Source organism: Tursiops truncatus, chromosome 9 (genome assembly GCF_011762595.2).
Source record: "Tursiops truncatus isolate mTurTru1 chromosome 9, mTurTru1.mat.Y, whole genome shotgun sequence".
Lineage (NCBI taxonomy): Eukaryota > Metazoa > Chordata > Mammalia > Artiodactyla > Delphinidae > Tursiops > Tursiops truncatus.
Genome location: NC_047042.1, coordinates 83,100,423 through 83,222,318, shown reverse-complemented (window position 1 = coordinate 83,222,318; position 121,896 = coordinate 83,100,423). Strand labels below are relative to the sequence as shown.

General features: G+C 40.5%; 2 protein-coding genes and 1 long non-coding RNA gene across 10 annotated transcripts; 1 reads left to right on the top strand and 2 right to left on the bottom strand.

Annotated features, from left to right (window-relative positions):
* Positions 1-402: 402 nt before the first annotated feature.
* KLHDC10 (kelch domain containing 10) lies at positions 403-61,647 on the bottom strand. 4 transcript variants are annotated; one of them, XM_073809937.1, is made up of 10 exons: positions 61,458-61,647; positions 32,617-32,703; positions 17,407-17,628; positions 15,873-16,027; positions 14,525-14,673; positions 12,862-12,946; positions 11,933-11,999; positions 10,835-10,882; positions 8,892-9,031; positions 403-748 (listed from the first exon to the last, which is right to left on the bottom strand). In XM_073809937.1, the coding sequence occupies exons 1-10, from the start codon at positions 61,540-61,542 to the stop codon at positions 647-649; spliced, it is 1,140 nt and encodes a 379-aa protein (XP_073666038.1). In that variant the 5' UTR covers positions 61,543-61,647; the 3' UTR covers positions 403-646. The 4 variants fall into 4 exon arrangements, with proteins under 4 accessions (XP_073666038.1, XP_033719151.1, XP_073666036.1 ...); XM_033863260.2 differs by lacking the exon at positions 403-748 and adding an exon at positions 2,125-8,260 and having other exon boundaries at positions 61,362-61,647; XM_073809935.1 differs by lacking the exon at positions 403-748 and adding an exon at positions 2,125-8,260 and having other exon boundaries at positions 61,458-61,646.
* Positions 61,648-74,027: 12,380 nt separating this feature from the next.
* Positions 74,028-96,046, top strand: ZC3HC1 (zinc finger C3HC-type containing 1). 4 transcript variants are annotated; one of them, XM_019923992.3, is made up of 10 exons: positions 74,028-74,203; positions 75,688-75,799; positions 77,900-78,050; positions 78,831-78,914; positions 85,434-85,561; positions 86,566-86,723; positions 87,485-87,728; positions 88,526-88,768; positions 89,232-89,438; positions 91,673-96,046. In XM_019923992.3, exons 1-10 carry the CDS (start codon positions 74,058-74,060, stop codon positions 91,739-91,741), a joined length of 1,542 nt encoding a protein of 513 aa, XP_019779551.1. In that variant the 5' UTR covers positions 74,028-74,057; the 3' UTR covers positions 91,742-96,046. The 4 variants fall into 4 exon arrangements, with proteins under 4 accessions (XP_019779551.1, XP_019779575.1, XP_004313934.1 ...); XM_004313886.3 differs by having other exon boundaries at positions 74,030-74,203; positions 88,556-88,768; XM_019924007.3 differs by having other exon boundaries at positions 74,065-74,203; positions 75,688-75,817; positions 77,893-78,050.
* Positions 96,047-99,420: 3,374 nt separating this feature from the next.
* On the bottom strand, positions 99,421-103,985 carry LOC141279572 (uncharacterized). Of its 2 annotated transcripts, XR_012334072.1 has the most exons (6): positions 103,296-103,984; positions 102,941-102,984; positions 102,717-102,850; positions 101,354-101,538; positions 100,317-100,430; positions 99,425-100,117 (listed from the first exon to the last, which is right to left on the bottom strand). It is a non-coding gene; the product is annotated as an uncharacterized lncRNA (long non-coding RNA). The 2 variants fall into 2 exon arrangements; XR_012334071.1 differs by having other exon boundaries at positions 99,421-100,430; positions 103,296-103,985.
* Positions 103,986-121,896: the final 17,911 nt, after the last annotated feature.

Genomic DNA, 121,896 nt, shown 5'->3' with positions numbered 1-121,896 from the left:
AACTACCTGGCTTTTGCAGTAGACCTCCTATCAAAGTAGGATCAACGATTTTAATATGAAGATCAAGGTGAAGAGCTAATGCAAGTCCAGTCCTAGTGTGGATTCTCACGTATGATGTTCACCATTATGCTCCAGGCCTTTGGTCATAATCACAGAATGTTAGATCTGAAAGGGACCTTGGAGATTATCTAGCCAAACTCCTCACTTGACAGATGAGTAAACCAAGGCCCAAAGGAAAGCAAATTGCATACAGAACTATTATGGACTGAGCCAAGAGCCAAGCCCTGGTCTCCCAATTCTCCAGGATGTCTTTTTCTAGAACTGTACTGTCTAGGTAGCCACTAGCCACGTGTGACTATTTACATTTAAATAAATTTAAATCAAAAATTTTAAAAAAAAGTTTTTTTTAGATTTATTTTTTTATTTCTGGCTGCATTGCGTCTTTGTTGCTGCGCGCGGGCTTTCTCTAGTTGTGGCGAGCAGGGGCTACTCTTTGTTGTGGTGCGTGGGCTTCTTATTGCAGTGGCTTCTCTTGTTGCGGAGCACAGGCTCTAGGCACACAGGCTTCAGTAGTTGCAGCACGTGGGCTCAGTAGTTGTGGCTCGCGGGCTCTAGAGTGCAGGCTCAGTAGTTGTGGTGCACAGGCTTAGTTGCTCCGCGGCATGTGGGATCTTCCCGGACCAGGGCTCGAACCCGTGTCCCCTGCATTGGCAGGCAGATTCTCAACCACTGCGCCACCAGGGATGCCCTAAATCAAATTTAAAATTTAGTTTCTCAGTCACAAAAACCACATTTGAAGTGCTCAAGAGCCAGCAGCTAGTGGCTACTACATATTGGACAGTGCAAACACAGAACATTTCCATCATCATGGAAAATTCTATAGTCTAGGGCTGGTCTGGAACCTGGGCCTTTCATCTGAAGGTAGTATGGGAACTGGATAGTTTTATCAATGTCTTCTCCCCTCAAACAATTACTGCAGAAGAGTAACTCAAGAGAATGTGGTTGTACTATTCAGTTAACAGTAGTTTAGTGATAGCATTTTGACAAACTAGAATTTTATGCATGAAACTGGCAGAACAAACCCACCCGAACCAACTAAGCCACTGAAAACTCCTCCTAAGCTACAATGGGTCTCATCTAAGAACCAAATCAGATACTAACATGAGTTCATTTTGAAGCTCTGGCTGGTTTAAAAGGTGTAAGGTCCATTTCTTATTCCTGGGAGGTCTGAGGGGAGTATACTTTTGAAGAGACAGGAAAAATAAACCAAAGGAAATAAAATTGCTCTGCATAATAACTGTAAAATGTTAACTTTAAGGTGGGCTGGGAAGGTTTATGAATTAATTAAGGAGCAGAAATTATATCTTTTCCTCCTTGTGGATTTATAATATCTAAGATTATTCATCCCGGGAAGGTGTATTTGATCCAAAAGTTTGTCAATGGAAACACTGGAAAACGAAAGGTGCATGTGCAATTCTGGATGGGAGACCTTAAAAGTGACCAGACTTGCGAGTGTCCACCCTACTTCACACTTAAAGAGACATGAAGAAAAGTACTACTGGGAGAGGGGATCTCATTAGAAGTGAAACTACACAAAGCAGAGGTCTTGGAGAAGGAAGCATCTGGAAGACCAGTTCCAGAACTAGGAACTGTGGTTTCATTCCCAAAGGACCTTGGCGAAGGGCTCAGATCCTCCTGGGGCTTTTCCCTTGAATCATACAGATAGTCGTGACTCTGTATGTAAAGGTTCACATTCTTCCTCTGAATTCCCTGTAGCTCCTCCAACCCTTCAGAAGTCTTGATACACCCATATAAACTTGTGTGGAGGCGGTCTGGGGAATATATGGGAGGGGGCAGTAAAAGGGAGTATGCCTTGCCCCACAGTTACTCCCTTGCTGATGTCCTGGAGGGAGCCACGTTGCGTTGAGTGGATTACGTGTGTCCAGGAGTTGCAGAGGGGGAGCAGAGAGAAGGCGCCCACAGTGGGTGGGTGTGAAAGGTAGACGACACAGAGAGAAAACTGGACCCTGTGGGGTGGTAAAGGGAGTGGCGGAGGTAGGTTGGACTGACGCTTGGGTCATAGAGGTGAGCTCACATACACAAGTTACTGTCAGACAATCAAGGTGGCCTTGAACCAAATAGATCTGGATAAGATTTATTGATCAGATTGTTTTAGAAAACCAACAGCAAAACACTGACAAGATACATAAATACAGACTGGACATTTTAGGGTAAATTCACTATATTTCCTACCTGCTTGTAGGAAACCAGGTAAGGTGGGAAAAGCTGTCCTGATCATATGGCATGCACACCAGACTGCAAAAGGACTTCCACACTATTCAACAGGACTGTGGCAAACAGCTTTAAAGTAAGGCAAGCATCGTGTGTGGCCTAAGCATACCCTGTACCAAGAGCCAAGCCCAGGCTCGCCTCAGAGACTGCATGTGAGTGAGGTTTCCCTTTCTTGCCTAGTTCTTCCAGAAATATCCTCATTGGCAGGTGCCTTTACAGGGAGATGCCTGGCGCTGTCCCTGCTCAGACTCTGTGTACAAGGAAGTGGCTTTAGAGAAAATCAGTGTGTTTCTGATGCCTCCTTTGTATTCTACATGTGCAACTAGTAAAACAGCAATTACTACAGCTTGGTGAAACTGCCTCTGACTCACCCTGTACAGTGACTAAGCAGGGCCTTTTAAAAACTTCTAAAAAGTGAAAAAAATATAAGATAAAAACATGAAAGTTATGTTAAAAAGATGGTACCACTTTTGAAGCACAACTCAAAACTTCTTTCCATAACACCAGATGAGGGAAGAGGTCGCTTTCCACCGAATCTAACGACCTTAGAAGGGAAACGCCACTGCTGGGCATGATCTGGTGGCGATGCACACAGAGGTTACAGAACTCTACCAAGCCTACCTCAGGCCCTGCCAACGCTCCTAGAGCCCCGAGGCATTTGGGGAACCTAAGCAATTTAAGCGAATGGTGACCAGTTTTGGAAGCTTATGATCATAGGACCATAAACCCTCATCCATCCTGGAGCTCAATGCTAGAACAATGAAGAATGAGGAAATTGACTTTTTGTGCTATATCAGAGTGCTGGCAGGTGGACAATTCAGTAACCTATGCCACCTTCTAAACATCTTTAAGACCACATAAAAACAAACTGGTTTTACAGAATTAAGACCAACATAGTCTTAGAGGATAATTCAACCTTTCCTACAAGCCAAGCTATGGGTTGTAGGAAAGGCTGAGGCTCCTTCAAGAATAGTGGAAAAGCAAGTATTTGCAAAGATCCAAAGAAATGTATTCAAATGATGGGATTTCCTCTGCATCATACACAGCTTTTTTCTTCCAATATGTGCTAAGAGTTCTTTGGTGGTTATAGGAGAGACAGCCTAGAACTCAGGGCAGGAGACTATGCCAAAGCAGAAGAGTGAAGAGTGGCATCTAAACTCACCATTAACCACTGTCATCAGGTTGACCACCTACAGCTAACTGGGCTGCCTATATGTTTGCTGGTTTCTAGCCCCTCCGTGATTCCTGCTTTTCAATTTCTGACTACACATTAGCCCCACTCCACTGAAAAGGAGATGCTTGTGGGAAAGGGTAGGGAGAAGGAAGAACTATAAATCAATCAATTGTTTGATAGAAAAGTTGAAACACTGATTATCTATGGATTTCAATTATCTGTGCTTTACTCTGGGTAATGAAAGGTCACTGTTAATATACCTTTTGCTTAGAAATGTTAATGTTTATTATTATATTTTTAAATCTAGCTATGTAATGGACACGAATAGCTTAGAGCAAATTTTTACATCATGTCACCAGGGCCCTGAAAAAAGAAGATTTGCCAGTAGAAAGGGTTTCAGTTTGGCCCCTGAACAGTTAAAATTTCAATCTATTCTATATTGGTTTATAGATTTTCCAGAATATGGAAAATACCTTATTAAATGAAGAAAGCATCATTTTCTTCATTTAATAAAGTATTACTTTCACAGATAAATTAGTATATACATGGGAGAACTCATAGTATTAAATATTAGGTTTTAATTCTCCATTTAGAAAACTCCTTACAGGTAGACTTCCTTGTTCCTAGGCAAAGAAATGTAAGAAGATATGCAAACATGAGATAGTACAAATATGACTGGGGAAAAGTCTCAATTCTAACAAACCCGAGAAACAACAAGTCTCTAAAGAGTTGGAGTAAGGAGGCACTGGACTTGAAAGTCCAGCTTAACCAAGAGTTGGCCTAAGCCAGCCAATCACATCTCAAATTTTTGGTATAATTTGACTCTAAAGTAATGAGCTGGCTTCCCCAAGACAGATACAAAATAGTAGTCTACCTGCTTTATAGTCACACCTTATATATAATCTGTATATATCCATATGTGTTTCTATATATTGCACTTAAACTTACAGGACTGCAGTAAGATAGCTGGGAGTACCTCAAAGAGGCAGAGAAGCAGCAGGCATAAACTTTCCTAAGTCAAGTAACAGTGTCAGGAATTCAGAGTGCTGGTTTTGGATATACTAACATGCCTGGTGACTCCCCATATAAAATTCTAGTCATCTACATTTAAGTCATCATACACACAGTCTCATTTGGCATTCAGAACACGTGCACATGTGTGGTTCTATAGCACTCAGAGCTGATCATACTACATCATTTTCACTAGTGTTATATTAAAAGAAGACACTTTAGACCAAAGATATGTACTTTTATGAAAACGTCACACACAAGGTCTTGGATGTCAGGCCTCCAAAGTCTACCTCAAAGAATACCGCCTTCAAAAGGTTTTAAAAAGGATGCTAGGGGCTTCCCTGGTGGCGCAGTGGTTGAGAGTCCGCCTGCCGATGCAGGGGACAGGGGTTTGTGCCCCGGTCCGGGAAGATCCCACATGCCACGGAGCGGTTGGGCCCTGAGCTATGGCCGCTGAGCCTGCGCGTCCAGAGCCGGTGCTCCGCAGCGGGAGGGGCCACAGCGGTGAGAGGCCCCCGCACCAAAAAAAAAAAAAAAAAAAAAAAAAGATGCTAGCAAGTGTGGATTGAACCAGTCTCTCTTTCAGCTCTCTGTGTCACAGAATTAGAGACCTGCTTATATCCCAAGGACTATGGAAGGATAAGCACAGAGGCTGAACATTCAGTCTTTGATCCCTATAAATCCAGGACATTGTAAATAGAGCTGCAATGAACATTTTGGTACATAACTCTTTTTGCATTATGGTTTTCTCAGGGTATATGCCTAGTAGTGGGATTGCTGGGACATGGAAGCAACCTAAGTGTCCATCAACAGACGAATGGATAAAGAAGATGTGGCACATATATACAATGGAATATTACTCAGCCATAAAAAGAAACGAAATTGAGTTATTTGTAGTGAGGTGGATGGACCTAGAGTCTGTCATACAGAGTGAAGTTAAGTCAGAAAAAGAAAAACAAATACCATATGCTAACACATATATATGGAATCTAAGGAAAAAAAAAAGTCATGGAGAACCTAGGGGTAAGACAGGAATAAAGACATAGACCTACTAGAGAATGGACTTGAGGATATGGGGAGGGGGAAGGGTAAGCTGTGACAAAGTGAGAGAGTGGCATGGACATATATACACTACCAAACGTAAAATAGATGGCTAGTAGGAAGCAGCCGCATAGCACAGGGAGATCAGCTCGGTGCTTTGTGACCACCTAGAGGCATGGGATAGGGAGGGTGGGAGGGAGGGAGACACAAGAGGGAAGAGATATGGGAACATATGTATATGTATAACTGATTCACTTTGTTATAAAGCAGAAACTAACACACCATTGTAAAGCAATTATACTCCAATAAAGATGTTAAAAAAAAAAAAAATCCAGGACAAAGATCCTTTTGCCACCCTGGGTAGTGTGACTTGTTTAATTATGGATAGTTTCTGCCCAAACATCCAGAGACTAGATTGGAGTCATGCAGCAAAGCTTTGTTTTGAACTAATGGAGCTGCTCAGACTGACCTGCTCTGGAGAGAGCTCCTCATTGGAACAAGCCTAGCAGTGGGTGGCAAGAAGTTAAAGGCCAGACTGGTCATGGCAAGAGGGGGATGGGGCCTCTGGAGGAGTTGCTGCTTTCCCTGCTTCCCCCCTACCCCCTCATTCCCCAAAAGGACCCAAACTCACAGATGAAACGTTGTTACAAGACCTTGCAGAACACAGGCTCTATGAACTCAACCCCACATGGATGGGAGGTTATAATAAGGCCTGGAGGTTAGGAGTCCAAGTCTAGAGGCCACATTCTTCTCTTCCCCAGAATTGAACACTAGATGGTAACTTTTTAGCCATAACTCAAAGGTGATTTTCAATCCACACATGAGCCTAAGAGATTCCCTTCTGGGACGAAGGGAGAAGAATAATTTTAAAAGCTAAGCGAAAAAGAGGCACTTAAAGCAAAAACATGTCCCTAGTCTCCCATCTGAGTCTCCTGTTATGACGTAACCAACGGAATGATCAGCACTGTGCCCTCTTGCACACCTTTAGCACCTTTCATACACCGAAGGACTTCCAACTGCTCATGTCTCAGTGACCACTCTAGCAGCCTGATGGCAAAGCAAGTAAAAACTTAGGTCATTTCTTTTTTAGAATTAAAATACAACACAAAACAAACCAGAACTAAAATTTCACACCAAAAAGTGAATGATCCTCAGTTTCATTCCTTCCTCATGCTAGTTTTAAAAATGATACTTAGTTCTTCAGGAAGAATGACCTGTGGCTTTTCCCCAAGACCTTTTATCCAGTTACTAGGCAATTACTCACAGCACCATGCACATTAAAGCAGACAGAAAATGAGGCAAAAAGCTAAGAGAAAAATCAAGGGCCAACTGGTTTTCTAGAGATAAAACCCATTGCCTGAGAATACGGCAGGTGCACGGCCCAGAGTGAGAAAAGAAAACAGTTCTGGAAGAGATATGGGAACATATGTATATGTATAACTGATTCATTTTGTTATAAAGCAGAAACTAACACACCATTGTAAAGCAATTATACTCCAATAAAGAAAGAAAAAAAAGAAACAGTTCTGAAAGGAAATGGCCGATATGACAGTCAAAGTTCACAGCCCAGAGCAGAAGCCCTCCCTGCCCTGCTCTATTCAGGCCTCTCACGAACTTACATTTATGTCCCACAGCATTTATGCCACACACTTAGGGTCTGCAATTCCCCACAGTGAAGTCAAAAAGATATTTGAAACCATTAATAAGCATAGGAGAATTTCAAAACTGCCCAGAACGAAGAACTGTGACCACCATAAATTTCTTGATTTGACATGTTCTTGGTGCCATAATTCCTAAGAGCAACGACAAACAGCACAATTACAACACACAGTAAAGTCTTTAGACAAGTCAACTCTAATCACTGCTGGCACCATAAGGATGAGAAAAGAAATCACTAATCAAGAGCTGCTGAGCTGCTTAACTTTTCTCCAAAGTCAAAGGATCGGTTTGGGTACCTAGGCAGCAAGACATCAACCACCGCTGCCATTAGATCCAGCTACTCAGTTAGATGTACCTTTGAAAACAGGAAGTTAAACATCTAGCTTTCCCTATAATATGCAAGAGTCTCAAGGTTAGCCTTCTTGTTCTATCCCCAAAACTTCTTGTTGTTGTTGCTGGATTTAATTTTTTAAATTTTATTTTTGTTTTTATCGATGACGTTGCTTTAATTTATAGAGCACTGCCTGACAGGGTCATATCCCTAGAGTTCCTCTAAAATTTTCTTTATCTTATCTTAATTCATAACATTATTAAGGTACTTTCAGACTTGCCCTCAACTCCATCAAGGAAGAGGGAGTATGTGAGTATGTGTGTGTGTACTGGGGCAGAAGGGAGAGAAGCAAAGAAAAAAGCACGAGGGAAAGTGAGATTCCATAAACTTAAAACAATTTACAGAAAGGCATCTGATGTATTTTCTGAATAAGGCCTTGATCAGGGTAACCAATCCTCTCTGTAGCACATTCTACACTGCCCATAAATAAAGGAGTCTCTTTAAATTAACATTTCCAGTATCAATGAACAGTCCAGAAATCCTCATTTCAAGCGCTCGATGAGTCCCTGTGTGAGTCCAAGGTGCAGAAGCTGTGTCCGGGAGAGGTTTGCTAGGTTGGGGAAGGCCGCAAGCAGCTTCTCCCACGCCAGTTCCAGCAGGCTAGGAACCACCAGCCAGATCTTAAACAACGACCCAGTCCGTTTATTTTCGTGGATGTTCACCACTCCTCCATGAATGTACATGCAACCAGCCTATGAACAAATGGCAGTCAAAAGAGGATAAATTCACATGGGAGAGAAACAGGTACTTACGCTGAAGATTCAGCCAAAAAGTTCATAGTAGGCTGAATTAGACAACAGGAAACAGAAAAGTTTCTCACTGATCCCAACACAGTGCAGAGATCAAGAAAGGCTTAGATACTGAAGGAGTTACTAAGGGAAAAGCAAGAGGCTGGTTTTACTTCAACAACAACTCCAACAACGGTAAACTAAGACTATATTAGGCATCCCCTGTGCCCAGTACTAGGGTACAAGGTGAAAATAAAGGTCTTTGCATTCAAGAAACTAGTAGAATCTTCAATAACATGGCATCTTGGGGGTAAAACTGTTCTGCCTTCCCAGGAAACACCTTTGATGTCACTGTCAGGGCCTGAATGCCACATGTAGCATTGCTTTTACATTTATGTTGCTCTTTTAAGCTTGTATTATGATGGTTTTTCTCCCCTTTTCTCAGAGGAAGAGCTAGCTTTGGAAGAAAGGTTTTAAAAACACATTCTTAATCCAAGCTTTGCTAATATCAGAATCTTCTTTTCTTGCTATATCTCTAAAAATATCTCCTTATCATCTGCAACTACATAAAAAAGATACGAAAATGAAAGCTTACTGGTGTAACAGCTGCACAGTGAAAATAAACTGGCTCTGGCATGGTAGCTGGGAGCTTTACCCATTGAAAAGTCTGCAGATTCAGCTTCCAGATATCTCCCAGGATCACTTCTCCATTATAGCCCCCGCAAATGAACACATCTATCAGGAAAAGAGAAAGCCAAAATCACACAAAGGAAAAGGGCCACGGTGACAGCATGTCCTGTAGTAGCTCTCACGGCTAGGTGACACGGGACCAGTTCAGTCCCCATACCATACAGGACTCCAGCTGGCGGGCCGCTCATGCTGCTGTCCTGTCCCTCACTAAAGTTCGGACACTATGTTGGGATCTTTGCTAGGGCTAAGAATGCAAGCCTCTGAGGAAGCTTCATGTCTAGGTTCTCAACTACAGGTGCCAGGCATAGGAAGTGAATGAGCAAGAAGGTTCAGGGAAAATAAACAAATAGGTCCAGGGAACAAACAGGAGTGCACATGCTCTAACGAGGAAGATGGCGATGCAGCTCCAGCTCATCGATGCCATGCAGGACTTAGGGTCAGCAACTGCCAGATCTTCCAATTTTTTAAAAGACGCTGGAAATCCAGATTTTTGAAAAGTGAAACATTTTGATTTTTAAATATTGGCCACTAATTCAAAAACTGTAATACACACATGAGCCAAAGAGAACACATCTGCAGGCCACCAGGCTGCAAACTCTCCTTTTAAATAACATCCTGAAAAGGATAGACATTTTTCTGCCCATAGAGACAAACATTCTCTACTTAGACAATTAACCTGCAATGTTCAGTTTGGGGGCACAAAAGAGGTTTTTCCAAGCTTTCTTCAGCCCAAAGAGGACAGTTTGAAGTCCCATTTGACCTGTACCAGTTATTTATGTCAGGAACAAAACCTTCCCAAAATCAAAGGTTTTTTTTTTAATTATTGTTCTTGTTGTTCTTTTTGTTTTTATAAAGTCAGTTAGTTATAACTAAGTCGACAACATGTAACAAAGGCTATGTGAACCTTCAAGCTAAATGCCCACAACTATAGCTGAATTCCATTTGTATGGTGCCTGGACTCAAAGAACCAAATGAATACACGTGTTAACTCAAATCTAGATCAAGTTTAAGTCAATACAATTAAACTATAAAATACACTGGAAACTTTTCTGGCTAGGATTTAAAAAAAGTATGGATCCGTTCTTAGAGAGGCAAAGCTGAACAACGCCACTATCTATAAATCTTGTCCAAAGAGCAGAAGCATAATAAAAAGCGCCTCTGTACTAGAGATGGCAGCATAATCCTAGTAAAATCTGAACTAAGCTGCTGAAAGGATACAGGCTATCAAACTCATTTACACACACCTTCCTCCCCTCCAAAAATTTAAGGTGGTATATCCAACTATAAAATAAGCTGTAAATTAAAAGACAGGACAGTTGTCCAAAGAGGAGTCATTTATCACACTCAGATAAAGTAGCTGCAGCTGCTTTCTGAAGCCATACAATGCTTGTGTTGTAATATGGCCAAAGAATGCACTAAGAGTTCTATCTGGTATCAGATAGAGAAGAGAATAAACTTAATGAAATAACACTCTGAAGGAGCCATTACAATTTTAATACAATGTCTACCAAGGTTTCTACTGTATGTCAGGATTATTAGTGTTACCCACCAAAACCAGAGACATCTGTTGAGGTGGGGTGCTGAACGATTAGGTGGTAGAGTAAAAGCTTATTTATCACTTATTTTTGAGTTCTGTGATAACTGAGGGAACCCAAACAATACATTCGTTTACTTTATGAAAATTGCTGAGAGACGCAGAACTTTATGGATTTCCCTTTAAGTCTAAACTAAAAGAAATAGACTCTCCCCAAAGTTATGCCTCTTTTAAAGAGTTACCATTAAGAAATAAAATAATCTCAGTATGTACAATTACAAAAACGGAACCAGCCTGTTATTTAAAATCCTTACCATTTTTTATCTGAACACAACTGTGACACCTTCGGGCTGCAGGAAAACCTGCCAAACACATAAATACAGAAATTCCATTATTCACAGAAAGACTGGGAGTAATGGTGATCCGACACAGCAAAAGACATACTATGAACAACTTGCTTAAAACAATCCCTTTGTTGCATTAAAGCAAACATTGACTAGTCCTTCCAATCCTGCCTTATTTCACACTAGAATAAAGCCATCATAAGTTTCATCATAATGATATAATGTTAAGGTGTCAGGAAAACAAAGTGAGGTGGCAGTGGGCAGGGGTTACTAGTGGCTTTCCCAAGCCCTTTTACCCACAAAGAGACAGGTAGATCTTGATTTAAGGGCCTACTTTTATCCTACCCAGATTTCCCCTCTTCCACAGAATTCACCAATCCCCATTAAAAGTCTGTGCTCATGGGCTTCACTGGCGGTACAGTGGTTAAGAATCCGCCTGCCAATGCAGGGGACACGGGTTCAAGCCCTGGTCCAGGAAGATCCCACATGCCGAGGAGCAACTAAGCCTGTGCGCCACAACTACTGAGCCTGCGCTCTAGAACCCGTGAGCCACAACTACTGAGCCCACGTGCCTAGAGCCTGTGCTCCGCAACAAAAGAAGCCACTGCAATGAGAAGCCCGCACACCGCAACGAAGAGTAGCCCCCGCTCACTGCAACTAGAGAAAGCCTGTGCCCAGCGATGAAGACCCAATGCAGCCAAAAATAAATAAATAAATAAAATTTAAAAAAATGAAATAAAAAAATAAAAGTCTCTGCTCAGTTGCTGAGGAAGAATAATAATTGGGCTAAGGAATACAAGTAATTTCTTTTCTTTTTTTCTTGGCCACGCCGCACAGCATGCGGGGTCCTAGTTCCCAGACCAGGGATCGAACCTGTGTGCCCTGCAGTGGAAGCTTGGAGTCTTAACCACTCGATCGCCAGAGAAGTCCCGCAAGTAATTTCTAATACCAATTTAACAGATATTTTTCTTCTCATATAATGCAATAAAATTCCTTTTTCTCTTTCAGAACAAGTAAAACTATAAAATACATTTATTAAAGATAAATGAATCAATATTTTAAATTTACCTATTTTTTCATGGGGTTTTGTTGCAATTTCCTCCCATGCATTCGTTTCAAGGTTATATGCATGAATCTTGGAGAGAAAAGAAAAAAAGAGGATACACAAAAAATTTTAGCTAGCCTGAAAACTGGATTTTTCATAACAGCCTGTACAAACATATTCTTGGTTGAAAAGCCTTCTTTTCCTTTGCTATTCTCTGATCTTTCCTAATTCTAATATAAGGCAAAACATTAAATGAAGCAATTGAAAATTAAGCACATACATAATTTTATTATTTTTAAATCATAGAAAAGAATGAAGAAAAAAGTTGGAATTCTGCAACTTGCACATTTTCTACAATGAACATGTATCATTTTTATAACAGAAGAAAGCAAGTGTTGGTAAGAAAACACGGAACTGCAGTTTTGACAAAACTTGAAAAAGACCATTAAGGTTCCCAATCAGGAGCTCTGAGGCCTACAGATTTCCCCTGGGACATATGGATTTAGAAATGCCACAGAGACAGATGAATCAAAGCCCTTCAGAACGCAGCTTTCTAAAGGTAGTGATGTGCAGTCCTAAACATGCCTGTTCTTTTTAGATACACAGCACTGACAATGAGAGGGATGTGACATTCTGAGAATCCTGGTTCCAAATCTAATTAGTTGCTCCATTTAACCTACTATTATCTTTCTTTTAATGTCTTTTCTCATCTAGCATAAAGAGATAATTCTAATAAAGTATTTTCAGTGCGTAATTATGCAACTGTCAACTGGAAAGCATATCAGGGGCACAGAGTTCAACCTTATAAAGAGCGTCTAACACAAAATAGGTGTTGATGAAGAAACTGCTTGAAAATTACAATATCTACAGTAACAGAATTGTTACTTATTATGCTTAGTATAACACATGCCTCTCTCTAGCCTTCTTCCTCTCTCTCTCTTTTTTAATATACCTTGTTTAAGGAATAAGCTGTCCAAGAAGTACCACCTCCCAAGATGTAAATCCTCTGCCCATCATGTGCAATTTCATGTCTGTATCTGAAAATATACAATAAAATACATTTATAATTATGGGAAAAATGATCTACCTAAGATTTGGCTGCAAGACTTTTTATTGCATCATTATTTATAATAATAAATTATTGGAAATAACCCAAATGTTTAATAATAGTGAATTGGTTAAATAAATTATACAATATATAAAAAATGGATTAGCATGCAACCAATAAGAATGTAGGAACAGAGGATGGTTAATATACTGAGAACTTCTTTTCATGTCATTAACTGAAAAAAAAAATCAGTTATATAAGAGCAGATAGGCTATAATCCTACTAAGAATTTATAGATATACAAATATGCACAGAAAATGACTATAAGGATACATGCAAAATGTTAACCCTGGTTATCCCTGAGTTTAGATTTTGCTTTTTATTTTCTTCATTTTGCTTATTGGTATTTTCTAGATTTTCTATAATCTTTTTGTGATAACTTTGTATAAGGGGGGAAATTATTACAGTTTTAAAAAGTGATTTGCCTACATTTAATTAGAAAGCTTAGACTATGGGCTTTCAAATTAAGACACTTATTTAACAGATATAAAAATATCAGAAAAATTATGCTACATAAAACTGTGAATATAATATGAAACACCTACCAGAACTTTTATCCAAGCAGTCTAGCTAAAAGCTGAAACAAGTTATAATATGTCCATAAGATGATTCAAAGAAGGCAACCATGTGAAAATGCTTTGAAAACAATCTATTTCCTCCTTTCCCTGGAGGCCCTGGTGCTGATAAAATAAATTACATCAAAATTGCTCCCCATACGAAGCCAGCTCCCAAGTCCTCTCATGGTAGTTCTGCAATAATCAGCCCACTAAGATACTACAATAGAAATAAGTCTTCCTTGGCACCCATATGTCGTTTTTTTAAAGGCAACAAAGACATAATAGTCTAAACAGTGAATAAAAAATTATTTACTGTCTTTGCTTTTAAACTAGAGGGCAAAAAAACCTCTTTAAGTTTTCCAGTGAGTTTAATTCTAAGAAGAGGCAACTGCTATTAGGAAAAAAAAAAAGTGAAAGATCTACAACTGCTACTAGAAGGCAACTAAAGAGAATCATGTGATGTTTGAGTGTTTAACAGAGCACTTAAAATAAATGACCTTCCCTTCATTTCTTCCATCCATCCAACCAACACTCACTGAGTACCACTATGGGCAAGGCACTGTGTTCTTACTGGGGATACGGTTGTAAGCAAATAAGCCAAAGAATCCTAATATGCAAGTTAAGAAGGGAAATCAAAAAGTAACTAGAATGTAATTATTTTGCCTGTAATATGAAATTTAGTTACAATTGTTACCATTGGTTTCACTATTTTCCTAATGCAGGAAAACTGAAGTACAAGAGGAAATAACAGGAAAAAAATTCTTTAATTCAGAGGGAGATATCATTCCCTCACCAGAAGATCCTTCTTTAATGCTGAACTGGGATCTAACAGCCAGTTAGCTATTTTAACCAGGCCAAAGGGTCTTCTTCAAACCATACTGCCAATATTCTGAAAAAAAAGTAAAATCTTAGCAAGAAAGAATAAATATGCTTTAATCCTAGAATCTCACCTCTCTTCTGGTAGATCACAGGATAGGTTGTTTGGTTTCAGTTGTGTCCACTCTCTGGTATTGAGATCTAATTTGTGCAGGTCTGTGCTGTAAATATAGCCAGTTGTCCCTCCAAAGACATAAAGGGAGCCATTGATGATAGCCATGGCCTGGATAATGAGGAAAGGTGAACGAGACTTCCTCGTTAACACTTGATTGAAGAAGAATGTAACCTTATTAGATATCCCCAAATCAGCTTTTATGAAATTTTCTTGTATTTTTTAACTTTCTAAAAATCAGACCCTTAAAAAGGACTAAAGATCTTAGAGAAACAGAGATTATTTTTAGAAAAGTTACCTTTGCTCAACTGGAAAGAAAGTTCTATCTAGATAGGCAAAGGGCGTCAGATGATCCTTAGGGGTCCTAGCCAACCAAAGAATTTATAGATCATGGACATGAGCATTTCCACTGAAAGCTGCTTCACTTTCTAAGCAGTCTGAAGAAAAATGCCCTTAAGGAGAAGGAGCAAATATGAAAATAAGGCACCAGAATCCCTTAAGTAAGAAGTCTAGAGGTGGCAGTCCCCCAAACTTGACATTTTCCACCAGACTCTTCTCAGTGTAAGTTTTGCTATTGTTATGGTAATTTCTTAGAGTTTAAATGCCTCCTGTGGTGGGATATGGTCATCCAGTATGTGCCTCACACATAGTTCAGAAGCTATGTATCAGCACCAGTGCCAGCCAGTGCTAGTTGAGAAAGAAGCCACAGCTTTGGTTGTTTTAAGCTTAGCCCATTACTCTCAAAGGGTCCCTGAAGTATGGTGAGTTGTTTTCCTACCTTTTTAGATACAACTTTTCAAACCTAAGGTTTGAAGCACTAGAACCTAACTGGAAACTAATTTCTACATAATCTGTGTTTTAGCTCAGATCTGTATAAAAGTCTCTTAACATCACTGCCTTAGCAAAGACCCAGTGGGACTCAGTAGATAGGGATCATCTACCCTATTACTTAGGTTAGAAAGCTCTTCAAAGCATCATAACACTCTAAAGAGGATAGGACCTGGGCCATAAATAGCCAAATCTCTCATTGGGGGTGGGTGAGGTCCTGACATTTACAGAAACCTCCATACAGGTCTAGATCATTGATCTTAATCAGAAACAAAGAGTAAGGGGAAAAAAAGGAAAGAAGAAGGCAAGCAACCAGATTTACAAACTACAATTTCACATCAGAACTGAAATATCAAATAGTAACCACAATGAATTTATTCTCCGTTAACAAAAACTGGTGGCAATGTAAATATTCTGACATTGTTCCTGGAACTAGAAAATCTGAACAAATACATCCACAATGACTGGCTATAGATTGGTACCTGTCCATATATACGACTGGGTTTCTTCCCCCGACAGCTGAGTAAAGCCCATCTCTTATACTTCACGTTACAGACATGGACGTCATTGCCGTTGCTCTCACCAAATGGGATGCCTGTTCCTCCAAACACCAACAGGTTGTTTCCATGCAGCACAACTGGGAAAGGAGAAGCACAAATTTCATTTTTGTACTGGCTACCTGCAATGTGTTCCCACATTAACCCAGAAAATCTGAGAAACTCAAAAATGTCCGCTTTAATACTTTCAGAAGATAGCTCAAACCACTGACATACAACTACTACAAAGTTTTACAGAAAAAGATCTAATTCACACTATTTCACATAGCTCACTGTCTGATATGTGACATGTATTGTGAAATGCATGAAACACTGTATATAACAATACAGAATGATATGAACTACAATCCACCACTGCTGCTTAACACAGTTCAAGTACACAGTAAAGCAAAAGAAAATGAAGGATCATCGCTGCCTTAGCAAAGACCCAGTGGGACTCAGGATGAAGGGATAAAAGGACCATTCGGTTTTTGCCAGGGGAATGATCTCTACATTTTAAATTATAGTTTCTGTTATCTTAATCCTCCACCAGATAAAAAGAACACGAATATCCTGCTAGTAACTTTCTGCTCCTGTCATCACACACACTTGTATATACTTTTTCTCTCTCTGATGGCAAATATTCTGAAAATACTGCTACTGTATTATTTCAGTGACTTTTTTTTTTTAAACCAATTATTCAATTGATGTAGTGTAAGAGTCAACAGCATGAGCTCTGGTGCCCGTGAGAGCTGGGTTTAAAGTCTCGTGTGACCTCAGGAAAGTTATTTAATCTCTCTAAATTAATCTTCCCAACAACCCTATGAGGTAGGAACTATTATTATCTTTTCCATTTTTATAGATGATAAAATAGAAGTGGTGAGAGGTTTAAATAATTTGTTGAAGGTTTCCTAAAAAGAACCTTGCCAAGCTAGGGTTCAATCCCAGGCAGTCTGGCTCCAGAGCTTGCACTCACAGCCACTGCCCTTCGGGCCTCTCTAAAGCCTCAGTTTCCTCATCTGTACAATGACGATAATTCCAGTGTTGGCATCATAGAGATGTTGTGAGGATTAAACAGATACCACATGTGAAGTACTTTGCTCAAGAGCTGCAAACCCCATTTGTTGATCTTCTACTACACTTTGCCTAGCATATATATGATACTTTATGTTGAACCCTCTGAGATATTATTAATTCCATTTTATAGGTAAGGAACTAGAAGCTAAAAATCATCTGTCAAGTAAATGACATACAGCTAAGTTCAAACTCAGGACATCCAGCTCACAATTGATTCTGAATCACCATGCTATAGTACTGACACAGTATTATCACAGGAAGAGTCTATCCATTAACAGGGTTTAATTATATTACTATTATGATTTAGTATTATTAAACATTATTAACAAGGAAAACATGTGACACTGAGCCAGACCTCTCAGACATTTCATAAAGTCAAAAGTTCAGAACTGCTGGCACTCACGTGACATAGATGCCAACTCTCGGGGCATGTAGCCATCTGTGCCCATCTGGTGCCATACTCCTGTAGCAAAATGATACCTCCAAAGCTCCCTGAAGAGAGGATAGTCTTCATTATCTGGCCCTCCTGATTCATCATAATCTGGGTTATAACCTCCAAACACATACAGATTGGTATTATCTGCCACACAACGATGTCCGCTTCGTGCTGGTGGAGGTCTGTGGCCTAGGAGAGAAGAGGACAGCTTTCCGCAGATGACCCAGCACATTAAAAGCACAAACAAAATTTGGCAACAAACATTTCATCTTTAAAAGGAAATCAGGGAAAATTTATAATGTGGATGTACTTTTTATTTACTTAGGTTATTTTATACATTCACACATACTACTTAGGATTTTAAGGAGCTAGTCTCCATTTCTATTTCATAGGACTATTTTCAGATTTTGATAACTGTAAAAAGATTTTTCCCAAGGGAGGCAAAATAGCATCATAAACTTGAGAAAATGGCTGGTAACTTGGAGTTTTCAAGAAAAGAAGGCGGAGGGGTTTAATAATCCAAAAGCTAAAAGGACAGATTTTCTATTTTCTTAGAGGAGAAGAAAACACAGGCCAACGAAATTAAACTGAAAATATTAGAGAACTACATAAATATAATCACAAATGTGAATGAGTCATGTATAAATAAAAATACACATACATAAAACCTGTGATTTTTCCACAATATATAATTACACACTTAAAAAGAAAACTGGCTTTCAAAGAGTTATAGCAATGTCTGGAATTTAAATACCACTCCAGACATTATGGTAGTTAACAAAGAATACCCCTGTATTTATCTCAAAGAGCATCTTTCATCCTATTAACAACTTTACTGAGAAAAGCTATTTCAGGGAATTTCCTGGTGGTCCAGTGGTTAGGACTCGGTGCTTCCAATGCTGGGGCCCCGGGTTCAATCCCTGGTCGGGGAACTAAAGATCCCACAAGCTGCACAGCCAAAAGAAAGGAAAAAAAAAAGCTATTTCTACAATTTGTATTTGTAAGCTTTCTGAAGTTTAAATTATGTCAACTAGTCTACTAAAAGTTACTTCAAGATTATTTTAGAGTAAAAAACCCCGGAATTTATATTACTTCTATTATCCTTACAATTTTTACACCAGTCTACACAAACCCTTATATAGCTACAAACCAAAGATGCTTAAATACACACTGGATGGAATAAGCTACTATGGTCATCTGTTATCCTACAGATTTATCTACTTTCATATATTAGGAATAGATACTAGTATAATATTAATATTTATGACAATGCTGGACACCTAATAAACATTTGTTATATAAACATTTATTACCAGCCTAATATAGGCCTCACATATTTATACTTTAAATCAAAATCCCACTTCCTACGGTATGCTTTTAAACAAGAACTGAAAAGAAATTGCACAGAGCTAGAAAAACTAAAAACCAAACGAACAAACCACGAATCACCCAATCACTTAATTCCAACCTGTTGGTCCTGAGAATCTTTGATGGCTCCTTACTGCTCAAGCTTGAAGTCTTCAAACAACAATTCAGAGCCTTTCCTGATCCTGATCCCTCACATTCCTGCCTGTTTACGTCTGTCTCTCTGCTTAGAAAGTCGAGTCCTTCCCTTAGCTCTTGGCCTGGTCTACCTAGCCTTCAATGCCTGGAAGTTCCCTGGTGGCCTAGTGGTTAGGACTCTAGGCTTTAACTGCCATGGCCTGGGTTCAATCCCTGGTCGGGAAACTGAGATCCTGTAAGCCGTGCAGTGCGGCCAAAAAAAGAAAAAACCTACAGCCCTTACAATTCAGTACCATACCACTCAAATAATAAGACAGACATGGACAATTAATAAGACGATTACACCATAACTATGTAAATACATAATAAATATAATTTTAGGCAAACTATAATCACTGAGGAAATTTACTCACAAGCTGTGATTTACCTCAAGTGAACTCAATTTCTCTTTCTAAAAATCTTGAAACACAGAAAACGTGGTGTGAAAGAAAGAGCAATAACTTCTACAAATATCTAGATTTGAATCCAGGTTCTTTCTAACTGCTTCCTTGAGCAAGTCACTGACCCTCACTGAGTCTCAGCTTCTTCATTTGTATGAATGGATTATTATTCCTGTACTTTACAGATTTATTATACTTGCTATTATGTTAAAATGTTTATTGGTTAATAATATATGTATCTTCCCAGGAGGCTATAAGCTATTTGAGGGAAGAGGAATTATTTGCATTCACCTTTCTATTACCAAACCTAAGGCACACAGAAAACACTGAACAAATTTACAAATTTAATTTTTCTCTACTCATTTAGTTAATATTTATTTTTCTTCTCCAAATAATTCTAAGTTTCTAAAGGGCAAAAATCATGTATAGCAATTAGCCTGTATCACCCACAACACCTAAAACAGGGATATATAACAGACACTAGAAGTTTCACTGATACTAACTTCAGGTCAAAGTTAACAGTAACAGGGATGATCAAAACAGTGTAGAGCTCTCAGTGGACTTTGATATTGTGCTTAAGAGAGATACAATTTTGGGGATAGGGGTTGGATTATGCAATGGTCTTCTCAAAACACAAATGTTTCTAAGAATTAGCAAGACAAATTTTAAGAAAAAAAACAGAGTTGCTATGGTCAACAGACAGGAACTCTAAGAATCTCTATAATGTCATTTGCTTTATTACCTGGAGACAAAAGATACTTTTTGAAACTGCTTTTGGGCAAATATGAAAAGACATACAGTATATTCCAGGATTTTCTCTAAACGACTGTACAACGGAGAAGACATTCCATTCTAAGTTTACTGCCAACTATTTTTGAGACAAATGTAACTCACATGGATTAAAGGTTGAGGAGTCAATGAAAGATGATTTTATATTTACCCACTCATTCATTCATTCATTAAGCCAAAAATATTACTGGACGCCTCTACATACCAGGTACTGTACTAGTTGCTGAGGATACAATGGTAAGACCATTACTCTTTCTGTCCTCTGCAGCTTACAGTCTAGTCCTGCGCTGTCCAACACAGTGGCCACTAGCCACATATGACTCCTAAGCATCTGAACTAAGGCTGGTTCAAACTGAGCTATGCTTTAAATGTAAAATATCCCCTGGATTTCAAACACTTAGTATCCAAAAATAAATGTAAAGTTACTGATTTTTATATCTGAATATAGGTTGAAATGACATTTTTGATCTCTTGAGTCAAATAAAAATTAAGATTAATGTCACCTATTTTTTACTTTTTTCATGTGGCTACTAGAAAATTTAAAGTTTTGTGGCTCACATAATATGTCTATCAAAAGTGCCTGTCTAGCTCAATTGCTGGCTTCTGTAAATAATGCCATTATCTATGCAAATTAAACTGCTGGGTAAAGAGCATCTGATCAACGTATGATAAATATTATACATCCTGTCAAGAAGTCTTATAGCTAGGAGTAAAGAGGTAACTATTCTTTCTCTTTAGTCAGTAACTAAAGATTTCTTTGTACATATTTATAGTCCAAGAGTGACTAACATATTAGAAAGCCATATTTTATTTTGAATAAATCATGGGGATTTATCAGGGTCAATGTCACGGAGACTACACATTAATTTTCATTATAAAGAATATAGCATAGGCTCCTCAACCTTGACCAAAACTTAACTGGGTTTTAGATTCTTAAAGTAGTTCTCTGAATCTTGTCCCAAATTCTCCATGTGCAAACCCCACTTTCCTAAAAAGTACTTGCTACTAATAAAATCAGCCACAGAATTAGGTTACCTGATTGAGGAACTCCAATTAGAAAATGCAGAAGTCAAAAATTAAAACTGAACCTGTGGGCTTGCCTGGTGGCGCAGTGGTTGAGAGTCCACCTGCCGATGCAGGGGACACGGGTTCGTGCCCCAGTCCGGGAAGATCCCACATGCCGCGGAGCGGCTAGGCCCATGAGCCAGGGTCGCTGAGCCTGTGCGTCCGGAGCCTGTGCGTCTGGAGCCTGTGCTCCGCAATGGGAGAGGCCACAACAGTGAGAGGCCCGTGTACCGCAAACAAAACAAAACAAAACAAAAACTGAACCTGTATGCAGAGGTGAACTCAATACCCAGAAGGGAACATGCAGCTGAGGGAGTATGTACCTGTGGTAACTGAGCCATCTTTTTGCTTCAGTGTGCTCATCATGTGACAATGATGAGCACACTTGCTCTTTACCCCAGGGAGTAAGCCAGAGTTTACTGTAACCAGGGACATGGGCTTTAGTTTGCAGCCCAAAGGAAGAAGCTGTCCGAGATAAGGCAATGAGGTTGCGCCAATGTTATTACTGTTACAAATAATTTTGTAACAAAGCTTTCTTTATGTAGATTTATATGCAAATGTCTAAAAATTTCTGGAAACATAATTTCTGGGGTCAAAGGAATATACACTTAAAATTGACACAGATAGGGGACTTCCCCGGTGGCGCAGTGGTTAAGAATCTGCCTGCCAATGCAGGGGACACGGGTTCGATCCCTGGTCCAGGAAGATCCCACATGCCGTGGAGCAACTAAGCCCGTGCGCCACAACGACTAAGCCTGCGCTCTAGGGCCCACGTGCTGCAACTACTGAGCCCGCGCACCTAGAGCTCGTGCTCCACAACAAGAGAAGCCACCGCAATGAGAAACCTGTGCACCACAAGGAAGAGTAGCCCCCGCTCACCGCAACTAGAGAAAGCTCACGCACAGCAATGAAGACCCAACGCAGCCCCCCCCAAAAATTGTTACAGATATAATATTGTTATAGAGCCATATTGCTTTCCAAAAAGACTGCAACAATTTATACCCCCAGCAATAGTGTATGGTAGTGCCTATTCCTTTATGCCCTCTTCAACCTTTTTAGTTTGTGCCAATCTGATGGGTGTCAGGTTACTTTGTATTTCCCTGATTTTTACTAGTTCACGTTTATTGGCCCATTTGTATTTCTTCTTTGGGGAATTGCCTGATCATATCCCCTGTCCACTTTCCTATCTATTGTGTTGCCTTCTCACAGATTTGTAGAAATTATTTATTTATTCTATTTCTTTCTTCCAGCCTGCTATTGGGCTTTTAATTTTGTTTATGGTACCCTTTACTACATGGAAGTTTTTGTGTAATTGAATCTCTCAATCTTTTCTTTTAAGGCTCCTTTGCAACAACAACAAAAGGCTCATTTGCTTTACATCTCATTTAGCTCTGCATCATTATAAAATTACTATTCTTATTTATTTCTAACAATTTTTTAGTTTTGATTTTTAATATTCAGAACCTGAATACATTCAGAACATATTTTTGTGTATTTTATGAGGTAGTAGGGCTCTAATATTTCCTGCAAAATGGATAGGCTATTGTCCCTAAACCCCTTATGGAAAGTCATCCCTTCTACACCGAAATGAAATGCCATCTTTATTGTGTACTAAATTGACATGTTCTAGAGTAGAATTAATAAAATCCCAATATCCAGGTCTACTCACCTTGGACACAAAATCTATTGCTCTTTAAGAAGGCACACAATTAAGACACATCACACAATCTTAAATGCGAAAGCTTGCGAATAAAGTAGCATATAACATTTTTGCTTAATAAGCCTATCACAAGATGTAGCCACCTCTAGATGTGCTATCAAACATTTGTGATAAAGCCATTGTAAAAAAAAAATTAAAACCTTTATTGCTAAAAGTATTAACTAGTTATATATATCATACAGCCTAAATGATAAATTCAGTTTAACTTAACTGGTCCCTTCTTTCCAAATATAAAGCCCAGCATTACCTCTACCTGAGAAGACAGGTCTTCTATTGTACACCTGGAAGCCTGGACAGGAAAGCCGGGGAAGACTGGGCCAGCTGGTTCCTATCCCTGACTGGTACGTAGACCGTTTTACTACTCCCAGAGTCCAAGCTGCTCAGGCAAAGGCCATCCATCCACAGCAGCACACAATATTCTTGGTTATGTAAGCATCTCCTGCCACAGAGACTCCATACACTGTATGAGATTCATATATAAAGATCTGGCTTCTTAGGGCAGAGTCATCTTAAGTATAAGTTGGCAGCAGTAAAAGAAACTTGCTTTGACAGACTTTGGTGTTACCATGAGTTAGTTTCAAGTGCTGAGCAAAGCATACTGGAGACAGCTGTCACTACATATCAGCCTGGGCTTCTGGGCTCTGTTCAGTCCCACTGTTTATTTATTGATTCCTGTACCATTACCACACCGTTTTAATTACGAAAGCTCTGAAGTATCTATCAACATCTAGTAGGACAAATTCCCCTTTGTTACTCTTTTACAAAAACTTCTTAGCTATTTTCCCCTATTTACTCTTGCATTAGGTTTTAGAATCAGTTTGTTAAAATCTGTAAGAGGCCCCTTGGGCAGACACCATCTTATCCAGGTGATCAAAGTTAACATCACCAGTAAAGGGACAAATCAACATCAGGTGCAGTGAAATGAACACAGCATTACTTCCGTAGTATTCCAGCCAAAAATGTATAAGTTGAACGTAAACATGAAAAAACACAAGACAAACCCAAACTAAAAGAAATTCTACAATATGACTAAGTCCCTACTGTTCAAAAATATTAAGGCTAAAGATACATGAGAACTGAATGCAACACATGATTCTGGGACTTTATTTTACTATAAAGGACATTATTGGAATAATTGGCAAAATCTGAAATGAGGTCTGTAAATCTGATGATAATGTTAATTTAATCCATTATTTATAGTGTTAATTTCCCAATTTTGGTACTTGCTCTGCAGTTACATAAGAGAATATCTGTTTTCCAGGAACAAACACCAAAATATTTAGGGGTAAAGGAGCATAGTGTCTGCAGCTTAATCTCAAGTGGTTCAAACAGAAAAACAATATGTATATGCATATGTATTACAGATAGCGAGGGGAGAAAGGGAAGAGGACAGGAGAGAGAGAGGGAGCAGGATAAAGCAAATGTGATCAAATGTTAACATCTGGGGGACCTGGGTGAATACAGGACAATTTTTTTACCATTCTTGTAACTTCTCTGTAAGTCTGAAATTATGTCAGACTAAAATTTAGAACTAAATTTTAAGCACGTCCCTTGAGGATTTTACTTGAGATGACCCATGAAGAAATATAGTCTCTAGCCATTTATCCTCATCTTTTTGATATCATCAGTATAGTTTCATTGTTTTCTTGTTTTTTATTCCTAAGTACCTCATAATTTTCTATATAATTGTGAATAGATATCTCTTTTATTTTTTAATTTCTTGTTAATATACAGGAAAGTAATTTATCTTTGCAAGTTTAAATTTTATCCAGCCAATTTTCTAAACTCTAATATTAGTTATCATTAGTTAATTATCTTGAATTTTACATCAGACAATCATATCATCCTGTTATTAAAGACAACTTTCAGTTATTTCTTTCCAATATATGTACCTTTTAATTTTTTCTTCATTGTATTGGCTGAAACCTCCAGAACAAGGTTGAATAGTGGAGATGATAATGGGCATTTTTGTCTTGTTTTTTACATTTTTAATGACGATACTGGTAATGTTTCACTATTATACATGATATTTGCTATTGGTTTCTTGTAGATAGTCTATCAGTAAAATAAAATTTCTTTCATTTCTGGATGCAAATTTTTTTCTTAACCAGGAATGGTTTAAAATAAAGTCTTTATTAAAATGTATGTATAGAAAAGTACATATATCATAAGAGTATAGCTTGATGCATTTTAATAAAATGAACACACTGAGTATCAAATTTTATTAAATGCTTTTGATAACGGAAAAATCAAACTGTTTCTTTTAACCTTTTAAAGTACTAAATACATTCCACAGATAAACCCAATCTGATCTTTATTTTTATTTAGATTTATCCCTGCCATCATATATATATATATATATTTTTAACCATTCTTTCTTATGATTTCATTTTCCCACTTTTCTAATTTTACTGAAATAATCAAGCTTTCTTTTTTCCTTTCCTTTTTCCCTAGGGAGATCTACATAGTATTACCCCTAATATTTTTTAAAAACCCATAAATTGGTATTTCTCTAACAACAGAGTAAACCACGTCTGGAAAGAACTTTGGCTATTAACAGTGGTTACTTCTGGATAAGGGAATAAGGTGAGGAGTAAAGATGCGAAATGGGACCTTGCTTTTTTAATTTAACCTCTTTCATTGTGAAATACAACACATGTATAGGAACATAATTATAAATGTATAGTTTAACAAATTATCAGAAAAGTAACATGTTGTCATCATCCAGGTCAAAACATAGAATACTGCCAGCACACAGATGCCCTCTTACCTGCCCCTTTTGATCACAACCCTCTCCAACCCACCTCCTTCACTTCCACAGGAAACCTATTTCCTCATTTTTATGGCAATCATAAAACCTGCTTTCTTTTAATAGCTTTATTATACCTAAGTATGCATCCCTAAACAATATTGTTTATTTGGGCCTAGTTTTGAAGTGTATTTGTATAGAATGGTATAGTATGTTTCCTTTATGGGATCTTTCATTCAAAATCATGTTTCTGAGATTCATCCGCGTTGCTGGGGTTAGAGGTAGTCTGTTCATTTCCATTGCCAAATAGTATTTCTTTGTATGAATATATACCACAATTTATCCAGTCCATGTTGCGTGAATGGACATTTGGGTTGTTCAGATCGGTGGCTCTTAATGCTGCTATAAACATTTTTGTACATGTTTTCAGGTGTGCAGGGGCCCATATTTGTTGGCTATAAATGTAGAAATGGAATTTCTGAGTCATAATGTATGGAAATCTTTATCTTTACCAGATAAAGGCCAAACTGGTTACAAAATATTTAGTATTAGTATCATCATTCTTTTTAGTTTAGCAATTCCTGTGAGTTTGTAGACCTAGCTCACTGTGGTTTTAACATGCATCCATCTCATTACTAGTGAGGTTGAGCACATTCTCACGCTTGTTGGCCAACTGGATTGATCCTTTTGGGAAGTGGCTGCTCAAGCCTTTTATACATTCTTGTACTGAGATGTCTTTTTCTTATTGATTTATACAAATTTGTTATATATGCTTGAGATAAGGACATTCATTTTTCACCCTATATATTTCCATATTATTTGAAGTTTAATAAGCATATATTATACCTAGAAATTCTAAAATGAAAAATTATAAGATCTTTAGCAGAGTTTTACTTTCTTCCTATCCCCAGTTTGTTTAAATCATCTAAAATGTTAGTTACAGAATGTTATATATATATATATATATATACATACACATATACTAGATTTACATTATTCTTCTATATATTTAGAAAACTTTTCTTATCAATTATACCAGGCTTCACAGTCCCTGTATTTAGACACAACTCTTAAGTTTTTCTGCTTTTTTTATACACTACTGCTTCTTATGCCCAAACCTTCCTCTTTCTTGGATTTGTTTTTCATTTTACTGGGAACACCTCTTCAAGTAATTTTCTCAAAAACGGTGTGTTCATAACCTTTCAGAGTTCTTATTTATTTTGACCTCCATTTAGACATTTAAATATTAGTGAGGCTGGGTACAGTTCTGTGTTCAAAATAATTTTCCCTCAGAACACTGAAGGCACTTATCTTCTAGCAAACTATGTTGCAGGTGAGAAATCTCAGTCTTGAGTCTTTCTATGTAGCCTGTTTTCTATCTCTGGAATCATAAGTAGTTCAGTAATGTACAGATAGATGCTTTTTGCTTTTATATTTTTCTAGCTTGTTCCTTGGTGGGCCCTTTATACTTGAAAACTCGAGAGTCTTTCTTCAGCATAGGGAAATATTCTTTATTTCTTTATTTTCTCTTTTCCACTGTCTTTCCTTATGTAACATTATAAAATGGATACTGGATCACTTAGATCTATCCTCAAAGTATAATTTTCCTCATGTACTTTCTCTTTTTGTCCTCTTGCTTTACGGTCTGTAAATTTCCTCTACTTTATTTTTGTAAAAATTGGTCTTAAGCCTGTGTATTATTTAATCCTCCAACTGCATCTTTATTTCAGCAAGTTTCAATATGGAACTAATTCCTTAACCATTCCTTTTTTTTGCATGGCAGTTGTCTTTTTATTTGTGGACCCAATTCTCTCTTGACTCTGAGGAAACCTGCTGTGATCAGAACAAGTTTAGTTTCCCTAAAATGTCTGGTAAGCCTTGATCACTGATTCATATTAATAAGTGAAGGACTACATTGATTAGTATTCTAAGAGATAATGAATTTCCTCCACAGTTGTATTACTCTGTCTCCAAACCTCCAAATGGGAGATGTGTTTGATTATGGGTGTCTTCAGGTAAGTGGTACATTCACAGACAGGTTTCTCTTTAGAAGTGGAGAAAAAGCAGTTTTTCTAAAATAAGGAAGGCTGCATTTTGCTAGCATGGTCGTTTAATGTACATCAGTCCTTGGTGGAGTTTGCTTTCTTCTCCTCCCCCTATTCCACCCTCCTCATCCAATCTATTGTGGAGGTCCATTACCTAAAGCTCTGCTTTGTGCGCACACTCTTTCCAATCCCAGTCCATGAAAGCACTGCCTGTTCAACCCTCCCCTAAACAAATCCCCTACTTTGCTTGAAGAACTGTTCTTAGAGCTTTATCTTAGAACTAATGCCATTGCCAGGGAGGGAGGGAGAGAAGTAGGAGAAATAACAGTTCTGAAGGCAGTCCCTTAATTACTTGCCCTGCTGTTCCATCTTACCCCTACCTGCTCCCTCCTCCTACACTTGCTGATTCTAGGCTTGAGTTTCAGGAAAGGAGCTCTTTAGGAAATTATCTGATTTCCAGCGTGCAGCAGGAGTACCTATTTGGGGTTGCATTTTATTCTGTTCTGGTTTCTCAATCACTAGAATTCCAACTGCTTTCTGTTACCCTGAAATTCCTCAAATTTGCTGGTATTATAACAATAGCAAGAATGACAGCAGCTAACATTAAGTCAACGTTGGCTAAACAGACTGTCAGTATAAATATTTGTTATCCTGGTCTTTAGCTAGTTGACAAGCTAGAGTTAAGGCAATTAATTTGGCTTGTTACGCTGACTTTGTTTCTGATAAATAAAAGTTTTCAATTATGGAAAAAAAAAACATTGGCTAAATGTAAAAACTCTTCTTAGTGCTTTGCACATATTACCTCTCTTGATACAACAAACTTAGGAGGTTGATACTATTATCATCATCCTAATTTTACAGATGAGGAAACTGAGGCAAAAAAAAAAAAGAATAAGCAACTTGTCTAAAGTCACACAGTTGGTAAATGGCAGAGCCTGGATTCAGACATAGGTAATCTGGCTTCAAAGCCTCCCTTTTCTGTTTTTCAATATAGTTATGATTCATTCTTTTTTGTAGGTCTGCTTTGTCATTTTCAGTAATAAGTGAGAAGTATGGGAGGGTAAATGGGTGTAATCGGTCTATCATTTTGTAATGAAAACACACTGTTTTCACTACACTGATACTGTTTTCACACCACTTATAATGGGTAGCAACATCTTTTAGAGAATATGCAGGATCTAGTGAAGGAATCTAGCGACAGAAAATGAGCCCTATGAAACTGTTTAATCAGAATCAAAAGAGATAATGTGTAGTAGGAGTCCCAAAACGAAAGGCTTGAAAAAGTGGCAATATCAAAAGTATAGATAAGTTGTTTTAAAAATCTAAGGAAACACTAAGTAGCATTTTCGTATTCTCAGCAACTTATTAGTTTACTGTCACCACCACCAGAGAGAAGTTAAGAATGTACTAAAATTTTAGTCCCATCCTATTCCCTGACAGCAGCCTTACAAATAATTCAGTTCAACTCAAATACATATGATATACCTACTACATGCACTGAGCTACAAACTGGAGATAAAGAAATGAAAGGCACTGTCCCACTGTCCCTGCCCTTACAGAGCTTACAGTCTATGGCAGGCAGGAACAAGTAAACAAATGACTATAATTCAGTGTGGTAAGTGTTATGATACAGGCAGATACACAGAGGGTGCAATCAAAACAAAGAGACAAGCCTTCCAAGGAGGTTTCTCTAGAAATAACTCATAGACTGAGTGTTCAAGGATATGCTATTATTGGCTTGGGGAGATTAAACTGAATTTATCATCTTTTCTCTCAATCTGCTCTTCCATCCATCTATATAATACCTGGTAAAGAGAAAATGGTCCACACAGAAAGCTGGAAGCTTTCTTGACTTTTCCCTCCTCCTCTTGAATTGGTCATCAAGTCTCATCTAATTCCACTTCCTTACATTTCAAATCAATTAGCTACTCTCTATTCCTACTAAATATAACTACCTTAGTTGCAGCCTCTTATCATTTCTCACCTTGATAACTCTAATAACCCTAACTGGTCTTCCAATTAAATCTCTTCATTAATTAAATAAACTGATCCTGAAAACTCCCCTTGGGTGGTGCTCCACTTGATATGGGCCCTCTCCAGCTTCTTCTTTCGACACTCTTTCCCACTCTGCCAAACTTCCTACAGTTCTCTGAAAGACCGTGCTCTGTTTTGCCTAACTGCCTTTATTTAAGCTGTTTGGTCCTTGTTTTGGTCCTTGTTTGAGATGTTCCAACCTTCCCCTGTTAACACATACTCAGACTACTCAATACATCTCTTCTGAGAAGTCATCCTGATGGCTACTTATCTTCCCCTGTCCTTCCCACATGCTGAGTCAGGTACCTCTTCTGTGTGCTCCCATATCACACTAACTCATCAGGACACTTATCACAAAGAATTACACTCAAATTATTCTGTAATTGTTTCTTTACTTGATTCTCTATAATCTAGATGATTGAACTAGCACAAAGCCTGTTACACAGGAGGCAATCAAAAAATACTGAAAGAATGAAAGCATGAACAAACGAACGAACGAGGTTAGTTAAGTCTGTGAAATCTGATGAGATAACCAAAGGAGATAATGGAGAGGACAGAACGTTGGAGCAATACCCATCTCTAGTGAGTAGGAAGAAAGAAGCCAGTAAAGGAAACAGAATGAACAATCAAAGAGGCAGGAAGAAAACATCTCAGATTGTACAGCAAAGTATAACCCAAAAGAAGAGAAAACGTTAAGAAGGTACAGGTGGTCAACAGATCAAACACTACAAACAGGTCAAAGAAGGTGAGGACTAAGACAAGGCCACTGATTTAGAAGCGGTCACTGGTGATCTTGCTGTTGCTAATGCTGAGTTTACTCCCGCCTCACTCTTCTCAGCACTGTCAGAGACCATCTTCCTCAGAAATTTTTTGAGGCAATTTAGGGCTTACGAAAATAACCAAAGATATGAAACTTACCTGTGCTAATCTCTTTTTTCCATGATTAAAATATTGAAAAACAGAGAATATAAAGAAAATAAAATCCCACCATCCAGATATAATGTTATTTCACTATTTCCTTTGTTTTTTATGTTTATATTTGTATAAAACTGATATATTGAATTTTACATCCTAATTAAACAATTTATTAATTATACTTAAATTTAGTCAGCCCCCAAGTTAGCCTTCTCATTGTAAATCAAAAAATTAGTATTCTAATTTTTAAATAGAAAAAAGAAAAATTTTATCAAATTAGATGTACTGCTTGGCTACGTGTGCACAATGGTTTTTTTGGTCACATAACACTAAAATTACCTATTAGTTTCTATCAATAAAATTATTTATGCTAAAAGGTAGCATAGCAGGAATTCCATGGCGGTCCAGTGGTTAGTACTTGGTCTCTTCACTTCCATGGCCCGGGTTCAATCCCTGGTCAGGGAACTAAGATCCCACAAGCCACACGGCGCGGCCAAATGATAAAATAAAACAAAATAAAAGGTAGCATAGCACCCTAAGTATGTTATCTTGACCCATTTAGGCTAGATTTTTTTTTTTTTCATGATCTGGACCTTGGCCACTAAAAATAGGTTAGGCACTAGATATAGAAACATCTTTAGCTGCTGCAAGTCTTTTTTCTAGTCTTTTTGTTTTTTTTTTAAATAATCTCTTCAGTCAAAATTAGATACACTGGGGGCCTTCCCTGGTGGCGCAGTGGTTGAGAGTCCGCCTGCCGATGCAGGGGACATGGGTTCGTGCCCCGGTCCGGGAGGATCCTACATGCCGTGGAGCGGCTGGGCCCGTGAGCCATGGCCCCTGAGCCTGCGCATCCGGAGCCTGTGCTCCGCAACGGGAGAGGCCACAACAGTGAGAGGCCCGCGTACCGCAAAAAAAAAAAAAAAAAAAAAAATTAGATACACTGGCTTATAAATAATAAGGTCTAAACTATAACAATAAAAACGCTTGTCTGACAATTTATTATATCTAGAAAAACAGTATGAACCAGAGTTTTCAACCCTCTTCTGAGATTTTCTTTTTTCAGTAGGGAGTATGTTTTACTAGAAGAAGTAAAAAATAGAAAGAATGAAACATTTCTAAAAGTAAGAATTACTAGGTCAAAGGATGTGAACATTTTCAAGGCTTTTGATACATATTGCCAAATTAAATCCAGAAAGGCTGTGTCAAATTTACACTTCCTTCAATATATGAGCTTCATTTCCCCATACCCTTGCAACACTGAGTATTCTTATTTTTAGTCTTGCCAATCTAATAGGTAAAAATGATAACCTTATTATTTTAATTATGTTTATAACAATAGTGAAAATAAACATTTGTTCATATTTATTGAGCTTTCTTTTTTACAAATTGATTATTTATGTTCTTTTACCTATTTTTCTAGTGGGTATTTGCTTTTAAACTATTGATTTATAAGAGCTCTTTATATATTCATGATATTAACCATTTGTTACAAATATTTCCCCCTTTTATCTTTTTATTTATGGTTTCTGACATAAGAGGTTTTTAGTTTTATAGTCACATAAATTTTATTTCTTTCTTAAAATCATATTTAGAAAATTATTTCCCATACCCCATATTTTATAAATTATTCAAAGTTCTTTTTAATATGTTTACAGTGGAATAATACTGACATCAATGAGATGATTTATTTCTACGACCTAATACACATTAAGTGATTCTAACTTCCTAAAACTTATAATTACAATTCCAACAGTGGTCACTATGAAACACAGGTTTAAAATTAAATTCTAGATTTTCTTTCATCCAATTTTAGCTGTTTAGACAATTTTTTAAAACCAGAGTTTTGAGTTTAGAAAATTCATTCAAAGTTCCCTTTAACCCATACGAAGCACAGTTCTCTTGCTAGTTATCACCCACCTCTCAAAAACCTGTTAGGGATCCTTATGATGGGACAGGACTGAATGAAGCGCCTCCTAACTGGGTCCCATCGTATTTTCTTCTTACCTGTTACCACAATTATCAGCAATAAGTCAGACACATACAACACATGGCAAATAATACATAGTAACTGTAGTTATAAAGACAGAAAAACAGGAAACAAAACAATACTTGAATACAGAAAGAAGTGATGTAAAGTAGCATTTAACCCTGTTTCGGAAGTCAAAACAAAATTTAATTAATACATAAGCAGTGATGAAGGTTTTCAACTCATCCCCAAAAGAATAAGAACAATTGTGTGCACCATTTTTCAGAATTCTGGTTCAACAGACATGCATTCAATAATCACCAATGCCATCTTGTGGCAAAAATTCACCAGGAGCTTTATAAACAGATTAGAAACGATGACATTTTTACAAGTCAGTGAATGTTAAAAAGAGAGCTCTGACTAAAATTATTTTCGCATAACGTAGGCTCCTGTTCTCTTCCAGGGTTGGTATTCTTTTATCAGTTATATGGTTAAGAGGATAAAGCAATGGGCACCATTCTTTAAATATGAAATAAGCTGATCTTGCTATAATTAAAATTGTGTGGTAGCAACCAAATAAAACAAACATTTAATATCGTGACACTTCCACTGTGGGGGGAGAAAAAAAAGGAAATTCCTCTGCCTTCACAGGAAGCAAATTAACTGCACATTAACCCCAATTAAAACTTGTTTTCTTATAACATAGAAGAAAAGTGCAAAGCATAGTAGAAGTGTTAAATGGAGTAATTTTGTCTCTTCCCAAAGGTTTGATAGCTCCCAAAGACAGCTCTTACAAGCAATAAAAACAATTAACACTGGTATAGAATTTAAAGTTTAAAACAGCTTCTACAAGTGTTATCTCATTTGATCCTCACAACAACCCTGTATGGATTCAATAGTCATTTCATTAAGCACCTGCTATGCCTTGAGCCCTGCTAGGCTCCACGGTAGCCAAAGGAGGCTATGACTCCTAGCCTCAAGAACTCATGTGAGGAAAGCAGATGCCTAAACTAATAATTACATTACAGTGAAGTAATTGCTATAACAGGGGCTATAAAAACACTTTGAGGAAGATATTATCATCTTAATTTTACAAGTAAGGAAGCTAAAAAAAAATTAAGTGACTTAATGCCAAAGCCAGGAGTCAAGCCTGGGCAGTTTGACTCTAACACCTGCCTTCTTTCTACTATACCACACTTAACCTGTCTCAAATTCCTTGGAAAGCATATAGTTTTTGGTTTTGGCAATTGGAAATATCTGAGATGTTCATCAGCAAGGTCTGGTCTGTTTACTAGAGCACTTGTACATAGAGATACATAAATTCAGTATAATGAAATAGCATTACCTGCACATGTATACTTAATATTGTGGTGGAGACAGACTCGTGAGCAAGGGAAAGAATTATTTTGCAAAAGAGTTGCAAACAGGTTTATCTATTAATCCTCCAAGTCTTTTAAATCAGTAGTTCCCAAATGCTGGTCTACAGACCACTGGTGGGCTAAGGTGAAGATTCACCAGTCCAACACAAAATGAGAAAAATATGGACAAGGCAATGAGTTTTTAAAAATGCTAAAATGTTCCATTTAAAAGTCTGTCCTTTTTTCAGAAATTAGAAACTTTTTATTAAATGTTCTTTTATTTTAAGAGATGAAGAAGATAGAAAATGGTACTTGATTTTGTTTTTTAATATTCTTTCTCGGAAAAATAAAAAACTTGCAAGCCTATATGTATCCCCAAAATATACATATATTTAAATTTATAGGTTTATGACATCCAAAGACTGGAGAAGCACAGCTTTAAATCAATACAATATTTGTTGATCACTCATAAGTTCAACATTGTCAATCACACTATCAAAGGATACATAAGATGTATAAGAAACTTCCCTTGCCCTCAAGAAATTTATATTCTAATTAGGGAGACAAGACAAACACATAAAACAATTAGATAGCAATACAAGACAGAATATAACAAGTGATTAGCTTAAAATTTGACATTTTTATGTATCAAAAGCATTAAAATGTACATACCCTTTGACCCAGCTATTCCACTTCTAGGAATTTATTCCTAAAGAAATAATCATAGATGCATGGAAAGATGTATGGACAAAGATACACACTACGATATTATTTATAATGGTAAAAAATTAGAAACACTTTCAGTGTCCAATGATAGGGAGATGGTTAAGTATGCTAAATAAACATATTTAAATATATTCATATTCTATGTACCACTAAAAAAAGTACATACAAGAATATTTACTAACATGAGAAAACATTCACAATATATTGCAAATGAAAGGTGCAAGGTACAAAATAGTAGCAGTGCATGATACCATATCAACAAAGAAAAAAGTATATATTCATGAAAAATACAGGCAGGATATACATCAAATTTTAATTGTGGTTATCTTTGGGCAGTTATTATGAGTGATTTTGGTTTTTTCTCCTTAGTGCTGGTGTTTATTTTCCAAGCTTTCTCATTGAGTAGGCATTACTTTTGGACTGGAAAAAAAAAACAATACCATATTACTTTAATTTTTTTTTGAAGCTATGATAAGAAAATACTATAAAGAAACATACCAAAGTATTAACAGTGGTTATGATTCAGGTTGAGGATTATCACCCCTTTTATATTATCCAAAAATTCTAAGACATATTGTTTTATAATGGAAAAATATAAAACAAATTTAGATAACAGTGAGGGAGTAATACTGAAAATTATTGAACCAAAGTTGTAATCAAAAATCCTTTTTGATGTTTTCTCAGAGCTCTGTCAGACATCTTTGGCCTGCTTTTCTCTCAGCAACCAACATAAGTCTGTCACAGGCACAGGCTAATGTTGACTCTACAGAGGTTATTCACCCAAAGTAGGCACTAAGTTCAGAATCCATATTTTCTTCCTTCAGCCAAAGAGCAGAAAACAAGAGAAACCAGCAACATAGCATACATATGCCTCTCCAATTTCATGTAAATATATTCCTGAAAACTATATTTGTTCTTGAAGCTTTAATTTTTATATATTTGAATGCCAATGTTCATTTGTGATTGCTTATACTCTTCAAAACAAAAACCATAATTTTTTCAATCATTTCATCAATATTTTATTTTTTGCTAGCTTTTCAATTTTTCCTTTTTATTTCACTATAAATATGACATAGTCATTGACAGTCAAGATGGTAGGCTGAGCACACTGCAAGCAAGCTCCCCTCTCCCCAAAGCCCCACAAGTAACACAAAAGCCATTTAAAAAAAAAAACACCTAGGGCTTCCCTGGTGGCGCAGTGGTTGAGAGTCCGCCTGCCGATGCAGGGGACGCGGGTTCGTGCCCCGGTTCAGGAAGATCCTACATGCCGCGGAGCGGCTGGTCCCGTGAGCCATGGCCGCTGAGCCTGCACGTCCAGAGCCTGTGCTCCGCAACGGGACAGGCCACAACAGTGAGAGGCCCGTGTACCGCAAAAAAAAAAAACCCAAAAAAACCCCCAAAAAAACTATAATCAAAAGAAAGCAAGAAATGGTCTTAGTCAATCACTGAAAGATGTAAGGCTGACAGAATCAGCTTAAAGAAGGAAACCACAGTGCTATACACCCAGAGTAGAGGGCTACTGCAAGTGATCTGAACAGCCCTCAGAGTAAACTAAGCCCAGAGGTGGAAGACAGCAGAAAGAACTGAAATAATTTATAGAATTTACAGCATAACTGGTTAGGGAGTGGCATGGAAGTTACAAAGCAGGTCAACCTCTCCCACCATTTACCATTTTGGTTCAAGCATTATAGAATAGAGGTACATAATTTGCTCCTAGATGGGAACAGTGGCATCAAACAAGAAAGGTGTCACTCCCCAGGTAGGAACAATGAGTATAAACCCTTGGATCAGAAAGACAGGACAGAGCCCTGGGTGGATATTAAATCCCAGGAAAAAGAGGGGACAGACACTAAAGAAGTCTGGCAATTGGTACGCTCTATCTCATTGCACATTCCATCTCTACCCACAGTCAGTGGAGACCTGCTGCAATAAACATATGTAACATTCACAGGAAGGCTAACAAGGGCTCTCAAATAAAGGTGAATGAGCACAAAACCAAGACCCAAACATGAAAAAGTTATTAATGTGACAAGCAGAACTCGTACCCAAAGAAAGAGAGTTGACAAATTAAATAGAATAAAACCTTAGACTAGGTACAATTACTGCCCTGAGATATGCAAGATGATAATACATTTATTTTAAAAGAAATAAATTGGAACTCTTAGAAGTTAAATTTTGATCATTTAAATAAAAAAACTAATTAAGGACTGAAAAAAATAAAGAACAAATTAAATTAGTAATCTAAAAAATGGAGCCAAGAAATGCACCAGAATATGGTATAGAAGGAAAAAGAGGTGGGAAGCATTTTAAGAAGTTAAGATATAAAAGGGGATTGAGCAACTACTATCAAAATGCCACCTGCCTTTTTGTAGAAACGGACAAGCTAATCTGAAACTTCATACAGAAACACAAGGAAACCAGAAAACCAAAACAATCTTGAAAAAGAACTAAATTGGAAGACTCACATTTCCTGGTGTCAAAACTTACTAAAAAGATATAGTATTCAAAACTGTAGTCCTGACATAAGGATAGACATGTATATTAATGGGACAGAAATTGAAGGGTCTACAAGTAAACCCATGTATCTATGGTCAATTGATTTTTTTTAACATCTTTATTGGAGTATAATTGCTTTACAATGGTGTGTTAGCTTCTGCTTTAAAACAAAGTGAATCAGCTATACATATACATATACCCCATAGAATAGACTTATGGTCAATTGATTTTTGACAAGGGTGACAAGATTACTCAACGGGGAAAGCATAGTCTTCAACAGATGGCCCTGGGACAACTAGATATACTTTAAAACCTAGAATTCTGTATCTACTCAAACTCTCAGTCAATTGTGGGAGTGAAATTAAGAATTTTTTTTTTTGGCTGTGCTACATGGCTTGCAGGATCTTAGTTCCCCGACCAGGGATCAAATCTGTGCCCCCTGCAGTGGAAGTGCACAGTCCTAATCAGTGGACGGCCAGGGAATTCCCAAGACATTTTTGAATGTACAAGGACACAAAATTTTTGCTTCCCTCAGAGTTCTAGTGAACGAATTACTCAAAGATATACACCTGGAATTTAAAAAAATAATCCAAGAATAATAATCAAGGTATAAGAAAAGAGTAAGCAGAGAAATCAGTAAAGTAAGTTTAAATAAGTGCTGACTGGAAAACAAAACAAAACACAAAAGCTTACTAACATTCAAAACCGTAATCTCAGTGATACCGACAGGAGTAATTATGAGGGTAAGAACAAGGGCTGGAGAAGGGAAACCAGGTGAATGGTAAAGTCCTTGTCTTGTTCAGAAGAAAGATCCAGAAAGTGATTAATACAGATACTGATAGAAAATATAAATTTAAGTATTATGTAAAAAATTTAAGATGGCTTCACTCCAAACATTTAAAGAAGACACAAATTCTTTCAGAGAATAGAGAAACTCATTTATGAAACTAGTAGAACCCTGATAGCAAAGTCTGATAAAGACATTAAAGATCATTACAGGTCAACATCCTTTATAAACACAGGCACAGAAATTCTAAACAAAATATTATCAAATCAAAGTTACATAAAAAGAATAATACATCATGGCCAAGTGAAATTTGTTCCAAAATTGTGAGGCTGTTATAACGTTCAAAAATCAGTATAATTCACCACAAAAACAGAATAAAGAGAAAAACTATGCAATCATCTCAATAAATGCAGAAAAAGCATTTGATAAAATTCAACACCAAGCCAACTGGGGGAAAAAAGAAATTTATGCTTACACAAAACCTTGTACGTAAATGTTCATAGAGGGACTTCCCTGGTGGCGCAGTGGTTAAGAATCCGCCTGCCAATGCAGGGGACACAGGTTCGAGCCCTGGTCCAGGAAGATCCCACATGCCGCAGAGCACCTAAGCCCGTGCGCCACAACTACTGAGCCCGCGCTCTACAGCCCGTGCTCCACAACAAGAGAAGCCACAGCAATGAGAAGCCTACGCACCGCAACAAAGAGTAGCCCCCGCTCACCGCAACTAGAGAAAGACCACGCGCAGCAACGAAGACACAACACACCCAAAAATAAATTAATTTTTTTAAAAAGATAAATAAATAAATAAATGTTCATAGAAAGTTCATTCATAATAGCCAAAACCTGGCAACAACCTTCCAATGAATCAGAACGGGTAAATGAACTGTGGTTCATCCATACCATGGCAGACTACTCAGTTACCAATGAACTAACAATTGATGGGGGCAATAACTTGAATGGCTCTCAAGGGAATTATGCTGAATAAAGAAAGCCAATGTCAAAAGGTTACATGATTCCACTTATATAACATTATTGAAATCACAAAACTATAGAGACGGAGAACAGATTAGTGGTTCCCAGGGGCTTGCCAGGGGGAGGTGGCTATGCCTAAACAAGGGCACATGAGGGGCCCTTGTAAATGGGTCTGTTCCATATCTTGTCTAGGTGGCCATGCAAATCTATACATGTGATAAAATTACACAGAACTCAATACAAACACATGCACAGACACACACACAAATTAATGCACGTAAAACTAATGAAATCTGAGTAAAGTAAGTTGATGGTATCAATGTCAATTTCCTGATTGTGTTACTGTGCAGTAGTAACAAGATATCATCTGGGAAACTGGATGAAGGGTATATGAATCTCTCTGTATTATTTCTTACAATTGCATTATAAATCTACAATACCTCAAAGTAAAAAGTATGAAAAATTAAATAAATAAAAACCAAAATGCAGAGGAAAAAAACCTGACTATGTTGATATGAGGCAGATTGCATTCAAAATGATATATCTGAAACAATTATGAATATTTTAACAATTAGAACTATTGATAGAGAACATGATCTAAGAATTCTGGTTTAGGTGATATGGTCCTACTGCATTATACAATTCAGTATCTATAAAGAATTTCAAAAGAGAAGCAAATTAACACTGTATTCAGAATCACTGCACAGTTGTACAGACTGCTTACTGCACGAGAGCTCCATGCCAAGTGGCTAAATTGGGACTAAAATCCAGCCTGCACTTTGCTGCCCAATGTACTCACAGAACTATGTCTACATGCACCATGGCACACTTTGCGCTGGCAGTGACCAACTTGTTAAGTGAATGACTTTCTTTTAAACATAAGAGAAATAACATTTATTGAGTATCTATTCCTAGCACTTATATACACTCATTTTTAAATTTCTGCCTTTGCCTTTCAAAATAAGATCTGAACCCATATCTGAGTTCTTCTGTGCTGCTCGGGTATAGAGTATTCCTCAGGAGGCTTCGGTTCTGTCTCAAATCCTTTTTGAAACAAAGTGGTGTATAAATTAATACAAACCAAAATATGAATTACAGTACAATATTGTACTGTTATGGCTTAATTAGTCATGGCATTATATATATGTATGGTTATGTGTGTGAAAACAGCTGCATTCCTTAATAAAAATACTGTTCCAAGAACTCATTTAAATCCTCACCACAACTCTTAGATAAAATTATGATCCCCAATTTACAGATGAGAAAACTAAGACATAGAGAGATTAAGTAATTTGACCAAGGTCACTTCTCTAAGTAAGCAAGTAAAAACTCTGGGATTCAAACCCATGCAGTTTGGTTCCAAATCACTCTTAACCACTCACAATAATGCTCATAGTCACAATTCAATTTGGCACCTGAAAAAGTATGTCTGACAGAGGCACTTGATAAATACTTATTAAATGAATGAATGAATGAATACTATGGCAGTAATTCTCAACCAAAGGTACACTCTCCCAACTCCCTAAAGAAGTTGCTCTCCTCTCCCAGGATTCTGGTATTATTCTCCATTATACAGTCATTCCTTGGTATCCACTGGGGATTGGTTCCAGGACCCCCGAGGATACCAAAATCCTAGGATGCTCAAGTCCCTTCTTCTATAACATAGCTAAGTGTTTCCACACAACCTACTCGCACATTCTCCAGTATACTTTAAATCCTCTCTAGATTACTTATAATACCTAATACAATGTAAATGCTATGTAAGTAGTTGTAAATACAATGTAAATGATCTGTAAATAGCTGCTGGAGTGCAGCAAATTCAATTTTTGCTATTTGGAACTTTTATTTTCCCCAAATATTTTTGATCCGAGGTTGGCTGAATCCATGAATACGGAACCCGCGGATACAAAGAGCCAACGGTATCATTATACTGCCACTTAATTAAGAATAAAAACCTGGGACTTCCCTGGTGGCACAGTGGATAGGACTCCACGCTCCCAATGCAGGGGCCCCGGGTTCGATCCCTGGTCAGGGAACTAGATCCCACATGCATGCCACAACTAAGAGTTTGCATGCTACAACTAAGGAGCCTGTGTGCTACGACTAAGGAGCTGGCAAGCCGCAGCTAAGGAGCTGACAAGCCTCAACTAAGGAGCCCGTAAGCCACAACTAAGACCTGGTGCAACCAAATAAATATTTTTTAAAAAAGGAATAAAAACCATAGTAAGTCATAGCCTATCACAGACTTCTTTCCTCCTATAAAAATGAAGTAATCACAGCACACTGAGAGACATCTTCAAACCTTAAGATATTCTTTGTCATTTTGGTTTATATCATTAGTTATTAAAGTATGACTTTACTGAAAAAACAGCCTTGTAGGGTGAGTAGTTTTGTCTTTGGGGGAGGGAGAGAGCACAGGAGGAGTTGTATCAGGCTCAAACTGTTCCAAAAGGCAGATGTGATACTGAAACCACTGTTCATAAATGACTGAATTCTAAGTTATACTATCCTTCCTTAGAAATAGTAAAAACGAAAGAGGCTAAAAATTTTACAGATTAAAAATTAATCAAAAAGTATTATAATTCATAAACCTATGTTAGATTAAAATATTAAATCGGGACTAACAAACAAAAATTCTAGGAATACTCCTGACGTAAAATAGCGCCATCACATTCCTAATGTTTATGAATGGCTGCCAAGACTTTGAAATAAAGTTTTAAATAAAAACCCCACCCTTTGGGACCAGTTTCATCTTTTGATAGGAAGAATTAACTATAAGCACACCACAAACTATATGTATACTAGATGGTCTCTAAAGCTCTAAAAATTCTACAATTTTCAGTGGAATCAAAAATGCTCTAAGAATCTTAGAACTTACCCAGTGCAATGGTTCCTGAGATGCTGACTAGACGGCTCGTTGCAAGCTTATTAAAAAATATAAAAATAAAAACAAAAACAAAAAAAGCAGATTACCAGGTCCATCCCAGGTCTGGTATATTAACTTTGGTAGGGAATCGGGTTATATTGAGACTAATAAGAATTATTGGCTCTCTTCCCAGAAAAATGCACATATATGCTCACAATTTTACATACGATATAATCCTCTGAAGACTATTCACAGACTTGTGAATTGAGGGACTCCAAGTTAAAAAATTAAAAGAATTTAACCCAGAATGGTACAATTGTTTTCAAAGGGTAGTTAAATGGAAGAAGGAATAAACTTATTCCATATTCTAGCAGAAGACACAACTGGGAGAAACTCATAAAGTTGCAGCTGAATTTAAGGCAACAATTAGAGCCAACAAATAATCTGACAGCTCTCTCCACAAATAGGCAGCCCATTAATTTAAGAGGTCAAAATAAGTAGACCTCTTTAAAATAGAGGTTAAAAAGATTAGAGGTATTGTGGAAAGGATTCCCACACTGGGTAGAAGATAAGGCAAGATGACTTCCAATGTCTTTTTCAATTTTATGATTCTAAGGAATTTTAGAAGAGGGGAAAAGGGAAAAATAAAAAGTCAATCTTAAAACTTTTTTTTTTACTCCTTATAGGTTGTTTTCCACATTTAAGATTAAAAGAAAAAGTCTGCATTTGCGCTCTATGTTACCTGTGTCGATGTGCCTGTCTTCTTTATTTTTTAACTGAAGTATAGTTGATTCACAATGTTGTGTTAATGTGTGCCTGTCTTGAAATGTAAACCACAGCCAAAGGATCTGTTTTTCTTAATTCAATATTGCCTCCTTCCTTTTTATCTCAAGCAGAACTTCATTAACAAGCAAACAAAAAAAGCCTATAGAATATATCCTACAACCCTAGAAAATAACCCAATCAGTTTCTTTACTAACAACTATGTATTTGAATCTTAATTATACTGAAATAAAAATTTATAGTAATAATTCACTCAAAGAGCCAGACTACATTATTTGATCTTTTCTTGTTCCTGGATTTCTTGTACTCTATAACTTGAGTTTCCAGAGAATAACCCCTCTCCCCAAAAACATCCCTGAGAGACAGAGAAAAAAAAAAAGACTATATACTGGGTGAGTATAGATGTAGGAGATTAAATATGAAAAATAGATTTTTAAATCAATACATTTTGGCAAAGCCTACTGATCTAAAATTTTGCAACCTCCCTCCTTTAAGGAGCACCAAAGATGGGTAGCTCTAGAGGTACAGAGTCCACGCTCTTTCTGCAAGTGAAACTGAGAAACTAGAAAGAAGGAAATCCACAAATTCTAATAGTTAAATGAATGTATTCAGAAATGTCATTTATTACTTTTACTATGCATTCTGTTCCTTGATTAAGACTAGAAAAGTGATCCGTTTTGAAAGTGAAGACACAGCTGTTCTATATGAACTCACTTTCCCTTCTCTCAGGTAGCCATTTTCTGTTGGCAATTGCAGTGTCTTCCTAAAAAAATACCTAGACTTGACCAAAGGCAATGAGAACTTGTGTTGGACTAAATCTGGCAAAAAGCAACAAAACATTCACTAAATAACAAAATTTTAATACCAGATATTTTTAAGAACTGTTTTTAAAAGTCCAATATTTAGAAACAAGCTATCCTGAGAAACTGATAATAATCCTGTTATGTAAAAAGCAGAGGAGCCAATAAGAACATCTTAAATGCAAAACTAAAAGATGCCAGATATGAATACAGCCAAAGTACACATGATTTCTAGTAAGACATTTGCATGAAGCATTATATTCAGAAATAACAGCTATTCTTTTTTTTTTTTTTTTTGTGGTACACGGGCCTCTCACTGTTGTGGCCTCTCCCGTTGCGGAGCACAGGCTCCAGACGCACAGGCTCAGCAGCCATGGCTCAAGGGCCTAGCTGCTCCGCGGCATGTGGGATCTTCCCAGACCAGGGCACAAACCCATGTCCCCTGTATTGGCAGGCGGACTCTCAACCACTGCGCCACCAGGGAAGCCCCTGGAAATAACAACTATTCTTTACTCAGAAACAAAAATTTCAAAAGATAACATTTCACAAGAACATTTACATTGAAGCATTTTTTCTATAAGTGCACAGATCAGTTTTGGACTTAAAATCATAATTGAAAAGATTTTGATGTAGCTTTAAGAAGTTATTTCTCTCCCTGAATGGTTTTCTCAGTGTTTTCTTTTTATATGCACGTTATTAAAGCTAAATACATTACCTCTTTCTAAGGTACACAGTTCACATTATAAAATTCATATTCCTGCATCAAGTTTGTGTGTTTGTGTGTGTTTTAAGGAATTTATTTTATGTGACACCCAGATATTTGCGGTTGGCTTTGGTTTGATCAATTACACATCTGATTCAAATTAACTGAGTTGACAGTTTGCTGATGAAACCATATAGCAAGAACTACTGTGGGTAAAAAGGGAAACAACTTTTTCAAAAAGTACCTTTCAACTCCAATGACTATCTACCTCATTTTTTTTTTGGCTTAATTACTTCTAATTTCACTATCTAGTCTTATAGACAAACTCAATGATCACACTTTAGATAAAGCTTGGAGCAAGTTCACTGACAGTATAGCATATATAAAAAGGAAGAGTATTAGATCGAGCTGAATTCTAAATGCAACAGGAAGCCACTAAGGATTCTGATCTTGGAAGCAATAATAGTTATGCTTTGGGGAGATTAATCTTGTTTCCGTATATAGAATGAAATAGGAAGACTGAGAATGACAAAAACATTACAGGTTTCCCCTGTTATTCTAAAGTAGAGTGTTCCTAATGAAACATTTCCTAAGTCGAAATGGTGTAATGCACAGAAGCAATTACCTTAATTACCTTTGTGCTAACCGATGCACAAAATAAACCCTGAAAAAGCACAGATGCTCGCAAACACAGTGCAAAGCTATACGGCTCGATGCTGAGATGATGAGTACAGTTCCCAGGGAAGGAGCTTGGCAAGGCCACTCATGCTGCTTGGGGTGCACCCTGCCTCTATAACAGCTAGCTGCAAAACAAATGCTGAACCAAGTTTTGCTTTTCACCTTTTTTTTATAAAAGTGAAAACCCTCTTCAGATTTCTTTCAGTTAGTGAAAACAGATACTCTCTTAAAAATGAAGTGGCGTGGGCTTCCCTGGTGGTGCAGTGGTTGAGAGTCCACCTGCCGATGCAGGGGACGTGGGTTCGTGCCCCGGTCCGGGAAGATCCCACATGTGGCGGAGCGGCTGGGCCTGTGAGCCATGGCCACTGAGCCTGTGCTCCGCAACGGGAGAGGCCACAACAGTGAGAAGCCCGCGTACCAACAAAAAAAAAAAAAAAGAAAGAAAGAAATGAAGTGGCATAAAGCAAACTTTGTAAAAGCAGGGGATACCTGTATTAATATAGTCCTATTTGAGGCACTGAAGGCCTGAACTACAGCAGAACTGGGAAAGACAGGCAACAGAGACGAGGATGGCACAGTGGTTAAAAGCATGGACTTTGGAACCATCCTGCTGTATCCAAATCCTGTATCCAAATCCTGGCTCTGTCCCTTGCTAGCTATATGGCCTTGGACAATGTCTTATCCTCTGGGTCTCAGCTTCTTTCTCTATGAAAAGGGGACGATAACATTACCTACTCCTCATTAGGTTATGAATAAATGTTTATAAAAGTGCTTAGCTAAGAATATTATTTGGGGATAAAGCACAAGGACTTAAAGACTAGCTGGATGGGAAAGCTGAGTAACATAAAGAGATAAACTATAAGTGTGAGTTTTTTAATTCTGTAACTTAAAGAAAATTTTAAAAACACAGATACTATGGGCTTTCCCAGTGGCGCAATGGTTGAGAGTCCGCCTGCCAATGCAGGGGACACGGGTTCATGCCCCGGTCCGGGAAGATCCCACATGCTGCAGAGCGGCTAGGCCCGTGAGCGATGGCCACTGAGCCTGCGCGTCTGGAGCCTGTGCTCCGCAACGGGAGAGGCCACAACAGTGAGAAGCCCACGTACCGCAAAAAAAAAAAAACAAAAAAACCAGAAAACACAGATACTAAAGGGTAAGTTGGCAATATTTATCACTATGCATTGCACAATGCTTTTAAAGAGTAAAAGACCAGAGACAATTTAAATATCTATCAATTGTGTGGCTGGCACCTTGCTGTACGCCTGAAACTAACACATCATTGTGAATCAACTATACACCAATAAATTTTTTTTTTAAATTTGTGTGGCTGGTAAATTAGTGTACATCCATACAATGCAATACTTTCAGCCATTAAGAAGAATCAGATCAATCTAAATGCGCTAATATAGAACAGTCCCCAGAATATATTTTCAGTAAAAAGAAACAAAAGAGGAAAAAAGGGCAGGTGCAGAAAGAATACTTTATGTTCTACTCTAATTCGTTTAAAAATAAAGTTAACATACACCTATATGCATGTATATGCGAATTCTAATTCTGGCAAGATACACCAGAAACTAACAGATGATACCTCTGGGGAGAGACTAGAGAATCAAGGATCTAGGGAGAAAAGAGATTTTTGTCTCCCTTGTATACTATTTGATTTTATCATGTGTATGCAGTGTTTTTTAGTTTAAAAAATATTAATGAAAAAACAATGACAGGCAGGGAAGGTTGAGTTCAATAGTAAGAAATCATATTTACATATTTAAGTGAACATAATTTTATGTGTTCTACAAGTTTGCCCAGTATAGATTCTGGTAACAGTCTAATGATCTGGGGGTTCAAAGACACTAAAGGCTTTTTTTAAAAAAGATGGTCTTAAAAATAGCTCAGGGAGGGGCTTCCCTGGTGGCGCAGTGGTTGAGAGTCCGCCTGCCGATGCAGGGGACACAGGTTCGTGCCCCGGTCCGGGAAGATCCCACATGCCGCGGAGCGGCTGGGCCCGTGAGCCATGGCCGCTGAGCCTGCGCGTCCGGAGCCTGTGCTCCGCAACGGGAAAGGCCACAACAGTGAGAGGCCCGCGTACCGCAAAAAAAAAAAAAAAAAAAAAATAGCTCAGGGAGAATAAACAAAATGAACCTTAAAAAGTATACAGGCTAGGGCTTCCCTGGTGGCGCAGTGGTTGAGAGTCCGCCTGCCGATGCAGGGGACACAGGTTCGTGCCCCGGTCCGGGAAGATCCCACATGCCGCGGAGCGGCTGGGCCCGTGAGCCATGGCCGCTGAGCCTGCGCGTCCGGAGCCTGTGCTCCGCAACGGGAAAGGCCACAACAGTGAGAGGCCCGCGTACCGCAAAAAAAAAAAAAAAAAAAAAAAAAAAAAATAGCTCAGGGAGAATAAACAAAATGAACCTTAAAAAGTATACAGGCTAGGGCTTCCCTGGTGGCGCAGTGGTTGAGAGTCTGCCTGCCGATGCAGGGGACACGGGTTCGTGCCCCGGTCTGGGAGGATCCCACATGCTGCAGAGCGGCTGGGCCCGTGAGCCATGGCCGCTGGGCCTGCGCGTCCGGAACCTGTGCTCCGCAACGGTAGAGGCCGCAACAGTGAGAGGCCCACGTACCGCAAAAAAAAAAAAAAAAAAAAAAAAAAGTATACAGGCTATTAAAAACTAGGCTGCATTTCAAAATTCTAAATTTTTATGTCAGTTTGTGATTTGAAATTCTGAATATGGTTTCCCATGTTACATATAGTTAGTAAGTCTCTAGGCCACCCCACAAAAGCCTACTATACCGACAATGATAACTACAGTACTGCAGTAATAGCAGTACAGAGTCCACCATTTTAAAACCTTATTTTACTCAAGTTCTCAGGCACATCTGACAAGGTGAGCTCTCCCTCCTTGGAACAATTTCTTCTCTTGGCCTTTGTGAAACCAAGCATCCCTGCTTTTCCTCCTATTTTACTGACCTTCCTCACTTGCTTCTCCTTTCCTTCTCACCTTCAAGAGTTATAGTCTTCTGCCGCTATTTCTATTTAATCTTTCTTGGTGATCTCACCTAATTCAGTGACTTTAAATACCATCTGTATGCTAAGAATTCCAAACTTTATATCCTGAGCCTCCACCTCTCCCTTGAGTTTGATTTATATATGAAGACTGCCTCCCTATATCCTCTACTTGGAGGTCAAACAGGCATCTCAAGCTTAACACAGCCAAAACAGAACTCTCGATTGACCCCTCACAATCCTGCTTCTCTCAGTCTGCTCCATCACATTTAATGACACCATCATCCATCAAGTTGCTCAAGACAAAAACTTCGGAGTCATCCTGATTCCTCTCTTTCCTTCATATTTCACAGTAAATCCTGTTAATGCTACTTTCAAAATATATCTCATACTCAATGACTTCTCACCACCTATACCACTGTACCCTACTCCAAACCACCATCATCTTTTTAGGAGGCTACTGCAATACTTTTCTAAATGGCCTTGATGCTTCACTTTTACCAATTCCCACAATCCATTCTCCACCCAGCAATCAGAGAGAGCTTTAAAAAATGTAAATCACATCACATACTCCCCTGCTTAAAACTGTCCAATAGCTCTCCTTCTTAGAATAAAGAAAGGTCACAAATTCAGTTTTAGACATGATAAACTTGAGGGGTAAAAGCCATATAAGCGCAGACATGGAGAAAGCAAGTATTTGGCCCTCAAGAGAGATCCGGGCAGAAGTTACAAAGTGACCCTACTTATTAGCATATGAATGAAAAAATGAAAACCATGGATTTGGAAGAGAATACCTAAAATAAGTTGAAAAAAGAAGGGCAGAGGCAAGGGACCAAGACTTGAGAACTCCAATAACTTAAAGGTCTGGTAAAAGAAAAGGGATCAACAAAGAAGACTAAGTATGAGAGGCCAGACACGTAAAAAGAAAACCAGACCTGATGCCAAGGAAGCCAAGGAAAAAGGATGTTTCAAAATGAAGAGAGATCAGGTAAGATGGAGACTGAAAATCAACCACTTTACTTGACAACATATAAGTCATTTGTGACTTTAGCAAGAGCTACTTCAAAGACAATGGGGAGATATGGCAATGAAGACAGCAACTCTCAGTCAATGCTGTCACGAACTTGGTTATGAAAGAAAAGGGAGAGACCAGAGATATAAAGCTTGAGAAAGCTCAAATTCTATAGGGATGATTTGATGGAGAGAATGAAGTTGAAGACACAGGTAAGTGATAAAAATGTAAATTTTCTGAAAAGGCAGGAAGGGATGGAATCAAGGCACAGATGGAAGGATGCAACAACTATTCTGATAATACTAAACATAAAATTGTACTTGGAAAAAAAGTATTTGGAAAAACCATACAAAAATTGTATGTGCTAAATTCCTAGATTAAAAAAGTGTATTAGACTTATGTAATGTAATGTAAAATAATCTAAACTCAACTCTTTTGCATGAATAACTATAGACATTGACAATTACTAACTCATTCAATAAACATTTAGTAAAAGTCTGCTATAAGTGGGGCAGTGTTCTAGTCTCTGTGGAAGGTGACAGAGAATAAGACATTATTTTTGTCTTTAAGAAGCCCATTGTTAGTAAGCAGATAAGTGTGAAAACAAATACTTGCAATTCAGTATAATTACTGTAATCTTTTGTATATAGAAAGGAAGGTGGTGACACAAAGAAGAGGCACAATAGCATGGACTGTGAAGTCCAACAGACTGGGTCTGAATCCTGACTCTGACATTTATTAGCTGTATAAACTTTGTGCAAGTTGTGTAGCTTCTCTCTAAGCCTCAGTTCCTCATCACAGAAGGGGATGAGAAAGTTAATTACCTCATAAAGTTATGAGAATTAAATAAATTAATACCTGCAAAACACCTTGAACAGAGGCAGATACACAGTAACTACTCAGTACAAGTAACTTATTTGTATTAAAAGAGAGAATAGAAAAAAAGCTGTATAAAGTATACTTGGGTGGGTCTTAGAAGACAGTAGGAGAATGGCAATCTAGGAAGAAAAACCGTTATGTGCAGAATCATGACACAGTGTGGTACTGCAGGAAACTGCAACTCAAAATCTCTCCCAACCTAACTTCTTCCAAGAATTTATGGCAACTAACGGCAAATAGATCTATAGCTGAAATATAAAATGAAAGACATAAATGGCGAGGCTGGAGAGGTAGAAAAGGACAGACAGAAAAGTTAGAGGAAAAATTGACACGACTTTATGACCAATTGGATAAGGAGTGAACAAAAGAAAGGAATCTAATGTGATTCTCAGATTTCTGGCTTGATTCACTAAATTGATGAGGTAGCCATTAAATTAGAATAAGGAGCATAAAGGGAAGAACAGGTTTGGCAGGAAAGATAATGAAATTGTTTTCAGACATGCTGAATTCAAGGCACTCATCAGTCACTTGGGTGGCAATGGCAAACAGGCTAGGAAAAGAGGTCTGGATTGGAGACAGATTTGGATGTTGTCAGGATAGTAATGATATCACCCAGGGGAAAACGTAAGAATAAGGAGGGAAACAAACTAACATATACTCTTGGATGTCAATACTAAGGGACAGATAAAGAAAAACTAATGAGAAATTCAAGCAATAAAAAGGATAACTAACGGGCTTCCCTGGTGGCGCAGTGGCTGAGAGTCCGCCTGCCGATGCAGAGGACACGGGTTCGTGCCCCGGTCTGGGAAGATCCCACATGCCGCGGAGCGGCTGGGCCCGTGAGCCATGGCCGCTGAGCCTGCGCGTCTGGAGCCTGTGCTCCGCAAAGGGAGAGGCCACAGCAGTGAGAGGCCCGCGTACTGCAAAAAAAAAAAAAAAAAAAAAAAAGGATAACTAAGAGCTCTTTAGTAACTAAGAGGAATACAGACGTGTCTGGTTATGTATTCCCAGGCTTTAGTACAGGAGGTAGTCAAAATCAAAATCTAGAGAAACTGGGTAGGATGAAGACTAAGAGATACTAATGGATTTGTCAGTTAGGAAGTTACTACCTTACCAAGAGCAATTGAGTAGAATGATGCAGGTAGAAGTGAGACTGCAATAGACTGAAGAGGAAAAAAAGAAATTAAACAAGAGAGTCTATTCTTTCTGAAAGCTTGGCTGTGAAGGAAAGAAGTAAACTTTCAACTAGAAAAAAGCCTAAAAGGTTATTAATATGATAAATTGAGAAGAAACAGATTCTACTTGATAAAATAACAGAAAACATAAATGTTTATGAGTAAAACATTTAAATATAGAACAGCTTTAGGAGAATCCCAAGTTGCTACTAGTAATATGTACTTATTTATATTGTATTAAATAAAACACAATAAAAACACAATTCACTGATAAAGAACTAAAAGGAAAGCAAAATATCAAAATGTTGACACAGTTGTCTTTATGTGGAATTGCTATAGATAATTTTCCCCTTGTTTCAAGTTTTCAATATTTTCCAAATTTTAATAATGAGCTTGTATTCCTTTTTTTAATCAAAGTATAGTTGATATACAATATTATATATTTTACAGATGTACAATATAGTGACTCACAATTTTTAAAGATTATAATCCATTTATAATTATTATAAAACATTTGCTATATTCCCCATGTTGTACTATATATCCTTGTAGCTTATTTTCTACCTAATAGTTTCTTAATCTCCTACCCCGATATTGCCCTTCCCCACTTACTTTTCCCCACTGGTATCCACTAGTTTGTTCTCTGTATCTGCTTCTTTTTTTGCTTTATTCACTAGTTTGAGGTGTTTTTTTAGATTCCACATATAAGTGATATCATACAGTATTTGCCTTTCTCTGTCTGACTTATTTCACCTAGCACAGTGCCCTCCAAGTCCATGCATGTTGCTGCAAATGGCCAAATTTCATTCTTTTTTATGGCTGAGTAGTAATCTATTGTATATATAAGCCACAACTTCTTTATCCATTCATCTGTTGATGGACACTTGGGTTGTTTCCTTATCTTGGGTATTGTAAATAGTGCTGCTATGAGAGCTTGTATTCCTTTTATAGTGGTGGTGGTAGGAGGTGGAAGACAATAAGCTTTACCAAAATTAATGATACTTCAGGGGCAGAAAAGACTTAAGTGATTCTAACTTGAGGAAGATAGATAATAGAGAAAGATGAAATATTAGCAGGCAGAGAGCAGAAAAGAAATGGAAGGAAAAAAATAAAACCAATGCAGAAATGAAATCTTCATTGTAAGTAGCACAAAGGAGTACAAATACTGTTGAAAACACAGTAAAGGACCTGGACAACAGGATTGAGAAAGGCAAGCAAGATATAACCTAAATGGGAAGGAAATCCAAAAAAGAGGGGATATATGTATAAGTATAGCCAATTCTCTTTGCTGTACAGTAGAAACTAACACAACATTGTAAAACAACTATACTCCAATAAAAATTTTTCTTTAAATACTGTTTTCACCCCCCCAAAAAAAGATATAAACAAACTCTGAAAACCATAAAATATTGTTGAAAGAATTAAAGAAGATCCAAATAAATGGGAAAACATCCCATGTTCAGGGATTAGAGGACTTAACATTATTAAGATGGTGGTATCTCCAAACTGATGTACAGATTCAACACAATTCCTATGAGAACGCCAGCTGAGTTCTTCATACAAATTGACAAGCTGATTCTCAAATTTATATGGAATTGCAAGGGACCCAAAATAGCCAAAACAAACCTGAAAAAGAATAAAGTAGGAGAGGGACTTCCCTGGTGGCGCAATGGATAAGACTCTGTGCTCCCAATGCAGGGGGCTGGGGCTCAATCCCTGGCCAGGGAACTAGATCCCACATGCATGTTGCAACTAAGAATTCACATGCCACAACTAAGGAGCCCTGGAGCCACAACTAAGGAGCCAGCGAGCCGCAACTAAGACCTGGTGCAACCAAATAAAAAATAAATATTAAAAAAACAAAAAGAATAAAGTAGGAGAACTCACATTTTCTGGTTTCAAAACTTGTTGCAAAGCAACAGTAACAGAAGCAGTGTGGTACTGGCACATGGACAGATATTATAGATTAATGGAATCAAGAATCCAGAAATAAACATGTTTAAAGTCAACTGATTTTCAACAAGAATGCCAAGACCATTCAATGGGGGAAAGAACAGTCTTTTCAACAATGGTGCTGGCACAACAGGACAGTCAGTTAGGATAACCTTTACCACAAACCAAACATAAAAACTAACTCAAAATGAATCAAAACATAAGTGTTAGAGCAAAACTATAAAACTCTTAGAAAAAAACAAAGGGGTGAGTTCTTCATGACCTTGGATTTGGCAAAGGATTCTTATATATGACACCAAAAGCAAGAGCAACAAAAGAAAAAAAATAAGATAAATTGGACTTCATCAAAATTTAAAACTTTCATGCTTCAAAGAACACAATTAAGAAAGTGAAAAGACAACCACAGAACAGGAAAAATATTTGCAAATCATATACCTGATAAGGGACTCGTGCCTAAAATATACAAAGAGGTCTTACAATTCAATAATAAAGACAAATAATCCAATTAAAAATTGAGCAAAGGATCTAATAGACATTTCTCCAAAGACATACAATTAGTCAACAAGCACATGAAAAGATACTCAATGTCAACCATACCTCAAAAAAAAAAAAAAACAGAAAGAAAGGAAGAAAGCAGGAAAGGAAAGAAAAAGAAAAAGTGCTTGACATCATTAGACATCAGGGAAATGCAAATCAAAAACTACAATGGGATGCCACTTCATTCCCACTAGGATGACTGAAATCAAAAAGTCAGATAACAACAAGTGTTGACAAAGATGTGAAGAAACTGGAACCCTCTTATACCACTGGTAGGGATGTAAAATTCCAGCCACTTTGGAAAACAGTTTGACAGTCCCTGAAATGATTAAACATATAGCACAGAGTTACTAAATGACCCAACAATTCTATACCTCGGTATATACCTAAGAGAAACGAAAACGTATCTCCACACACAGATCTGTACACAAATGTTTACAGCAGCATTATTCATAATAGACAAAAAGCGAAAACAATCTATATTTCCATCAATGGATAAACAAAATGTGGTATATATCCATACAATGGAATATTATTTAACCAGAAAAAGGAATGAAGTACTGATACCTGCATCAAATGAATAAACTTTGAAAATAGTATGGAAAGTGAAAGAAGGCAGTCACAAAAGACTCTATGATTCCATTTATATGAAAAAGTCCCTAATAAGGAAATCTATAGAGACAGTAGACTATGGTTGCTTAGAGCTGGGATAGTGGGTAGGGGAGGATGGGACAGGAGGATAAGGGAGTGACAGCTTAAAGGACATGTGGCTTCTTCTTGAAGTGATGAAAATGTTCTAAAATTGACTGTGGTAATAATTCCACAAATCTGAATATACTAAAACCCACTGAATTGAACACTTTAAATGGTGAATTGTATAGTATGTGAAGTGCATCTCAATAAAGCTACTAAAACCACAGGAATGAAAATGTTAAAGTTTAAAAGGATTAACCACTATTGTGCCAAAGAAAATAAATAAATAATTGAACTGCAAAATATTTAGAAAATAACTACAAGAAGCCTACAACCTACAAGACACAACTCAAGTAGTATTCAGGAAAAAACTCATAATTTAAACACTTAGAAAGAATGAAAAGAACATTAAGCAACTAACATAAGAAGACAGAAAAACAACCACAAAATAAACCGAAGGAAACCTAAAGGAAGGATTTAAAACATGAAAGAAAAAATAAATAAATAAGAAAAGAGAGAAAAATAATAGAACTAATTTTTTTAAAAATCCAAGAGTGGGCTTCCCTGGTGGCTCAGTGGTTAAGAATCCACCTGCCAATGCAGGAGACGCGGGTTCGAGCCCCGGTCTGGGAAGATCCCACATGCCATGGAGCAACTAAGCCCATGCACCAGAACTACTGAGCCTGTGCTCTAGAGCCCACAAGCCACAACTACTGAGCCCGCAAGCCACAGCTACTGAAGCCTGCGTGCCTAAAGCCCGTGCTCCGCAACAAGAGAAGCCCCTGCACCACAACCAAGAGTAGCCCCCACTCACTGCAACTAGAGAAAGCCCGTGCACAGCAACGAAGACCCAACACAGCCAAAAGTAAATAAATAAATAAATTTATTAAAAAAAAAAATCCAAGAGCTGGTTCTAAACAAAAACAAACCAAAAAAAGGGCAAGGCCTCACATGTACAAAATAAGAAGTGATAATGAGTAAAGTGATAATGTAGTCACAGACACGGGAAATTTTTTTTTAATCGTTAAAGAGTATCTTGCCTACTTCACACAAATAATTTTGAAAACTTAGATGAAACGGATTATTTTCTAGGATAATATAAGCTAGCAAATCTTCCTCTCAAAGATATAAACTATAAGCAGTCGAATTATCATAGAAGTAAGGAGATAATTGTCAAAGAGCAATTCTCCCCCCAAAATATTCAAGGTCCAAGTAATTTCACAGGCAATTCAACCAAATCTTTAACTTCAATGCCATTTAACTGGACAGGGAAAGACAAAAGCATAGAAAAAGAAAGAAAAGTTTGAAATTACTTTTATGAAAGTGGCATAATCTAACAAAGATAAAATACATAAAAGAAAACTACAAAGCAATTTAGCTTAAGAAGAATGATGCAAAATTTCTAGATAAAGTTTAGCAAATAGAACCCAGCAGCACATTTTAAAATAATAATACACAATAACAAAGTGAATTGATTCAGGAAAGCAAGGATGGTCCAGTAATAGTAAATCTACTAGTACAATTCACCACAATAGTAACCAAAGGAAAAAAATTACATAATTCCCACAGAGGCTAAATTTTCCTTCCATATTTTAAAAAATCTTAATAAAATGGTAAGAGCTGACTACTTTAACATAATATGTGTACTTCAACCTAAAGTCAGGTCTAATCTTAACAGGAAAGCCGATGCAGGGGACACGGGTTCGTGCCCCGGTCCGGGCAGATCCCACGTGCCGCGGAGCGTATGGGCCCGTGAGCCATGGCCACTAGGCCTGCGCGTCCGGAGCCTGTGCTCCGCAACGGGAGAGGCCACATCAGTGAGAGGCCCGCATACCGCAAAAAAAAAAAAAAAAAACTCGAATTGATGTCAGGAATAAGGCAAAGATCCACTACTATCTTATTGTTTAATATTTTTGGAAAGTACTAGCCAAATCAATTTGACAAAAGAAAGAAATAAGTATAAAAGCTGGAAAGGAGGAGATAAAATTATCTTTACTTGGTAATGATATGATTATTTAGCTGCAAAACCCTAGAAAAACAACTGGGAAACCATTACAGATAGTATGAGAATTCCAAAGGTGGCCAGGTACAAAATTAATACTCAGAAATTAATAGCATTACCATATTCAAACAACAAGATAAAAGACATAATAGCAATAGAAACCCCATTTACAATAGCAACTAAAAAGATAAAACACCAGGAATAAACATAAAAGAAATGTGAAAGGTCTACATGAAAAAAACTTTAAAATGTTATGAGGGCTACAAAAGAACTCTTGAACAACAAGAAATGAATGTACACCCTGTTCCTGAACAGGAGACTGAACCTCAAAAAGATGTCAATGATCTCTAAATCAGTCTACAAATATAATGCAGTATCAATAAAAATACCAAAAGATGGGGGAGGGGAGCTCGATAAACTAATTCTAAGTTTTACAGAACAAGCAAAGAATATTCAGGAAAACTCCAAGAAGTAGAATGAGAGAGGACTATAATCAAAGAATGGGGTCACTAGGTATAAATAGGTAAACTGATCAATGAAACACAATAAAAAGTCCAGTAAGAGTGCCAAATTATATGTAGGAACTAAGTACACCTATAGATAATATTTCAATACTGTGATAACTGGGTAGCCACCTAGAAGAATAGTAAATTCCTACCTGAATACTTTACATAACTTAAATTTTGTATGAATAACTTAACTTAAAAATAAATTATAAAATTACCAGGAAAAACACAAGAATTTTAATTAGAAATAATATTGAAATAGGAAAGGCCTTTCTTATGACAAAAAACCCTAAAATCCAAAAAAAGATTAATAATTACAACTACAAAAAAACTTTAATTTCTGCAAAACTTTAATTTCTGCAAAATTTAAATTCTGCAAAAATTTCTAATTTCTGAAAAAATATACCATAAACAAGGTTAAAAGCTAAATGAAACTGTGACAAATATCTGCAACACATAACCAAGGCAACTAATTTCCGTAAAACAGAGCTCCTATAAACAATATTAAACATCCCAGTAGAAAAATGAACAAAAAATATAACCAGATGAATAAGAATGATAAGCAGATGTTATAAATAAAGGAAACAAATATGGCTGTATGGTTCTTATACAAAAGATGAAGAAAAATATACCTTTTAAATTGGCAATGTAAAAAAAGTTTAATAACCCACACCGTTACCAAAGGTATGGAAAGCCAGAACTCCAGCACCAATAGCGGAACACAAACTGGTACAACGTCTCTGAAGGGCAATTTGACAATATCTATCAAAATTTAAATAGCACATATCCTTTGACCCAGCAATTGTACATCTAGCAATTTACTCTAAAGGGATATTAACTGTATCATCCTTTGGATTAGCAAGACTGTAAACGTTTTAAATGCCCATCCAAACAAAGAAATGCTACCATTTTTCTCCCCTCCTACACTCACACACACACACACACACACACACACACACACACACACAAGCCAATTAGCTTGGGTCAAAGGAAGAAGGAAAATCTGCCTTTTACCATTTGTACCATTTGTATCTTATATCATGAACATATATCACATTGAAAATTTTTAAGTTAAGATTTTCAGTATTATTTTTACCCAGCTTTACCAATTGTTATATTTTTCCTCCTCTTTGTCAGTTTTCCAGTTCCTACATTAGCAACAATGTTTAACTGTTTCCCCAAGAAACACATGGCATTTACTCAAATTCACACAGTTAAATCACAATAGTAATGTGGGTTCATTGTCCCCATGATCTCCTTGCCCCTGAGCTCTACACCTGCATACTTATTCTACAGAGAGCACTGTCCCTGTGCTTTACTGTGTATATGGAGATTATGAGTTAGGAGAAATCCAGGACTAAGAAGCTATGAATTTCTTGGCCTATGGGGCAAACACATAATCACTACTGTATTTTAGGAGACAGAAAAAAAGTAAGAAGCTGCTCAAACAAGGTTTCACAAAACATTATTTGTGCTGTCACCGTGGATGCAGAGTCTAGTCCACTATTTTTATGTTTAAGAAATTGATTGTATCCATTTGTCCAGAGTCAATGGGGCTACAGGGAATTGAACCACACTAACCAATCACATTCACAAGAACTTAGTTGCTTACACATAATGCCAATGTATTAATTTAGAATTTAAGAATATATATGTGTGTGTATGTATACATGTATATATACATATATATTTGATGTATATGTGTATATGTATATATAAAGAGTAGCAAATCATGCATATCAAGGAATCACACACAAATGGTAATACATGCCCAAGGAGAACCACATGATAGCATGAGTGTGTATAGGGAGAAAAGAACAAATAGAAGGTCAGAGAAGACTTCCCTGAAAAACAGTGTGATCAAGCTGAGATCCAACGGAAAATAAGTTTAAAAAAAGAACAGGAGAGGGCTCCCCTGGTGGCACAGTGGTTGAGAGTCCGCCTGCCGATGCAGGGGACACGGGTTCGTGCCCTGGTCCGGGAAGATCCCACATGCCGCGGAGCGGCTGGGCCCGTGAGCCATGGCCGCTGAGCCTGCGCGTCCGGAGCCTGTCCTCTGCAACGGGAGAGGCCACAACAGTGAGAGGCCAGCGTACCGCAAAAAAAAAAAAAAAAAAAAAAAGAACAGGAGGAGTAAGAGGGTTGCTGGATGATGGAATAGTAAGTACAATGGCACTGTGGCAGAAGGGAGCATGATCTAAGGAGGCAGAAAAAGATCAAAGAGCAAGACAACATGATGTAGGGTTATCTGGAGAGCTAGAGAGGGGCCAGACCATGCGGTGGCTTTCGGGCCATGTTAAGGACTTTTGCCTCATCTTAAGAGCGATGAAAAGCTAGTAAAGGGTTGTAAGCTGAGATGAGAACAGACTTGTGCTTGCAAAAGATTAGTGTGCTGTACACACTGCAGGGTAAGAGTAGAAGCAGGAAGACTGCTTAGAAAGCTGGTGCAGGAGACCTAAATCAGGGATGATGGCAGCATGGACTGCCACAAATAAAATAAATAGGACTTGGTGACTGATTACACCTGAAATGCAAGGAAGAGGAAACCCTTAAGGAGGATGCCCAAGTTTCAGGTGTGTACAACTGCAGGAATAAAGATGCTATCACTGAAAGAGAGAACACTCCAAGACCAGGTTGTTTTGATTTTATTGTTTTGTTTCTTTGGGGGCTAGAGAGAGGGTAGATGTGCAAAAAAGTAAGAAAGGGTTCTGAGTGCCCAGTATCTGAAAATCTTGCTAGAGAAGGATGAAAAATGGAAAATGGGATTAGAATTCAAAGGCGGGAGAAAGTTAGTTCAAAAACTTATTATTTTTTAACCTCCATGGTCAACCATAAAACAGGCCTAGAGATTTCTACCCCTCCCCATCACCTAAAATCTTTTTAAACATATCAAAATAAAATCTTTCAATCAAGGGGAGAGGTAAGGCTTAAACTGCAATACTTGTAAAAATAAAGAATTGGTGTGAAAGAATTTCAAAGTATATACTGAAACATCAGATGTTCTTAATTCTGAGAGTGAAGAGAAGACAGAGGCTTCCTACTTGGGAAAGGAAGAATTAAGTGCCAGTCAAGGAGAAAAGAAAGCAGAAAAGAAGAGCTGATGGTTCCACTGCATGAATTTTCACAGTTTAAACACATTTATCTTTACCTCTGGGCAAATGGGTGTTCTTGGCCTTGTGTGCTAAGAGAATGCAGAGATAGCTCCACATCTAACCCCCTTTTCAGAAATTATGGCCTCCACTGCCATCAGGTGGTGGCAGTGAGGAAGTGCACCAACCAGTTTCTTCGAGCCTATATGAATGCCTATATGAAGCCTATGGTATAATTAATCTAAGATCAAAGACCTAAGATTGCAGTAGTAGAGGACAAACTGGTTATAGTCTTTGGTAACAGATTTATCTTCTAACCTCTCAATACACAAAAATGAAATTTTTTGCTATTAATTTGGGGTAAGAAAAAAAGATTTCTCCTTTTTTTCATGTTAAAGAGCATATATTTAGCAATTTTAAGAATACCCAGTCTGATACTATCATCTCAAATCCAACTTTTGGTGTATTATATATATGACTAAAACTGCTTCACTGTTAATTTTAATGGCACATATAAATGGTGCATTTCTAGCATACATCAATAACCTTATCACAAACACAAGCAATTGTCTCATTGAATATGCAAAATTCCCTTTATCTTCAAATTAATCAAATAATAATTTTTTACTACTTGGAAGTACAAGGCATGGTAGTAAACACAATTCAAAAACCCTCATATTCTCAAAACTCATCAGCTAAACAAATATATCACTGGTAAAATCAACTTCAATCTCATTCACAAAAAACATGGTGAAAGATTAACACACATTCTTGATAGTTCTCGTCGTGGTAAAAATAAGCTTGCCCAATATAATACCTGACATTCTGGGCAGTACACCTTTATTCTACTATACTGAATATTCACTTACAAATGTAGTTCTTTAAATTTGCTGCACACACACATCGATTTGATTTGTCTGTCTTTCAAGTCATTTGAACACAAGGACACAAGGATAGGAAATCGTAGGCAAAAACGTGAAATAATCACACTGGGTACATTTTTCCAGTTCTCAATCAGCTGTTTTCATATGGTAGACACTGCATAATTTTGTCACTGAGTATATTCCTGATCTTCATTTTCTCCCATTAAAATCCATACACACTATCTATTCTGTCTCTGTACCTTCCAAAATATTAATAATTCAACTAGTTTTCCCTAATTCTCTTGGTTCTGTTTCCCACCCACCTCCCACCCACCCCACTTCCTCCTCCTTTCTTGTTTCAGAATGCCTAACTCTTACACACTCGAGGTGGTTTTTTTTTACAAAAATCACTCTTTGGGATGCTCTTCCCTTTTCTCTCCTTAAAAATATTTCCCACAGCTAGGCGCCAATGTCTTTCTTTTACAAGATCAAACTGCGGAAGAGGACGAGACTGGGAATCGAGTAAGCGAAACATCTGAGAATGTCAATGAGACAGCGGCCTCTCCTTTGAAAAGAAAACACAACTCTCAGCACAGACCTTTCAACAGAGCAAAAATACTTTTTATTTTCCGCTGTGTTCCTGTTCCCTCCCCGACCTCAAAGACACCTTTCCTTTTCTCTAAGCCCCAGTCGCTTTGCTATGCGTGGGGCCTGCCTTTCCTCCTCCCAAGGAAAAGAAAGACAGGGAGAAAAGGAAAGGTAGCAATCACCTTCCCGCCGCGCCCGCGAGCTGTCAGGATCGTGCCCTACGACTCACCTGGCAGGTGCGGCCGCCCGGAGAGTTGCACGAAGCGGTTGAGCTGGCCGGTCCCCCGACCCCCGCTGCCCCCACTGCCCCCGCCGGCCCCGCTACCTCCGCCGCCGCCGCCGCCGCCGCCACCGCCTGCGGCGCCTCCTCCCCTCCGGCGGTTCCTGTCCCAGCCCTGGGCGGCCGACATGACCCGCTAACGACGGCTGCAATCCGATCGCGGCAGCCCGTGGCCCGGCGGCACTAGCTGAGGCTCCTTCCTGGGCTCCTCAAGAGACCCGGGAGACAGGGGAAGGGGGAGCGCCCTGTCTTACCAGCGGCCAATGACTGACGGACTTGGTGACAGAGAACCAATGGCCAGTCGTCTTCTTGGTAGGTGGAGGGAGGCGGGGAGAGACGTGGTAACCATAGCTATGGCTAAAAAAAAAGTGGGGGGAGAGAAAGGCAGAAGCAGCCACTCATCACTCGCATCCACCGCGCTAAGCAAGACCGCGTCGTGGTGACGCCTGCGGGATCAGGCGAGCCAATCGAAGGCCGAGTGAGAGAGGCCACGCCTGCAGAGAGTCCCAGTGGCGACTCCAGGCGTGTCAGGATTCAGGAACGGGACGCGCACATAATACAGATATTTTGAGGCAGTACTGTGTTCTGCCAGCTTTACAGGCTGAGATCCCTTTCCCACACTACACAAAGAGCTCTCTTCGAGGGGAAAAAAACAGGGGGCGGAGTCAAAGCTTAACTGTAAGAATGAGGTTTCATTTGTCTTGTCTTTCAGTCGACTGGCGGAACTCCTCCCTAATTCAATATAAGCCACGTCCCAGGCAAACAGTTTTAAACCTGGTTAACAAACATGGGAAGATGTTCAAGCTCACCAGTAATCATAGAATACAAATTAAGACCCCAATGAGAAGCCGTTTCAGGCTTATTACGTTAGAAGGATTGTTAAAATAACACCCAGCAGTGAATTAAGAGTCCCAAGAAAAATGTTCTTTCATAGATGACTGATGGCTATGTAAATGTTTTTGTTCAAATTCCTTTTTGCTCATAGAAAATTTGAATCAGCTGGAAGACAGGAACAGGTACGGAGGATCAAGATCAAAGAAAAATGTAGATGTACAGATCAGGAATTCCTATTGTTCCAAAATTAAACAGAAAATTTGGCTTTGAACTTACTGGGCACAGTGCAAAGTGGGAAAATAGATTGTTCACTGACGTTTATGAGTGGTAAGGGAAAACCATATTAATTCCTCAAGGGAAACAAAACTTTTCAAGATTCTTAGATCTGGTGGATTTTTTTTTTTTTTTTTTTTTTTTGCGTGACGTTTCATGTAGGAGAACCTTACGTGATGAAAAGAAAAAAGAAAATCTGCTGGAGCTGAGGATGCGTATCCTCTTGGTGCAAATTTCATGTCCCACTGGCCCCGCCTCCTTATTTTGCTACTTTCAGGCCCTGTGGGCAGGTATTTTACCCATGAAGCATTAGAAAGCACTGCTTACAAAAATGTTTGAGACCTGAAAAAAAAAGTCTATGGCTCTAAAATATGAAAATCAAAATTAATCAATATTAATTTTTATAAAGAAACTGTAGCATTAACCAAATAATAGATGAAGAAAATTTTCTTTTTATAGGAGTATTCCAAGTAATAAATAATGAGTGATAGACTATCACCATTTTGCAATCTCTAATGAATTCAGAGATCAACCCACTGAGCATCAATCAGTGCTGTTATCACAAAAAGAAAGTTGAAACATACATGACTCTAGAATGTAAACATGACTATGAAGTAGTCTTGTAGGAAAAAATTGAACCTGAATCCCATCAGAGGTCTATATCTAACCACCAATTTATAGGAAATATGGAGGACAGAGGAACATTAAAAAATACTACAGAGATGCAAAAAGCAAAATCCAGACTATGGATATTCTACAGGATAAACAAGCAAATTTCTTCAACAAAAATTCCAGAGGAAAAAGATTTGAAGGGAAATAAAATCTATAGATTAAAAAGAGACTTGTGATGATTGTATAACTCTGTGAATATATTAAAAATCTTGACTGGCATTGGTTACACAACTTTGTTAACATATTAAAAACCACTGAATTGTACACTTGAAAAGGGAGAATTTTATGTTATGTGAATTATATCTCAAAAAAAATTTAAATAACATGGGAGGAGTGGATGGTGAGATAGATGAAACAACACTGACTTCATCTTAAATCAGTAAATTATATGTTATGTGAATTATATCTCAATAAGGCTGTTTTAAAAGAGAGCAACTTAAGAGGTATACCAACGAATTGCAATAACATTCACCCTTTAGTAGCATTACCAAACCAAACTTGGGTCCACTCACCCATGCACAGTAAAGCCAAGGAAGGAATGTGCAGCGTTTACTGCAGATGCCGAACAAGGAGTAGGGGCAGCTAATGCTCAAAAGACCTGAACTCCCAGACGGATTTTAGATAAGGGTTTTTAAAGGCAAGGTGAGGGAGAGTCACAGGGTGTGTGATCAGCTTGTGCATAATTCTCTGATTGGTTGATGGTGAGTTAACAGGGGGATGTCACAGGGGTTAACATCATCAGTCTTCAGGCTCCAGCCTGTCTGGGGGCTAAGTGTTCATGGTCATCATGCAGTTAGCTTCTTCCATCTGGTGGGGTTTACAGTATCTGTAAAACAACTCAGGAATGCACATCAGACACTGTCGTCTATGTCCTTCAGGGAGGAACTAAAGGTTCTGTGACTACACTATATGGCTGATCTATTGTTTAAGTTGTCACCAGTTCTCCTGGCCCAACTGCTATCTTTTGTTACATGTTCACATTCTTCCAGACATTAACTCTTGAGCCAGCCTTTTGTGACTTAGGGGAGGCCTGAGAGACTAAAGCTTTTCTACAAACAAGCAGCAGGCAGAGGACATGGTGTGGGGGTCAGGGGGGGTCTGTCCTGGGAAGACCCCTAGGGTGCAATAGTAAGCCTTATGTGAATACTGATTCATAAAAACTGGGGCAAAAAGCATGGGTGAGACCACTAGAAATCTGAACACTGAATATTTTATGACATAAAGAATTGTTAATTTTTAGGTGGAATAATATTATTGTGGCTATGTTAACAAGAATCCTTTTCTTTTTTTTTTTGTGCCACATGGCTTTTGGAATTTTAGTTCCCCGACCAGGGATTGAACCCCAGCCATGACAGTGAAAGCACCAAGTCCTAACCACTGGACCACCAGGGAACTCCCCAAGAGTCCTTATCTTTTAGATATACATACTGAAATATGTGTGGATAAAATTATATAAGTCATTTATTTGCTTCAAAATAATATAGGAACCAGCAATTCCACTCCTAAGTGTATACCCAAGAGAAATGAAAACATACGTCCACACAAAGATGTGTACACTGCTGCTTATAGCAGTATTATTCACAACAGCCCAAAAATAGAAAAAACCCAAATGTCCATGGACTGACGAGTAAACAAAATATGGTATATCCATACAACGGAATATTATTTGGCAATTAAAAAGTGGAATACTGATACATGGATAAATGTTGAAAGATTATGCTACGTGAAGGAAGCCAATCACAAAAAACCACATATTATATGATTCTGTTTATTCAAAAATGTCCAGAATAGGCAAATCCATAGAGAAGGAGATTGGTGGTTGCCAGGAGCTGGGGGAGAGAAGAAGGAGTACAGGGATTCTTTTTTTGTGTGTGTGCGGTACGTGGGTCTCTCACTGCTGTGGCCTCTCCCGCTGCAGAGCACAGGCTCCGGATGCGCAGGCTCAGCGGCCATGGCTCACGGGCCCAGCCGCTCCGCCGCATGTGGGATCTTCCCGGACCGGGGCACGAACCCGTGTCCCCTGCATCAGCAGGCGGACCCTCAACCACTGCACCACCAGGGAAGCCCAGGGATTCTTTTTAGGGTGACGAAAATGTTCCGAAATTAGATAGTGGTGATGGTTACACAATTTTGTGAATATATTAAAAACCACTGAATTGTACACTTGGAAAAGTGAATTTTACGGTACATGAATTATATCTCATTAAAAACAATTTTTGATAACACAATCTTTATCAATCCTTTTGATAAGGCGGGAGAAGTGGATGGGGAGCTAGCCCACCTTTGTATATGTTAAAAATTCTTCATAATAAGAAGGAAGAAAATCTACAAAAATAAAATGATATTAACCAATCAACTGAAAACCATCTCATATAGTTACATAAATATATAACCATTTTAAATTCCAAGAACAAAATGAAAGATTTATTCTGAACTAAATTTAAAATTATTAAATTATTTTAAAAGCCTTTTAGGACTTCCTGGTGGCTCAGTGGTTAAGAATCTGTCTGCCAATGCAGGGGACACGGGTTCGAGCCCTGGTCCAGGAAGATTCCACATGCTGCGGAGCAACTAAGCCCATGCGCCACAACTACTGAACCTGCACTCTAGAGCCCGCAAGCCACAACTATTGAAGCCCGCGTGCCTAAAGGCCGTGCTCCACAACGAGAGAAGCCACTGCAATGAGAAGACTGCACACCACAACGAAGAGTAGCCCCCGCTTGACGCAACTAGAGAAAGCCCTTGCGCAGCAATGAAGACCCAATGCAGCCAAAAGTAAATAAATAAATAAATTTATTATTTTTTTAAAAAAAAGCCTTTTAAAAAGGTTACAGCTGATTTTTAACATGGAGTGTGGGTACACTGATGAGTATCAACATGCTTTGGAGAGGGGCCTTCAAAATAAGTGCATGCAGACAATATATACCCACTAACATGATATAATATGAAGTACACAATATCACCTATGGAGTAATTATGCCAAAAACATTAACTTGAATTAATGAAGATATAAGTGCTAATGTCCAGTTTATAGGAACTTTCAGGGGACAAAGGAACAAGTTAAATGGCATGTGAAATGATCTAACAAATCCAGAGGGACAGTCTCCATAATAGCTAGACTGATCTTGCCAATAAGTCAGTCATAAAAAACAAAATGAAATAACACAAAAACAAAATGCGAGGGTGGTAACCCCTAATGACATAATAGATCTAAGCAATGATAATCAATGGCTGCTAGCACAGCAAAAAGAAACCAGCAGACATTATGTCGATGAAGTATTCTTACAAAAAAAAAAAAAAAAAAACCCAGAATCTGAATAAAGTCAAAGTTTTAGCTCTAACTACCAGTTCACAGGAAATAAAAGGACAGAGAATATGTTAAATGATATCTTAGGGATGTAACCTGGAAAATATATAATGTGGAAAACTCTACAGAACAAATAGCCTGTTTTCTTCACCATTACATTTCAAGGAGAAGGAGAAAAAGGAAACCCACAGATTAACAGAGTTTTAAGAGACATATCAACCAAACGTAGTGTTTGAGCCTTGTTTGCATTTTGATTAGAATAAGCCAATTTTTTTTTATTGTAGTATAGTTGCTTTATAATGTTGTGTTAGTTTCTGCTGTACAATGAAGTGAATCAGCTATATGTATACTATATCCCCTCCCTCTTGGACCTCCCTCCTACCCCCTCCACCCCACCCATCTAGGTCCTCACAGAGCACCGAGCTGAGCTCCCTGTGCTTTATAGCATGCCAACTTTTTTTTTTTTTTTTTTTTTTTTTTTCGGTACGCGGGCCTCTCACTGCTGTGGCCTCTCGCGTTGCAGAGCACAGGCTCCTGACGCGCAGGCCCAGCGGCCATGGCTCACGGGCCCAGCCGCTCCGCGGAATGTGGGATCCTCCCGGACCGGGGCACGAACCTGTGTCCCCTGCATCGGCAGGTGGACTCTCAACCACTGCGCCACCGGGGAAGCCCTGGCCAATGAACTTTTGACACGTGTGTCAAGTACATTGAATGGGGAAATAATCTCTTCAACAAATGGTGCTGCAATAACTGGATTTCCAGAATAAAGCTAGACCCCTAACTCACACCATATATAAAAATTAATCCTCAGTGTATCAATGACCTACATATAACTGCTAAAACCATAAAACTATTAGAAGAAAACATAGAGGTGAATCTTCATTATCTTGGATTTAGCAATAGATTCTCAGATATGACACCAAAAGCATGAGCAACAAAAGAAAAAATAGATAAATAGGATTTCATCAAAATTATAAAATTTTATGAATCAAAGGACATTATCAGAAAAGTGAAAAAACAACCTACAGAATAGAAGAACATACTTGCAAATCATACATTTGATAAGGGTTTAATATCAAGAATACATAAAGAACTCCGAAAACTCAGCAACAACAACAAAAAAACCCCAATTTAAAAATGGGCAAAGGATTTGAATAGACATTTCTCCAAAGGAGGTATACAAATGGCCAATAAGCACATGAAAAGACGTTCAACATCATTAGTCATTAGGGAAATGCACATCAAAACCACCTGAGGGGCTTCCCTGGTGGCACAGTGGTTAAGAATCCGTCTGCCAATGCAGGGGACATGGGTTCGAGCCCTGGTCCGGGAAGATCCCACATGCCGCGGAGCTACGAAGCCCATGCACCATAACTACTGAGCCTGTGCTCTAGAACCCGCACACCACAACAACTGAAGCCCGCGCGCCTAGAGCCCGTGTTCTGCAACAAGAGAAGCCACCTCAATGAGAAGCCCGCGCACAACAACGAAGAGGAGCCCACACTCGACGCAACTAGAGAAAGCCCACGGGCAGCAACAAAGACCCAACACAGCCAAAAATAAATAAATTAAAAAAAAAAAAAACACCTGCGATACCACTCCACATTCCCTAGGATATCTAAAATCAGAAAGATAGACAATAATAAATATCAGTGAGGATGCAGAGAGTTTAGAACACTCATACATTGCTAATGGGATTGTAAAATGGTACAGCCACTTTGGAAAATAGTTTGAGAGTTAAACATAGAGTTACTGGGCTTCCCTGGTGGTCCAGTGGTTAAGACTCCACACCTCCAATGCAGGGGGCGTGGGTTCAACCCCTGGCCTGGGAACTATGATCCCACATGCCACGCAGCACGGTCAAAAAAAAACCCAAAAAACAAAAAACAACATGGTTACTATATGACCCAGAAATTTTACTCCTTGATTTATATGTAAGAGAACTGAAAACATATGTCTGCACAAAAAACTTGTACACATTCATAGCAGCATTATTCACAATAGCCCAAAAGTGTAAACAACCCAAATGTCCATCAACAGATGAAAAGATAAACAAAATATGATATATCCATACAATGTGATATTATTCAGTCATGAAAAAGAATGAAGTACAAATACATGCTACAACATAGATGAACCTTGAAAACATCATGCTCAGTGAAAGCAGCCAGACACAAAAAGCCACATATTGTATGACTCCATTTATATGAAATGTTCAGAACAGGCAAATCCATAGTGATTAAAAGATTAGTGGTTGCCAAGGGCTGGGGGAAGGGAGGAATGGAGAGGGTTTCTTTTTGAAGTGATGAAATGTCCTGGAATCGGATAGTGATAATGGTCGCACAAACCTGTGAATATCCTAAAAGTCACTGACAGGTACACTTTATTAAAGGGTGAATTTTATGTTATTTTAGTTATATATCAATAAAAAGTAGCCCATAAGAATTCAAAATGTTTGATAAATGTGTGCCCAATTAAAAGCCTATTAAGTATCATGTTTTATAGAAACTAAATTTTCACTACAAATATAAATTTTGCTGTTTGATAATTTTTCTACTTCATGAAGGGATTATACTAGCAAACATCGTATGTTTGACTTAAGAGGAGAGGTCCTACATAGCATAAAAAGCTTATCCACATACATTTTTTGTATATTCTCACCTGAAAAAAAACACAATAAAGACAGTCTGACAACTGGAGCTATCAGCAGAGCTGTCTGCTTCACAGGGACAAACAAAATGGATAAGGTGACCCTGAGAGGGCGATTAACATGATGAAAGTTTTGGGGGAGGGCACATGGGACCAAGACCATGGAAAGGAGGGGAAGGAAGCAGGATTGGGCAGGTGGAGAGGCTGGACTGTGATGCAGTCTCAAGGAAGGCCCCAGGAGACCCTACTGGAAACTCTAAAGCTAATGGCCCTTTAGCATTGTCCAGAGTTGGGGCAAGGGGCTAGGCCTTTTATACCTCTGTCTTGATCAATCACTGGATGAAGGATATCCTTGAGAAAGCGGGGTGGCGACCTCAGGCAAAAATGGCCCTCTCCAGTCAATAACTCCTAAGGGAACTGACAGCCAAGGGTTTCCTGTTGGTGGTACTCCCAGTGGCTGGAGGAAATAGTTCCTCATTCCTGAAGGGGGATCTGGGTGGTGCATCACTGCCTCCACCACCTATACTAAAATGCTTGGGAAGAAAACTAGGACTTACCAAGAACCTACTGATATGTGCCAACCACTTTCATAGACGTTATTCCATTTAATCTCATAACCACAGGTCCCTCAAACACAAGGTCACAAGGTGAGTGATAGAAGTGGGAGGAGGGGCCATCTCTGATTCTAAAACTCTTTCTTCCACATCACATTTTCCAAGTGACTCTTTGACAATTGTAAGTTTCAAAAGTATTTATTGACTCATGACTTAAAATTGGCATTTTCTGAGCATCTATTATGTCCAGGCACTGGGAAATTATAGAAAAAAGACAAAATGTCTGCCATACACAAACATGCACACAAATATACATATATATGTATGTGTGGAAATACACATGTAAATATGTAAACATATATGTGTGTGTATATATATATATGTATATATATACACACATACTTGTTCAGGCCAAAATCTTGGAGTCCTCCTTGAAATCTATTTCCTCATATGCTATGTATAACCCATCACCACGTCCTGTTGTTTCTAGCTCCAAAATGTACCTTGAATCTGCCCACTTTCAGCTATCTTTGCCCATCATCATCTTTTGCTGGGGTTTCTTTAGCAACCCCCTAATGGTCATTCTGTATCCTCTCTTGGCTCCAATCCATTCATCACCTAGTCTTCAGAGTGATTTTTCCCAAAATGCACAACTGTGCATGCTACTGTGTTGCTTAAAGTCTTTCAATGGCTACATTTGGCTTTTAGGATAAAGTCTAAATCCTTTAGAAGGTTAACATACATTTACTTAACAATTATTAATTGAGTACTCTGGTCCAGGCACTGTTGTAAACAATGGGAATATAGCAATGAACAACAACAACCCACAAAAACTCCTACTCTTGTGAAAATTATAAAGATTATACTCTAGTGGGGTTGGGGAGAGACAGAAGTAAACATAATAAGAAAATTACATATGCTATAAGAAGATAAGCACTATAGAGAAGAACAGAGCAGGGTAAGTGGAAGAGGAATTCCAGGTGTCTGTTTGGGGAGGGGAGGAGTTGCAAGTGTCTATAGAGTGATGTGGGTAGGTCTCACTGAGAAGGTGACATTTGAATAAAGAAGTCACAAAGAATTGAAGGAGGTAAGGAAGAAAGTCACGTGGGTGTCTGGAAGAGCCTTCCAGGCAGAGGGAACAGGGAGTGCAAATGTCTCAAGGCAGGACTACATCTGGTAAGTTCAAGGCCTAGTAAGGAGGCCAGTGTAGCTGAAGCAGAGGGAATGAGGGGGAGAATGGAAGATATTGGAATCAGTGAGAATAGGTAATTTTTTTCAAGGAGTTTTGCTGTAAAGATGAGCAGAACAATGGAGTGGTATCTGGACGAGGAACTGCAATCAGAGGTTTTTGCTTTGTCTCATTTTGAAGACGGGAGAAATAATATCTTAATGCTGACGTGAATGTTCAGTAGAGGGGAGAATCACTGGGCAATGTCCTTGAGTAGGCAAGAGGGGACTAGGCCGAGTGTACAAGGTTGGCCTTATGTAGGAGCACAGACTACAGCAAGTTTTCTCAATCTCTACACGTTTGACATTTTTGGGTGAGCTAATTCTTTGTTGTGAGGGGCTGTCCTGTGTACTGTAAGATGTTTAGCAGCAACATCAGCCTCTACCATCACCCCATCTGTAATAACCAAAAATGTCTCTAGAAATTGCCAAATGTCCCCTCGGAGGCAAAACTGCACCCATTTGAGAGCCACTGATCTATAGTAACAGGAGGAAAGGTAAAGTACTATCAGAGGATAAGACAACCACTCAATATATGAAATGAAAAGACAAAGCTGCATTTATTGCTTACTATAGGCAGTGAGAGTCATACTTGTCAGGCACATGTTTAGAGAAGACCAAACTGCTAATCTTATATTGGATTTAGAGAAAGTGGGGAGTTCAGGGATTGGTGACCTTTCAGAGGTCTAAGTGTGTTGACATTCTCTGCAGAAGTGATAACTTGCATGAGAATATTGTTGATTGGTTGGCACTTGGAGGTGTGTGTACTGAAATGAGTCTGTGATTGGCTGATTTTCAGAATCAATGGGTTGTCTCTGGGCTTGCAAAAGCATGTTCACTGGGGTGGGTTATCAATAGACTGAACTTAAAACTGGCTCTGATTTCTGGCTACTACCATGGGAATGTGGGAACTTAAAAAATTCTCAGTATTCCACATGCTAGTGGGTAGATGCAGTGGTGTTAATTTGTGGAAGTTTTCTTCTGATTGCTTAAATTTTTTAAGTGAAATAGGAAACAAGGACATCAGCAGACAGGGAGGATAGATTCGAAGAGACACTGAAGATTTGAGGAGAGAAATATGAAAGTCATCTATGAAAGTAGGAGAGGAGGTACACTAGGGAAATGTAGTATGATTACTGGGCAGAATTAAGGGCCCACTTGAGGTCGACAGTACAAAGAGAGACAAGTCAGAATGCCATGCATTTTTTCTTTAACCGTATTCAGCTGACAGGGTGCAGGAGCAGAGTGGTGGAACGCTGAACTCTACTGTGATTGAGGTTTTGCCAAACGAGTACTACAAAGCAAGAAAGGTCCAAAGAAATTGAGAGTACATTCTAGAGGATGTATTATTTTCAGCTATATATTTTGCTTTTTTATGACATTGTCAAAAATACTCAGTAATAGAAAGAATAATATAATGAACCCCCATGAGTCTATCACCCAAAACCAACAATTAAAAACATTTTTCATCATGGGATTTCCCCTGTGGTCCAATGGTTAAGACTCCACGTTCCCAATGCAGGGGGCACAGGTTGGATCCCCGTTCAGGGAACTAGATCCTGCATGCATGCCGCAAGTAAACATCCCGAGTGCTGCAACTAAGACCTGGAGCAGCCAATTAAGTAAATAAATAAACATTAAGAAAAATTATTTTTCATCTATTCTCCTCACATTTTCTTTTCCTCCAGAACTTTAAAGCAAATCCCAGACGTCATACTAGTTCACCCATAAACACCTCAAGACGTATCTCTTATAAGTAAGGATTTTTTTTGGCCACGACACGAGGCTTGTGGGATCTTAGTCACACAACCAGGGATGGAACCTGGGTCCTCAGCAGTAACAGTACCGAGTCCTACCCCCTAAACCACCAGGGAATTCCCAGTAAGGACTTTTAAAAACCATAATCACAGTGCCATTATCACATATAACAAAACTAAATAAGTCTTTAATATTAACTAATTCTCTGTCTATATGCAAATTTTGCAAAGGAATGATGATAATGATTGGCATCGAACTGAAGCTGGCTAAGGAGGGAAGAAATAAGGTGGTGTTGTTCGGAACAATGGAAAGGCTGAGATCAATAGGCTGAAAGTCCTGGTGGGCGGGAATAACTACTGAAGTTAGGAGCCCACAGAGAGTGAGCTGGCGGGGGGTGGGGGGGGGTGTTGGGGGGGTGGCCCCACTTTTACCTTTGCCCATTGCTCAGTCACATCAGTCTCTTTTTTCTGTTTATTATATGAGGAAAACTCCTTCCAGTTTGGGATGCTGTTAGAGTCTGTGTAGATCTCTTTCCCACAATCTCATCTATTTTAACTCCAGCACAGATGCTCTCAGGAGAATCTGTAGACTGAATTAGGTCCTCCTTTACCCTAACCCTAACCCTTGGGATTTCTTTGGAGCACTTGTAATTTCAGAAGTTCAGGAAAACGTATTTTTTTAATGTCTAACTCCACTAAAAATTACGTCTCCTTTATTCACTGCTGTCATTGCCAGCGCCGAGGACAGCGTCAGTAGGACACCCTCAATAGATAATTTTTGGACAAAGCAGGGAAGAAGTGTTCGATAACGGCAAACGCCAGACTTCTAAACCCACCCATAACACGGTTTCTAAGGATTCTAAATTATTTACTCTCGAGTGACTGTCGCCATTCCCTCACATGTAAAAAGATAAACTTAGCAAAGTCTTATCAGTTAATTATCTTAAGACTAAATTGGGCCCCTCAACCCTGCTGAACTCGGAGAGACAGCGCTCTAAAAACCTCTTATCAAGCCAAGTATGCTCGTACATAAAGGAAACGACTAATCTTGGTGTTTAACCAGAGCCCTCCCGCAAGGGTCCACCTCGGTTTTGTTTGTTTGGGCCACGCCGCGGGGCATGCGGGATCTAAGCTCCCCGACCAGGGGATGGAACCCACACCCCCTGCAATGCAAGCGCGTAGTCTTAATCACTGGACCGCCAGGGAAGTCCCTACCTCGTTCTAAAATGGCCAGGAAGGGCTGGGCCCAGCGGTGACGCCCGGCAGGTTGCTTGAGCCAACGCGTGGGAAGCCAAAAGAGGATCCTAACAGCTCAGAACGGAAGTTCCTGAGCCTTCATACGCGCCGGGAAGCAACTCGGAAACGGACCAAGATGGCGGCGCCCACTGAGGGGCCAACGTTTGCCGCGGGGGTCGAAAAGAATTGTAGTGCGGTTGTTCGCTCCCCAGAAGAGACTCCCCAGAAAGTCCGACAGCTGATAGATGAGGGGATTGCCCCGGAAGAGGGAGGCGCCGAAGTGTGAGTCCGCGAGTCCACCCTGGGTCTGGCGACGGCGGATTGGAGAGGGTTTGGGGGACTCAGGCCAGGGTAGGATACCCTGGGTCTGTAACTCGGGCGATGGGAATGGCTGCGACTCGGGATCTTGAAGAGACTGGGGTTCCAGTCGCTCAGTCGGCTTTAATCTTCTGCTCGGGAGGTACTGGGCGCAATTTTGCCTTAAGACAGGTTTTGGGAGGAAGGAAAAAGACAGGACCGCGAACTGAATATGCGCACCTGATTTCTCTTAGACTTCTTAACCTTTTTAAGTCCTAGACACCTTTGGCAGCCTGGTAAAGTTTGTGAACACCTTCTGAGAATTATATTTTTAAATGCATAAAGTAAATTACATAGGATTATAAAGGATACCAATTACGTTGGAATGCAGTTATCAAGAAGTAAAAGAAAAAAAGTGATGCAGTAAAACGCTTCATTATTTAAGAGTTAAATAATATCTAGTAATAGGTCTGTTATCTACCATAATTTTGAAGTAGCGAGAGCATAAACGGTATTTCAAAACATGTGCAACAACCATAATGTGGTGACAAAATACCTGTGATTTCCATTGATGACAAATTTACAGATACTGCTGATGCTACTGTGGTTTTTTAAATTATCTTCATTCATAATGGAGGGAAATGCTACATTTCAGTTAGAGGTTACCAAAATAAATGTCATTTTTTTCTATCCAAGTTTATGGAAGCTCTGAATTTTTTCCAAGATCCACACCTCCCTGAGGCTGTCACTCTCAGAAGGATTCTTAGAATAAATTACTTTATTTTGAGTTATAATACTTGGTGTAATCTTACTTTTATTAAAATTACTTTTGTCTTCAGCAGTTCCTCCCTCTAAACTTCCCAGGTGCTGTTGAAATGCCTTTCACTGAATATAAAAGAATTGTTTTGCTGGTTTTTTTCTCCTTGAATTTTTTCATGAAATAGCTAAAATTCTTTACTTTGATTTAAATTTTCAAATTAGTTCCTTTGGGGAAGAAGTGCATAGCAAGGATCAATCCAGGTAGAAATATCAAAATTGTCATTTTCTGCTGTTAAAATAGTTAAATTTCTAAGATGGTTCAAATTGGATAATGCACAGAAGCCTTGAGTCTTATTTTGTGTTTACAAAAATTATGCAAAATACTGTTGGGGAGCAATGAGTGAGGTAGCATAGTTTGCCAGTATAGGATTAGTGGAGCATGGTCAAGGTAGAAATTGCTTGAAACTTAGTTATGGCCAAACTGTAGAGATTTGAATGCCAGTCTGAAGAATTTGGATTCTGCTTAGTAAGTATTGTGAAACTATTGACAGTGTTAAACAGAAAAATTACCTGACTGAAATGATATTTAGAAAGGTTAAAATCCAGAGTGGCGTGATTGATGATACAATGTGCAGAGAAGCTAGATAAAAAACGTTTAGGCAAAGTGATACCTTGAAAGGATTACCAATAGTTCTGCCACTTTATTTTAGGAAGGACACATCTGCCACACTCCAGTCAGTTAATGGATCACCGCGAGCAGAAGAACCTCCATTGGAATCTAGAAGCAAAGAAGCCTTCTTTAGCAGAGTGGAAACCTTTTCTATATCCTTTTTGGTTTGAGTGAGTTGCACTTTCTGCCTGCTTCTGGAATTATTCTCCTAGGAGTAACACCACTTTCTCTGATGTTTTTAATTTTTAGAATTAAACTTGGTAAGAAATTTGGCTGGAGTTCCATGGGCTCTTCACAGGGATAGTTCACAACATGGCAGCGGGCTTCAGTCAGAGTGAGCAAGCAAGAGAGAGCAAGATAGAAGCTAGGTCTCAACTGACATCACATCACTTTTGCCATTTTCTATTTGCTAGAGTGTTTTTAATTTAAAGCAATTACAGACTTATAGAAAGATTGCACAGGTTACAAAGAACTTCCATGTGAGTACTTGAAAGTAAGTTGCCAAAGTGACACCTCATTACCCCCAAATATTTCCCACAAACAAGGACTTTCTCTTACATAACCACAATGAAACCATCAAAATTGGGAAATTCACATAATAAATTACTGCCATATAACCCTTACATCATAATCATTCCATCAATTGTAGTAATAATGTTCTTTATAGCAAAAGGATCCAGTTGAGAATCCTCAGTTTTTCCTTGAATTTCATGACCTTGATACTTTTGAAGATTATAGGCCAGTTATTTTATAGAGTGTACCTCAACTTGCATTTGTCTGATGTTTCATTATGATTAGATTCAGGTTATGTAGGAATATCACAGAAGTAACGCTGTGTTCTCATTGCATCCTGTCAGGTGGCACATGATTTTGATCTGTCCCTTTACCCTCGATCATCATTTTGATCAATTGATTAAGGGAGTGTCTGTCCTGTTTTCCATTGTAAAGTAGCGTTTTCCTCCTTTGTAATTAAACTTTTGTGGGGATGTGCTTTGAAACCATGTAAATATCACATTCCTCATCAAACTTTATGTAACTTATTGTAGCAGCATGGGCTCATGATTTCCTTTTTTATTCAACGGGTCATAATCCATTACTATTATATATTTTGAGATTCCAGTTGCCCCTGATTTGGTGAGTGGGAGCCCCATGTAGATGCTCTTTACACCCCACTTGGCTACAGCACCCCAAGGTAGGCCCCCCTCTGTATGGACTCCCTCTTTACCCGACTTGGCTTTTTTTTTTTGGCTTTTGACACCATGTGATGAGCTGTCTTCCCACCTCCTGGCTTAATCCTCTGCCTTGCTCACCACCTGGTGGCTTTAGGACTGAATTGTTCAGGAAGGGGAAAGTATTTTAACCATGCTTCTACTCCTGTTCCTTGGATTAATTCCTGATATTGACAAAGCATTTAAAATCATTTTCTTTTGTTGTTTTTTTGTTCCCATTGGATATAAATTGATTGCCACTTTGATATGATAATTATTTATTTAACTTAAGCTAGTTAAGTGATTCTATTACTTTTATTCTACATAATCCAAACTCCTTTAACATTTATATTTAGATTCTGTTTCTAGCCTTCAGTCCTCCTTTTGCTGCTATTAGAATGTTTTCAAGTTCCTATATCCCTTGTAAAAATATAGAACTTTCCTGCATCTTTTATGTTTTATCCTTTTTTTTTTCCTGTGCTCTGTAAAACAAGAGCTCTATAGGTAAAATAGAAAAAGCTGAGTGTTGAATATTAAAGATCAATAAATATTTTAGGACATATTTCCCATGCACATACTTACAGATGCTCTTGATGCTCTCAGCTTACTTAAAACACACATACCACACACACGTTAGTATATAACAATCAAATTTGGGGTAGGGAGGAATAATGAATATTATTAATTTTACTGACTTTATTCTTCAGAAGGCAAAAGTGGATGTGATACAATAGGAGAGCAGAGATGAGTGATAAAATATTTCAGCTTGTTTGACCTTCACCATCCCTTACTGCTTAGGCAAATCCCAGTGCTTTCACTAGTGTTTTCAAATCCCTAGTATTTCATATTAAGCAAAAGCAAATGGCTTTTCTACTGTACCCCACAACCAATAATAAAATAAACATTTTAAACATATAAAATGCATAGGGCTTCCTGTTGCTTTTCCTCTTAATGTGTTTATTCCTATAAACATTGAGTTAAAGTTTTCATTTCTGACTTGTTCATTTTAAGGTACATGCATGTTGTTTTTCTTAAAGTGAATACTCTTTGAAATGGGCAGGAAAGCCCCCTGAGCTGTCTCCACTTGTCTGTGCAAAATATGGCTGGGTCACAGTTGAATGTGATATGCTGAAGTGCTCCAGCTGTCAAGCTTTTCTCTGTGCCACTTTACAACCAGCTTTTGATTTTGACAGATGTAAGTATAAAGTACAAATTACATTTTTCTCCATATTCAAAAGACATCTATACTAGGTTTTTTGGGTTTTTTTTTGCGGTACGCGGGCCTCTCACTGTTGTGGCCTCTCCCGTTGCGGAGCACAGGCTCTGGACGCACAGGCTCAGTGGCCATGGCTCACGGGCCCAGCTGCTCCCCAGCATGTGGGATCTTCCTGGACTGGGGCACGAACCCGTGTCCCCTGCATCGGCAGGCGGACTCTCAACCACTGCGCCACCAGGGAAGCCCTATACTAGTTTTTCTGAAACGACCAGTCACTTGTGTTTGATCAAAGAATGTGTACTTCTGTATATAACAAGGTGAATTTGTGATTGTCTTCACCCTAATTACTAGCTTTAGTCATTACTTTTTTTTTTTTTTTTTTTTTTTAAAGCTCAGCTACTTTAGAGTGAACCTGACTTTGTGTATTCTGGGAAACTAACAGCAGTATGTTTATTTTATAGTTCCGAAATTTATACTTAGGCTAAGAGACACAGGACTTTTATGAAGGCTCACATTTTGGAATGCCTGCCTTATAAGATACATGATATCTCCTTTGTTATTGCTTTCAGAATCTTGATTTAGAACTTGTTTTGTGAAAAATATTAAGATGATTCAGTTGCTAATATTTCATATCTTTAAAATTTTTCTGAGTTATTTTAATTCTTAGTTGTATCTATACTCTTAAAGGCTTTTGGTCATTGGATTTTGAATCTATATAAGACATTGTTTTTAAGGCATTGTTATCTATTCGGGTTTCAGATAAGGAACGATGTGCTGAGCTGAAGAAAGCCTTGTGTACTGCCCATGAGAAGTTCTGTTTCTGGCCAGACAGCCCCTCTCCAGGTACTTATTTACAAAATTTCCCATTTACCATCTCTTCTTGGTCAATGCGGGGTTCTTTTGTTTTGTTTTTTTGCTTGTTTGTTTATTTGTTTTTAATTGGGGTATAGTTGCTTTACAATGTTGTGTTAGTTTCTGCTGTACAGCGAAGTGAATCAGCTATATGTATACATATATCCCCTCTTTTGGATTTCCTTCCCATTTAGGTAACCACAGAGCATTGGGTAGAGTTCCCTGTGCTATACAGCAGGTTCTCATTGGTTATCTATTTTATACATATTAGTGTATATATGTCAATCCCAATCTCCCAGTTCATCCCCACCCCTGGTCATTGCGTTTCTCATATTGTCTATTTCTTTGAGAAAATCTAGCCTTTGAAGTTTCTTTTTCCTCCTGTCTATTTGTGCTTTACAAGAGAACTAATATTCATTCACTTATTGTGTTATTTATTAAGTGCATTTGACATGTCAAAGGTTTAATCGTACATACATTATCCAATTTAATCCTCTCAGGGGCCCTGGGAGGTAGATATCAACCTGATTTTTAGGTGAGGAAACTGAGAATCAGAAATCTTTCTTTTTTTACTATTTTATTTATTTATTTGTTTGTTTGCTTGCTTATTGCTGCATTGGGTCTTAGTTGCTGCGCGCGGGCTTTCTCTAGTTGTGGCAAGCAGGGGCTACTCTGTGTTGTGGTACGCAGTCTTCTCATTGCGGTGGCTTCTCTTGTTGTGGAGCACGGGTTCTAGGCACGCAGGCTCAGTAGTTGTGGCTCGCAGGTTCTAGAGCACAGGCTCAGTAGCTGTGGCGCACGGGCTTAGTTGCTCCACGGCATGTGGGATCTTCCCGGACCAGGGCTCAAACCCGTGTCCCCTGCATTGACTGGCAGATTCTTAACCACTGTGCCACCAGGGAAGTCCCAAGAATCAGAAGTCTTAAAACCAGCTAGTGAGGAGCCATGACCATGGTTTTATCTGATCTCAGACTCTCTGCTTTTCCCACCAGAGCAAACAGCCCCATGTTCTACCCAGGCTTCCTGGTACACTAATGGCACTAATGGTGGCAGTTAAATATGGTTCAGTTGCTAAAGAAGACTCACAGGACCCCACATGAGAGTAATTACAAATCTACAGTTTATTACAGTAAAACAGCACAATATATCAGTAGCACTGAAGTAAGGATATCATCACAGCCAAAGACTGCCCCATGGTAAGGGGTCTGGAGAGGCCAGGTGCAGGCTCCTCTTGTCCTTCTCGTGTAAGGGCTGTGGCAGTACGCACTCTCTCTCGAATCAGAAACCACTGATGTGTGCACAAAATGCTTCAGAACAAGGGAGCCCAAGACGTAGTCTCAAGTGGGATTTGCTTTTATTTTGCTGGCCATGTTGGCATATTCCTGCTGAGTAACCAGCTTCAACAGCCGAGCCCGCCAGGGGGCTCACCAAGACCAGGGACAAAACTCTTTGGACCCATGTTTACAGTGCAGCACTATTAATTCATATATTTCATGCTTGACAGGACCAGCTCCATGTAGGTATGTTTTTTATTTCAGTAGGACAGCTCAGGCTAATTCCAGGGTCACTGATGCCCAGGAATATTCCATGAGTGACCACTAAGAGGAAAAAATAGTTGGAAAGTGACCGTAGAGTGCCATCTACTGATATATGAAGAGGTGATAGAAAAGGAATTATTAAGAAATAAAATTTTTAAAGTGAAAATGACTGTATAACAAGGATTTCCTGCTGTTGGCCTAGCTGTTTCACGGTGTAGTATAACAAAACTCAGTCCTATGCGTATTTGAATCTTCTCTGTCCAGTGCACCCAGGGCAGAGATAGATTCTCTATCTGCTAAGGCCTATGTTGGTGGTTGCGAACTCTTGCTACCATGCACTCTACTTTCTTTTTTTTTTTGCATTTTAATTTTTTTGTACAATTTTTAAAGGTTACTTTCCATTTATAGTTATTACAAAATATTGGCTGTATTTCCCATGTTGTACAATACACTCTACTTTCTTGGTCCCATTTGTGACTTCAGCTACCACCTACTTGAAGACTTCTGACTTCTATTCAGATCTCTCTTTAGAACTTGACTCATATTTTCAACTACCTTCTAAACATTTCCACTTAAAATCTTACAGGTACCTAGAACTCAAAATATACAAAACTGATTTCTTCATCTTATGCTTAAAACTTTATTCACTTCTTATGTTGTCTCCATCTTGGTAGATGTTACTTACCTCCCCCTCCCGTTATGCTACCCAAAAACCTGAAAGTCACCTTAGATGCCCCTCCTTATCATCACCAGCTGGTCCTATCCATTCTACCTCCTAAATAGATCTCAAATATGACCTTCCAATTATATCATCCCTTGATTTGTTTTTTGTTTTTTTTTTTTGCGGTACGCGGGCCTCTCACTGCTGTGGCCTCTTCTGTTGCGGAGCACAGGCTCCGGACGCGCAGGCTCAGCGGCCATGGCTCACAGGCCTAGCCGCTCCGCGGCATGTGGGATCTTCCCGAACTGGGGCACGAACCCGTGTCCCCTGCATCAGCAGGTGGACTCTCAACTGCGCCACCAGGGAAGCCCCCTTGATTTGTTTTTTTAACATTCAAGAGACTTTTGTGTGGAGAAAAGAAAACCTCAACTATTTATACTTTAATGCTTGCATTTATTAAGCATATCTAATAAAATTGTGAAGGTAATTTTTTTCTAACATTTACCAATAATTACAAACTAAATTAAATCACTGTAAACATTTTAAATTGCAATTACTAATTTATTAGGACTGATTATTTTGAGCATATCATATACTTTAAAGTAGACAAAATACACACATACATTAATTGTAAAACACATATTTAAACTTATGTGAAGACATTTTCATGATGGGATTAATTTCTTCTCTGTTCACTCTTTTCCCTTCATAGGTTTTTAGTGGTACTTTCTTAGGGTTGTAACAATCAGACCAAATCCTGAATTAGAAGATGATCAGATAGGTGTTGGGACCTGGTTTCTTCTCCCAAGTTTTGTTAAACCAAAGCCACTGGTCATCAGGACGTGTTTCCGTTTTATTAAACCTCACTTTTTTAAAGTCCACACCTTTCTCATTGATTTCAGTTTTTTATTACCTGACTTTTCTAGTAAAATGATGCATGTTTTAAAATTAATGACTTTTTTGACCTATTTGGTTGCTTGCAACAACTTTAAATAATTTTTTAAAATTTATTTGTTTATTTTTGTCTGCGTTTGGTCTTCATTGCTGTGCGCAAGCGTTCTCTAGTTGCGGCGAGCGGGGGCTACTCTTTGTTGTGGTGCGCGGGCTTCTCATCACGGTGTCTTGTCTTGTTGCAGAGCACGGGCTCTAGGCACGCGGGCTTCAGTAGTTGTGGCACGAGGGCTCAGTAGTTGTGGCTCACGGGCTCTAAAGCGCAGGCTCAGTAGTTGTGGCACACGGTCTTAGTTGGTCTGCGGCATGTGGGATCTTCCCAGACCAGAAATCAAACCTGTGTCCCCTGCATTGGGAGGCGGATTCTTAACCACTGCACCACCAGGGAAGTCCCAACTTTAAATAATTTGATAAACTCTTAAGGAATATTTTGTTACCCTTGAATATAGAAAGTGTCTCTTTGTTTTATTTTTAACTTCTTGAGTAATTTCTAAGATTGTGGAGTGTTTCAAGTATAGAAAAAATTGTAGATAATAATAATATAAGAAACATCTCTGTATCTACCACCCAACCCCACCTAATACTAACATTTTGCTATCCTTGCAAAACCACCCCCCCTGCTTTCTTTCTGTTAATCAGGAAGAATTACAGATACAGCTGTGTAGTCTTCCCCAATCTCATTCCCTGCCTCCCTGTCCTGTAATAACTACTATCCTGAATTTGGTGTCCATGATTTGCTTACATGGTTTCTATGTCTACAACATTTACATGTATCTAGAAACAATATATATGGCACTATTTATTTGTTTTAAAATTTTCTATGAATGTTATCATTCTATATATATTCTGCAACCTACTTTTGTAGGGGGAGTCAACTTTTTTTTAATTAATCCATGTTGTCACATGTAGCATGTTTGAAGCTTTATAATAAGTAGGGCCATCTAAAATTTTAGTCTTCTAGGAGATGAGGGATAGTGTTTATCTAGTTAACTTTCCATTTGGGAAAACTAGCTTATTCATTTTAGAACCTCCTGTCAAACCATCTTTGTACATGATTGTTGTGTGTGACTGTAACTCGAACACCCTTTTCCCCAAGTTATGTGTCATCACAAGTGCTAATCAATCCTTCCTGTACTTGGTACACTTCCTACCTACTCTGATTCTATTTAGCATATTCGCTCTTCCCTTCTCTGCTTACACAGATTTTGAGCTTTTAGATGTATAGATTACTGTTTTTCATAAAATTTGGGAAGTTTTCAGTTAGTATGTCTTCAAATACTCTTTCTGCCCCTTTCCCTGCCCTTCTTCTGTGTCTCCCATTATGCAGATGTTGGTGTGCTTGATAGTGTTCCTTCATTCAAAATTGATGCTCCTTCTCTCCATCCTTATGCCATTCATATCTTAGAGGGATTACTATTTTAAATCACCTTCATGTCTGCTAAGCTTATTTCTTTGCATCCAGACTGACCCCTTAGTCTCTGCTCTAAACTAATACATATTGTCTATAATATCACTTTCACTTCTTCCTTTTAAAAAAATCTTCCAGTAGTTTCTCATCACATACATTAATAAAATCATGGTCTGGCTGCTGTCTATACTTTAACCTTCTCTCCGACTAGTCTCCCCACAGGAATACTGTGTTCCAACCCTGTGAGACTATTTAGAATTCCCCACATGTGCTATCCTCTAGGGCTTTACTTTTACACACTGTTGTTGGTCTTTCCAATTCAGCTTAGACCTGACTTCTTCTGAGAAACCTTTCCTGAGACTCTGCTTTTTAAACATAATCACAGGGACTTCCCTGGTGGTCCAGTGATTAAGACTCCATGCTCCCAATGCAGGGGCACGGGTTTGATCCCTGGTCTGGGAACTAAGATCCCGCATGCTGCACAGTGTGGCCAAAAAATAAACATAATCACAAAAGTACTATCACAGCTCTATCCAAAAAAATCAGTAATTTCTTTTTCTTTTATTGTTTATTTTTCCAGCTTTATTGAAGTATAATTGACAAAATTGTAAGATATTTAAAGTATGCAGGGGGCTTCCCTGGTAGCACAGCGGTTAAGAATCTGCCTGCCAATGCAGGGGACACGGGTTCGAGCCCTGGTTGGGAAAGATCCCACATGCTGCGGAGCAACTAAGCCCGTGCGCCACAACTACTGAAGCCCGTGTGCCACAACTACTGAAGCCTGTGCGCCTAGAGCCTATGCTCTGCAACAACAGAAGCCACTGCAATGAGAAGCTCGCACGGCACAACGAAGAGTAGTCCTCGCTCGCCGCAACTAAAGAAAGCCCACGCGCAGCAGCAAAGACCCAACGCAGCCAAAAATAAATAAATTTATTTTTTTAAAAAGTATGCAATGTGGTGATCTGATATACATATACACTGTGAAAGGATTTCCCTGCCCCCATCAAGTAAATTAATTCTTTTTTGAAAATTGCATTATGGGGCTTCTAGGAACCAAAGTGTAGTATTAGAGTGAGATGATAAGGATTTTAAATATTAGGGCATTTGATTCTGGGACCAAAGAAATTGTAATCATTTTAAGACCAAAAGTACTAGAAGTTTAGCTCTATCAAATGATATTAAAAACCATACTGTAATCATTTTGTTGTTGAGAAATAAAAATCAGTACTCTGATAACTGATCTTTTAGCATCAGAAAATTAATATTATTTAATAATAGCAAATATCTATTGGGTGCTTCCGTGGTGGCACAGTGGTTGAGAGTCTGCCTGCCAATGCAGGGGACACGGGTTTGAGCCCTGGTCTGGGAAGATCCCACATGCTGCGGAGCAACTAGACCTGTGAGCCACAACTACTGAGCCTGCGCATCTGGAGCTTGTGCTCCACAACAAGAGAGGCCACGACAGTGAGAGGCCCCACGCACCGCGATGATGAGTGGCCCCCGTTCGCCGCAACTAGAGAAAGCCCTCGCACAGAAACGAAGACCCAACACAGCCAAAAATAATAAATAAATTTAAATATATATATATATCTATTGGTAGGAGTAATGAGAAATCTGTAAATTATGTGAGATATTGTCTCTGCCCTTAAGGAAAATAAAACATTACTGAGATTAAACCTAAAAACAATACCTAAAACAATCCTAAAAAACAAGTGATAAATAATGATAATAATGATGAAGTAACTGTGATACGTAGCACTTACTGTACACTGGTAACTATTTTTAGCACTTCAGTTACATTATTTTAATTGATTATCACAAGTCTAGGTGTTATTGTTAATTTCTTAGTATCATCGAATATCATCAATTTACATTTCCCCTGTTGTTCTATACATGCTTATTATTTTTTATAATTTGTACCAATATAATCTCCCAGTTTACTTTTTCCACAGATCGATTTGGGATGTTGCCATTGGATGAACCTGCGGTTCTTGTTAGTGAATTCCTAGATCGTTTTCAAAGCCTTTGTCACTTGGACTTCCAGCTTCCTTCCCTGAGGCCAGAGGACTTAAAAACTATGGTGAGTTTTTCTTGGCTAGCATACAGTGGCCTTCAGTTGTCGCCAGCATGAAGCATTTCTTTTAATGACAAGAGGCTACAGATAGCTAAGAAGAGAACTACTTGTTTGTCTCTTAACTGACCTTTTTCAATCTCTACCGTTAAAGAGGACTTGAGGGTTTAAATAAGTGAGTTCCATTTAAACTTTCAGATATGATTCTTTAAGTGGCGTAAATTCAATTTTATCTCAATTTGTTACTGAAACATTTAACAGAAGATACTGAAATGTGGCTTCATATGGTTTATCGCATACTATTTTCCAAAAGAAAGTGCTGGAGAAGTTATAAACTCCCTTTTCCCTTGTAAATAGAAATTTTGAAATGCTCTGTCCTATCTGCACTTTGAAACTGAATATTTACTGTCCCATTTCATCATCCTGTGGGTATTCTGTCAAGACAAACTTTACTGTAGGAAATAGAAGCTATTATTTTGCTTCTTCAAGTTGAGAAGCTATTATGGATTTTAGCACCAAACTGTTAGCCTCTGATGCCTATTATAAATGTCCTCCTGTCTCTAGTCAATGAAAGTTTTTTCACCCTGTCATAATGCTTTCTTATTCTTAGAACAAAAGTAAAGACTGTGGCAAGGTCTTTTGTGGTGTCAAAAGTAAATTCATTGCCAGGCCAAGAAATTAGTAGTAGTCTGTTGTGATTTTTTGGGTTTGAAGTTTACAGGTTTCAGGGAAAATATGCAATTGGTAATTTGAAAACAAGTTAGTACTAAGAGAAGATGTGGTAGTTCCAGAAACACTGCTCCCTTTCTCAATCAGCAGATCCAGGGCAGTTCAGAAAGCTCCTGTGTGATACCTTAGCCTGTGCTGGAAGTAAGTCTTCTCCAATGAAGAGAATTGTCTTCGTGTTTGTCATTTTTTTCATGATTTTTGCCTTGTACCACCTAGGTACATCATTATCTATGACTTTTCATGGTGGTTGAAACTTTAAGTCTTTTCTCTTGATTCCTTTGTAGTGCTTGACAGAAGACAAGATCAGTCTTCTCCTGAACCTGCTTGAAGATGAACTTGATCACGGAACTGATGAGAGAAAAACTGCAACCAAACTAGGTTCAGACATCATCCAAATCCATGTCACTGCCTGTATTCTCTCCATGTGTGGCTGGGCGTGTAGGTTAGTGAATTTGCCTGGGGACATAAACTGTGACAACATTATATACCCACACACAGCAGTTACTCCTAGCATTTGGAGATCACATGGTGTTTCCTGTGAGAAAAACAGTGACAAAGAAAAACTAAGGGGGTGGAGGAGGGATAGAAAGAATTAGCAACAAAACCAGAATTAGAACTCAGGAATTCTTGAACACGCCTGAACTTTGTTTCTTTTACTATCACTTCCCAGCTGGGAATTCGTGTTCCTATAAACAGTGAAGCTCCTTTCTAGTTTTAGAAAGGAAAAATCAGTTTAATTGATAGGAAGTACGGAAGGAAGCACCAGCTGGAATCCTCTAGGCCCCAAGTTGGTGTCTGCATTCCAGCTGCTCAGTTCAGCAGACTCCCTCTGAGACAGAAGACTGTCAGACCAATTTTGATTTACTTTAAATATGCTTTCTTTGGTAGATTAAGCAATACTTTTCATTTACACAGAAAAACTTTAAAAGGGACATGAGAAATTTATAAAACTTACCTTTAAAATAGGCTTGCCATAGAGAGCATGCTAAGACCCCTAGATCTTTCTGTAGGAAATACGTGAGAGATGATGAAGCTGGGTCCTAGGATCGGAGGACGGGGCCCTGAGAGGAGGTGGTTCCCAGTCCCCTGGCCTGTTTCAGAGATTTGTTTGATGAGATGAAGCATACTCACAGATCATTATGCTTAGTCCCTTGAAAATGTTATCCTCTGAGAAAACGCACTTTTTTTTCTATTCCTACCTAGTTCTTCGCTGGAACCCATGCAGCTCTCCCTGATAACATGTTCACAGTGTATGAGGAAGGTGGGGCTCTGGGGCTTCCAACAGATCGAGTCATCCATGACCGACCTGGATGCGTCCTTTGGTCTGACCAGCTCCCCCATCCCAGGCTCTGAGTGCCGGCCAGAGCGCTTCTCTCTGGTGCCTGAGTCTCCTCGGAGGATGATGACTCGGAGCCAGGATGCCACATTTTCCCCAGGCTCAGAGCAGGTATAGACTTAGTTGGCTTGTTTGGGGTGGACTTTTTATTTATTTTTTCAAATTTTATTCTGTTTTTTAAAAAATATTTATTTATTTGGCTGTGCCGGGTCTTAGTTGCAGCACATGGGATCTTCGTTGAGGTGTGTGGGATCTTTTAGTTGTGGCATGCGGGCTCTTAGTTGCAGCATGTGGGATCTAATTCCCTAACCAGGGAGCAAACCCGGGCCCCCTGCATTGGGAGCGTGGAGTCTTTAAGCACTACCACTGGACCACCAGGGAAGTCCTAGGGTGGACTTTGTTTTTTTTGCAGTACACGGGCCTTTCACTGTTGTGGCCTCTCCCGTTGCGGAGCAGAGGCTCCGGACGTGCAGGCTCAGCGGCCTCACGGACCTAACCACTCCACGGCATGTGGGATCTTCCCGAACCGGGGCACGAACCCATGTCCCCTGCATCGGCAGGCGGACTTTCAACCACCGCGCCACTAGGGAAGCGCTCAGGGTGGACTTTTTAAAAACAGCATTCTTACCAAAAGTGTTGTTGGCAGAAAAGTTGGAAATTAACTTAGGTTGTATAATTAACTTAGGTTAAACTTCACTTATAACCGCATTGACAAGAATATTACAGAGTGGCTTTATCACCAGTTGCAATGGAGATGCTAAATTCATTATTTTGTATAGAAATCTAATATTCTTTGAAGAGTTGAGTTATGTAAACAGTTCAGAAACTAAATTCTTATAGTTTTAAAAATATAGCTTTCACATGCTTCTAGAAATATTTCTCCTGACCGTAGTCATTAATGTCATTAGGGTACTTCCATCATCTCCCCTTTCCTTCAGGCTGAAAGGAGCCCAGGTCCCATTGTCTCTAGAACTCGAAGCTTGGACTCTTCCAGTCCTGTTGACCGTCCTGAGCCAGAGGCCGCTAGCCCCACCCCCAGAACCCGCCCAGTGACACGAAGCATGGGAACAGGAGACGCCACTGGCCTAGAAGTGCCATCTAGTCCTCTTCGGAGAGCCAAGCGGGCTCGCCTCTGCTCTTCCAGCAGCTCGGTGAGTCTGCCTGCATGTGTGGAGGCCCCTGAGCACAGCAGCACCCAAGCCCTCACCATGCAGCACAGAGAAGCAGGCATGAGCTGAGACTGGTCCTGTGGCTATAAGGAGGCCATGAGAATAAGTTTAAAGGTGGGACAGTTGGGTGATCAGAGGGAAAAAAAATTTAAGGGTTTTGCCATTTGTTTCTTTGGGACATCTTCTGGCAATGTAATAAATTTGTCTTGCCCAAGGGACAGTAGTGAGAAAAGAGGATAGACCTGATAATGGATGGTTTAACACAAAGGGAGTAAAAGAATTTTAAAAGTGAGAGGGAAATACATAGGCGAAGTTTAAAGGAGAACGTAAAACTAGAAACGTGGGCATTGTGAGATTCTAGAGTTGACAATTTATAGCAATGCCTCCCTGAACTTACATAGTATCTGCCCTTCATTAACACGGATTCCTCTTCCTCCTCTCTCAGGACACATCTTCCCGAAGCTTCTTTGATCCCACTTCTCAGCATAGAGACTGGTGTCCTTGGGTGAATATCACATTTGGAAAAGAAACCAGGGAGAATGGTGGAACTGAGGTAGATGCCAGCACCCCGGCAGAGCCAGGCTGGAAGGCAGTGCTGAACATCCTCTTGGCCCACAAAGAGTCTAACCAGCCAACTGAAACCGACTCCATGGTGAGATAAGCCATTGCCCTGACCATGTGCAGCACTTCCTGTTTATGGGATGAGGAGAGGAGGCTGGTCCTATAATTAGCACCCTGCCTGCCCACAGCTTTCATAAGTCAAGGTAGACACAGTCTGGGTTCATCCTAGAGAATAGGCATGGGACTGGTTCATTCTTTCTGCAGTTTAGCATATGGCATTCCACCGAATTCTGATAAATTCTTTGTCTTCTCCACTCAAATGACTCGAAGTAGAAAAGGAATACAGAAACAGAAAGGGATAACAGGCTGCTGCTAGTGTTGCAGAGCAGCTGCTTTTTCCATCTGAGTTACTGTCACTTGTACTTGGAGCCTGGCCAGTTAACTTAGCTGTCAGGATGGAGCACTGTGCTCCGCCACCACGACCTTGATTTCATTCCTTATGGTGGGCACGTTACTTTGCTGTGTTCCGTGGCCCCCTGTGCACTGACCCTCAGCTGCCATCACAGTAATGACTGCTGCTGGTGACACTTGTGGGTAAATGCAAACCCGTCATGACAGCTGAGAAAACAACTCAAGTGTTTGCTCTGTGCAAAGGACGGAAGTGAGAGGAGGGTGGGCATTAAGGAATCACAAAAACTGCATTCTCTTTCCTTTACTGGCTCATTCCCAAATTTGCCATGTAACTTGCTTAGTGTGAATATAATAATTTCTGACCTCTGTTCCCTCCAAGGACAAAGTAAAATAATACTTGCCAGCAGATGTTTATCAGAAGCATTCCCAGATTCATGGTTTTGTAGGGTCACAGAATTCCACTGGAGGGAGCTATAGTGATGCTAGACACCCAAGAATGTGCATTCAGGGGCTTCCCTGGTGGCTCAGTGGTTAAGAATCTGCCTGCCAATGCAGGGGACATGGGTTCAAGCCCTGGTCTGGGAAGATCCCACATGCTGCAGAGCAACTAAGGCCGTGCGCCACAACTACTGAGCCTGCGGTCTAGAGCCTGCAAGCCACAACTACTGAAGCCTGCATGCCTAGAGCCCATGCGCTGCAACAAGAGAAGCCCGCAATGAGAAGCCCACACACCGCAACGAAGAGTAGCCCCCACTCGCCGCAACTAGAGAAAGCCCACATGCAGCAACGAAGACCCATTGCAGCCAAAGATAAATTAATTAATTTAATTTTATTTATTTATTTATTTTTTTGGCCATACTGCGTGGCACGCAGGACCTTTGAAGGTCCATTTTAACAACTTGTCTTTTAAGATTCCCCACAGCTGCTGTGACTGGGAAGTACAAAACTTAGAAGCTCTGCAGTAAAGGATCTTGAAGTTAGAAAAAAGTTTATACTATTTTTCAACTTAAATCTCTCAATTGTGTCACTGTATTAACTAACTAAATTGCCCTCAGTCACAAGTAAGAGTTCAAACTTTTCCCTCCTGGAACTTTATTTTATTGAGACATTCAGCCACAAAGAGTATAAGAAAACAGTGAAAATGTCGTCTTCTGTCAGAAATTAGAGTGAACTTTATGGATTATCTTGCTAGATATGTTTGTGCTCTCACTGAGACCCTGTACTTTTCACTATGACTCTCAAAGGCAGAGAGAACCACATGTTCTGCTTCACTGAGAACTTTTATCTTTTAGTGAACTGTTTTGTCTCCCTGTAACACCATTTCTCAGAATCTCAGGTCACTTCACAGACGTGATCAAGTGGCAGTGAGATTCTTCCTATTATTAGCTCTGCTGGCTAAATCATGAGTCTGAGAAGGCCAAGGTCATAGTTTAAACTCTTAAGGGTCATTTAACTTTGTTTCATTCCTTGGCCTTAGATTATACTATTAGCACCAGCTCGGCATCTTGTAAATATGAATCCTTGTTCACAAGAGATGATGAATAGGGCCAATTCAGCATCACAGACGCGAAATCAGTGCAAAATGTGTGCTGCACTGATGCTGGGTCACAAGTGTCATCCTCACATTCAAAGATTAGGACACATACGGATGCTTGGAGGAGGACATAAGCCGTATTTTAGAGGCTCCAGAGTATGTTAGCAGTAATCTAACAGTAGACTCAAGCTTCTTGATTTTTAGTCTGGCTTTAGGTGTATATTATATGTAGCACAATATAAGATTAACTGGTTTTACTCACTCCTAGACATATGTAGATCATTGTGGGAGAAATTTACAGACCACACCTTAAAGCTATTACCCATCCTTTGTCTCTATAAAAGAATTTAATCTCTAATAATGAGCTTTTCTATTTATAGAGTCTCTCTGAGAAATCAAGGAAGGTGTTCCGAATATTCCGGCAGTGGGAATCTTTATCCTCATCCTGAAGATATTCCAGCCCTTCCTGCAGAGAAGTGGAATGAGTGGCTTTGAAAAATGAAGCCTGAATTCCCTTTTGAGCAGCTGATGCTAAGTTTTTCTCCATTCTGGTTTAATCATAAGGAGCCCCTGCCCTTGCAAAGGCATGTATGTCATCATCTGCATCTGACTGAGGGGAAAACCTGTTTGCAACACAGGGATGTGGGCTGGGAGAGGTAGGGCGACCCTGGCTCTGTTCAAGGAGTGCGTGGTTCCAAAACTCAACTGAGGACCCAGGACTTGAGCATTTTTAGTGTCTTTAGTGGGGGCAGTGTTTTGAGGACTCTTATATCCCAGGAATACATCAGTATGTGTTAATAAAATATTTGTTAAGATTCTCACAGCTGGAGAACTGTTTTCCTCCTTGTCTAATGGGCTGACATAAAGGAAGCTGAGACTGAGAAAACTACAGTGGAGCAGTAAACAAAGGCAAAATTTCAGTTTTCAGATTGGCTGCAAAGCCTGGAATTTATTTGTGATTCTAGTCGAAGAAGTATTCCTAAACCAGAGGCAAGACGTTGTTCATTATATCACCAGGAGATCTCCTGATGCGTTATAGTGAATGGTAAGCTGATAATTTTCTCTCTTCACTTTGATAATAACTGAATAAGAGACTGTAACAAAGGGAGGAAGGCTCTTCAGAAGAGACCCCTCTCCATGTGCCTTCTAATGCAAGGCTCCCCTGAGTGGGGCTCCCCAAGGCTCTTTCACTGCTGGTGGAGAGCATTGGTGTCCATGGTGGAGAAGCTGACCCTGACCTGCCCCAACTGAATAGACTACCCATTGAGAAAGTGAGCATGAAGGAAACTAGCTATTCTCCAGAACGTTGTACTTTCTTTTAGTGACTGTGGTTGGTTGGTTTTATAACTTCTTTTATACTGAAGTATTTTAAAGAACATAAGTAATATAATATTCCACCCATGCTAAACTTTAGGTTATATCTCTAAAAAACAGACCATTTTTTCTATGTACTACAGCCAACAAAAATTAATAATCCCTTAATATCATCTAATACCCAGTCCATATACAAAATTCCCAATTGTTCCAAAAATAGCCTTTACTTTTTTTTTTTTTTTTTTTTTTTTGTACACGGGCCTCTCCTGTTGCGGAGCACAGGCTCTGGACGCGCAGGCTCAGCGGCCATGGCTTGTGGGCCCAGCCGCTCCGCGGCATGTGGGATCTTCCCAAACCGGGGCACGAACCTGTGTCCCCTGCATCGGCGGGTGGACTCTCAACCACTGCACCACCAGGGAAGCCCCTGTCCTTTACATTTGATTTGTCCAAACCAGGATCCAATTCAAGATCATGGGTTGCATAAATCTCTTTAGTCTAAAGGACAGTCCCTTTTTCTCATATATGTCAGATTTTAAATTTGTCATTTTTCAATCCTGACTTTTTAAAAGGGTAAATAGTGTTGATATCTTTCCTAAATCAAGCCTTCCTCCGTGGATAAGCCTGTTAGAGGCTGCTTCCAAGTTATTTTTCTAGGGGTGCTCTTTTGCCTTTGGCACTAATGAAAGGCTTGACTGTTCATTCTCCAGTCTCCATGGTCCCCTTAGAGGCTGGTTAATGGGCAGCTCTCTAATGTTACAGGAATGAGACTTCTGGCCCAGGGTGGGAAGCCATTTGCTGACAAGTGACTATGTAGAAGTCTGCTCACTAGAAGCTCATAGCCTCTAGATCACGATTTCTTAAGGAGTAGTGTAAAATCATTAACACAAGGTATTCAAATGGACTACAAGCCTAAGTTTCAGTTTATAATAATGTGGGGTTGTTTCTTTTGTCTTTCCATTACAATTTTTGATTTTGACCTCCCTCCAAAAGATGTTTTTACTTTTCTTTAAAATAGGCAAAGTTCCACACTTTTTTTGGTTTTGTGTTTTTTCAATCATAAATGGAAGCAGATTGGGATAGACTTGATGTGACTCAAGAAACATTAAGTTTCTTCCATGTGTGTGGCACTGTCCAAGACCTTATATAATGCAAAGTTGAGTGACCACCTGGTTTTCACCCTCAAGAAGTATATAGTCCAGGGGTTTCCCTGGTGGCGCAGTGGTTAAGAATCCACCTGCCAATGCAGGGGACATGGGTTTGACCCCTGGTCCGGGAAGATCCCACATGCCGCAGAGCAACTAAGCCTGCATTCCACAGCTAGTGAAGCCTAGAGGCTGTGCTCCGCATTGAGAAGCCCATGCACCGCAACAAAGAGTAGCCGCCGCTCGCCACAACTAGAGAAAGCCCACACGCAGCAACGAAGACCCAACACAGCCAAAAGTAAGTTAAAAAAAAAAAAAGTGTTTATAGTCCAGGCTGGAAGATATGTTTGTACATAAATGTTACACAAGACAAACAGTGCTAAATACTCCAGGAGTATAAAAGAATTCTCATCTTTTGAATATAAGGAATTGTAGAGAACTGGGGGGGAAGGTGTGGATTTGGCCTGGGCCTTGGAGATGAGCTGGAGATATATGCTCCATGAGGACAGGGACCTTGTCTGTCTTGTTCATCATCTCAACACTTAAAACTGCCCTGCACATGGTAGACACTAAATACAAGGATATTTGAGGCTGAAGGAACATTGAGCAAATGAGCAGAATTTCATATGTTCTTTAAAGAGCAGGTATTCTGCTGTGGCTAGAGCTTTCCATTGAGTAGAAGAGAAAGGATAAAAGAATACAAGTTGGGCGACTTTGGAGTCTGAGGACTTTGGTCTTGAATCTGTGGGAAAAGGGAAGCCGTTGAAGAATTTCTGAGCAAGGAAATGACATTCAGGCTCAGGAAGATAATCCTGGTGTCTATATAGCATGCAGTAGGGGAGACAGGAGTCTGAGTGAGGTGTGATGGCAGGAAAAATGGATGCCTTGATAGAAATGTCAGTGGTGACTTCAACGTCAGTTTGGGCGTGAGGAAGAAGGGAGGAGTCATGGATGGTCTTGAGGTTTGTGGCCTGCCCAATCAAGATAGAGAACTCAGGGCTTCCCTGGTGGCGCAGTGGTTGAGAGTCCGCCTGCCGATGCAGGGGATGGGGGTTCGTGCCCCAGTCCGGGAGGATCCCGCGTGCCGCGGAGCGGCTGGGCCCGTGAGCCATGGCCGCTGAGCCTGTGCGTCCGGAGCCTGTGCTCCACAGTGGGAGAGGCCACAGCAGTGAGAGGCCCGCGTACCGCAAAAAAAAAAAATTGAGAACTCAGGTGGGGAGGGAAGATAGTAGTTTTATTTTTAACATTTTCAGTTCAGTTATGTAAAAATATCTGTCTAGAAATGGTGTTTTAGAGGTCAGGAGAGGAGGGTTCATTGCATTAAAGTCAAGGATCATTGTTTCAAATGCTCAGAACCTATAGAATCTAAAGCCACAGAGAGTGATGCTGTCAACCTCATCATCTCGCAAGGATCTTAATGCCAGCCTGTTTAACAGTGTACCTGAGGGCTCCACACTACCTGTCAAGTTTATGGTGAATATACTACGAGGCTGGACTGAGTATACTTCCAAATAGCAATGGGTGGTCTCAGATGGGGTGATGATTAATTTTGTGTGTCAGTTTAACTGGGTTAAATATGACCAGATAGCTGGTAAAACATTATTTCTGGATATGTCTGTGAGCATGTTTCCAGAAGAGATTAGCATTTGAGTTGGTAAACTTAGTAAAGAAGATCACCCTTGGACTTCCCTGGTGGCACAGTGGTTAAGAACCCGCCTGTCAATGCAGGAGACGTGGGTTCAAGCCCTGATCCAGGAAGATCCCACATGCTGTGGAGCAACTAAGCACATGTGCCACAACTACTGAGCCTGCACTCTAGAGCCCGTGAGCCACAACTACTGAGCCTATGCACCACAACTACTGAAGCCTCCGTGCATAGAGCCTGTGCTCCGCAAGGAGAGAAGCCACCAAAATGAGGAGCCCTCGCACTGCAATGAAGAGCAGCCCCCGCTCGCCGCAACTAGAGAAAGCCCGTGTGCAGCAACGAAGACCCAATGCAGACAAAAAAAAAAAAAAAGATCACCCTCAACAATGCAAGTGGGCATAATCCAACCCACTGCGAGCCTGAATAGAACAGAAAGGCTGAGGAAGGGCAAATTTGCTCTCTTCTTGAGCTGGGACCTTCATCTTCTCCTGCCCTGGGACATCGGAGCTCCTGGTTTTTGGGCCTTTGGAGTTGGACTGGGACTGAACCATTGGTTTCCTGGGCCTCCAAGCTTGCATATGGTGGATAATGGGACTTCTCAGCCTCTGTAATCACTTGAGCCAATTCATATAATACACGTTTCTTTATATGTATCCTACTGATTCTATTTCTCTGGAGAATCCTGACTAATACAGATGGGATTGAGCTCATGAGCTTCATTTCCCAAAGTGTTTGTTCTCTTCCACACACTAGGACATCACTTCAACCCCAGGCTGTTATTCATTCTTCTTGTGGGTTGTTCCTCTAGAAGTGTTTGGTTTGACCTTTCTGGTAACCCACTTTTCCTGATTTGATTATTTGAAAAATAATTTTTTTCTTTTGGCAGACTCTTTTAAAGAAGGAAATTGCCTAAAATTTTTATTTGGCTACTTTACTATCTTAAAGATAGCATTATAAATCATCATTATAAGGAATTTTCCCACTTGTACCTAGCCAGACGAGGTAGCTTATGGGGATACTGTGTAATCTGTCTCCTGCTGGCTCTCTCGCTGGTAAATAGAATTTCCAATGCCTTCCTTTCTACCTCCCAGGTCAGAACCTCCTTTTGCAGTCTTGGTCCCAGGGATCAAGGCAGGTGGTGCCTTGAAGACCCCCAGCTGTTCAAGGCTATCCAGTCCTGCCAACCTTCAGATTCTCCAAGTATTATTTTTCTTTACTGAGACCTCTTGGATTCTATGTTTTGTTTTCACAAAAGTTGCATTTCCCATCCAAGTAGACTATTTTCTCAGAGGTTAAGACTGGAGCTCAAAGACATTTAATAACAAGCTCTGTCATACAGCTAGAATGTGGCAGAGCCACACTTAAACCCATGTTCCCCAGCCTTCTGTTCCTTCCATTATAATACAGCTTGGAATACCTTTCAGCACAGTGAGTCTAAGATTTTCCTTTCCTGAACATAAAGTCGAGATCTGCCTCTCACAGCGGAAAGGAATCTCTTACAACCATTCATGGGACACCAGTATCCAGAATGAGTTTCTTATCTGGCTCTTTTTCGATTTTAGCCAACTTGAATAGACTTACCAGGGGGAACATTCTCTTTGGGGGCTTTCTTCATTTACTCATCAAACTCCTAGACCAGCTGTGGCTGCTTCAGAGCCAGCTTTTAAATCCCTTGCACGCTTTTCCATCTTTGGAACAGAAACAGCTGCCTGTACAGCTTGACCAAGGGCAAAAGTACAAACACTTCTTCCTCCTCAGTTTTCCTTGCTATTTTTAGTTTTATTCCTATTCTGGGTTTTCTTTGGCTTTATATAGCTGTTATCTGGGTCGAGTGACCCATGCCCTTGGAAGTGAATGCATCACCCGAGCCCTTTAATTAGAGACCATCAGTCTATCTTTATCCCACGCTCTCTTTTCTCGCATTGCTTCGTGGCTGAAGTGTTGGTGGTGGTTACTATTTTTCTCTCCACAGAGCCTCTCTGGTTGACTCGACTGTCGTGTCGCTGAAGCCAGTTAGGAAGAGAGGGAAAGGGGAACATGTATGAAGGCCTCTGGGGAGGACTGGTAGGCCATGGAGATTGGTCGTGTATCCGAAGATTATCCAAAGATTCAGACCACCTTAGTATACTTTTCAGCTTTTTGTCCTTACTTCTGTCAGCTACCTAGCAATATCCTAGGATGAGATATGGGGAAAAGATGGACTATTTCCCAGGTAGGTCAATAAAAGCCCTCAAAAGAGTTAAAGTAAGGACATAAAATGTTAGACCTGGAAGGAATTCTAGGTTTACCTCCAGGTCCCTCACTGTTCTCATGAGGAAGCCAAGGTCACAAAGGCAAAATCATTTTTAGCCTCCCCATCCATTTCCTAGCTGGTCTTGTCCAGCTTAACAAAACCAAAGGAGGAGAAAGAAATCTTGGGTGGCAGGATGGATTTTGAGCCATTTTGAAGTGATAGGCAAATACTGCAGGTGGAGTCTGCATCTTAGACCTGAGAGAGGAGAGAGGAACAGTCTAGAACAGGAGAACCTCTGAAAATTGATTTCACTACTACGACAAAAAGCTGTCACTCCAAGTATATATTAAACACTGCTTAGTGTTTAACCAAGCACTGTTCTAACACTGCCTCTAAAGCCTGTGTTCCCAACACTGTACTGTCTGTCTCCTAACCAGGAACCTAGTTCAAAAGAGGGAAAGTTGGACTTCCCTGGTGGCATAGTGTTTAAGAATCCGCCTGCCAATGCAGGGGACACGGGTTCGATCCCTGGTCCGGGAAGATCCCACATGCTGCGGAGCAGCTAAGCCCATGCACCACAACTACTGAGCCCACGTGCTGCAACTGCTGAAGCCTGCACGCCTAGAGCCCGTGCTCCACAACAAGAGAAGCCACCACAATGAGAAGCCTGTGCCCTGCAATGAAGTGTAGCCCCCGCTCACCACAACTAGAGAAAGGCTGCAGGCAGCAACGAAGACCCAACACAGCCAAAAAAAAAAAGTTACATACATGAAAGATGTTCGATACATAGTTACTTATAATAAGAAGTTGACAATAACCTAAACATCTAACAATTGGAGGGTGATTAACTACATAGAGTTTAAATTGGTGGAATATAATTTAGGCTATTAAAATGGTGATTGTAATGATTCCATTGGTGTGGAAAGTTGTTTGCAATACACATGAAAAACAATGCCGGAGCATATATCTCCACTGTGATTTATATACCCATGACTAGAAGACAACTTGAGAAAATGAAAAGCCAAATTATTAAAATGGGATTATGTAATTTTCTTTGGATTTTTTGGTCATACATACTTTAGTGCAATGAAAAATTTTTTGTGTCCTTAAACTTTTTAATTCTATAACCAGTAGTCTGTGGCCTAGCAAAGATTTCTGGTAAAGTTTTTGTTCCCTCCTTAATCCAAATCTAGAAGTTTTTATATTTTGTTTCACCTGTACTTTTTTTTTTTTTTTTTTTTTTTTTTCGATACGCGGGCCTCTCACTGTTGTGACCTCTCCCGTTGCGGAGCCCAGGCTCTGGACGCGCAGGCTCAGCGGCCATGGCTCATGGGCCCAGCCATTCTGCGGCATGTGGGATCTTCCCAAGCCGGTGCACGAACCCATGTCCCCTGCAACAGCAGGCGGACTCTCAACAACTGCGCCACCAGGGAAGCTCTCTTCTGTACTTTTTGTATGCATTTGATATAGGATAGGTGAGAAACAATAGAAGTAACTAATAGCTTGAATTTAGCTTGAAAGCTGCCAAATATATTGCCTATTTTTGGTAAATGTTTTTATGCAAACAAGTAAAAAAAAAACCATTCTCGGTAACTTATTAGCTCATACTGGATATCATTTTACACAGTTTATAGACTGGGCAGGAAAGCTACCTGTTCTATATCATATAGAGTAAGTCCCCTACATATGAACGAGTTCAGTTCTGAGAGCACGTTCGTAAGTCCAATTTGTTCATACGTCCAACAAAGTTAGCCTAGGTACCCAACTAACACAATTGGCTATATAGTACTGTACTGTCATAGGTTTATAATACTTTTCACACAAATAATACATAAAAAACAAACAAAAAATAAACACATTTTTAATCTTACAGTACAGTACCTTGAAAAGTACAGTCGTACAGTACAACAGCTGGCATACAGGGACTGGCATCGAGTGAACAGCAAGAAGAGTTACTGACGAGGAGGGAAAGAAGGCGGGAGATGGTAGAGCTGAAGGACCGTCAGCAATAGGAGACGGAGGGCGAGCTGCAATTTCAATCACGCCTGACTTTGATGGCACAGGTTCTGGTTCCTTTCTAGATTCGATTCTATCTACCCTCTCGAAAAGAACGATCCAATGATATCTGGGTAGTAGCTCTTTTTTTCTCACCATAGATGACACGGTAGCACTGTATTGCATTCTGAATGGCTGCTGCAACCTTCGTGTTCCATTCTACGTTCTGGTCCTGTGCCTCAAAAACTAACATTGCCTCCTCAAAAGAAGAAAATCCTCTTGCCACTTCCTGCATCATGAATCTCTTTGGCTCTTCAGTTACTTCTTCTTCCTTTTGTCTCTCTTTGTCCTTTCTCTGGGCCTCCGATTCCATTTTTTTGCTTCGATCCACTCTCTCAATTATTTTCACTTATGTTTCCATCGTTATTGCTTGGCGCTCCTTAGCAGTACCAGCGACATCACTGCTGCTTTTACACTTGCTTCTGGACATCCTGGGCTTGAAATAAAGAAGGGTACTTCTGTTCTCTATACAGTACTGTACAGTAAAGTACACAAAAGCACAACCACTTGTAGAGGATGCACGCATGTGACAATGTACGCGGGACACGTGAACTAACTTGTGTGATTGGACAGGCGAATGCACATTCGCATCTTTGAAAGTTTGCAGCTTGAAGGTTTGTATGTAGGGGACTTACTGTAGTAATAGAGGAGACATGCCCTCCTTTCCTCCCTTCCTCTGTTCACCTTCAATCCACCTTCTCTCGAGTGCAGAATCTAGTTAATCCTTTCTGAGCTGAGTATCTTCATAGCTGTTAAAAAAGAAATGGGGGCACACCCATGTTCAATGCAGCATTATTCACCATAGCAAAGAGGTGGAAGCCTAAGTGTCCATGGAGGGTGAGTCGATAAAGAAAATGTGGGGCTTCCCTGGTGGCACCGTGGATAAGATCCGCCTGCCAATGCAGGGGACACGGGTTTGAGCCCTGGTCCAGGAAGATCCCACATGCCACGGAGCAACTAAGCCCGTGTGCCACAACTACTGAGCCTGTGCTCTAGAGCTCGCGAGCCACAACTACTGAGCCTGTGCTCTAGAGCTCGCGAGCCACAACTACTGAGCCACGTGCCACAACTATTGAAGCCCACGTACCTAGAGCCCGTGCTCTGCAACGAGAAGCCACCACAATGAGAAGTCCAAGCACCACAATGAAGAGCAGCCCCAGCTCGCCACAACTAGAGAAAGCCGCGTGCAGCAACAAAGACCCAATGCAGCCAAAAATAAATAAATAAAGTTATAAAAAATGAAAGAAAGAAAATATAGGAAATATGTAATGGAACATTCAGCATGAATAAAAATTTAAAAGAAGAAAATCCTGTCATACTCTACAGCATGGATGAGCCTTGAGGACATTCTCCTAAGTGAAATAAGCCAGTCGAGAAAAGATGAATACTGCAAGGTTCCACTTACATCTAAAAGAGGTATCTAAAGGAGTCAGACTCCTAGAAACACAAAGTGGAATGTGGTTACCAGGTGCTGGGAGGGAGGGGGAAAGGGAGAGTTGTCCATTGGGTTTAGAGTTTTAGTTTTGCAAGAAGAAAAAGTTCTAAAGATCTGTACACAACAATATGCATGTAGTTAACACTACTTACTCTCAAAAATGGTTCAGATGGTAAATTTTGTTATGTGTTTTTTTAACCACATTAAAAAGAAATGGCCACTTCTACTGCCACCAACCTTTTATATGTACAGAGCAGGATCACAACTTGAACTCTGTCCCTTTCATCCTCCCAGTCTAAGTTTGGGCAGCATCGTTCATCATCCCTTTTCCTTCTGTTGACATGTTTGGGTATGTCTTTGCTTTGAGGCTCTCCAGCTGTGCCATGGTCCTGGTTTTCCATGAGCTTGAAGTTGCTCTTTCTCTAATATGGGAAGAAAATGGATGTGAAACCAGATGTGAGAGCTTTCTTCTGTAGATGCAAAGAAATGAGATGTGACTAGGAGCCATCTCCCCTCCCTAATTATCATGCCACATAAGGAAGAGTAAGTCGCACAAAGTAGCTACACAGAGTCAAGATCAGGTATGCTGAGCAGTAACGCAGCAGTACCTACCAGAGCCACTAGGTGGCTGCCGTGCTCCACACCTGACTTCCCTACTGAGTGACATTGCAGAGACCGGATACCTGGCCTCCGCACTTCATTGCTAATCACTAGCAGATCAACAGTGGGGGACAGTACAGCACTTACTTTTTCAAATGACTTATTCTCATTTTCAGCATCATTCCTACTTTGTCCTTATTTGGTTACAGGTCTTCTCCTAACCAAACTTCTTTGAAGGCTGAAGCTGCCTTGTTTCTACCGTAGGCTTATATAGTGGAGCGAGAGAGACAGACTGAAAGCACTGAGATGGGTGGGACAGAGATAAAGGGAGAAAATGGAGCCACAGAAGGAAAAAAGTTCCAAGGTCAGGGTTAGGACCCTGTGTCCAGGATTAGGGGAACAAGTAGCAAGGACAAGAAGCTGATTGAATGAGAATTCAACAGCAAGAGGAAACCCAGGGCAAGATAAGCCATTGGCGGGGCACATTGGCACACATGAGGCAGCCCTTCTGAGGTGGCATCTTTGTGTCCCATCTCAGCACTGGGACTAGGGGCTGGGTCACCCCAGGGCCAACCCACAAAGTTAGGCAAGCCACTAATGAAGCTTTGAGGACATGTTCTTCGAAGCACGGGCCAGAGTGGTGTGTCACCAAGGCTACAGAGCAGCTGGACTCAGGAGATGACCCTTGTGAGGATCCCAAAGGCTGTGACTCTGCTAATTAACCCTGGCTCGCTGTAGCACTGAGCACAACGAGGTCATTGTCTCCACTGAATTGAGTGGGGAAACTGAGGTGTGGAGTGGGGAAGCAGCTTTGCTCCATTAGTGGCACCAGGCCCTGATCAAATACCCATGAAGCTGCCCTTGAAAATCAGGAGCAAATACTTCCCAGAGGGCGGTACAGAGGAGGAGGAGGGGAGAGGGACATTTTCTTCGAGCTACTTCCACGTGGAGCAGAGCCATACAACTCGACAGTGTTATGTAAAACAACAAGGAGCCTCACCTGCTGCTTCTACAGTGGGGAATTTGAAGGCCAGAGTTGGGGGGTGAGGGCCAAGGTCGCACACTGGGTGTTGTGGCTGCACCAGGCCTGGAATCCTGAGGATCCATGCTCAGTCCTCTTGCACTACAGCCCCACTGTCAGCAGAAGAGGCAGTAACATGGAGTGTAAGAGCACTGGCTCCAGATCCAGTAGGCTGTGTTCAAATCCTGGATCCCCCAGGTTACCTGTGTGCTTCTGCGCCAGTGACTCCGTGCTTCAGTTTCTTCATCTGTAAAAAGGTAATAATGCTAGTTGCTATGTCATAGGGATGTTTGAGAATTAAGTGAGATATGTGAAGTGTTTAGAATAGTGTCTGGCATGTGGTAAGTGCTCAGTAAATACTAGCTTTTTAAAAAAATATTATTTTGATAAGGCAGGCATGACAATCCTTAGCTGCACACCTAGCCACTCAGCCACCCTACTGGCTTCAGCTCAATGCTCTCTCTGGCGAAGTTTCTCCAGTTCGCCTGGTCTCTTGGGTCTCCTGAGGGCATAGAGCACTGAAACAACAGGTGTTGGGGTCAAGAGGATGAGACATACCAGAGCCTCTGCACCACACGGTCCTTGCTCTGAGTAGGGCTCTTAGCCCAGCAGCCTCTGTGACATCATCAGACAATGCAGGTGCTGGTGAGTCAGCTCCAAGCCCCGCTCTAGACGCATCAGGAAGCATCTTGGGCAAGAAGACACAGACCAAGAAAACCACATTCCTGCCAGTCTCCTCGGGTCCTAGCTCTGGGCCTGGCAAGCCCACCCTCAGAAAGTGGTGGTGCAGTGATGACAGGAGAGCTAATTACAGTCATCACCGTGCTGGGGTAAGAATACTAGCTTGTTGGTCCAGCGCAGCTTACCTGAGTCATCCATCCTGTAGCCTGTAGCCACCTGGGCCTGGAGCTGGACCAGCAGGCTGCTGGGAGGCTGGAACACCTTCTGCCTCCTGCGCTGGCGAGTGCCAGCACTTTCTGCTTGTTCTCCCTTCAGAAAGCAAGTCAAGGCAGTTTGGCCTCAGAGACACAGCTTCAAACTGAGCGAAGAGCCTAGAGGGTCCTTGACAACATGCCAAAGGCCCCAGGACCCATCCTGGGATGAGCAGAACCAGACCTGAGGCCTCAGAGCCTTCGGAAAATCACTTCCAGGGACCAGAGATGAAACCAAAAAGTAGAAAACGGATGGGGCGGCAGCTTCCTCCTCCCTCCATGCCACCCTTTACACCACTGAGCCACTTCTGTGCTCCACTGGCCCTGGGCGGGGAGTGGGGCGGGCAGGCACTCTTGCCAAGCCCCAGCACTCCCCAGGCCAACCCCACAGATCCGCAGTGATCTGAGTCACCTCCCACTAGCTCAATCTGGGGTTTTTGCAAAGTAAAATGAGGAAGAAAATAGGAGCTATATTTCACACACACACACATTTAATTACAATAGAATCAGATAATACTTTTTCAGAAGGTATGATAAATGAGAATGAAAGTCCCCTGTTCTCTCTCTGACTCAGTGGGTGGGGGAGACAAGAAGGACATGACAGAGGAGAAAAGGTGTGGGCCCCTTCTGTGGGACCAGGAGGAAGAAGTTTACAGCCTTGAGGTGATTTCCATAGTGGGGACCATCTGTGGCACAGCTGGTGAAGGGAAACCTGAAACGGCCTAGTGAAGACACCTATGGATGGGACAGGAGTCACAGGAAGTAATGCGTGAAGGCAGTAATCCCGTGGGCCTAGGTATGCGGCTCTCCTCCAGGAAGGAGAGCTAAAAACCCCATAAAACAAAGCACTGGTCAAGAGGCCAGCTTCCCTGGGCCCTGGGGGACCTGAGGTGGGGATTGCGTCAGGCTCACTCCCCACAGCTGTGGCTATTGCTGGGCTCCTTCTCCCCAAGAAACTGGAGGCTTGGTGGTGGCGCCCCCTGCTGTGCAATCCGTGAGAATTTAAAGCCTCCGCATTTCCATTGCTACCCATTGCCCCTCAGCTTTCTAGTTTGGCAGGAAGTGAGGCTGACTGACTGTCCCCTGAGGGAAGGGAGAGGCAGGAGGGAGGGGGAAGACCTAGTTCTGACCTGGCGGCCTAGAACATGACCTCAGTCTCCTAATAACTGGCTTTCTGGTTAACCTGCCAACCTAGGGTGACTCCCAGCCCTGACCTTTTCGACACCCTTATAAAGAATATTGAGGCCTTCCCCAGAGCAAGCTTGCCATGAACACCAAGTGAAAGCTGCATGGTCTTTTCGGAACCAGCCCCAGAAATTACATAGAATCACTTCCTCTGTATTGTATTGGCTACAAGCAAGTCATGAAGGTCAACTCAAATCCAAAGACAAGGATCCCCACCTTTCAAAGAGAGAAATGTCACACAATTTGAGGACATCTTTTAAAACACTACACCTCCCTTGTCAACTTCTCTGGGATGAAAACCTTAAAGGTTAAGGATGTAAGTGAATCCTTCAATTAGAACAAAGGTATGAGAGAGAGAGGCCAACTTCCTGAAGGTAAAGGGATATGCGAAGTCTTGGAATGCAGTGGGATCATCTATGTGAGTTCAAACAGGACATCTAAGGAGCTCAAGGATAGAACTCAGGCTTGAATACCATCAACTTAGTCAAGATTCATCCAAGGCAACCTACTGAATGGGAGAGAATATTTGCAAATCATATATCTGATAAGGGATTAATATTTAAAACATATAAAGAACCTATACAACTCAATAGCAAAAAACCAAATAATCCAATTAAAAAATAGGCAATAGGGTTTCCCTGGTGGCACAGTGGTTGAGAGTCCGCCTGCCGATGCAGGGGACACGGGTTTGTGCCCCGGTCCGGGAAGATCCCACATGCCATGGAGCGGCTGGGCCCGTGAGCCATGGCCGCTGAGCCTGCGCGTCCGGAGACTGTGCTCAGCAACGCGAGAGGCCACAGTAGTGAGAGGTCCGCGTACCACAAAAAATAAATAAATAAATAAAAATAGGCAGTAGATCTGAATAGACATTTTTCCAAAGAAGACATACAGATGGCCAACAAGTACATGAAAAGATGCTCAACATCCTTAATCATCAGGGAAATGCAAATCAAAACCACAGTGAGGTATCACCTCACACCTGTCAGAATGGCCATCATCAAAAAGACAAGAAACAGCAAGTGATGGCAAGGGTGTGGAGAAAAGGGAACCCTTGTTCACTGTTGGTGGGAGTGTAAATTGGTGCAACCACTATGGAAAATATGGAAATTAGTATGGAGGTTTCTCAAAAAATAAAAACTAGGACTACTATATTATCCAGCAATTCCACTTCTGGGTATTTATCCAAAGAAAACAAACACTAATTTGAAAAGGTATATGCACCCCCATGTTCATTGCAGCATTATTTACAATAGTCAAGATATGGAGACAACCTGTGTCCATAGAGGGATGAATGGATATATTTAAAATAGAATCTTATTCAGCCATTAAAAATAATGAAATCTTGCCATTTGTGACAACATGGATGGATCTTGAGGGCCTTATGCTAAGTGAAATAAGTCAGACAGTGAAAGACAAATACCATATTATCACTCTTACATGTGGAATATAAATAAATAAAACTTAAAAAACGAAGTTCATAGACACAGAGAACAGATTGGTGGTTGCCAGAGGTGGGGCTTGGGGGATGGGAGAAACAGGTGAACTGTTTCTGTTTTGTTTTTTATTTCAAATAGAATTTTTTTTTAAAAAAAGCAGATGAGTCTCTTATTCTACATATCTCACCATAAAACAAGCACTGAACTCATGGCTCACTCACGAGCTTTTTTTTTTTTTTTTTTTTTTTTTTTTTGCAGTACACAGGCCTCTCACTGTTGTGGCCTCTCCCGTTGCGAAGCACAGGCTCCGGACGCGCAGGCTCAGCGGCCATGGCTCACGGGCCCAGCCGCTCCGTGGCATGTGGGATCTTTCCGGACCGGGGCACGAACCCGTGTCCCCTGCGTCGGCAGGCAGACTCTCAACCACTGCGCCACCAGGGAAGTCCACTCACGAGCTTTTTAAAGATCAGATGCCAAACACGACATCTATGATTTAAGAAACTGGGTCTGGAGTTGTCTACTCAAAATTAGAGTTGGAGCCAATAACAGTTTATGTCCAAAGGAAACAAAATTGAGTCAACAACTAAAAATAAAAATTGTTCCCAGAGACTTTGGCCTCAGGACGTTGGGAAAAGTAATACGTCTGGGTCAGAATAATGTACACAAAGGAATTTTCTAGCCATGATATGACATTCTTACCATTTCATAGTTCCATGTCTTTGGGGGATGGGTTACATTGTCAATTGACTTAAATTTATTTAGTACTCTTTGTGCTGTTGTGGTTATCCTGTTATATTTCCCGAATCTTGAGAAAAGTTCATACATGTTTGTGCATGTTAAAAGAAGTGTCGCTATAGCTATATATGGGGCCCCAGATGCATCAGGTCATTGTACCCTTTCCCATAAATAAATATATACATATACATATAGATAGAGAGATAGATAGATAAATACCAAACCAACACCAACCTCCACTTCTTTTTCTTTCTTTTTTAGCTTCAAACGATAGCCATTTTTTTAAATTAACAATTCAACTTGCAGTCTCAGAATACACTTCAATTTAACAAAGGTATGCAGAGAGATTTTATTCCAAGGTGTCCTCCCCAAAAAATTAAATCAGTAGCACATAGTACTGCAGCAATTATCTCCAGCAGATTTAAATTGGGGAATATACATTGACATGTCTTTTGATATTTTAAATTTTTTGTAATATTATTTTTATTATAGCTTTTTAGATAATTAAAACTATATAAAAATTAAAAACTGTAATTAAACATTTGAAATGCTAAGAGCTGTGTAGAATATACCTTAAACTCCTCCTCTCCCCATTCTATGTGTGGGTGCGTCTGCAGTGTGTGTGCACATTCCACTTCTTTTTCAAATTGAGACTTGTATCCTACACTGAAACCCACTTCTCTTGTCCAACTCAGGTTCAAATATTGTTATTTTGTTGTTCAAAACTATCTCCTCCACATAGATCCTTGATTTCCTCTGATATCTCGTTAAGTAACTTTTCTATTTCTTCTCTCTGATATGTCCAAAATTTTAATCTATATTGACTCTTCTAAAGAATTATGAATTTTTTAAAATAAATTTATTTATTTTATTTATTTATTTTTGGCTGCATTGGGTCTTTGTTGCTGTGCGCGGGTTTTCCCTAGTTGCGACGAGTGGGGGCTACTCTTTGTTGCGGTGCGCGGGCTTCTCATTGCGGTGGCTTCTCTTGCTGCGGAGCATGGGCTCTAGGAGTGTGGGCTTCAGTAGTTGTGGCACATGGACTCTAGAGCGCAGGCTCAGTAGTTGTGGTGCACGGGCTTAGTTGCTCCGCAGCATGTGGGATCTTCCCGGACCAGGGCTCGAACCCATGTCCCCTGCATTGGCAGGCGGATTCTTAACCGCTGAGTCACCAGGGAAGCCACATGAATTCTTAAGAATGAAAGAATTAGAGAATTATGAAATATTTCTTAATCCTCAGAAAAATTTGATCTATATATTTTTTCTTTTCTTCATACTATATATTTCCACCAATTCTTAGTCAATAATTATCAACTTTATCAAAACCAATGTACTTTTTTTTTTTAGATGTTGAGGGTAGGAGTTTATTAATTAATTAATTTATTTTTGCTGTGTTGGGTCTTCGTTTCTATGCGAGGGCTTTCTCTAGTTGTGGCAAGCGGGGGCCACTCTTCATCGCAGTGCGCGGGCCTCTCACTATTGCGGCCTCTCTTGTTGCGGAGCACAGGCTCCAGGCGCGCAGGTTCAGTAGTTGTGGCTCAGGGGCCTAGTTGCTCCGCAGCATGTGGGATCCTCCCAGACCAGGGCTCGAACCCGTGTCCCCTGCATTAGCAGGCAGATTCTCAACCACTGCGCCACCAGGGAAGCCCCAAACCAAAGTACTTTTAAAATTGATATATAATTGACATAACACTGTGTAAGTTTAAGCAGTAGAATGTGTTGATTTGATACATTTATATATTGCAATACAATTACCACCTTTGAGTTTGCTAACACCTCGATCACTTCACATAATTATCTAATTATCATTACTTTGCACTTTTTTTGTGGTGAGAATAATTAAGATCTAGTCTCTCAGCAATTTTGAAGTATATAATACATTATTGTTGACTATAATCATTACACTGTGCATTAGATCTCCAGAATTTTTATATCTACTAGTTGCAAGTTTGTTAAAAAATAAGGACTTAATTTGGGCATGGGAAGTGCTACCATGGGAGGGGGTAGGGGACAGCAGCTGGGGGACAGCTGTGTCAAGAACAGGAAAAGAGCAGAAGTGAGAGATGGTGGTGGAAAGTCAAGGACCAGGGAGAAAGCCCTGAGAAACGAGACCGAGCAGCCCTGGGGCTATGGGTTGAAAGAAAGAAGTGAATGAGGTGGTGGCCTGGGCAGAAGACATTCTTTCCTGCACCTTCTGGGGTGCCTGCAGGCCTGCAGTCAGGGCCCCGCCTGCCAACTGAGGAACAAGATATTTGGGGTCCCAGGCCGTGCGGGCCTCAGAGTTGCTGCCTGCTGAGCCAGAAGCAAGCAGCAGAGGCCAACAGACTGCCGTGAATGCCAGAACTGACACCACCTCTGCGGAACAGCTCACAAAGCCCAGGTTTTGGGCCCATCCTAGGCAAGTAAGACAAGCCTTTGAGAAAATTCTGATTTTTGCCCCCTCGACTGCCCAAGCCGGAAATTAGTGCCACCCAGGATCCTCAGATCTTTTGGGGAGTCCCGAAGGGGTGCTTCACACGTGTCCACAAGCCAGTCTGTCACGGGGCATCTTCCGTCAAGATCTTTGTATCTGGCTTCGGCTCCCACTGGCCAACCTCACAGACCCCTAAGCCACTTGAGGGAGCCAAAGCTGCCATGCTTCGGGCACCCCAAGAAGTTGAGTTCCCTGTCTTTGTGGGGACGATAACCCCCTCCCCAATTCAGCGCCAACATTGTCAGTGCACCCCAAAGCTGCAGTGCACGGTCCAATCTCAAAGCCCTTTGTTATCGGTTTGGTTAGCTTCTGGCTCTTAGCCCTCAAACATGAAGGCCTAATCCGAGACCAAGGGTCTGACGGGGAGGGGACACCTACCTGGTCAGCCCTCCTTCTCTCCACCGAGATCCTCCCTCTGCCCTCTTCCTCTGGCACCCCAAGGCTGTTGTTGCTTCTTAGAGCCAGGACACAAAAACAGCTCCATTTCAGAAGAAGCTGTTCTTTATGTTTCTGTATCTACAAGATTGATTTTAGTGCTTTTTCCTGAAACAAAAAACTGGGTGCCCTCAATGTATACAAGAACAGCTTTCCAATGAGAAATTGGTTTGGATTGTTCCCCTGGGCTCTGAAAATCTCAGGACTGAGTTTCAGCAGGGCACAACATTACATAATGGTAGGAGGAACAAACAAGACGAGGCACGCATTGAGTGTTGAAAGATGTGAAACCACGTGTAAGATCATGCTGATCTCTCAGAAATTCTCAGCTGTTTCATCCACCCTCTGCCACGTGGATCTTCCCCAGTGATTGGCACAGAGAAAGTGCCCAGGAAGGATTTTTTGCATAAATGAACGTTTATAGTTGGTGTAGGTATTTGAAGGCAGAACTTTGTATTGCAACCCTGGTGTGGGTTGAGGGGTCCCATTCTGGTCCCTCGAAGAAGCTACTTTGAAAGGGGTCTGGAAGACATGATTTGCCCTCCTCCTGATGAGAAGAAGTCAGACTGGTCTACGAAGTGGGAGGGGAAATTACCCAAGGGCTGGAAAGGGGAAATTCGGGGCTATGTTTAGGCTGAGAAATGAAGAGGGGAACCATGTGCACCACCAAGTACGCAGCCTGACTTTGATAACATTAGGAAAAATTTGACGCAACGTGCACTTCTATAGCTCCTCACCGTCTCATTTAATAGGTTCAAAATGGCACAGGTAAATGAGAGAACTGACGTGGAAGTGCTTGGGTTTTTGTTTGTTTGTTTGTTTTAATTAAAATAAGGGTAACTAACCTTGCAATGAACTTTACCTTTCACAAAACCCTAACCCATACAATTGTCTCATCTGACCCTACAAAAACTTCATAGAATTAGGTAAACATATATTAGTCTCACCTTCCTTTTACAGATGAGAAAAGTGAGAATTGCAGAGTCAGTAAAGGGTCTATCCAACTCAGAGCCCTGTCCTCTTTCTACTATATGTATTTTACTTTGTACTGATTGCATTACAACTTTACGAAAGGCAATTAAACAAAAAGATCTTTTTGAAAACTCCTTGTAAAACAAAGCTTTATGTATACACAAAATGTTTTTTTAGTTGTAATACAGCATATTATCAGGGCTACTGCTGGTCCATATGAAGTCTTTCTAGCAGAGTATGAGCTGTTTGTGTGGTGAACAACCTGCCCAGCAGTACATGGTGTATCTTTGGGATATGGGGGAAGGTAGTAACGGATGTGAAGTCGCAGATTCTGGGGGTTTAGTTCCAATTCTTCCCCTATTAGCTTTGCAACAGTAAACAGGTCATTTTGCCTCACTGAACTTCAGTTTCTACATCTATAAAACTTAGATATTAATTATGCTGTTACCTTTATCACAGTATTATGAGATTTAAGTGAGTTAAGATGCTACAGGAATGTTGTTTTACAGATGAGGAAAGACTTGTCCCAGTCTGTATGTATATGTATGCATATATCTATAGCTATAGATAGATATAAAAACAACTGTTTTTTGCCTTTTGAGCTTATTTTGTTTTATGGGGGAGGGGGTGCTGGGGATGTGCATATTTCCCCTTAGTATTCCAGGATAGCGGACTAGTCATCATCCACCCAGAACACATTTCCCTTTCTTCCTTCCTAAAAGGACTCAGCTTTTCTTGGATCCAGGGGTTGGCTTGTGTGTCTACCCCCCAGCATTGGAAGGTAAGGGCTCTACAGCCTCATGTCTTTTAAGGGTGTGTACTTACCCTGTGGGCAGAGCTGAATGTGCAGACCTTGCTGGCTTCAGGGCTGGGATTTTGCAAGGTGGGTCTCTGAGGATCTTTATGGTCTGGGCCTTGCTTACCCTTCATTCAACAAAAATGACACTCAGAGTTTGGGTCTGAGCTCAGAGAGGAGAAGACTGAGAAACGAGCATATCTGAGGGGGAGTCAAGAGTTTTAATTTGACCATAGATAACTTTGAGATGCTCATTAGAAATCCATGGCAAGACAGCATGAGAGCACTTAGGACCATGGGGTTCACCATTCTGTTCTCCTTACTTTTCTATATATTTGCATTTTTCCATAACAACAAAAAAGAAAACAGTTCAGCATATGAGTCTGGAACTCCAGGAAGAGCTGGAAACTTCTTACAAGACGATGTAAAGTTGGAGGTCATCTGAATACACTTAGTATTTAATCATGGGCCTGCAGGAAGACACCTAGAAGAATTAAGGAATCAAGCCCTGGGAACTCTGATATTTAAAAGTCAAGAAGATAAGAGATGGACGGACACAGAAGTGAAGAGGGTGTGTCCTGAAAGACAGGTGATGAAGGAGTCTTAAGGAGGGAATGATCAACAATATCGAATGCTCCTGACCATTTGAATAAGATGAGGACTGAGAATTGGCCATGGCCTAGGCAAGCGGAGTGATGGGGACAAAGTCCTGACTGGAAAGTATTAGAAAGACCAATGAGGGGAGGTGAGAAAGGGAGACAGGTATAGGTAACACCATGATGGGGTTTTGCTGTAAAGAGAAGTGGAGCGGTAGCCGGAAGAGGACTCTGCTTGCTTTTTGTTGCAAGATTAAGACATTACCGAATGTCTTTATGCTGATAGGAATGATCCAGTAGGGGTGGAAAAACTGACAATGAAAAGTGCTGCTACAAAAGGGAGAGAGTTAAGTGTCGGAGCAAGGTGTTTGAGTAGAAAGGAGGGAACAGCGTCCAAGCAAAAGAGAGCAGCAGGGGGCAAGCGGCTCTCTCCTTCCTTCACGGAGCTCGGGTCTGCTTGTGAGCCCTAGAGCTGCTGGGACCATTTGCGGCTGCCTGAGGATGAAGTCTGTGCTGAAGGCTGGAGACCAGAGAGATAAAAAGAACCGAAATGCTCTCATGTGGAGGGGTCCCTGGACCACTAACCTGCAGCTTGCCCTGCCCCAGGACCTGCTGTCACATGAGATGGTAAACGACCTCATTGTTTAAACGGGCTCAAGTCAGGTGGTGGTTGTTGTTTTAACTTTATTTTGTGATAATATTACTTAGAGAAAAGTTGCAATATTAGTAAAGAAAACACCCATATACTTTCCCCAGAGTCACCAATTTTTTTTTTTTTTTTTTTTGCGGTACGCGGGCCTCTCACTGTTGTGGCCTCTCCCGTTGCTGAGCACAGGCTCCGGACGCGCAGCCTCAGCGGCCATGGCTCACGGGCCCAGCCGCTCCACGGCATGTGGGATCTTCCCGGACCCGGGCACGAACCCATGTCCCCTGCATCGGCAGGCGGACTCTCAACCACTGCGCCACCAGGGAAGCCCAGAGTCACCAATTTTTAATATTGTGTGTGTGAGTGTACACACACACTTGTTTTCTGAACTATACTAGAGTGAACTACATGTCTTGTATCCCTTTATACATTAGACCTGTACTTCTTCAGTGTATTTCCTAAGAACAAGGATATTCCCCTACATAGCTACGGTCCAGTTATCAAATTCAGAAAAGTTTACATTGATGCAATACTTTTATTTAAGCTACAGTCCATATCCTAATTTTGTCAGTAGTCTCAATGATGTCCTTTATTTATTTCTTTTTATAAATTTATTTTATTTATTCATTTTTGGCTGCATTGGGTCTTTGTTGCTGCGCGTGGGCTTTCTCTAGTTGCGGCGAGCAGGGGCTACTCTTCATTGCAGTGTGCGGGCTTCTCATCGCGGTGGCTTCTCTTGTTGAGGGGCACGGGATCTAGGTGCGTGGGCTTCAGTAGCTGTGGCTTGCGGGCTCTAGAGCGCAGGCTCAGTAGTTGTGGTGCTCGGGCTTAGTTGCTCCATGGCATGTGGGATCTTCCCGGACCAGGGCTTGAACCCACGTCCCCCTGCACTGGCAGATGGATTCTTAACCACTGCGCCACCAGGGAAGTCCCAGAAAATTTTATGTTATGCATATTTTACCACAATTTAACCCCCACACACAAAGTGCTTAGAACAATACTTGGCATATATAAATGTTTAATAGTTGTAAGCTATTATTATCATCTCTCATATTACTGCCTTTGTTAAAGCTTAATAGATGTCAAAGAGAGTGGTTTGGAGATCACAGTCGTCCAAGGCTGGACCACACAGATCCAAAAGTATGACATTGTCAGTGCATCTGGGGTTGATCAGGCTCAGGAAAATTGACTCGTTAAGTCAATTCCCTAGAAACTGATCAACTAGATCTTCAGAGGCACATTCTAGGAATGCCTCCTAGAAAAACAATCTGTTGTCTAAAAATTCCTTACCATGTGGAATCAGAGATCAGGGGTCAGGAGCATTTAACCACTGGTGGCATTAGGGACTGGTCGCTTAGGGTTCCATCACCCTCTGCAGGGATGGCTTTTGCTGCCAGTTATATTGCTCAGGGCACCCTCTCCCTGGGACCTGTCACTAGAGATCACAACAACTAGTGTTTTTGCCCTTCAACTTCCTTTTTTCCAAACTGCAGGTAGATTTCCCCACACCTATACCCTGATAGGACAGTCTGTCTTTAGCCAAGTTTACAAAACCATTAACTCACTTACAAGCCCTTTTAGTTCTAGATCTGACACCTTTGAATGGCCTTGAGGGTTTCCCAAGTCTTCATCAGCAACACAACCCATTCTGAAGGGAAATACTTTTGCATCTGGGGAATGTGTTCATTTTCATTTCTCTGGGCAGGTAACCATCTCCAAATTCTGAGGATACCCCACAGACATACACTGCCTACAATCTTCCTTTACTCGTTACAGCTCCTATTATTACTTGGTGTATCATTTCATTCACTCATTTAACAAGCATTTATTGAGCATCTACTATGCGTCAGGCACTGTGCTAGGTGCTGGAAATACAATAGTTGGCAAAACAGACATGTGCCCTCCAGAGCAGACAACCTACTGGACAAAAGATGACCATAGGCTGTGAGATTGACTTTCTAACCAACATGCAGAATTGAGACATCAGCTCTCTTCCAACTGCCCCAGCAGGAGATGAGCCCCCTCCCGCCCACCTCTAACAAAGCTACCGCTGCTCAGAAGGGTTGGTTGGTTTTGTTTTGTTTTTTGTTTTGTCTAGCTTTTCCCATGAAATAGCTTTTAGAGCCTCTGGTGTATCTTTTGAATAACCTCAGTGGTGGCAAAGGCCTAAATGGTTTACAGCAGATCTGACTTTCAGAAATAGTTAAAAGGCATGAAGAGTTAAGTCTGGCAAATAATTTGTGTGATAAAGTAGGTAATAACATTGTGGGTAGAAAACAAATTTGTTTTAAATGTAACTCTCTGGTGACTGATTCTTGTCATGCTCAAAAACTGCCTCTGGAAGCATCTCCAAAGCTGGAAAGCCAAGCATGTTTGCAGCCACAATGGCATCACTGTTCGGCCCTCCAAAGGTGAAAAGGGCGACAGTTATTTGTATGTGAAGTTCCAGAGAATGGCTGGGTTGTTCACTCCACAACCTTTGAGTTCTTTTTAAAGTTGAGTGCCTATGGCTCTATTTTTGTATCAAAAACAATCTCATTATTTTATTGTTATGAACTCCCAGGAGGAGGAAGGGGCCTTAAGCAGCATCTTCCCAGCCCCCAGTCTGTGCCAAGCACATTGAGGACAGTTTAGTGCCAGGGTGATGGCCCAGCCTCAGGTGCCAGATTCAAATCTCAGCTCAGTCCCTTGCTAGTTGTGACTTAAGGCAAATAGCTTAGCCTCTCTCTGCCCCAGTGTCATCTTTAGAATAGGAATAATAATAATTGGGACCGGGTTTCCCTGGTGGCTCAGTGGTTAAGAATCTGCCTGCCAATGCAGGGGACACGGGTTCAATCCCTGGTCAGGGATGATCCCACATGTCACGGAGCAACAAAGCCCATGGGTCACAACTACTGAGCCGGCGCTCTAGAGCCTGCGAGCCACAACTACTGAGCCCACGTGCCACAACTACTGAAGCCCACGCACCCTAGAGCCCGTGCTCCACACTAAGAGAAGCCACCGCAGTGAGAAGCCTGTGCACTGCAACGAAGAGTAGCCCCTGCTCACCTCAACTAGAGAAAGCCCATGCACAGCAACGAAGACCCAGCACAGCCAAAAATAAATAAAATTTTTAAAAAATTTGGGACTGCCTTGTAACAATTGCATAAGATAGTTGTGAAAATGAAATGAGTTAGGACATTGTAAGGCATTGAGAACAGTGCCTGGCACACGGTCAGGCTCAGTAAGTGAATGAGTGATTTCCAATGATGTTAGTTCTTTGGGAGCAGGGACCAGGCATGCTCTTTGGGTCTCACTGTTCCTAGCATGGAGCTATCAATATGGTACATGCTCAGTAAAAACTTATTCCGGGATAAAGTGCACACACACACACACACACACTTCCAAGAGCTCCGTGTCCTGACATACACATCTGTTTAAGCTCCCTTCATCTTGGGTACTTTCCCTCTGATGTCTCCCCTTCTGCCTAGGTGCAGTCAGTTGTCTGCTCCCTGGCAGGTGGACAGCAGTGGGGGGCTGGAAGCAGGGTGAGCCAGGGGTGGGGTGGGAGCAGGAAACAGGGCCCTCTATTTTAAGCACTTGCTTCAGCTGTTCCAAGGGGACCATCCCATCACAATTTAAAATAGGGCCCTCCAGGTGGCCAGGGCAGGCTCTCAAGGCCCACTGGGGCCCAACTGACCCATCATGGCAGTGAGGCGGAACCCTGCATCCTGCCGGCCTGACTAGCTGCTCCGAAGAAGAGTGGCTTTGTTTTGGGGTCAGGTGGTAGAGCTACCTGCCACGGTGGGAGCTGCCAGGGGCAGAGCTAGAAAGAAGGCTGTGGCTCCCAGAGAGCTGCAATGGCTCAGAGGCCTCTCCATCACCCCGGTGGGCCTCCGGATCCCTAACCAGCTGGCTTCTCACTGGCTTGGTTCTATTTTTAGACACTTACAGTAGGTTGGATTATCTCCAGTCCTGAACAGACTCCCAAGGCACAGCAGAACTTACCGCAACTCAGGCCATGTCTGTCTCTTCCCCAGAAATGACCAGAAATCAAAAAACATAAAGATCACAGTACAGGGTGGAAGGTCAAATGTCCAGCTGCCTCTTGGAGGGCACAGGTCTTGACTTGTGGTGACTGCTTGCTCTTCATGCTTGATCTGGCCCAGCTATACCCAAACAGAGAAGTGGCCACAGTCTCCCAAGCCTCTGCCCCTCACAGGTCCAGGCCTCAGAGCAGCTGAGTCTGGCCCTTCCCCGCCTTCCTCAATTCAGATTCCTCCTGCAGGTCCTGGTCACACCGTTCTCAAAACACAGGTGGCTTGTTAAAATCAATCACCTGGGCAGCTTGTTAACAATCCAGATGCCTGGGCCCCATGTTAAACCCATTAAATCAGAGTCTCTGTGGTGGAGGCAGGTGTCTGAATTACTTAAACAAAGTTCCAGGTGATTCTGATTCACACCAGACTCAGAGTCAGTGCCCTCATCAGTCAGGTTCTCTTTGATCCTTGCTTCCTTGTTTGATTGAAACTGGAAACCCCTGAGGCTCGGACTGGAGCCACATGTAATTTCTGCCTCTCTAAAAAGTGAAGTTTTCTGTTGAAATTATGCAGACACCAGATCCCCAACATGAAGAACTTCCTAACTGCCTAGGATTGGCTTTTTCTGAATATCAGACTCTGCTTTTTAAATATAAAACGTGAGGGTTATCAGCAAGAGTAACAGAGTCAGGAGAGGTGGCCTGATCTGGTTCATTTATACAGGAAGTATTGCTTGAGCAGTTATTGTAAGACAGACATGGTTCTAGGCACTAGGGGTCCAGCATTGAACAGGCCAGACCAGGTCCCTACCCTCATGAAGCTGACATCCTAGTGAGAGAGACAGTCAATAAATGAGCAAATAAGTAAATAAGATAATGTCAGGCTGCAGTTGAATCAGGTTGATCTCCAGCACAAGCAACAGAAGATCCCAACTAACCAGGCTTAAATGATAAGGGTGATTTCTTACCTTACATTATGGACTGAATTGGCCCCTGCCCCAAATCCTTATGTTGAGGTCCTAACACCCAGTACCTCAGAATATGACTATATTTGGAGACAGGGCCTTTAAAGAGGTGACTGAGTTAAAGTGAGGTCTTCAGGGTGGGCCCTGATCCAATGTGACTGGGGTCCCTATCAGAAGAGGAGGTTATGACACAGACAAGTGCAGGGGGAAGACCATGTGAGGACACAGGGAGAAGACATCATCTGCACGTCAAGGAGAGAGGCCTAAGAAGGAAGCAACCCTGACACTTTGATCTCAGGCTTCAAGTCTCCAGAAGGGTGAACAAATAAATTTCTGTTGTTTAAGCCATCCAATCTGTGCTACTTTGTAATGGCAGCCCTGACAGACTAATACACCTGCTGAGGTCAGACGGCTCCCGGCTTGAGAAATTCAGGGGCTCAGGGGCTTCATCCCTTTCATTCCTTCCACCCTTCTGCTCTGCCATCCTCTGCCTGGCCCTCAGCTCCTCACTTGGCTATAAGTTGTCTGGTAAAGTTCCAGGCATCAAACTCAGACAGGACAACACTCTCCCTGGAAGGAAAGAGGCACCGTTCCATGCCATGTATCTCCTCTGCAGAAAAATAAAGCCTTTTCCAGCAGGCCCCCAATAGATTCTCCTTATATTTCATTTGCCAGAATGTCATCCTGTGTTTAGTCCCAAACCAAGCACTGGCAATGGGACTGGAAGCACGTTAGATGAATTAGGATTCACTCCTGAGATGAATGGGGGTGTAGGAAACATCACCTGAACAAAATTAGAGTTCTGTGGGCAAGGCAGAAGGGGAAACAGGCTTTGGGGAGGCAGCTAACTGTGTCTGCTATGAAGTGTTCTGCAGAAAATAAATGCAGGCTGATGTGATAAAGAGCGATAGAGGCGGGGTGAAGTTGACAGGGTTAGACCAGGAGGTCGGGCAAGGCCTCTCTGAGATGATGTTTCAGCTGATCCCCGACTGACAGGAAGGAGCCAGCAAGCAAAAACTGGGGCTCAAAACATTCCAGGCAGTGGAACTGTAAAGGCCTGGAGGTAGAAACAAGCTGGCTGTATTCCAGCGTCAGAAAGAAGTAGAACTATACTACCTCCAACAAGACCTTCCCTTCCCTCCTCTCCTCCCTCTCTGCCTCAGTCTACCTACCTGAAAGGGGGGTTTAGTGAAGGTTGTCAGGCATCTCCATGTGCCTGAGTCATCACCAGGGTGGACACCAGTCTGGCTGCTTCCACAACAATGTCACAAGAGCAGAAAGCCCTGGAACAAACAAGCAGGTGTTCTCTTCCAAGAAGGATGGGAAAACTCCAAATGGAAGCCAGTCCAAGGGTCCTGGTGAGCAAGTACCTGGAGCTTTGAGCTTTCCTTCAGGGGCAGAATTTGCAGTTTGATGAAGAAAAAGACATATACTTTGAGAAACGTGTGTGCAGGTCCTCCGAGAAAGTAAATTTCACATGCCAACTGTCCACATCCCCCTCCAACTCATTCGCATCACTTCTGCCTGGGCAGGGAGAGGCGGGGAGAGTGTAGAGAGCAGATCCCAGTCTCTCAGAACTCAGGAGTGTGCATCCAGCATCAGGGAAAATGTATGGTCTCACCGGATGTCAGGCTGGAAGGGATGTCCGGGATTATCTGTCTGCCTGCTTCATCTACTATTTTTCTTTTTTCACTTAATAATATGTTTTTGTATTCTCATTCTTAAACAGTGAGCAGAAAGCAGTCATAAATAGAGTCAAAAAGGTAAAGTCCCACTGGCACATCGATACAGCCACTTTGGAATTAACCTTACCTCGTCAAGTTGGGCAGGCCCATACCCCGTGGCCCAGCAATCTCACTCCTAGGTACATACCCAGAGAAACTCATGTGCTTGCACCAGAAGATGGGTGCAAGGATGCTCGTGGTGGCATTGTTGGTAGGAGTGCAAAACCGGCAACCATGCAAAGGCCATCCAAAACAGAATACCTCTGTGAATGGTGGTATATCCAAGTTTACGATACCTCAGTAAAATGAATGAATGATAGCTGCACTCATCAACATGGGTGAAACTTACAACACTATTGAGTGATAAAACTAGTCCGAAAATACAGCATGATTCCAATGGTTCTAATTATATAAAGTTTAAAAACAATCAGGTAGGGCTTCCCTGGTGGCGCAGTGGTTGAGAGTCCGCCTGCCGATGCAGGGGACACGGGTTCATGCCCCGGTACGGGAAGATTCCACGTGCCGCGGAGCGGCTGGGCCCGTGGGCCATGGCCGCTGAGCCTGCGTGTCTGGAGCCTGTGCTCTGCAACGGGAGAGACCACAACAGTGAGAGGCCCGCGTACTGCAAAAAAAAAAAAAAAAATCAAGTAATGTTTAAGCATACATACATATATGGGAAACTAAAGAAAGTGGAGGGAAGAGGTTCCCATTGGTTGGAGGAAAAGGAGCACAAAGACATTGGTGGTGTGCCCTTCATTAGGTGGGATGGAAGGTGCATTGGTGGTCATTTTGTAAAATTGTTCTTTAAGGAACTTCTGCTTCTGTAAAGATGGAGTAGACAAACTTTTCCCTATCCTCCCACCGCTATAACTAAAAGGCCTGGACATTAAATAAAGAGAAATATAAGAAGACTTTGAAAGGTGGAGGGAAGAAGCCCAGCCAGTTGGGGACATCAGACCTCCAAGAAGGACACGCTCGTGTGCTCCCTGGATTTTCTGTTGCTTCCTGTACCCCAGAGGTGGAGGTAAAGGAGCCAGCAACCAGAATCGTGAATGGGCACAGACAAAAAAAGCCCCAGCACACCGTGCTCTCCCTATCCAAAAGACCAGGAAAAGGACAGCCCAGCAAGACAGAAAACTCGCCAGATAACTGCTACTCCAGTGCAGTGCTGCAGAAAAAACTGATGCTCTCACAGTCTGCAGGAGGAGAATGTTCCAGGTTCTTTTGGTTACAAGAGACAGAGATTCTTTCAAGAGAGAGGAAAGGTGGGGTGTTGCTGAAAGAGGAACCCAGGAGAAACTGGACCAGGCCAGAAACTGATGGAGCCCTCTTTTTTTCTCCTAGATCTCATGGCATCCCTGTGTCTCGGCCAGCCTGCTCTTTCTTGCCACACCCGCAGCCCAGTGCCCTGCACCTTTGCACAGTCCCAGCTTGAACATGACCTCAGTGGCCCTCCCACTCCACAGCTGCTCTACGTGACAGCAGTTCTTGGCACAATCTTCATGTCTCATCTCTGTCCCTGCCGCTAACTGCCTCAGTCTCTCAATTTTCCAACTTCCAACAAAGAAATCAGAGTGGCTCAGTTTACCTTTTTGAGGCAGCTGCCAGTGACAAGTTGCTGGGCAGCTTATGGATTGTTCAGTATGCAGCTCCAGTCCAATTAATTGTGGGCACGGGTAGCAGAGTCCTGTCCGAAATATGGCTTCTTAGAAACTCTAATTCAAATAGATACATGCACCCCAATGTTCACAGCAGCACTATTTTTTTAACATCTTTATTGGGGTATAATTGCTTTAAATGGTGTGTTAATTTCTGCTTTATAACAAAGTGAATCAGTTATACATATACATATGTTCCCATATCTCTTCCCTCTTGCGTCTCCCTCCCTCCCACCCTCCTTATCCCACCCCTCCAGGCGGTCACAAAGCACCGAGCTGATATCCCTGTGCCATGAGGCACAGCAGCACTATTTACAATAGCTAAGACATGGAAGCAACCTAAATGTCCATCGACAGATGAATGGATAAAGAACATGTGGCACATGTGTATATATATATATATATACCATATATATGTATGCAAATAATGCCATTTGCAGCAACATGGATGGACCTAGAGATTATCATACCACGTGAAGTTAGAAAGACAAATATCATATGATATCACTTACATCTGGAATCTAAAATATGATACAAATGAACTCATTTACAAAACAGAAACCAGCTCACAGACATAGAAAACAAACT

Excerpts from the sequence above, each read along its gene's own strand:
- KLHDC10 (XM_033863260.2), bottom strand. The coding sequence starts at position 61,542 with ATGTCGGCCGCCCAGGGCTGGGACAGGAACCGCCGGAGGGGAGGAGGC. Across the intron at positions 16,028-17,406 it reads AGAGTTGGCATCTATGTCAC|TTGTGCTGCATGGAAACAAC; the intron begins GTGAGTGCCAGC and ends CTCCTTTCCCAG. Across the intron at positions 12,000-12,861 it reads CAGCTTATTCCTTAAACAAG|ATTCATGCATATAACCTTGA; the intron begins GTATATTAAAAA and ends TTTCTCTCCAAG.
- ZC3HC1 (XM_019923992.3), top strand. The coding sequence starts at position 74,058 with ATGGCGGCGCCCACTGAGGGGCCAACGTTTGCCGCGGGGGTCGAAAAG. Across the intron at positions 74,204-75,687 it reads GAAGAGGGAGGCGCCGAAGT|GAAGGACACATCTGCCACAC; the intron begins GTGAGTCCGCGA and ends ACTTTATTTTAG. Across the intron at positions 85,562-86,565 it reads CAGAGGACTTAAAAACTATG|TGCTTGACAGAAGACAAGAT; the intron begins GTGAGTTTTTCT and ends ATTCCTTTGTAG.